The sequence below is a fragment of the Pseudochaenichthys georgianus genome, chromosome 13 (assembly GCF_902827115.2).
Source record: "Pseudochaenichthys georgianus chromosome 13, fPseGeo1.2, whole genome shotgun sequence".
In the NCBI taxonomy this organism is placed as follows: domain Eukaryota; kingdom Metazoa; phylum Chordata; class Actinopteri; order Perciformes; family Channichthyidae; genus Pseudochaenichthys; species Pseudochaenichthys georgianus.
Window position 1 is genome coordinate 1,865,621 of NC_047515.1, and position 144,179 is coordinate 2,009,799.

Below are 144,179 nucleotides of genomic sequence, written 5' to 3' on the forward strand. Positions count from 1 at the left end.
ATTTCCAGGTCTTCCATTAAAACTAAATGTTTAAATGAATTCTGATAAAATCACAAGACAGGCAAATTGTGGCACTCATAACACACACACACACACACACACACACACACACACACACACACACACACACACACACACACACACACACACACACACACACACACACACACACACACACACACACACACACACACACACACACACACACACACACACACACACACACACACACACACACACACACACACACACACACACACACACACACACACACACACACACACACACACACACACACACACACACACACACCACCTTATTGCCTCTTTGTGAAAGAGTACTCTCCAGTTCAGTGATTCACATAAGGAATACTCCTGCACACCCAGTTTCCTCTCTGCAGCTCTCAGCCGTGCCCCCTGTGCCCTCTTTGTGCAGGAATATTGTGTTCCATCTGAACCTACACACACTACCCTCCAGAGTGTGGAGCTCTTGGTGTCACAGGTCTCATCTCATCCTGTTCTGCCTCATCAGAGGGACGATGCAGGAGGGGGGCCCCGCCTTGGTCAGGAAGGGGTGTTTGAGAAGCTCGCTGGCCGAGGACCTCTGAGCTGGGTCCCGCACCAACGTCTTGTCCAGGAAGCCCTTGAGCAGAGGGGAGACCTGGCCGGGGGAGAGCATAGTCAGAGTCATCAGATGCAGGTGTTCATGACACTAGCCTGGAGCATTTGTTTAAATAGAGAAGTGACAGAGCTGTGAATCAAATCAAAGCACATGTACATTATAGATATCTCCAGTCCGGTGATATGGAAGGGTGCACACTATAAATAACTTAACATCTCTACTCAGAGAATTTGGACTGAAGTGAGACAAATTCAGACCTTACTAACTGCTTTGCATCTAGTTTGTTTTCTGTGGAAACAAACGTAATATATCGATATATAAAATCAATATGTATGTATCTGCCAGTTCTGGTCAGACATTGAATTAAATCCTTTTGACTAATGGTTTCTGCCTGCATGCACACATACACAGCCAAGGAACCACATTTCTCCATCAGATATATTCCCATGTTAACCGTTTCAATCATTAAGAAATCCGGCTATTTTGTTGTATCGACAGTCACTGGTGGAGAACTTTGTCGGCTGCTTTGACAACAATTACCTCCAGCTCAACGTCAGCAACACTGAGGAACAGCAGCACCAGTGTTGTCTGACCAGTGCGGCAATAAGCTGTACTGGTCAGACAACACTGGTGCTCTCTTCAGGAAGGGACAGAGCCAGCTGTTCTTCTCAGAGGAGTTCAGCCTCAGACTCATCCCTCCATGCAGAGCTAGTGAAGAAGAGGAGCTCAGCCTCAGCCTCATCCCTCCATGCAGAGCTAGTGAAGAAGAGGAGCTCAGCCTCAGCCTCATCCCTCCATGCAGAGCTAGTGAAGAAGAGGAGCTCAGACTCATCCCTCCATGCAGAGCTAGTGAAGAAGAGCAGCTCAGCCTCAGCCCTCCTCGGCACAGCACCCAGCGCTCGCACAGTCCTTTGTGCCTGTAGCCCTCAGGCTGCACGACCCAGGGCTAACCGTGTAGCCCATTGACAGTAGCCCGTACTGCACATACATCACATCTGCAGTTTGATTGTAAGATAGCACAGCTAAACTAACCAACCCTAACCAAAGCACAAGAGAATGAATTGTGTGACCAACCCAATGCAAGGTTTATTAGAAAAAGAAACCATTAGAAAATAGTATTTGATTAAGCCATTGTTCCCAAGAGACGCAGACTTGCATTTCCCCGTAACGATGTTGCTTAACAACCGGCGTAAACGGACCTTCGTGTTATCGAGCAGTGAGCGTGCCATGTCCTGTTCAGATGACGTCCAACGGGATGCCATCAATAAACTCCACAGAATCACACGACACACCCACGCCGTGACCACACTCAGGCAGCCTGCAGAACACAAGCTCTCTGGACCCTTCAGACACGGACTGAAAACAAGCTACAGCATTTAACACCTTGGGAAATGCCCTTTAATACTTTTAATAGCCTTCATTTTCACTCAATTGATTTATCAACTTGTAATACTTTGTAAGACCCCGCGGACCCCCTGTACTGGTGTCTGCCTTATCAAAGCTTTATGTACTTGTCTTAGTGCTTATGTTGATAAAACGTTATCAGTAGTCCAGCTGGGACCTTCGCCATTTCTTTATTGACACTTTTAAGCCACTACAAAAGGCATAGAACAACACGGTCTTAGATTACTCAACCCATTACCGAAACACAGCTTATAATCCAACCTCGAAAAGTCTCTTTTATTTGTACAGCATTTGTGTTATTGTGTGATGATGATGATGATGATGATGATGATGATGATGATGATGATAATGGTGATGCTTCACATGAAGTGCTCTGCAACATTCTGTCGTGGTACCTTGTGCAGATTCTTCAGTTTGGGAGGCAGGTTGTCTCGGATCATTTTCATGGCTTTGAGCGGCGGCTCATTGAAGTACGGCGGCTCCCCGTCCACCATCTCTATCACCATGATGCCCAGAGACCAGATGTCCACCTGGAGACAGGGAGGGAGAGAGGGAGAGAGAGAGAGAGAGAGAGAGTCACCACGAGAAGAGACGGTTCAACATGAACAGAGAGCGAGTGTTACCTCCGGCCCGTACGGCAGTCTGGATATGAGTTCTGGTGCCATCCAGTACGGCGTTCCAACCAGAGACTTCCTTCTCTGCACCTCTTTAGACACCTGGGCACAGAAGCCGAAGTCTGACAGCTTCACCTGGAGGCAGAACAAGACGCACAAAGAAAACAACCGTATGATGAGGAAAGTGGAGATTATTTCCCCTAGAAAGTAAATAACTTGATGACAAATGGTTTTTAGAATCAGAGCATACCTACACTGAATACACTTGGAGCAACAACAGAGAAGGGCGTCTCGCGAGGGACAGACATGTCGTTTGGTTACAAAAGACCAACGGAGGATAATTATAGTATACAAAGGATAACAAAAATATAGATAGACTGAAAACGACATGAAGCATGGGATGATGATGAACGGTCCAGAAGCTTTTCTCAGCAGGGTACATTTGACTTTAGGTTACATAACGATGAGGAAAAGTATAAGACTTAAAAAGGTGTGTTCCTGCAACATGGAGATAAATATGATCCGAGGCTCAGCTTATGCTTCCATCGTCAAGGCGTCCACTCCATGGCATTCCTCTCTGCTGCCATGTCTCTAAGGAACTCTGCACGGCCTGAGAGCTTTGATAAGGCCCACAGGGCTCACTGTCAGCCTCAGATAGCTCAGACAGAGAAATTAAACAAACCCACTATGAGAAGTGGTGCAACACAAACAGCTAACACAGCAAGACACAGTTTCAGTGTGTCTGCCACTGGTGGGAAGCACGAGAAGCTTCAACTGTAACCGGACAGACTCGAGTTAAACCGTGGCTTCACACCGTGGTCACACAGCTGCATCAGATACACCGCCCTACTGACGAGGACCACATCAGGCTTGGTGGGGTCCGCCTCCCCTCCCGGCCCCTCAGACCCACCTCACACCACCTGCCCTCAGCAGCCTGCTGTTATGTAACTCAAAATATTTGATACAACTTTAATTGAGTTCAGTGTTTACAAATTAATCTACCACCAACAGTGATATAAACATAAAGAAACATCAACTGCTTCCTATTTCAAAGTATTCTTTAAGACATTGGGTGCTGGCATTCCGTTTGTAATGTCTGACCCGTATACACGGTTACATGAAACGGCCACCATTAGAAACACTGGTGTGTGTGCACAGGGGGGAAATAACAGGACTGGGAAAGTATACTTGCACCATGCAAATCAAAAAGATAGAACAAACCTTTCCATGTCATAAGGATCACTAGTAGGGATACACGATAATTATCAGACCGATAATTATTAGGAATTATGACGTCATCCCGATAAACCCGATACCAGTATTAATAGCCCCGATAATATACAATATTTTTTTTGGGTAAAAAAAGGAAAAAAATACTGCAGTGTGGGTGGATTGGGATGAGGGGCGCTTGTTTTTCACTCGGCTCCTCCCGTTTTGCCAGTACTGTGGTATTAGTGGTTTAGGAAGAGGGGAGTTCTTCACAAATCCAGCGCTCCCTAATACTTCGAACCTGATCAGTCACCTGACACATCGCCATGATGGTGTGTTAAAAGCGTACGAAGACAATAATACAATACTGTGTGTGTGTGTGTGTGTGTGTGTGTGTGTGTGTGTGTGTGTGTGTGTGTGTGTGTGTGTGTGTGTGTGTGTGTGTGTGTGTGTGTGTGTGTGTGTGTGTGTGTGTGTGTGTGTGTGTGTGTGTGTGTGTGTGTGTGTGTGTGTGTGTGTGTGTGTGTGTGTGTGTAATGGCACTGACAACCGTAAAGCCATAACATATGCGCGCGCGCTGGAGCTATGTGCAACTCAAGGCATATGCTCGGACGGGAGCTGCCTGGAAGCTGCTATCATGTTCATGTATCCGTGCTGAGTGTGCTGACTTTTCGTACAATGTCCCACTGTCTGGCTTCCTGCATAAAGTCAAGTGCTCGGCGCAGTTGTGGCGAAATGTCGCTCCTCTGTTTTCATTTAAACAGCTCCTTATATCCGTTAGCGCAGCTAGCTAGCACCAGATGCTAACAACAACAATGCACGTAGGTCTCTCTCTCGCTCGCTCGGGCCACACATACACACACCCTCCCGGTCCTCCCGATGGCCAGTCGGTGCCTGCCGGTGAGCGTGGAAGTGTGGTCTGCCACAAGCGGGCGGCAGGAGCGGGGCTGTCAGCATCAGCTTGTAGATGGTATTTTAAACTCGATGCGCTCTGAAGCTACGGGGCGGCCGAGGAAAAAAAATACACATGGCGTAAATCTTTTTTATTATCGGTTATCGGTATCGGTCTTGAGAAGCAGGAAGTTATCGGTATCGGTTTCAAAAAACCAATAACGTGCATCCCTAATCACTAGTAAACACATTTAAGTATGAGCAACATGAAGAGCCCCTGCCTTGTCCTGTTCCTCACAGAGGACAACAATGCTGACGAAGCCCTTCAGTGTCCCAGGGGCCTCTCTGGCACACATGCATACTGCTGTACACCACAGCTCATAAAGACAAGCCACACACTCATCAGCTGCCATCAAAGGGCTGTGGTTCACACCTTAGGCCGTCTTAGCATCACGTCTGTGACTTGCACAAACAAGACATTATATGTGGTGGTGCAAGAGACTGAGACACCTATTAACCTATTAGAAATTGGTTAACAAATAAAGGACGCGCTACGCTTGGCAGAACATGACACATGATTTACATCATTTGTCATCTTTGTGATGCAACAATGTGAACAAGACACCAGTTTCACATGAGCTGACGACATCTAGCAGAAAACTTGCCACAAATCGTCGGCCTTGTGGTTAAAAGCTCAACTCGGCAGAAGCACTCCTCTGTGCACTCAGCAGCATCTGACACACCGAGTCTGAGTCACGGTCTTGTGTACTAAAACACAGTGCTAGAACAAGCATTTTCATTCTTTAGTATGCTACACATATTTTACAGCTGATCCGAGAGGCTTTTATTTAGATTAAAAACTATACATATTTTTTCAACACATAAAAAACACTTCATTACGAAAACTCAAAATTAACACACCTGGAGTTATGTGTTTTTTTACACTAAAGGACAGGGATGGAAAAGTACAATATTTACCTCAAAGAGAGGTGTAGAAGTATAAAGCTGCATAAAATGCAAATATGTAAGTAACTACAAGAACCTCACATCTGACGAGGAGGACTATGACACACAAGAAACGACTTCTAAGCAGAGACCTGCCTTCAAATGGTCAGGAAGTGAGCCGGAGACACTCCCAGTTTAACAGAGCGGTTAACAAAGACAGCACAGTCATGTATTTCCATTCTTACAACAGCCTGTGACGTTATGCCAGGAGCTGCTGCTGCTGCTGTGGTGAGATGCACCACAGGCATGTGAGATGCACCACAGGCACGTCACATCTCAAAGCAGGAAGGGCAGAAATGATCGCTGCATGATGATTGGCTCATTTGATCCTTTCAATGAAACATATTGTTACTCCCTACACCTGCTCGTGTCCCTCTATGGCTTCCCGAGGTGTCTGAGAAGAAAGGCTTGTTGTGGTTCGACTGATAAAAGTGATGTTTGCTGCTACTAAAGCGCTTGGCCTCTCTGTGCTGACTGGGCAGCTCAGGGCAGATGTTCTGCACTCCTGCACTGAAAAGGAGGCAGCTTTAATGCCTTTGAAACGCCTCTAAAGAGAACTACGGCGTGTGTATCCAGTGTGAACAGTGTGGTACATACGCGGCCATCATGAGTGAGGAGGATGGAGTCACTCTTGATGTCTCTGTGGATCACACCCTGAGTGTGGAGGACAGCCAGCGCCTTCAGGACAGACAGACACACCGTGGCGATCTGCTCCTCGTTCATCCTGCAGGACACACAGATGTACACCCGTTGTATGCACTTCTATCAACACCGCTTGATTCAGGTTCCCTCTACAGTCATCTCTGAAGCCGTATTAATGACTGGTGGCTCCAAGAGAGGAAACACTCAATTACAACTGAGAATGACAATTAAACAGATAATGTAAAATGACACACCATGGTCGTAAGTTAATATATCTACTCAAGTCCAATTGTGATGTTCTTGTGTTTCACTTGTTCCTTTATTTAGTTGTCCCTACTTTACAAGTGACAGCTTTAGTATTTTCAGAGGATTATAAAATACATTATTATGGAATACGTTTCACTCAGTACATGCAGTGATTACATGAGCACCTGCTTTATAACAACTAAGTGAATAGACATTAATTGCATAAATTGAAATGGGCCTATTACTTAAGTAAGAATGCATGACTGTGACTAGAAACAGAGTCTTTTTACACTGTAGTATTGCTCATTTTATTAATGAAGAAAATAAATAAGGCAACACCGCCCCCTTGTGGAAAAACACGATGTTGCTGAATTGGGGATTTCAAATTGAAAGCAGAATACAGATGAACGGAGAAGCGGGATTTATACAGTAACCGGTTGAAATGATGTAAGACAAATGAGATTTGAGAGAATAAAAGGTCATACAGTGGTTAACATCTGCTACATAATAACAGTTTAAAGGCATTAAAGGTTTCTCTCACCTGGTGTGCGTCACAATGTCAGTGAGAGCTCCTCCCTCCAGGAACTCCATGACGACCCAGAGCTCGTCTCCTACCAGGTAGCTGTTGTACATCTCCACCACGTTGTCATGGTGATAGTCCCGCATGATCACCACCTGCAGTCACCACGGAAACAGATGGAAACACGGTGAAGGTATAATTGAATTACATGGACTCAAAAGAGAGGCCCTGCAGGTAGGGTGTGTGTGTGTGTGTGTGTGTGTGTGTGTGTGTGTGTGTGTGTGTGTGTGTGTGTGTGTGTGTGTGTGTGTGTGTGTGTGTGTGTGTGCTGATGTTGCTGTTGATACCACACTGTAGCTTGAAAGTGACTAAAAGTGTCAATGAGCAACTGTGAGTGTGAAGTGGAGCTGTGTGCTGCACCACCTCATTTCTACTGAGAGCAGTTCTGACCCATTATGTCAGACGTGTTCCATCGTTTAAAGGCTGTATGAGCCGAGTGTGAGACGGGCTGCTGTCTTTATTTGTGAATTCTATAACTCCAAAATAAGCTTGAGGTAAGAAGGAGCTGACTCTTCACACGTATAGATCTTAGCACAAGAAAGACAGCCATAGTTCTGTTCTGGTCTTCAGGATCTTGTCAGAAGTGTACAGACCGGTCTTATAGTTGTATAGAGGTGTAGTGATGTGCGTGTTCTGTCCAGCATTACATTAAGAGGCGTTTCTAATATTCACATGAGTTAGGAGGCAGAAAAACCCTTTGGAAGAATGTCTAAATGTAATGTAGTCCAGTTCAACTATGACTTCAGTCATACATATTAACTTCATGTAAACATTTCCACGCATGCCAACAAAATGTAAAGACTACTAACTTGTTTCTGTTTATTTTATGACAGAGCTGTTGTATTGAGTTGCAATCATTTGTAAAGGTGTACCTAATAAAGAAAACATCATAGATTTAACCAGCACCATGTCTTATCTGTTCAATGATATCTCGTGTACAGACGGTAAGCACACACAAGAGAACTTTTGATATCAAACAAATATTTACAATTCTCAGTTTCAGATTTTTCATTTGGGTGAGGCGTCATTGGTAAAGAGAAAGAACATTGAACCAGAGCCTTCACGAGAGCATCAAGTCTCACCTCGTTGAAGAGGAGTTCTCTGCGTTGTTGTTTCCTCAGGTCCATCTTCTTCACAGCCACCAGCTTCCCGGTGGTCTTCACCGTGGCGATACAGACGATCCCGGTGGAGCCCTCCCCTATCTTGATGTAGTTGTCCAGGTAGGTCCTCGGATCACCAGGATCCACCACCATCTGTAGCGCTGCTCTGAACTGCTCATGAGAAACCCTCTGGGGCTCCCTCTGCGGCGAGCGGCCCTGGGGCGGAGCACCCGGGGCCGGGGCACCAGAGGGTGCTGGGGGCCGGGGGGCTGGAACGCTTGGGTGAGGGGTGTGTGGGTGCTGGGTAGCCTCAGGGGTCAGGCTGGGATGGGATGTGTGATGAGGGAGGCTTACAGGGGGCTTGGAGCTGGAGGATCCTCGAGAGGAGCCGCTGGAGGGGCCGTTCTGAGGAGACTCATGGTGTCGCACAGGCTGCAAAGAGAGACCCTCGTCACAAACACCACATAGGCCGAGTGTAACAATCTACAGCAAATAGTCTTTCAGGCGTTGTAGATGTATTATTTATATAGAATATGAATACCCCATGTGTGTAGTAGGAAGGGGCAATATGGAATGAATCCCCTGTTAGAGAATATGGAATTTGATTTCACAAGATATATTCATTTTGCCAGAAAACAACTTTTTATAGATAAAATTACAAAAAAGATTTGTCTGTCTAAGAGTATACTAGCAAATTAAATACCTGGAAAACCCAAGTACTTTCAATGTATGCAAAAGACACGAACTGATCAAATGGAACAATAACCTGCTGGCTGGGGATCAAAGTGACCTGACAGGAGATCAGAGGGTGTGCATGCTGTGGGAAGATCTTGGATCTACTGTTCATTTCAAATCCAACAAAAGATAACATCTGTAAGAGCATTTCCCTCTGAACTGTCTGAATAGTTTACATTTGCTTTCATTACATCATTCTTTAAAGCCATTTGGCATAAAGCTGTGTTTTTAAAAAAACTGCTTGAATTCTCTCCCAAGCTTCGCTGACTGCTGAACAAAGAGCAAGGCGATAAGAGCTGCTCAATTTGCACCCGTCTGCCTGTTCTCTCTCGGCCAATAGCTTCCCTCTGGGCTGTCCTCCCTCTGTCCATACCTGTCCCGTGGGGCTGCGTCCGCCCTCACTCTCCGTCCTGGGGTAGGTGTTGAATGGCCGTGTGTTGGGTTGTGTGGTCTTCATCACCCCCTCTGATGCTGGCAGGTTAGGCGTGCAGATGTTAGGTCCAGAGAGAGGCCTTTTGTCCCTGGGAGACTGAGGGCTGCCGTCCCGCACCATGTAGCTGGACTTGGGCCTTTGGTCACTTGGTTGATCCATCTGAAAAGAGGCAGGGTTTCGTGGAGAGATGGACGGATCATTAGGTAGATGGGTGGTGGAAGTGTAAGGATATATCAATGTGAGATATACAAAGATGAGCGTGTTCATCGCATAGATAAAAAAAGAGCCATTTGAGTCCTGTAAACAGCAATTACTAGATCTCATCATCAATAAATGTGAAGCTGCAGCCCCACCTGGTCCCGGTCCCGGTGCTCTCTGTCTCTGTGAGGTGGGGGAGGGGGCCCGGAGCCCGGTCTATCCCTGTGGGCCCGGCTGGGCTCTTGGCCCCGGGGCTGCTGCTGAGGCCGATCCTGACCTCCCTCCTCCCATTGAGGAGGGCGGAGTGCACGTGGACCCTGGCGGGGGTCCCCTCCACCTGCATGGTGGTCTGGTCTGGGTCGGTCTCTGAGAAACAGAAATCAGAAACATGTGGTGGAATGCCTCGTCGGCTGGTATTGACATAACATCTGCAACAAGATGCTGCAGTTCGACTCTGTACCTGTCCGGGTGTGGGTGGTGTCTGTGGTGAGGATCTCCGTTCTCCTGCCCCCCTCCTCCTGAAGAGCCCGAGTCCTTGCGAGGATGGATTGGGGGGCTGCCTCGTCGCAAGGAGTTGGAGCGCGTCACAGACATGGTGTCAAACTCATCCAACAGCCATGTCAGAGAGCCGTCCACTCCCAGCTTGCTGCCACGCACAATTGTCTGCAGATATTAAAAATAATTCAATTTGTTTTGTGGATAGTGAACATGATGTCATCCCAATTAGCCACTTTGGTAAAACCACGCATCTATTTAAAAGTGGTATGAGTGAGGAATTGGCACTATTATATGATTCTATTCACAGTAAAAGAAAATCTATTTAGTTACAGAATAAAATCATTCATACACAACTTTACAGATAATAATTTCATTAAGTGCTACCAACTTTATAAATATCTAAGAATTAAGATAACAAGTAGATCTACCAACTTTATAAATATCTAAGAATTAAGATAACAAGTAGATGTCTTGGGTAGCTTAACATCAGCACCTTGGAGCAGCACGCATGAGTTGGGATGAAATAGAATTGATGACAATCGTTTTTCACTAACTCTGTTGTTCTCTAATGTAATTATCTGGTTTTCTCCATGTGAGTTCATTTGGTATTTCTCCTTTAGTTCTTTTTTGGAGAAGTGACATTTTGGTGACATGTTGAGATCTCAAATGTAATTAAACCATCATCCAACGACAGTGTTGAATAATGTAGTGAAAATACAGCTGGTATGTTTAACACATTCGCTTTACAAGCCCATGACTTGATCGTTGACTCGACTCCTTGCTCCCCACCTTGCGAGGCTCTACAGTCGTGATGACCGTGGCGTCGATGAAGGGCTTCGGCCTTTTGGCAGTGTCTTCGATGAGAGAATGCCATTGCCGTGGCAAGCCGACAAACTTTTGCTCCTGCTCGTCATAGTCTGTATGAACGCGATGCTCAAAGTTTGATGGAGAGGAGATCTGGATCCGAGACTTTTTCTTTTTGGTGAACATGATGGCGGCTGCAGCCTAGCATCAGACCTGCAGGAGGAGCGAGAGAAGAGAGCATGGTTAGCAGGAAGACTGGGAATACATCTAAGTCTTGTGGCATAGGTAAACCAAGCCAAACATGCACTACGGTAGAAGTTCAGATGTCTCTCACTACTTGTATTTGCAAAACTCACATCACCATTAGACAACAAATGTGCAGTTCAGGAAATGAATGACCGTCCAACTTGTTTATTTCAGCCCATTGAGCACTACGCTGTGAACTGGCGTTAAAGCAGATGTGACCTTTAGCTGAAGGTCATCAGCAGGCCCAACAATAGGCTCAGTGCTGACCTCTAAATACTAATGACAGGACAACTGCTCCAGCATCTCCTAATGGGCACAACAACGTAACCAGCCTGAAGGGGGTGACACCACAGCGGCAACCTGAACCAGACATGTCCTCGTCATCACTTGCAGCTTTCCTTCCCGCCTCATGCTGCTATGACCGTCACTCTGTGCAACTTCCTGTATTACACACTATTGTGTAGTATGTAGTAGACTGACTACAGTCCAGTCTGCTGTTGACAGTCGCTGGCTGCAACATAAACCAGAAGCACCCTTCCTTTGTTATGTATCATTCTCCAGGGGAAGTGGGAGGACGCCTCTGAGGATGTGTTCCTAGCCCTGGTAGCTAAACATGGTGACATTTACCTTTGAGGACAACTTGATATTTGTTGGCGGCAACAAGGATGGCATTTATGGCGAGGTGTTATGAATATCAACGAGGAGGCACCTTGCCACAGAAGACATTGTGAGATGTCACTGGAGGAAAAGTACAACAATAACTGATATTAGTGTTATTCAATTGTTTTATTTATAACATCCGTACTTTTCATACGATTGTTTCTATCTCTGGGGAAGTGTGGGTAAGAGGTCCTGCAAAATAGGAACATAAACACGTCCAGTGTTGCCCTCTGAAATGCACCCGTTTCTCCTGCCACACATTGCACAGACATAAATCAATGATCAGAGCAAATGCTTCATCACGTACGAACCCACATGATGAGTACAACAGAATGATTCTGCTGCCGTTGTGGAAGCTTGAATAATTAACCTGCAGATGTAGAAGACTTCTGAAATCACAAACTATCCTGTTTAACACGGAGCACACTGAGTCGAAAGCGTGCTGCTCGTCAGCGGGAATCAAAGGAGACCCTCCCAGCAGTCAAACAGAGGCTGGGTAGGGATCAGTGTGTTGTGAGCAAAAGCAGGCCCTGCTGGGCTGCTGACCAGAGGGGCCGACAGGAGCGGAGGGGCCGTGGAGTTCTGCCAGAGCCTTCTCTTATTGTTTCTCTATCAAACACCGCGTCAAAGAACAGAAAACAGGTTTTCTATCAAACACCGCGTCAAAGAACAGAAAACAGGTTTTCTATCAAACACCGCGTCAAAGAACAGAAAACAGGGAGTCTAAAACAAGACGATGGATAAATGCACGGATGTGAGGGGTAGAAGGAGGACGGCGGGTGGGTGAGCCGAGTAAAGGGGGATCTGGGCGGGTCACCAGTTAGAGGTCCTGAGTCATGCTGCAGAGCTCAGTGTGCAGCACTAATAAAGCCTAGTACCAGCAGGAGGGTTTGAAGTCGAGCAGGACCCGCCCAGGAACACACCATAGCCAACAACACACAACTGCAACTCTGCTAAAAACAGTAACACAAACATCTGGATTCATTGATAATATGGATATATTTCACGTGCACTTGACTTGTGGTTACTATATGGTGCAAAGCAAGCAGGGCAGTAGCTTATACACCAAGCCACCTACCAATTTATAACATGTTCACACAAATGTAAGGTCGAAACAAACACCTGTTACCCTCAGGCATGGGGCCTTCATCATGAACCTTAATTGATACGCTTGGCCTCTAAACTAATATCTAATGCCTTTATACTGAGAATGTATATCAAAGTGAGTTTCCTGCGACAGAGCGCCCCCATCTGTGGACACATGTTGCTCTCACGGTCCTCCTTAGATGTGTGGTGAATAAAGCTGCAGCAGGTCGAACACAATATATAGACATGTTTCAAAATAAATTAAATCAGATTGTTCACTCTTGATGCAATGCCAGTTTCTTCATATTTAAAAAGTGATTGCACATCATTAAATGATCCATGCTCCACAACACATGACATGTGCAGTTGCTCCACCCTGCTACACCTCTGGATCCTGTAGCCCTAGCAAAAGCATGTAATAACAGAGGGGTTACAGCACTAATGATAAATGCCTCTCCCAGTCCTAATGAGTGTGGTGACAGAGCCGAGGGTGTACATCACTGAGCAGGACTATCATTAGTGTTTGACTGAGACAGCAATACAGCCAATCAATGCATGTGAGCTCTGGGACACATAGCAACTACTGCCTTCTAGAAGGAAACACCTGATGACAACTGGATAGGTGGCAGGAGAAATCATACTACCTACGGAGTACATGCACCAATACGTTTGTATATGCAGGCACCGATGATTAGAACCACGATGGGCAAGACGAGACTAGTTAGAGCTGTCAGTTAATGTTTTGAGTTGTGATGTTTTATTGAAAGGAGCTTTAACAAAGCGTAAATCAGTCACGTAGGTCTTGAGAATGACATCGTGCGTCTCAGAGTCACAGACATGGCGGGGGGGCATCATGGAGGATTGCTGCATTCAAATGCATGGCTTCTTTCTGCAACTCTTAGCTTGAAGAGCTGAGGGGCAAAACAAGATGTTACTGCTGCTGCTGTCACGAGCCAGACCAGCCAATCAAGTGTCCATGTTACGAAGGCAAGGAGCTACCAGATTACAGAGCTCTGACCTCAGTGTGTGTTTTCAGAGTTCACTGTTTGAAGTAGGAATACACAAAGAGTGGGAGGGCTTCACATCTGGGTCTGCAGCTCTGGAGACGATAGATGCACATGAATGTGATACAAGCTGGTTTTTATACAGCCCATTCAGCACACCAATGTAAAAGATGAGAATGTAAATAAATGTAAATTAAAGCAGATTATTAAGTCAGTATTTTGAGTCTAAAGATTATGGCTAATTCAGTTTGATATCAAATGTACTAGTATGTGTGGTAGTATATGGGCCTTTGGACCCACGGATAGAGAGTGGGACAGGTGTTAGGGAACAAGTGTTCTCCAGGGACTTAGCCAGGGAGAGTGATTTACAGCTGAAGCAGGTGTATGGTCAATCCCCCCGGCACAAACAGCTGACCACAACCCTCTCCATAACCCCGACACCATAAAACAGGAAGTGGAAACCAGTGTCAGACAACACGGTGTCTGCTCTTACCGACACGTTTTAAAAGGAAAGAAAGACTGAACTAACAAATGGCTCCAGAAGCAAAAGACTCAAAGCAGGTCTTCACAAATCACTCTTTCTGTAGGTGACTGTAATACCCAATTTCCCCACAATGTTGAATAGCTGCCTGTATGTCCAGTTTTCAACTTTAAGGACCTGTTAAGATCATTTGCATAGATGCTCAACTAGATTTCACAACAATATTACTCAAAAATAAAATTGTGGAGACACATTTCTTTAAATATGACACATTTACCAATATTTGAAACATTTAACATTTAATACTTTCAATTCCAATTGAGAAATGCCGATATCATGTTCCAATTATTGCATCTACTTGGAACTAAACTGTGTCGGCTTAAACAACAGGGCTTACTGTAAATGTCACACACATATGGATGTGGACCGGCACAGCTTTTAACCGGAGGATACATACAGCGGAAGAGCAACACTGCTGCACTCTGCCACACACTCGTTCTCAATGCTCTCACACACCGAGTCAACCAGAAGCTATAAAGGACCGCTCCTCTCGCAGAGACCAACAAGCAGAACCGCTCCCTGAACACAACAATCACTGGAGTTATGGCTTCCCTGTGTTTTCCCCTCCCGCCTACTCAAAGTCCATCTCGAATCACCCCCCCCACCACTACCCTCAAACTCTCTTTCTATTCTCCTTGCCCTTTTAATAGGCTCCCACCCTCTTCCCGCTTTTCATCCCTGTCTCCCTGCCTCTCTCATGTATGCGTGGCTGAACAGTGAGACGGCAGCCTGTCCGCTCAGTGGGCCAGAGCAGGCTGATAAGCTCTAGCATCACTCAAGTGCTGTGCACGGGTGGTCACACTCAGAAAAAGACTGTCACAACCCTATTACCAGCTACAAAGATACAGGTGTGGCTGGAACTGAAAAGAGATCAAAACTCATAAGGGTGCTTTACTTTGACTTTGCTTAATGATTCATAAACACAGACGTATGCCTGGGTATGTCCAAAAGCACAATGGCAAAGGGTCAAAACAGATGACAGAGTTGTTTGTTTCCGACCCTTACATTTGTGTGAAAATGTTAGAAATTGGTAGGTGGGTTGGTGTATAAACTACTGTCCTGCTTGCTTTGCACCATTTAGTAACGTGCACAAAAACTATTTAAACGTGGACTCATCAGACCCAGCACACTTTTTGACTTTGCATCAGTCCATCTCAGATGAGCTCGGGCCCAGAGAAGCCGGGCGGAGGCGTTTCTTGGTGGTGTTGATGCTGATATATGGCTTTGGCTCTCCATGGTAGAGTTTTAACTCACACTGGTAGATGTAGCGACAGACTCAACTGACAATGGTTTTCCCCAGTGCTCCTGAGCCCACGTGTTAAAGGTGGGGTAGGTAGGTTTGAGAAACCGGCTCGAGATACTTTTTGTTATATTCCATGGAATGCTCTTAACGTCCCGATAGCAATGAATATATGAAGTGCTTTGACAATAAATACATAAAAAAACATAATCTCTGGAAACCGTGGTACTGTAAAAAGTACAACCAATCATCTGAGCCGGCCCGGCTAAAATAACTGGATGGCCTTCCTGCCTGTCAGCCTTCCATCTGGGCACACACTTATCTCGTGCCCTCATTGGTCATGTGCGCGCGTTCGTGTGTGTTGGGGGAGGGGCTCTGTAAGGAAGTGGCAGATTTTCTCCGGTCGTGTATTTTCAAATTCTAGCGATCTGGAGCCGGTTTCTCAAACTTACCTACCCCACCTTTAATATCAAACAGGTGTTTTTTGAGCATTCCTCAATAATCCCAGACGTTGGTTGCCCCGGTACCAGGTTTTTTGGAACGTGTTGCAGGCATCACATTCACAATGAGTGAATAAACTAAAAGTTAATCAGTTTGGGCATTACATATCTTCTTTTTGTAGTGTATTCAATTTAAAGGGTACCTTTCATGCAAAATGCACTTTGTGATGTCTTCTCTACATCAACATGTGTCCCCGGTGCGTCGGGGAACTCACGCAGCGTCAGAAAATGAAACCCTCTCTCTTTTCCTCCGTACCCAAATCTTTTAAAAACAGATTACAAAGCGGATACAGATTTGCTGCCGATATTACGTAATTTCGGATGGTGGACCCACAGAAAGTTGCTATCAGAGACAATGCCTGACGTGTTTTGGACGTCTTTGTTTACATTAGCAAGCCTCGCTAACACTCAGAGCTAACCTGTACTGGAGAGCACGTGTGTTTAAAAAGCACCTCCTCTTTTTTTTTTTAAGCTAAGGACCCAAGATCTGCGTTTCTCTAAACAGGGCTGGAATAGAGGGGTATGAGGGGTTTCTAAAATGCATGATCTGTTTGCATTTTGAGAAAAACACATCCGACATGTTTTTATATATTTGTATATATCGGAGACCCATCATATATGCCTAAAAAGAGCATGATAGGTGCACTTTAATATACAGTAGGTCGAAAAGGAATTGCAAATCATTGTATTCTCTTTATGTCTACACAACGTCCCAACTTCATTGGAATTGGGGTTTGTGGTGCTTTGCTTTTAACAACCCGTTTTCTTTGTTGCTCAAATCTGCCACCCAATTGGAATCAAGTTGCAATAGGAACAGCGAGTGTTACACAATGTGATGAATGTTATTTGAAAAGTGATCTGTTTTTAGAAAGACAAAGAACGGTTGAAAACAAAATCACAGGAATATTTGTAATGTTGATAAATATTAAAAAATGGTATTTAGATTGAACTACCGTGAATCCAAAATGACCCGACACCCACAATCCTTACACTGATGGATCCATTACACTGAGTTTATATTGCACCTGCCATTACCAGATGTATTATCTGCACAGTGGTGAGCTCACATAAGTAGGTTACTACGACTGATGTGCTTTTGTGATAAGCCTATAAACGCATTACTCTGTGAACACATCATCAGCATCGCCAACTCAAAGAGAGCGTGCGATGCATCACACTCCTCCGCTCTAATGATGTTCTGTCTGCGGCTCCATTCAGACATACCTTGCACAACTATCTCCTAAGAAGACGAACAGCACTCAGGGCTTCAGAAGAAACACACAAAACAGTGTAAACACACTTCAAATAGAGCAAATAAATCATAGTGGACTTGGTGATTCTCTTCCGAGATTTGACCTTATTAACAACTTGTAACACGGCAAATAAGGCTGTGTACTTATTTATTTAAGATAATCTGTGAAAAGGACACTTGTTTTGTCAAGAAGAGTTCCACTCCTGCTCCTTTTTGAGCAAATCATCTTTCTATACAAAAATATCAAATACTTCCAATTTCCATTTAATACATGGTGATTCAAAAGAGATCTGTGGATGGTACCCTTCATCCATATGTCGCCTTACGTACGCTGATATTCCGTTAGCACAAGTTAGAGGCCATATATCTGTTGCTGACTCGCTCCCTTGCACAACTCGGATGGTATTGGAACCATGGAATACGTTTCACTAATGCATACAAACTCCCATGTTCACATCAGGGCCACAATGTGAGATACATGCCCACATCTTACAGCTTTGCCTCTAAATGTCACCTTCCAAGGGCAATTGTCCACAACACAGAGCTACCAGCCAAGGCCAAAGCACATAGCAGCTATCACATCTCAGAAATAAGTGACAAAAGGTCCAAGGTGAAGTCTTTAAATGGCTTGTTTACAATTTCCAAACCCGAAGATATTAATTTGAAGATAATATAAAACAGTTATTAGTCGAGCTTTTAGCAAAGTTAAGAAACGAAAGCACATTTATTATCTTTTCACTGAGACACGATTTAAAGAATGACATGCTAAACAGCAGACAACAGTTACCTTTGTTGTCGTGGTGATCTTACATTATTGCTAATGCTGAATCAGGGGTGATCATTAATAGCCTGTTTTCTCACTACTGAAACCACACACACACACACACACACACACACACACACACACACACACACACACACACACACACACACACACACACACACACACACACACACACACACACACACACACACACACACACACACACACACACACACACACACACACACACACACACACACACACACACACACACACACACACACACACACACACACACACACCAAGGGCAACAGCTCTCTCCCAGCGTTTCCCAGATGTATAAAGTGTATTGCAAACATAGCGTGCACCGTGTGACCTTAGAGCTACTGATTACGACCATCGGCCTGCCTACATCAGTTGTGGCGAAAGGACACAAGTACTGTACTGTGCTACAGGGCAGTAATTATACTCGAGCATAAAAGTATACAAAACTAGCCCCGCCTTAAAGAGCTACAACAGCTAATTGTTGCCAACAACTTGCCACATCAGTATTATTAAGGCATCAGTATTACCGATCTCATCATGTCAAAATAACACACATCAGTAATAAGAAACATTTTGAAGCAGAATGAGTAGTTCTGTTTTTTCCCCTAAAGATTATTGGACTGAAAATGTTTTTTAAGCATAAGTAGGATTTGAGTGCAGGACTTTAACTTATAATGCTGTATTTTTTACATTGTTGTTATGGCACTTTCACTGGAGAAACCGATTTGAATACTTCTTCCACCCCTGGTTCAAAATACTGTGTATGAGTGGCAGTCTCAGCTTTAATACAAGACTGAGGGCCCGCTAACATCTGTCTGCTATTATGGTCAATTAGGTAGTCAAGATGCACACTGGCTGTTACACTGGGCCTACTTAAGTTCCATGACATGACGCTGCATTGAACTGAGATAACAGGTTGCAGTTTTTCATTATAGCACATATACATGATGAAACGTATCTGGTTGAAGCTATATATTTTACACTTATGTATTTGACTCCTGAGCATCTGGAGTCCTTAGTTCTTGCTCACTCTTTCACGTTTCAGTAGACTGCATATCAAAATGAATGAAGAAGCAAACCCCTAATATTGTTGTTGTTGACTCATTGAATCTGTGTATACTTGTGTTGTGTGGTCCACAAAGACAATCCTCACTGAAAGGCAATAGTCATTTTATAAACTAATAACCACATTTTCAATTAAGAGGAGAAATGAAGATGTGGTCATGTTTCATTCAATCCCATATCACTTTATTATATGTACAACAATCCTGAGTCAAGGTCAGGTCAATTTAAAAAATGTTAAATGTAAGGTTTGCAAGATAATGAAGATATCTGTTTTGTTGTAACACCCATCTGTGAGTGTTTGTACATTACTAATGGCAAAAGAGAGAAGAAATAAAGGACACCATTTAAAAATCATATATTTCAATATTTTCCATAGAAATAACTAAATGTCTGTCTAGGGCTGCTCAATTAAATTGTATTTTAATCGCAATTATGATTTTGGCTTGCAACGATTATGAAAACAACATAATCGAAATAAAACGATTATTTTTATTTTTTATTGGATTTTCAGTTGAATTATACTTAAAGTTCAGGGTAATCAATTGTTAAAAATAGTTATTTAATAAATTGATGTTTTCAAAGTAAATGGATACTCGTTTTTAATAATCGTGATATCAATTATGGACCCAAATAATCGAGATTATGATTTTTGCCATAATCGAGCATCCCTATGTCTGTTCCTACAACACTCAGACAAGCATAACATTAACTCATTAAGAGAGGAACTACAAGCTACTCCCTCCCTATAGATACATAAATTAAAAAAGCATTGTTAGTGCACAAAAGAGCAACCAAACTTCCTTCTGTGTTTAAAACAAAGATACGCAGTGAATAACTACCCCAACCTGCGCTCCCCCTCCTCTCCGTGTCACCAGCACTTGAGCAAAGAGACGGATGACCGGGAGTCCAGCAGCTGCCTGACACTCACACACATTATGATCAGTCAGTAACAGCTTTCAATGGTAACAGTCAGGCAGACAGCCAGTCCAACAGGGCTCTCGATGTGAAACAGATCACCCCTCGCTCCCACCCTTCACACAAGGCAAACAATCAAGTTATTATGCTTTTTTCCGGACTCACTGTTAATGCATGCTGTGCGATTTTACCAACAGAGTTGTGTTGGTGTGGCCCAGAGGAACTTTCGCTCGGTCCAAGTAGCTCTACCAGAAGTTGCACATCTTGGTTTACGCCCGATAAAACGAGTAGTTAAAGTATGAAACGGCAATACATCCGTGAATAAAACTATGTATCGTCGGGACAAGCCTACTCACTTGTAGTCCCAAGTACAGCAGCACACTATCCACCTGATGTCATGTCGGAAACGCAGCTGAGGACGGAGGGGAAACAGACTCCCTGCAGCAACAAGGTTGTTTCCGCGAACAAATGAAACTCAGTCAAACCGTCGGAAGCGTCGACACGTCTTCATCAAAAAACGGACCGGAACACAGGTTGACATTTGTGGATAAAAATAGAATGTGTACATTCACATAGAAAAGTGCCGTAGCTTGACTGTAAATACAAAGTGTGTCGCATTCCTATGGTTTCAGCAAAACGCGGCCCAGTATCATGACGTCACCGCAGGGAGGGAGAGAGGGGGAGAGAGACATTAGCACGGGTATTACTTTTAGCACCCTTACTGTATGTCCGGTCAAATAGGTTTTAAATCAATGTCACAAACTGTTACCTCTCCTGCAGGAACAAGTATGCAGGTCCTTTACGTTTGTAAAAGTAGTCTACTTTGTTAATTTGCAAATGTAGATTAACAATACAAACATCTACGAATAATAATGATTTCATATTAAAGAGTAAGTTTAATTAGGAAATATTAATTATACAAAATTAATTGATTTTAATACTTGAGCATCACAAGCTTCAGAGCAAACAAATATATATAAGGTATTAGTCCAACCTAACAATAAGTATACACCAATTATTATATTTGTAATCAAACCAACAGTCCATAGCCAAAATAAATGGAGTTTCCAATGATCAATAACATAGCAAAGGAGAAAATAACTCCTTCACGTTTGGCTAGAAAATGATTGATTGATTAAGGTCCAGTGTTCATCTAATCGTTTCATTTAGACAGCTGAATGAATGAAACTGAATCAAAACTATCCAGTCAAAGTTGATATTGCGTTCCAATAAAACTGTAGACTGTGGTACTTCTGTACTACTACTGTATTCCTGTGATCATATGTTACTTCTTTGATAACAATAAAAAGGCATACATTTCTGAGATGCGAATATTAACTCAATTATTGCATTGAGTAATGAATGTACCCTATGAAACATCAAGTGTGCCAAAGGGGGATGACTGGTGAGATTCTTACTTGTGTCATTCAATGAGAAGAATACGGATGAACTTTGACATCACATGACACTCACTTTGTGGAACAACAAAGTGACAGTATCTATGCTTTAATGATTATAGCAGTCCGATCAAGGCCGACTGCTGTGAATGCCATGTGTGTCTGCTAATGTAAACAGATCCATCTCCACTGACATGACACTGATGCGGCTTTCACACCAGCGCTTTTCCCTTTCTAGCTCCGAGCTAGAGCTTTTCTGGTTCAGCTCCGGTTTCCCTTTTCTGCCCCCGCTCTGTTCACACCACCCAGAGCCCGACTGGTGCTCCCGCTGCTGCGTCATGACGTCACCGTTTACATCGCTGATTTTCTCCCCAACGGCATTACGGCGCTCACAACAACAACAACTGCGCCGGGTCGATGATCGTGTTGCTTTTAATCACACGAAGCCAGAATAAATTGAATAACGACTTCTCCAACCTTATACTTTGCTCCAGAGTGCCGTGGTTCATTGTTTATTAATGTGTTTCTGGGCATTTACCGACCGCTGCAGTGCTGGCTGCTCTTCCACTGGAGTTTATTCTCCCGTTAGCTCCCGGTTAGCTCACACTGCAGCGGCCGCTCTAAAGTATTCACTGTCTGACCCACACAAGCAGCTGATGCATATCCCCAGTTCCCCTTAAGTGAATGTGTGTCAGTCTGAATTGACACTGTTTGGTATCACAACGCTGTTATGAACGTTTCTCTGGTATAAAATGGGTGATGTTGGCATAGCAACCGAAGCTAAACTGACTACTTGCTATTGCTATCCTATTGTGGCATAAGCCGTTTTCTACAGGCACATTTTACCGGCGTATTTTTATTATGATTCTACTTGTGATAGTCGGACACGACAACCTGTGCAGCCCATGCATTGATTCCATCCGATAGCTGCTATAATACAAAACGTCTGCCTCTCTCCACAATGATCGATAACAGTGAACGGATGGTCAAAGTAAGGTACAAATAAACAGAATCACACGAAGCCTGGTTAGTGTTGCCTGACTTTATAAAGTGTGTTTATAAGCACTACTGCTTGTAGGCAGGCATGACAAGTCGACCCATGTTCAGGGGACCTCTTAGCTCTGAAGCTCTTGCCTCTAGACCGATAATTTTTTGGAGCTGGAAGTGAACCGGACTCCGGAGCTAAGAGGCGGCGCCGCTGCGGTGTGAACAGGAAAAACGGCACTTTTCAGGCTCCAGCTCCGAGCCGGAGCTGAAAACGCGTTGGTGTGAAAGGGGCATGAGAGTGAGACGATGCCAAAACTCTTTTTCAACACATCAAAACAGAGTGGCCATTGTGGCAGCAGTGTTGTTTAGTCACATACATTGCACTATTTTTCTATGTATGTAGTTCAGAATTGCTCCATGCGAAGAAAAGAAAATATTGGCTGTGTGTCCTGCTCAAATAGTTGCACAGTTTAGACAAATAATACAAACACTTATTTAAGAGGGATACTTAAACAAGATGTATTGTTATATGAATACAAATCCAATTGTATACATTATACTAGGGTGGCTTCCTTCCTATATATATATATATATATATATATATATATATATATATATACACAACGTTTAACATTATAGTTTTCAATATCCACAACAAATCCTACATTTTAAGTGATGTACTATGTTATGTCTAAAACTATTATTTTGTATAGATATATATATACAAATATATATATATATATATATATATTTGTATAAATGGTATATATATATATTTGTATGAACATTGTAGGAGGCAGTCTGAAAAGTCAATCAGCTGCTTCAGTGTAAACTTGAAATGTAATAAATGCACTGTTGCAATGGAACATTTAATCACAAAAGCTATTTCAACCAAATGTAGAAGAATCAGTAAGTGAACAAATGAACCAGTCACTTTGAAATCTCATGATAATATCAAAGAATAAAGAATATTTAAAACATAGTTTATAATAAGAGTTTCTTATCAAAGCCAGCTTAAAGGTGGGGTAGGTAATTTTGGAGAAACCAGCTTGAGTGCGCTGGAATTTGAAAATACACAACCAGAACAAATCTGCCACTTCCTCACAGAGCCCCTCCTCCAACACACAGGAACGCGCACATGACCAATGAGGGCACGAGATAAGTTTGTGCCCAGATGGAAGGCTGACAGGCAGGTAGGCCATCCAGTTACTTTAGCCGGGCCAGCTCAGATGATTGGTCGTGCTTTTTACAGCTTCCACAGGTGACTTTTTTGTTAATGGATTTGTTGTCAAAGCACTTCAGATATTCATTGCTATCGGGATGTTGAGAGCATTCCATGGAATATAACAAAAAGTGTATCTCGAGCAGAGGTCGCTTTAACGGAATATTTTCCGTCAATGACGGATTTTTTTTAACAATGACGGAAAAATCTGAAAGCAGTCCGTCATTTTGACGGATTAGAACAAACTCGGAACAGCGCCAAAGTTTCCACGCAGCGAGGCTCCGGTGTTAAGCATGCCTGCCAAAAATGAAATGATACCGTTTCCAAACCCAACTTTGCCGTACAAATCATTGAAATGTCTGTGAGTTTTGGCTTTACGCTGTGCGCACTCCCGCAAGGTGCAGTGGGCATGCATAACACGGCGCTAACGGTTCACGAGCATGCGCCCCGCCCCCCGTTGACAGTTCACGACTGTGCTCTCCCCCCCCCCCCCCCCCACACCCCCGTTGACAGTTCACGACCATGCTCTCCCCCCCCCCCCCGTTGACAGTTCACGACCATGCTCTCCCCCCCCCCCAAGAGTGTAAAGGCCGACGGGTAATACTGAATTTTCACGGGCAGTGAAAAAGTCTAGCGCAACCTCTGATCTCGAGCCGGTTTCTCAAACTTACCTACCTCACTTTTAAGTGAACTAAGAAACCTGTCCATTTGTTGAATGCTGTATTATCTACTGTCTATCAGAACCAGAATAGCTTTATCGGTCCCAACAGACTACAATGTGTCAACTTCAATAAGGAGAAGGCCTGTTGACATTCCTATGAGAGTCTAAATACAGCAGGAACTGTTCCACAAGTATGGAAGCCACACAACACACAAACCTGCCAATCCCGAGGCCCAGTTCAAACAAAGCACGCAGTGTTGCAGCCAATGAGGACTGACTTCCAGAAGCAGGTTGTGGAATGTGGAAAGGTCAATGATAAAAGAGTGCTATGAAGATCACACAGGCTAGCTTACACACATTTCAGCACACGTACTCAGACAGACCTTTGCCTGCAACAAACTTATCGTGTATTTTACCAAAATATCAAGTTTTGAAGGGAAAAGTTTACTGCTGGGAGTTTGTGAACAACATGCAAGTTCAAGGATTCTTGGCTTATGAATTAAAAAAGACAACACCCAAAACACAATTTATGTTTATAAAGAAAAAGAGTTTTAGCACAGCAAGCTGAAAAGAAAGCCAGACTAAAACTAGTTTATAATCTACCCCCAAGACAAAACATCCCAATATCAAACAGTTTGACCATTTCTTTATCTTCTGGAAAGTAAGGGTAAACTACAATTACTTTGAATGAAATACAATACTTGATATATAAATGTAGATTCCTCCACTTAATTGTATCCAACTACTCGTGTTGCCCTATAAAGACACGGCTCTTTTAGACCATGTTAGTGTCATGTCAAACATCAGACAAAGTGTAAAATACATGACTCAGTGTAGCACCATCATTACATGTTTATGGCATGTTGACAATGAGGTGATGCTGTTGTGAAGAGGTCATCACATCAATCTCCCCTGTCATTAGTGAGGCCAGTCATCCCTCCATCAGCTGCTCTGATGTCTGCAAGGCAGTGCTGGCAAACAGCGACAGCCCATTAGTGAATGTCTTTCAGACTAAAATCACAGAGGACAAATTGTGATCGAAACCATCAGATGCTCGTAAATAACAGTAACTCTGAAAATATGTGCAGGCAAAGCGCTCGTAAACAAACTTCTTCGACAGCCTCCACTGTGTTGTTCATGAGCAACACAGTGGAGGGCTGGTGAGGTGGCAACAAGAATACCAAGTTTGGAGATTTACATGCAAAAAAAACTCCTCTTTGGTATTGGTGCTTTCTGCAATAACTTTTCAAAAAAATAACAAAAATGCAAAATGAGTCGGTTTGTAAAGTGAAGGGGGGAGAATGTCCAGAACCACACCCTTCTTTAAACTCGGCCTTCATTATAATCTCAACACCACATCTTTCAAATGTAAGAACTGTATCTTTCACTGTTGCAACATTATTTTTCGTGACAAAATCTGAACACAAATGTGGTAGTTTCAGCTGCAGTAGGTGTCTCCTGAGCACATTCTGGGGTGATGACACACACACACACACACACACACACACACACACACACACACACAGATTCACAAGCTGAAACAAAACCAGTGTGCTGTCTGGCTTGTAATAACATGTCTTAATAAAGTGTTACTAATCTTAAAGATTGGTTAAATGCACTGGATAGCAGGACCCTGAGAAAGAACGCACTTATTAACAGACAGAGCACTGCAACAAAGGTGTGTGTGTGTGTGTGTGTGTGTGTGTGTGTGTGTGTGTGTGTGTGTGTGTGTGTGTGGTGTGTGTGTGGTGTGTGTGTGTGTGTGTGTGTGTGTGTGTGTGTGTGTGTGTGTGTGTGTGTGTGTGTGTGTGTGTGTGTGTGTGTGTGTGTGTGTGTGTGTGTGTGTGTGTGTGTGTGTGTGTGTGTGTGTGTGTGTGTGTGTGTGTGTGTGTGTAACGTCTACATCATTGGGATCATGCAGGCCCAAGCTTGATTTTTCAGGCAAGATTAAAACAACTGTACTTGCAAACACAAGAACAAAACTCCTCGCTGGGTTGCGGTGTACAAAGCAAAAGACACACAGACAGGAACAGAACAGAGTTGAACCTAGACAGAAAACTATTCTATATTAAAAACAAATAATAATGGAAGCAAGTTAGGGCTATTAATTAATCTCATAATTATTATTATTTGGTCGTTAAAATATCAGAAAATTGTGCCAGATGCCGTCACAATTCTATAGTGCGTCTTATCTCCGACCATGCCTCTGTTCGGAGCACCTCGAGGGGTTTGTTGATGTTGGCTGCTGCATTCATTCCTCATAGGAGATGTTTTTATTCTAAGGCAATAAGCCTGGCCCATTCTCCCTGTTCCAGGGAGGAATCATAATGTGAGCTCCGATATGACCCACCCAGAGTTGATTTAATCCGTTACCACTCAGCATAGCTTGATTCTCTGTCTCCAGACATTAGTAAGTCAACAAGCAACTGGAGCTGTTTTTCACCGTTTTCTGTTGTTTCTTTAAACAGGATACTTTAATGTGCATGGTTTGAAAAACGTGTGTGTCATTAGGTAATAAATCAATGAATTTAGCACGAATAACCAAATATAAAATAATCAGAAACGGGTTTATTGCCAGGTAGGTTCACACGTACGAGGAATTTGACTAGGTGTCATGGTGCATACATAAAAATCAAAAACAAAGATTAAAAAAAGTACACAGAAAGTGCACAGAAGAACCGAAAGAAAACAGAGAATGGATGTTCTCAACCACATACGTTTGTTTGCTGGGTTTTCTCTGGAGATCTTGTTGTTCGGCTGATGGCCATTTGATGAATCTGGCCCAATGTTGGCTCTGAACCTCGACTCCCCCTTTCACTCTCTCTCACAAACACCCACACCTACTTACACAAAGAAAGAAAAATATCCACTGCTCTCTGTTCCTTTTTTCCTTCCCTCATATCACTTGCCTCCTTTTCTCTTCCCACCTTCTTTATCAAGCAATCGTTTTTTCTGTGAAACCTGATGCCAGGAGAAAGACGGGAATTGTAATGTTTTTATGCTTACTTATCTACTACACCAGAAGCCTGTACTACGAAGCTGGTTCAACCTAACCTGGATATGTTTGAGTTAGCCGGTTGGCCTAATCCAAAACATACGCGCTCTCGCTAAACTGTACTACGGGTTATCAAGTGGATCGCTCAAGCCAGCCGTGCCCTATCTAGTTAGGTGCGCGTTCACATGAAAGGGGTGGTATCTGGAGCATTCGACCAATCACAAACATGGAGAAGCTACTGACAGCGCAGCGTCATACTTCCTGAATGATAAGTCAACTATAATATTAGACATATGAAGAAGTTAAACTTTAAACATCCATGACTTAAACACTTTATCCAGGATCAAAGCCACAGAGCTGCACCTGCAAGGTGAATACAGCTGGGAACAGAACAAGTGTTTGAATGCTTACATTAACAGGTTTATGATATCACTGCCCCGTCTAAAACACGATCTGACATTCATTACATTTGACTCGAGTGTTTCGTCAACTTAATGTGTTGCTTAAAATAATCCTTCTGCATCCAGTCTGTGACGCTGTGAGTGTTGCACGGCCAGATACGGCTCAGCTGACTCAGATCAGGAGATATGTGATACATTATGATGTGATGTGCCGCGGACTGTACTTAATGTACTCTGATACTTATGTTGTGGCAGATATTTAAGTAAGCTTTCATAACGCTAATGTTATACTAGTCAGATTGCTCTGAAGATGGAGGTGATATTCTATTAATGTTCACGTTCACACAGTCGGTGATTTTTGCCGGCCGTCTTTCCTGCAACGGCAGCTTTTCTGTATTTCCTTTCTCCTGTAATATGACTTGATCACTTTAAACTCCGCACACTGAGCTCTGATTGGTCAGCAGGCAGTGCTTTCACTGAGTTTAGCTCTTAGCCTGCAACCTAACCTGGTCCCGACCAGGTTAGCCGCACAGCATAAGTTACCATGGAGATCTAGCCTGCTAAAAAGAGAACCAGCTTCGTAGGACCGGAAACCCCGAGTTTTCCCTGAAGTTAGCCGGCTAAGCGAAAATCCTGCTTCATAGTATACCCCCCAGGGGTTTTCAAAGTGTGGGAAGGTGAGCCTCCCCACAGAGAACATAAGAACAGCCGCGCCCCCCCTCCCAATTATTATTGCTATTATTATTATTATTGTTGTTGTTGTTGTTGCTATAATGCAGGGGTATTATTATCCAGTGGAAAGTCCTTACCTACTGGCCTAAATCAAAGAGGTTACTTTTTTTGGCTGGGCAGTGTAGTTTTACACACCGTCTTATTTGACTTTCTCAAGACTGTTTTTTGGGGGCAGACCCCGACAAAGAAAAAAAAATATTTACACACGTAAGGTCATCATCTTAACAGTTGTTTATGCTCATTGAGTCATCCGTGAGCAGAGCATCAAGTTGGCATGCCTATAACAGCTGAATGCGGCGATTACCATCTTGTTCAGCAAAACGCCTCACAAACTTATTAAGATCCAAAGCTTTAGTACGTTTTGATTCAATGCTGAGTAAAGCCAAACTTGACAGTCTCTTCTGTCATTGTAGACCGCAAATTCCTCATTCCTTCCGTCTACTTTGGGGGGTCCGAATGCGCCGTCCCGTTCAAATGATATTGCCGCCAATCCCATTTCCTCGCTCGGGTTACAAGGCTTGCGTCTTGTGCTGCATTCACTTGCACTCGGACATTAAGGATTTCCTCTCATAAATGTCCGATGAGCCACAACTTTTATTTCAAAACAAAGCTGCCAACTGGGGTGGAAGCTGGGGTGGCAAGGCAATTTTTAGGGTGGAAGTTGCCACCCCAGTAGATCCGCCCCTGCTTGACCAGTACTTGCTTTTTATCAAAGTCAATGCGGAAAACCCGCACTCACACAGGTGGGTGGAGGTGAAAGGAATGAACACTTTTACAGCCTTTTTGGCGAGGTGGGGGAACTCGGTCTCCACAGATAGCCAAAAGTGTGCAAGTGACGTTTTCGGGATAAAGTTAGCTGAAGTTAACTAGCTAGATTTCACTGTTTCTCGTTTTTATTTTCCCCCCCGCTGTGCCTCCCCTGAAGCTCTCTGGTGTCCCCCAGGGGAGGTGTGCCTCACACTTTGAAAATCGCTGTACTACACCATAAAATCAACCAGCAAGGACACATGGAGGAGAGAACAATTCCTCAAATGTGCAGGGTGAGGACACTGGCTCTTTAATTATCAATACTATTATGATCATTCACAGCCTAATGCCAACAAAACATCAAGCAGCAGCAATATATGTAGTGCTGCAGTAATGTCATTGTTCTGTGTTTGGGATGTTTCTGTGTTTCAGGCACAATACATTATTTCCAACAAAAATCCAAGTGTCACAGCTTTCCATAGACAGTGCATGGCAGAACTTTCTATGTCGATGTGAAAGTTGTTTGGAGTTCATTGAAGACACCTAAACAGCAGCTGTGTTTGTCTCTCTCTCCCTGAGAGACCTTCAGGTCACCTTATGACAACATCTGTCCTGCCATCAGTCCCCCTGCAGGACACGTCTTTCAACAGGTGTAAGCAGCTCCTGATAGTCTCTGTCTTCTATACTGTGATCCACCATAAACACCACTCCTTCCAATCTGAATACCAAGTATGTAACCCTCAAAATCTGCAACAGTAAGAACCTTGAAACAGATTCCAGGTGTTGCCTTACAGTTGTGTTCCCTAACAACGCACCATTTCATCATCAAATATGTGGCGCGTTCACACCGGAGTACTTTTCCCCATACTTTTCCCGTTTAGTTCCGTTAGTACCCCTTATGTTTCATTCACACCAAAAAGAGTACTTAGTGCCGGGAACTTTTACCGCCATTTTTAGTGCCTGCTAGAGAGGTGGTACCAAAAAAGTACCAAAAAATAACCAATTTCTATTGGCTGGGCGAATTGCAAACCACGCCCCGTAAAACTCTGAAAAGTTTTGTGAAGCCGCCATTATATTTGTGGCATTAGTATTATTAGCATTAGCCCCGTGCACCAACAGAGACAATAACTTATGGCAACACAAAAAAAAACATGGGAGCGGTGGAGTGATGAGGAGGTGTCGGCGTTCTGGCGATTTACTCAGAAGCAGCTGGGAGTCCCAGCAGCTTCTACTGAAGCCAGTCCCCAACTCCGGGGACTTCCGGCGGCCGGGGACTTCCGGCGGCCGGGGACTTCCGGCGGCGGGGACTTCCGGCGGCCGGGGACTTCCGGCGGCCGGGGACTTCCGGCGGCCGGGGACTTCCGGCGGCAGTATACGCTGTGAAGTTGTTTGCGGCCTGCCAGTAAACCCAAAGCAGAAGAAGACGAAGAAGTGACGTCAGCGGCTCATTTGCGTAATATTCCCTCAGGGACTTATTGCGGTGTGAACGCGATCTGTACTTAGTGCCCTGGGGTGACTAATGCGGCTTTCACACCAGCGCTTTTCCCTTTCTAGCTCCGAGATTTTCTGGTTCAGCTCCGGTTTCCCTTTTCTGCTCCCGCTCTGTTCACACCGCCCAGAGCCCGACTGGTGCTGCCGCGTCATGACGTCACCGTTTACATCGCTGATTTGCTCCCCAACGGTGTTACGGCGCTCACAACAACAACAACAACAACAACGGGGAACTGCGTCGGGTCGATGATCGTGTTGCTTTTAATCCCACGAAGCCAGATTAAATTAAATAACGACTTCTCCAACCTTATACTTTGCTCCAGAGTGCCGTGGTTCATTGTTTATTAATGTGTTTCTGCAGCATTTACTGACCGCTGCAGTGCTGCTCTTCCACTGGAGTTTATTCTCCCGTTAGCTCCCGGTTAGCTCACACTGCAGCGGCCGCTCTAAAGTATTCACTGTCCGACTGTCACACAAGCAGCTGATGCATATCCCCAGTTCCCCTTAAGTGAATGTGTGTCAGTCTGAATTGACGCCGTTTGGCATCACAACGTTGTTATGAAAATTTCTCTGGTATAAAATGGGTGATGTTAGCATAGCAACCGAAGCTAAACTGACTACTTGCTATTGCTATCCTATTGTGGCATAAACCGTTTTCTACAGGCACATTTTACCAGCGTATTTTTATTATGATTCTACTTGTGATAGTCGGACACGACAACCTGTGCAGCCCATGTATTGATTCCATCCGATAGCTGCTATAATACAAAACGTCTGCCTCTCTCCACAATGATCGATAACAGTGAACGGATGGTCAAAGTAAGGTACAAATAAACAGAATCACACGAAGCCTGGTTAGTGTTGCCTGACTTTATAAAGTGTGTTTATAAGCACTACTGCTTGTAGGCAGGCATGACAGTCGACCCATGTTCAGGGGAGGTGGGTTTAGTTTCCTGCACGCCTCGACGTAAGAGAGACGTAAGCGACGCCACCTCTTAGCTCCGAAGCTCTTGCCTCTAGACCGACAATTTTTTGGAGCTGGAAGTGAACTGGATTCCGGAGCTAAGAGGCAGCGCCGCTGCGGTGTGAACAGGAAAAAACGGCACTTTTCAGGCTCCAGCTCCGAGCCGGAGCTGAAAACGCGTTGGTGTGAAAGGGGCATAAGTGCCGGGGCACTAAGTGCCGGCACTAAGTACGGAAAAGTACTTGGTGTGAAAGCGGCTATGGATACAGATGACTTTCGTCAGCCAATGATATATGTCTCACACTGTCTATCTGTATCTGTTACTTCTCAAAACTACAGCTGATAATACCAGCAGCAACAGGTTCTTTTCAGAAATGGCAAAAGTAACTGTCTAAAATTAGCATGGCTTTTTGTCATTTTACGCCATTCTTTTTTGTCCCCAATTTCTTTATTTTGAGGACACGCTGAAGTGTTATGAGAAAGAAAGACTTCATTCGTGTCTGTTCTGAAGCTACCAGGGTACAACAGACACACTTACTGTTACTACTGTAAACAGCAGCTAGGGGGTTCAGAAAGTAAAGCCTCCTGTCATAAAGGATATAAGGGAGAATATTGTTTTAGCTATGTGAACACTTTCACACTTACAGCTAATTTCACTGGACTGGATTCAAAGATTTAACAACATGAACTACAACAAGACAACCAATTCCATCCCTGCATAGCCTTGTTGCCCAAATGTCCAGCCATCACTTTGGTTGTACCATACTTCTAGACCAAAAGGACCACAAAAACATTTCTGAATTCTGATATTAAGGTCTTTACGTAATGAGTTGTAATGTTAAGTTTCCTTAGCAATACATAACTTTTTAAAGCTGTAATGATACAGATGCTGAGCTACCAGTGCACATTTGGTCATTTGACCTGTAGTTCCCTGTGATTTTTAAACCTGACACCCAGTTCCTTCCAGACACAGTTGTCCTGGTTGAATAACTTGCAGAGCATGATGTAGAGAAGGGGGTTGATTTTGATAAGAGTCAGCACTCACTGCTGGGTGTATATGAGAGGGAAGAATGACCCCTCCATACAGCTCTGGTATCCCAGGAATGTGTGGTGTGCCCAACACTGATCACAAAACCTTGCTAGCTTACTAACAGCATACAAAATCCCATTCCACTCACTCATGCACACTAGATATGAATAGCACACATGCATATCCACATGCTGGGAGAAAAGGAAGAGGAGGGAACATTAAAGACCAAAGAACACTGTCCTGTATTTAATAAAAAGGGAGCTCAAAGAAGACCCTCAGACAGACAATATCCTCCTTGAGCCTTGCCAGACAGTGTAACACACACACACACACACACACACACACACACACACACACACACACACACACACACACACACACACACACACACACACACACACACACACACACACACACACACACACACACACACACACACACACACACGTATTTTTGATTAATACTCCTTACTTAACGTACCGTTAGAAGGGTGAAGTAGCATGAATATAGTACTTGAGATAATGTATTTAATTACATCCCGTCACTATCATTAACAGATATCATTAACAGTGCAGCCAATAAGAAACAGACAAGAAAATCCAATGTTACCACAACCAGCTTTTCTCCTGGATTTGCTATTAAGCCGTCCTGCGAGCTTAAAGAGTCTTAGCACAAAATAACACAGAGCCATAACGTAAAGTTAGCTTGCTTATGCCACAACGACTGCGGCTTTACATTGTTGCAAACTTTAACTAGTGCCTAGTTGCCTAGTACCGTAGCCACACATAGAAAACGCCAAGCTTTACATCCCAGTAAGATATTCAAATAACACACACACAGAGAGTGACCACACCGAATGAGGTTTCTGTGGTCTCCCTAGACCCAGACTTGAAAGCAGCTAACGTTAGCCACAGTTAGCAACTAAACGGGGAGCAGAGACGCGCCACAAGCTAGCGCACAACAAACTACAAGTATTAGAACCAAATGTGCTTACTCACCCCGAAACTCACAGGAAAACTTATTTCTGCTGCCACCGCAATGTGGAAATAAACTTTCCTCTATTTAAAAGAGCAGACGCGGGCTAACTTTGGGCAAACTGACTAACATTAGCTGAAGTCTCACTTTCCCGACGCCATGTTGAACAGTGAGAAATACATCCGGGAAACTGCAGCAAAGCACCATGGCAACCGAGTCAGCAACGGGTCGCGAGGGAGACGAGTAGAATTAGCTTAATGTATTAGCAATATTGTGTTAATACATGAGAGGCACACACTTAGCTAGCTAACATTCTCTGAATGTAGTCTACATTTGTGTTCTTAACTTATGTATGTAGTGGTGAAAATAAGTTATCTGATGCTTTACTTGAGTAAAAGTAGCAATACTGTAATGATAATGATATTCTGTTAGAAGTAAACACTATGAACGCATACGCATCACAAAACACCTGAAATACCACCTTAGTTTATTTAAAGTAGATCATCATTAGGCCTATGCAGAAGAATAGCATTTTTTGTTACAGTCAACAAATGTTTATTTTACTGAATATTTGATTGTTATTTTCTTATGAATAATATGATGATTATTTATTATTATTACTATTGTAATATAATGATTAATGCATTCATGTAGCTTACATTACTTAACGTTGCAGCTGGCTGTGATCAAAGAGGGGGAGCTCATGCCTGTGAATTTCTTCCAGTTGTATCTATAATAATGCACCATACATATATATTTGGGTTGTTTAACTTTAACCTATACATTTTGTTATATTAATCTGAATTTGTAAAGAAACTACTGTTTCTATAAATATGTATTTATTTGTTATTGTGCAACTGCAAAACCTAATTTCCTCCTGGGATTAATTAAGTATTTTTGATTGATTGAAAGTCCTACTTCTTCTAAATAAGAACATTAACATTTTTAACATTTAAAAACTAAAATAATGATAACATCATTTTGTAATTCTCTATTGTCACAGTTTACCTTGCAAATTAGATTGTGCAGGCTTGCATCAAAAAATGGAATGGAAAAGTGTGCATTGCAAATTGTAATTCCATCAACACATTTCATTGTGTCAACATACTGAAATATGAAACATAAAAAAGGTCAGTTTAGGCCTGGGGAACTTTTCCATCTAATCAATTTGTTTTTCGTTACATAATATTGACCCTACAGCTCACCCACTTACACTCACATCAGGCTGCAGCACAGCAAGAGCAAACATTTAAAAAAGGCCCCGGCTTGTCTGCAACGTCTTGTTGCGCTCAACATGAAAGCAAAGAGCATACTTTGAATCCGGAGACAAAGCAGGGGAAATGTTTGCTCATAGATTGAAACGAATAGAAAACAGACAGATTATTCCAGCGATAAGAGATGAGCATGACAGGCTACAGTGTGATGCAGCCACAATCAACGAATCTTTCAAGAATTATTATTCTAAATTATATAGCACAAAAAATAACTTGAATGAAGAAGCCTTAGATAGCTTTTTTGGAGGTTTTAACCTCCCTAGCGTCAGCTTGGCTGACAGATCTGCTATGGATGCACCTGTTTCACAAAGTGAAATAGAAACCGCAATATAGATGGGTCAAAGAGGGGACCCTCTTTGAAGATGGCATCAGGAAAAACTCCAGGGGACGACGGTTTTGGAACCGAGTTCTATAAATGTTTTAAAGAACAGCTTTCACCATATTTACTGTTGTTATTCAATGAAATATTAGAATCTGAAGCCATGCCTCCCTCCATGAGCCAGGCCATTATTTCATTGATCATTCTTTGATGGGTAACCACCGCCCTTTAAGCCTTTTAAACTGTGACTACAAGATTCTAGCCAAGATACTGGCACTCCGTTTGGAGAAGGTGGTTCCATCTATAGTGCATCGAGACCAAGTAGGTTTCATTCCAGGCCGCCAGTCCTCGAATAACATGAGGAGGATTTTTCAGATGATCCTAGAAGCAAGCTCCAGCAATTTGCCAATGATAGCAGCATCACTAGATGCTAAGAAAGCTTTTGACCAAATAGAATGGGCATATCTATTTTACACGCTCAAAACATGTGGCTTTGGGCTCAAGTTGATTAGCTGGTTAAAGGCTTTGTATCGCGCTCCCTTCTCTTCTGTTAGAACTAATGGATTCATCTCAAAACCTTTCCCCTCACACCGTGGGGGAAATAAATACAAAAAAAATACCTAAAAGCAAAGAGAACAAAGAGTTTTATGTGACCAAGACAAACGTTTTCAAATCCCAACATCTGTCTACTGTTCCGTGATTGTTTAAGTGACATTAATAATATTTTACAGATCTGTATTAAAATGTAATATTCTGTCATGTCAAATATATTTAAAGATGTTGAAAATATGTCATGACAGATCACATAAAGTTTGAGCCAGTAAATATTGTCTGTCTCGGTGCAGGAATACTCATGTTGTGGGGAAAAAGAGATTAAGTAGAGCATTAAAGCTATTTTATTTAAAAAGAGGCACACAAACATGTCACCCTGTGAAAGTGCTCATATCTCCCCACATCCACGCACACCTTATGGACCATTATCTCTGATCTTGGCTCTTTTCATACTGAATTACATATGCACAAAATGCACAGTTGTACTTTTTTTTAAAGTTTCTGCAGTAACTACTTGCTTTTAATTTAAAATATATCTTAATTTGTATGCACACTAACACCAAGTCAAACACCTTGTGTGCAAAAACCTACTTTGTTATAAACCTGTTTCCGAGCAAGACGTTATCCCAGTGCATTTATTTCAGCAATGTTGAAGCTCTGTCGACTAATCTTTATCCTAATTATTTGGTACATTTTCTTTGTTTTAAGGCCAATTACACATTTAACATACAAAGTTAATATTACGTCTTTCTCAGGCAGAAGAACCAGACTGAGATCAGCTGGGGACAGAACCCAGACTGCATGAGCTCCTCCAGACCGCGACAGAGGGAAGACTCCGCTCGGAGATACTTTCAAACGGCAACACACTGTCACAGCTGAAGAGAGGTTTCTGGGACTGGTTATCGATTCTCCAGGAGACCCAGCGGACGGACCACTGCTGCTGACACACTGCCGGCTCCAGCAGTCCCCCAGTCGCTCTTTGGGGAGACATGGAGACATGGAGCTCGTGCACCATCATGGTATCACTGCTTATGTTTATACTTGAGAGATAATTGACCCTCCGTTACAATGACATAGTGAATAACAAAAGCAAAGAGAAAGGGACAAGACAACAATAAATATACAGAAAGAAGAGGCAATAAAAATAGGATAAGCCAACCATTAGGAGAAACATTTTGATGAGTACATTAGGGTATTTAAGATAAATAAAGTATAGCATTAATAAGCCCTAGAATTGTTGGCATATGATAGATAGATCATATGACAGATCTATTAATATGTGAAATAATTCTTTTTTTTAAAACAATTACATGTAGGAGGTTGGGAGATTCTAAATGTTAACATATCTAAAATGTCCAAAAAGAATAACTAAACAGACTTTAAGGAGGTGCTATATGTTTGCTTCACTAGCCAGTTACACAAATTAAAAGCATTTCCCGACACCTAGCTTGTGGAACATGAAGCAGGAAGCAGTCAGCAGAGCGACTCAAAAAAAACTATCCCAGTGGCAAAAAAGTTCTGAGAAGTAATATGGTCATTTTCCAGTGACAGCTTTCTTTAATAAGCTCTCTGTCTTACAGAAGACCACCCATCCCTGTCATCTCAAATACAATGATGTGTCCTCTGTACATCTCAAGGCAGAGTGATAGTCCAGAACTTCGCAGCATTAAGGAGGCTGCATGCCTATAATCACGTCAGCATAGACACATGAAAACTGACATAACATTATTTTTTGTAACATGTAAAGAGATTTAATGAAAGTGGTTTTAGTTCTGTAAGAATAGCCAACCTTTCGCCTCAGGTGGCAAGAGGGATTGAGCAGATGTGGCTGCCTGGTGCTGATAAGTGCATCAGCAGAGGCCCTGTGAGGCTGCATGGGGACGAGAGAACACCGCTCTGGGTCAGACTGTGGACAGATCTCTCTCTGAATCACTCAGGCTGCTTCATGTGTGACCGTGTGACCTGCTTTGAGCTGAGCATGTGATCTGCAGCCCTGAGACTGAAGGGCAGGCTGCAGAGAGCGGCACAGAGGAGAGCTGCAGCTGATCCTGCCTCTCCATCCTTTCTCTGGTGAAGCAAGTCATGCCAAACCCTCTGCTGCTCTGCCAGGATGAGGAGGAGGCGGCGGCGGGCTGCACCAGCATGGAGGTAAAGCTTCCTACAGGAGGAGATGAAGACACCAGGCTGCACCCTGACTCTGTGCTCAGCTGCAGAGTCACCGCAGTCTGGAGAAAGTGGATGAAGAGGAAACACAACTCTAAAAACTCCAAAGAACCAACGAACAAAGCTCTCCATGGTTTGTGGAGGCGCTTGGCTCCCAGACATCTGCTGCAGGCGGGACGTCCTCGCCTCGAGACCGCTGACCTCCACATGTGTCGGTCAGCGGCTCCCTCTGTGCAGCCTCGCTTCACATGTAGCTGCTCCGTGCACAGGGACAGATGCTCCCTGGATGACGGAGAACTCATGTCCTCACATAAGCGCAGAGTGCTTGGGAGATTGTTCCTGGAGGCCAGCCCGGTCCCAGTTGACCCAGGTCAGAGCCTCAGTGAAGGGGGGGATCACAGGGCCGGAGACAGGGCTTCTTCTCCAGGCTCCTGGAACGTGTTCAGGGCTCTACGACGGCACACGCCTCCTGAATTGAGATTCCAGCTTGGGGAGGAATCAGACTCGGACCTGGAGGAGCTGCTGGATGAGGACGGGGACACGGTGGGGCTGACACGGACTGAGAGGAGGGGGGGGTTGAAGAGGCTTTTTCTGTACGTGAGCTCTGTAATCTGTACAGCTCACGTTAAACACTTAATGTTTGAATGTAGTGAGTATGGTTTTTGCTGATGTGATGTGAGTGGGTAAAACAACCCCTCGACCCCCCCTTTGTTATTGCTTTTTAGGTCAACAGGACAGATGTATTTCATTGAGTGTTGGATAATCAATACGGTGATGGGCAGAGTGAAATAGTGCTGCCTTCACTGCGGCTCGTAAAGTCACAGAGTAATTACTCTTGTGCTGTTTTGTTTTACAAGCAGCACAGTGTAACCAAGTACATTTACTAAACACTGTTTTGAAGTACATTGTTGAAGTACTTTAACTCAACGTTGTGTGGTGGTGCAGCAGGTCTGTGAGGTAGGGGGGGTGGTGGTGCAGCAGGTCTGTGAGGTAGGGGGGGGTGGTGGTGCAGCAGGTCTGTGAGGTAGGGGGGGGGGTGGTGCAGCAGGTCTGTGAGGTAGGGGGGGGGGGGGTGGTGCAGCAGGTCTGTGAGGTAGGGGGGGGGGGTGGTGCAGCAGGTCTGTGAGGTAGGGGGGGGGGGGTGGTGGTGCAGCAGGTCTGTGAGGTAGGGGGGGGTGTGGTGGTGCAGCAGGTCTGTGAGGTAGGGGGGGGTGGTGGTGGTGGTGCAGCAGGTCTGTGAGGTAGGGGGGGGTGTGGTGGTGCAGCAGGTCTGTGAGGTAGGGGGGGGTGTGGTGGTGCAGCAGGTCTGTGAGGTAGGGGGGGGGGTGTGGTGGTGCAGCAGGTCTGTGAGGTAGGGGGGGGGTGGGGGTGCAGCAGGTCTGTGAGGTAGAGGGGGGGTGGTGGTGCAGCAGGTCTGTGAGGTAGGGGGGGGGTGTGGTGGTGCAGCAGGTCTGTGAGGTAGGGGGGGGCGTGGTGGTGCAGCAGGTCTGTGAGGTAGGGGGGGGGGGTGTGGTGGTGCAGCAGGTCTGTGAGGTAGGGGGGGGTGGTGGTGCAGCAGGTCTGTGAGGTAGGGGGGGGGGTGTGGTGGTGCAGCAGGTCTGTGAGGTAGGGGGGGGGTGGTGGTGCAGCAGGTCTGTGAGGTAGGGGGGGGTGGTGGTGCAGCAGGTCTGTGAGGTAGGGGGGGCGTGGTGGTGCAGAAGGTCTGTGAGGTAGGGGGGGGGGGTGTGGTGGTGCAGCAGGTCGGTGAGGTAGGGGGGGGGGCGTGGTGGTGCAGCAGGTCTGTAAGGTAGGTGGGGGGGTGTGGTGGTGCAGCAGGTCTGTGAGGTAGGGGGGGGGGGTGTGGTGGTGCAGCAGGTCTGTGAGGTAGGGGGGGCGTGGTGGTGCAGCAGGTCTGTGAGGTAGGTGGGGGGGTGTGGTGGTGCAGCAGGTCTGTGAGGTGGGGGGGGGGGGTGGTGGTGCAGCAGGTCTGTGAGGTAGGGGGGGGGCGTGGTGGTGCAGCAGGTCTGTGAGGTAGGTGGGGGGGTGTGGTGGTGCAGCAGGACTGTGAGGTGGGGGGGGGTGTGGTGGTGCAGCAGGTCTGTGAGGTGGGGGGGGGGGGTGTGGTGGTGCAGCAGGTCGGTGAGGTAGGGGGGGGCGTGGTGGTGCAGCAGGTCTGTGAGGTAGGTGGGGGGGGTGTGGTGGTGCAGCAGGTCGGTGAGGTAGGGGGGGGGGTGTGGTGGTGCAGCAGGTCTGTGAGGTGGGGGGGGGTGTGGTGGTGCAGCGGGTCGGTGAGGTAGGGGGGGGGCGTGGTGGTGCAGCAGGTCTGTGAGGTAGGTGGGGGGGTGTGGTGGTGCAGCAGGTCTGTGAGGTAGGGGGGGGGGGTGTGGTGGTGCAGCAGGTCGGTGAGGTAGGGGGGGGGGCGTGGTGGTGCAGCAGGTCTGTGAGGTAGGTGGGGGGGTGTGGTGGTGCAGCAGGTCTGTGAGGTAGGGGGGGGGGTGTGGTGGTGCAGCAGGTCTGTGAGGTAGGGGGGGGTGTGGTGGTGCAGCAGGTCTGTGAAGTAGGGGGGGGGGTGGTGGTGCAGCAGGTCTGTGAGGTAGGGGGGGGGGTGTGGTGGTGCAGCAGGTCTGTGAGGTAGGGGGGGGGGGTGTGGTGGTGCAGCAGGTCTGTGAGGTAGGGGGGGGGGTGTGGTGGTGCAGCAGGTCTGTGAGGTAGGGGGGGCCTGATTGTTGAGGGCTTTGTGAGTAATCAGGAGGACTTTGAAGTTGATTCTTTGACGGACGGGGAGCCAGTGGAGGTTCTGGAGGATGGGAGTGATGTGGTCTCGGGAGCGGGTGTGGGTGAGGAGGCGGGCAGCAGAGTTCTGGATATGTTGGAGTTTATTGAGGAGGTTGGATGGTATGCCGTAGAGCAGTGCTTCTCAAAGTGTGGTCCGCGGACCACTGATGGTCCGTGAGCGCCCCCTAGTGGTCCGTGAGTATATTGGTACAATTTTACATTTAAGTTTTTCGCACTCTCGGGAATATCTCCGCAATGGAGTGAGCTTAAGTTTAACTTTTGATTGCATGATATAGCCCAGATTAACACCTTCATCACACATGTCGCCACTTGTTTGTACCATTTTCAGGCGATTTGTAAAGGTGTACATTTGTTAGGTGGTCCGCGAGTGTTTTTTTATTGGCTAAGTTGTCCTTGGTATGAAAAAGTTTGAGAAACACTGCCGTAGAGGATGCTATTGCAGTAGTGGAGTCGTGAAGTGATGAATGCATGAATCAGGGTTTCAGCAGCAGAGGAGGAGAGTGATGGGCGGAGACGGGCAATGTTTTTGAGGTGGAACAAGGCGGTCCTGGTGATGTGATTTATGTGGTGGTTGAATTTGAGCTGACTGTCAAAGATGACTCCGAGGTTGCGGATGTGAGGGGGGGGGATAGAGTGTGGCTGTCAATGGTGAAGTTGAAATTCTGGATGTCTTTGATACGGGATGGGGGGCCGATGATGATGATGTCTGATTTGGCACTGTTCAGTTGGAGATAGTTTGTTTGCATCCATGCCAAGTAGTGCATTTTCCTTCAAATGTATGGTGCACTCAGTTGTGTTCCACCAGGCCATGTTACTGTAGCTATAAAGTGTTGGTGATAGTTTTTATATCTCAGGCTCCTTGCATTGTTTAATGTGTGCAACACTGATCTCTAGTGTTTAGGTGCTCTTACTGCTCTAATAAAGCTTCCAAACAGATCTACATCCAGGGGCTCATGGTTTTACTTTAATGTGCTTTGAGTATGAATGAATTGATTTTGTCATTTCACAATGAAAGTCTTTAGAATATAAATAGACGCTCTGAGAGGCTGTACAACTCAACACTGATCTGAAAGTAAAAACCTGAAGAATCCTTTGTCAACAACCAACATGTGTTATTGATTTGAAGGGGAAAGCATCCATGGCCATATCCACAGTGGTCCCTTGACCTCAATCCAATGATGTTTTTCCCTTTCCAAAAAAGGGTTTATTTAAATATTTCTGCCGACGGTCTCCCCAGGCACTCCTTGAATTCCATGCATTTGGTTTAATTGTAAGGGTATTCCATTGTGTTCAAAGAAGGATTCAATGGGACAAAATGGTTAAATGTGGCACTAAACTTTTTAATTCAATTAGGCACCTGCTAAAACTTAAAATGAGTTTCTATTTTTGGTCTCTGGATGCTTTGCAGGTTATATATTTTTTCTCCAATTATCTGTCTATATTAAAAATCATGTCGGAGGTAAAGTTCAGGTTTCGGATTTAGATGTAATGAGATGTAATAAAGTGAATGAATCAAAGTCAAATCGAATCACCGAAATCTAACAGCACAACATAATGCTCGCATACAAATGTTATCAGACTTTAATCCTGGCAATAAATATACAAATGTAAACACATGATAACCCTCCCCCGAAAAATGAAATGTTGTGCTCGAGCTCATTTCACACCTATATCTTTCTGTTCCGTAATATATGATCAAAAATGCAATATAAAGTAAAGTATTAAGAATTTGAACATAATACATTATTGTGGTCCTCTGTTTCGGGCTCTAAAATAAATCTTAAAAATGTCTCTGAGAAAAACATTTAGAAATGGCTCTCGATGCTTTTCTTTAAAATCCATCATTAATTCATGCATTTTGTTCACTGCATGGATTCCCCCCTCACATCTTTTTCAAACTCCCACATTAGTTTTTTGGATGTAATATGTTTTACTTTAGACCTTTCTAATCATACGTTTTTCTCCTCACAACCAGCGCCATGTGGTTCAGGGAGACTCAATAGTTCCCCGGAAGTTCGTGGTGGGACATTTGAATGCATGATTACCGGAGATAGAACTACGATCTTTGGTAATAAGTAGTGAATAAAGGTTTTGATTTGCAATATGTATACAACATATCGATGTGTATGTAGTTACACCAATATTTGAAAAAGTTAAATTTGCTAATATTTGAGGATTAAGATCAAATAAGAAGTACTTTATTGATACCAATTTGGGAAATGTTTGCTTTGCAGCAGCAAAAGACAAGGCATTGTACATAAGACAGATACAAGACTAGAATTAAACTATCGAAAATGTAAACATCTCAAATAGAAATAAAATAGCAGAAAATATACATAGTGTGAACAGCTATCTTACCTGTTAAAGGTGACATGTCATGCTTTTCCGGTTATTGCCCATCCCCTTGTGTGTTATGAAGGTTTTTATGCATGTAAATGGTGTGCAGAGTCAAAACCCTCAAAGTACACCCTGTAGGGAGTAAAACTCTAACACAGAAAATACCTCCCCAAAACGCCTCGTTGGAGATACGTCACTGTCCATTTGATTCTTCCGGGTACATCATGATGTCATGTCGTCCCGGAACGAAATGGACCAATCCGTGGAGCCGTTACGTTACGTCCGCGGAGCCGTTACGTTAAGCCCCCGCTGATTGGTCCAAATTGACCAATCCACGGACTTCCTCACACACACACTCAGTGCATGTGACTTTTTTAATTTTTTATTTGAAATATCTTGGTTACATTTATTGCTATTTATTTTCTCTTGTTTTTATTGGCATTGCATACTGAGGTAATCCAAACATAGGGGAAAGTAATCAGGTGACTTTTATATGTTGATACTCAGAATAGGTGATTACATGTTTTGACATGTAACTATGTAACGGATTACATTTTTAAGTAACCCTCTCAACCCTGATAGTAACTTCATCTGAGTCTAAATGTAGACCCTCTAGAACCGCTTTATCACGTCTCTCCTAAATGTCACAGCTCAGATGACAGTCCTGATTGGATGGTGCAGAGCTACCTCATCAATCCATCTGCCATCAACGGCCAGATAATTAAATTAACGGGGGGTCAAGAGAATCAGACCAGGGTGGTGAAGAAGAGGGGGGGACTTCACTGTTTCCACCTCACAAATCAGGTTTTACTGCCTGAAAACTGGAAGTGCAAAACCGTGAAATCAGAATTCCTGTCATCTGCAGGGAAATATTTGTGATGATAACTACATTAAATCTATTTGTATGCACCATTGTCAGGCTAAACAGAATGACAACCCAAATATCATTGCTCTCCAATAAAAGAACAAATCAAATCATTTAACATTTGGAATAAGCCATCTGAATAAAATATCAGGAGGAAATATTAAAGCTAGATGTTGTGTAATATGCACAAAAAAGTAATAAAACATGTTTAATTCAAGTTGGTTCAAGTTTAATAAATCAATCTGTCAAACTCTAAAACAAAACGTTCATGCATATTTGTGTTTTCCCCGTCACGAACAACAGAGCTGAGCCTAGACGTAGTGACTCGACACACTATCAAATAAACTGCTGGAAAATAACATGTTTATATATTAATAACTATTTTCCACTGAGGATAAATGTTTGTTTCTTCAGCTTTCTGCCTGCAGGTGAGGAACTTCTGAACCAACTTGTCTGAGGAGAAGCTTCATCATCGTCATCATCATCGTCATCATCATCATCTTCGTCATCTTCATCATCATCACCGTCATCATTGTCATTTTTTTTTAAAACTTCTTATAATTAAATAAATGCCCAACCTCGAGAAAAAGGCACTTTTGAAAAAAAAAAACATTTCATTTTAACTACAAACTTGATTATCCTATAGAAAAATGATGCATTGCTGTAAATCAAACTCAGTATCAACGCTTTTAAAACCTTAAACACATGCATTAAAGCAGCAGTCACATGAATCCAGAAACATTCCATACACTGAAGGAAACTGAACCGTTGATGTATAAATGTATTATATGTCAGCAGATTACACATAACTGTGTTAGGTTAGTGGAAAGCTACGCAGTAACATTAACTTTAATTACAAATATTAGGTCCAACTTAATAGTATTGCTTTCAGCTAACCTAATACAATTATTTGTTGCCATAATACATTTAATTAGAGTCACCATTTCTGTTTTTTCAGTGAACATGTAATAGTTAAACACAACTTAAATACATACTTAAAGAGCCTGTGACAGCCACCCAACAACTGTTGTGCAATGAAATAGTGGGCTACTAGTAATCTCGAACCGTCAGTTTAAAAAGAAAAAGCGATACCGTTTCGATAAATATCAATAATTTCGAACATCGCGGGAAAATTCCTTCGACTCATTTTGAGGTTTGGGGGAAGCCGGAAGTGACGTCAATGCGGGAACGTTTCACTGTGCGGCGAGAGATCCAAACACGGGCAAAGTGTGTTGTCATCAGTAAGAATGGTTCGACGATGCGTTGTGTCTGGGTGTTCCAATACAGCAAATGACGAACTAAACATCAGCATCCATAGCTTTCCCACAGATGTCAAGCGTCAGCGCACATGGGAGAAAAACGTGCAGAACACAAGGACACAATCCATGGCAGGCTGGAGGGGACGGAGTCCCACAAGAAATGGCTGGAACCATGTGAGTGGTTTTTTCCCCAAATGTAATATATAATTAGCATATAATACAAATCCTGAACTGTAAATATACATGGCTACACATTTTAAGTTACTGATAATGGATCAATATAATCAGTTGCCAGTAATCAGCAACAATTGTTTGTGCAGTCCCAAAACAGAAATGTTAGGGACCAAAGAAAATAAATACGAGGGTTTTTTTTCTGTTAGGTTATATAATATAGGTTATATAATATGGGATCAAAGGTATCCAAAATGGCAAACAGTCGTATTAAAACAGGTTCTTGTATTTAAATACAACCTCATCATTTTGCAGTGGTATGTAAATATGATATATGCAAGTTTCCATAGGGTAAACTTTTAAAAATCTTTTTCAGCATCCAAGGCAGCAGTCCAATTGGAGACGCTGGTGTGCAACAAAACCCTGTGTAAGGACATTTTGAAGCTCTCTGGGGGCTCCCAAACATCAGCAGTGGAGCGATTCCACAGCCTCCTTATCCAGTTTGCGCCGAAGATGTATGTCTTCTCCTACACAGGAATGCTTTGTCGGTAAGTTTATCACCATTGATCCGGCTTGCAGTGTTTTAAAAATAACCATGAGGTCTAGCAATAATACATATTTTATATGAACTAGCCATTGAGAAACTTCATTGACAAGAGGCTGGATTGAAATGAAATATCGAAGTATTTTGCAAATGTATGTTAAATTCTGTTTTAAAAGTAACACAGGTACACATGCTTATAAGAATTGTAAAAAGGAAGGAAACCCCCCCTCCCAGTTTGTATGAATCCCAGTAATAAACAAATATTAAGACATAATTATGCTCCAATTCTTATTGCAGGATACTGATTGCAGCCCTCCACTTCAATGAAAATGCCAACCGGGTACAAGGCGTGACAAAGGCTGGGGAAGCCATGTATAGCATCAAGTACCCAAAGGGTAGAAAGGGAGCAGCAGTACTTCGCAGAGTGTTGGAAAGTCCAACCTATGGTGAGTGAAATTTGTAATAATGTAATAAAGAAAAAGTAAAGACCACATGATGTGGTTGCCATGCACATTGTATCAGTGACATTCTGTAACATACAGCCTTGTAACATTACCAATTCCTTCCGCAGACAGAGAGAATTCATTAAGGCATTTGTGCATTTAGTAAGGTTTGCACAGTGATGGGCATGACTATTGTGAAGTGACGCAAGAATCAATTACAAAATTGCAACAGCATGTCTTGAACTATTTCAATTGGCACTTGCAGAATATGCCAAAGAACTCCTGGCAGAAGGAGTGAAGGAGTGAAGGAGTGCACAGACAAGGACAATGTTGAGGCAGAGTTCGCAGTGGAACCAGTGATTGTGCCACCCCCACTTTGTGCCGAGTTCCCACATCCCGAGAAATCAGACTTTGTGAAGCAACACCTCAGTCGCTTCAAGAAATAAATGAGGTTCATCAGGTTCTGGCTGTGGCTCTTGAACTCCCTGGTAGTCGGGTGATGGGAAGGTATCACGGATCTCCACCACGACACAGGCAGGCAGTGGTACCCTGATTTGCTTGCCGAGGTATCCCCAGCACCATCGTACCAATTGGCGGTAGGCAGTGTAGCGTCGACGTCTGTAGGGAAAAACATAGGGAGAGTGAGTTATTAGCTTTAATATGCATTACATTACGAAGTGTAAGATGTTCATATCTGTAAAATAGTTTTGTGATGTGTGTTACGTGCCATAGTGGGTGCTGGTGTTTGTTTGTGTGTGTGTGTTTCTCTCTCTCCATGATTCTCTCCAGGTGCAGCCTCTCCCCCAGGTGCTCCCAATCACCAATCAGGACCTCCATAAAGGACCTGAGGAAGGCTGCAGTGGCCCGCTCCCCTTCTCCTCTGGCTGCATGTGTGAGATGTGCTCCAGTGTACCTTGTTTAATGTAGTCACTTTCTGTTTAAAGAAAGTTGTTATAGTTTATTTTGCAAGTTGGCTGGTGAGCCCTTTCTCTTTGTTTAATTAAAAGCCCATCTTGTGGCTTCACAAACCGGTTTCCTCTCTTTTTTCTCTTGCCCGGTTGTTTTTGTGTTTTGTTACTTCTCTTTGGTTCCCCTAGTCCAGTAGGGAACGTAACATGTGGCAAATATAATAAGTACTATGGCAAATGCTCACAAAAGTGACAGTGAAAGATGTCTGTTACCACTTGAAGTAGTAATGTTTCAGTGGGCAAGCTAACATCTGTAGTGGTATTGTCATCAGTGTCCATGGTCGCCCACTCATCATATGGTATGAACTGTGTATAGTATTTGCACATCAGAAGTTTAATTTGTTGTCAGATTATACTCGTGTGGGGGTTTGTTGAGGTGGCCATGGTTCTGCTGGTAGTATGAATTGGCCACGTCCAGCACATATTCATTTAGGCAGACTGCCTCAAATCCAGGGTGCTGTGTGATGCAGGACCCCCCATGGTTGCCATTGAGTGCCTGGACCTTTGCCAGCTCTCTGCAGCATACACACTCCTGTACTGTTTCCAGGTCGTCTGCTCTGCAGCATCCACACGTGCACCTTGAAAACAACAGTTGTATTTTTAGAAATGCTGCATGAATTGTAATAAACATCAGTAAAATGTGGTATATTGTGTGTGATAAAAATCATTGTAAACATGATTCATCACATATTTGCTGTTTGTAATTTACCACATCTTTATCTTATTAACATGCATTAATTAATTAATAGGAAGCCAACAATTAATTGTTGCCTAATGGAATATATTTTACTCCAGAAGCTATAGATTAGCAGGGGAAATATAATTATTATGCACATGCATGCAATGCATGCACATGCATGCATTGCATGCATGCACATGCATTTGTAGACCACCCCATTCAATCAATCAATGTTTATCTATAGCCCAATATCACAAATGTTACATTTGTCTCAGTGGTCTTCACAGTGTGTACAGAATATCAGTATGACAATACGACACCCTCTGTCCTTAGACCCTCTGTCCTTAGACCCTCTGTCCTTAGACCCTCACATCGTACAAGGAAAAACTTCCGGCGAAAACCCACAGTTTAAAGGGAACATGGAGAAACCTCAGGGAGAGCAACAGAGGAGGGATCCCTCTCCCAGGACCGACAGACGTGCAATAGATGCCGTGTGTAAATTGAAAAGATAATACATTTGCAACATAGGTAGTCCATTCAACCCCATTGGCTCCGTAAATAAAATAGTTTACAAACCATTCCACATTGTTCAGGCGTTGTAGATCGAGAGGTATCTGGCGATCGTCGGGCGGGTTGTCATCTCCACTGTCCGACTCGGAGTTCGTTTCACCCGATTCAGAGGCATATGGTTCGAATCGGTAGGGCATATAGCCAATATCGTCTACAATGTCATCATGAGTATCACTTTCCGATCCTTCAGCCTCACATGAGCTCTCAGACACGTTCAAAATTAAACTGTCATCGCTGTCTGAGCTCGCTGCTGTGTGCGCCGTCGTGCGTTTACATGCAGATGCTGGGATCCTGAACGGTGCAGCTGGAGCGCTGTGCCCGCAATGACGTCACGCGTAATTTGGCGGGACTTGAAGAATCCCCGAGAAGATCCAGAAATGGTCAACATTGAAGGGCAGATTAATGGTTATCAAAGTACAAATATCCAAAATCAGTTCAGTAACGGTTTTCAAGGGGACAATATTTACTCAAATGTATGGGTTTGGATGATGGGGGAATCTCGTGTCACAGGCTCTTTAAGTAAGGTTTAAATGCAGGACACCATAGTGCAGTATTTTGACAGTGTTTTGTCAGTACTCCGACTAAAGGATCGTCTGTCCGGAGGTTTCTGCTCTGCACCTGAACTCATTCTGGTCACGTTGCAGTTCACTGGCCCTGAAATTGAAATCAGTTTTATGTTGATTCAGCCACTTCATTCCGGCTAATGCCCTCAGATGAGTTCAGGCATCGGAATGAGAATAACTTCTATGCAGTGCAGGAGATCCACTTGATGCCATTCAGTGAAATAGTTCAAAAGCGAGTTAATGTAATGTAGTTGTACTAAATATCTTAAATTGTGTGGTTTGATGAATTATTTTCTTAAAATGGTAAGAGAAAAGAAGAGTGAGTCAGAGAAAGGATTGCATGTCTTCAGAAGAAACCATTACTGCAGGATCGAAATGGATTGATTTGACTCTGAGGGGAGAGAACAGAGCAGTGACCTGAGGCTGAAGGGGTGTGATGGAGAGGAGCTAAAGCAAGAACTCACATATCTTACTCCAGTAAAAGTAGCAATACTTAAGTGAACAGTCCTAACTTCCTTATAAGTAAAATAATACAAATATCTACATCAAAATGCACACACAAAATAATACCAGAGAATCCAGATGTGATGGAGAGGAGTAAACAGACTACAGGAGGAACTGCTGAGTCATGACAGGTTTCAGGAGGAACAGATCTGCTGAGTCATGACAGTCTTCAGGAGGAACAGATCTGCTGAGTCATGATAAGCTGCAGGACTAACAGATCTGCTGAGTCGTGAGAGGCTTCAGGAGGAACAGATCTGCTGAGTCACGAGAAGCTTCAGGAGGAACAGATCTGCTGAGTCATGAGAGGCTTCAGGAGTAACAGATCTGCTGAGTCATGACAGGTTTCAGGAGGAACAGATCTGCTGAGTCATGAGAAGCTTCAGGAGGAACAGATCTGCTGAGTCATGAGAGGCTTCAGGAGGAACAGATCTGCTGAGTCATGAGAAGCTTCAAGAGGAACAGATCTGCTGAGTCATGACAGTCTTCAGGAGGAACAGATCTGCTGAGTCATGACAGTCTTCAGGAGGAACAGATCTTCTGTGTCATGACAGTCTTCAGGAGGAACAGATCTGCTGAATCATGACAGTCTTCAGGAGGAACAGATCTTCTGAGTCATGACAGTCTTCAGGAGGAACAGATCTGCTGAGTCATGACAGTCTTCAGGAGGAACAGATCTGCTGAGTCATGAGAAGCTTCAGGGGGAACAGATCTGCTGAGTCATGAGAGGCTGCAGGAGGAACAGATCTGCTGAGTCATGACAGGTTTCAGGAGGGACAGATCTGCTGAGTCATGAGATGCTTCAGGAGGAACAGATCTGCTGAGTCATGAGAAGCTTCAGGAGCAACAGATCTGCTCAGTCATGAGAGGCTTCAGGAGGAACAGATCTGCTGAGTCATGAGAGGCTGCAGGAGGAACAGATCTGCTGAGTCATGAGAAGCTTCAGGAGGAACAGATCTGCTGAGTCATGAGAGGTTTCAGGAGGAACAGATCTGCTGAGTCATGAGAGGCTGCAGGAGGAACAGATCTGCTGAGTCATGACAGTCTTCAGGAGGAACAGATCTGCTGAGTCATTAGATGCTTCAGGAGGAACAGATCTGCTGAGTCATGAGAAGCTTCAGGAGGAACAGATCTGCTGAGTCATGAGAGGCTGCAGGAGGAACAGATCTGCTGAGTCATGACAGTCTTCAGGAGGAACAGATCTGCTGAGTCATGAGAGGCTTCAGGAGGAACAGATCTGCTGAGTCATGAGAGGCTCCTGCTGAGTCATGAGAGGCTTCAGGAGGAACAGATCCACTGCGGTAATTATTCCTTTTTTTTTTGTCTGTTTGTGAAATCCCTTTTTAAAGACCGTAATTATTATTTCATTTTTGCAAACATATCTCCACGCAGTGGCGGCTCCAGAGTATTTTTGTTAGGTAATCTATGGTAGGGCTAACCCATACATAGTCCATGGGCCCATACCTGGATTTCCACTTATCGGTACCACCCAAGGTGGCACATTTTAGTGAAGTGTTTTCAAGTGGCATATATCTATAGATGATATTTTGGTATGATAGACTTTCCAGAGTGGTAGCTTAGTCATAGAAATCAGCTATTCTGTACCCTGTATGCAAGGGCTGGTTTGCTTTCACTAACTGTACGGAGGCTCAGTCACTGGTACATTTTTATATACAAAGCCATGTTAGGGAAACTTCCATCTTATATCTGCTCCCTGATCTCACGGAAAATTGTAAGTGGCTACTGCCTGAGATCGAATGCTGTGGTTTTATTAAATGTGCCAACTGCTAGGACTGTCTTAGGGAAGACATCTTTTAGATGTGCAGCTCCTCTGTCTTGGAATAGTCTGCAAATTAAATGGAAACTGAACAATCTGGTGCCACTAAATGTTTTTAAAGCTCGGTTGGATGCTACTCAATCGGAAGCTATTGGTACCTGTTTATGTGGATAATTATGTAAATGATGCAGTATGATGTCCTTTTGTTGTTCTATTTATGTTTTTATGTTTCATGTGGAACTACTTGAGCAGGTCTCCCTTGAAAAAGAGATCAATGATCTCAATGGGATTTATCTGTATAAATAAAGGTTTGAAATGAAATGAAATTGAATACAATGACCCGAAGTGCCAAATTCGAAGGCGTGAAATGTGGCTTGAATGTACATATAACTCAAATACCAACATGAAGTCAAACATTTAATGGCTAATGCATTGTTCTTATGGTGTTGTTTAGTTAGACAGGTCATTCTAAAGTAACTTGGACAATATTTTAGCCAAATAAAATTATTATTACTTGAAAAAAAAAAACATAAAACATGGAACTGCATAACATAGTTACATGTACATGTCTGTAGTGTCTAGCTTTGACCAGCCAACTAGACAAAGTCAACTATACTACCAGTTTTACATGTAGAACTCCTTCACAAGGTCAAGAAATATCCATTGGGGCAAGTCTAGTTTGATTTACTTACATATTTACCCAGTACTTGAGTAGACATCAGTTTATACTCATCGACAGTGACTTGCCATGCACTTCACGGGTACTATACATTCATCTGAAGTTGTACCGGTATGACTATAAAGTCCAGACCATTGCCTAAACAAAACATTGTCAGTTCTCTTCATCATCAGTGTCAGACTCATCCAGTTCCACTGCGACTTCGTCCTCATCTTCACTTCTCTGGTTGGTGCATGTCTGCAGTTTGCACATGTCCGTGCACTTCAGTTGGTTCTCAAGGCACATACAGGCTGGAAGTTTGCAGATACGTGCACACTTGCAGGACATCAGCTGCAATACTTCATCAGGTGCCGGTGATCCCTGCATCCATTCTATTTCCAGACTGCCATCGTCACCTGTAGTCCAGCCACAGCCCTTGGGGTCTGGCACAACAGGTTCACTCACAAGACAGCGTCGCCAAATCGCGGTCTGATAGTTCGCGCGGAGGACGTGCATGTGCAAGCAATCCTTGCATGGTGGCAGTTGGCTGGATTCCACCTCTCCCCGTTGTGCACAGAAGAGTTGGTAGCGGAGTTCATTGACATCAGAGGTGGTGGATGAGGATGCATACAACCGGCAAACAAAGTCCTGCATCTTATCAAATAGGTCAGCAGATACATCCCATGCTTCACCAAGACGCTTGAAGGCCTGCTGGTAGGTCTCATTCTCCTTCAGATGCTTCAGTGCACTTAACTTTCCACGACCAGCGAATGCACTGACCGTGTCACACCCAGTGAGAGCATGTAGTCCAACAAGACCTTGGCAGACTTCCTCGCCCAGGGAGCTCGCTAGTTTACCAATGTCTGTATCGTGTACGATTCTGTGTACCACCCTTCTGATACAGAGGGCAGGCCATCGTCTTGCTGAAGCAAAGGCACAGTATCAGCACATCAGTGTCTTCAGCTGTGATGATTATGGACCCATAACCATCACCTGAAGCATGTCTGGCATGAAGTAGCATGCGCGTATCAGCTTCTTCTTGGGTTGATCTCAGATCTTGGATTTCATGCCAGTGATCCTTGGTGATCAGGTAGCATGCCTCGCCACAGGTCACGTACAGCGACTTGTCCTGGAGCCTCTCTCCAGTAAAGATGCTTCTGCACTTCCTATGGTAGGTGACAGGTGGTATGACATCATCTGGCAAGTCCTTTGCGATGTCTAAGATCGGTGCATGCTGTCTGATTTCTGCTGCTCTCAGCAGGGTTTTCCAGGAACCAATGTCTTTTGGTGATACCAGGGTTGAGTCTTCATCTTGAGATGTGCAATGGATGAGGCACTCCAGGCGTGGCCGCTTTGGTGCCGTGGCGCTGGGACTGAAATATTAACTTAATCTTAACTATGTCTCCATACCGGTACATCAGACGCAGTGTCCGATAACATGTAAAATGGCAATAACATGCGGCTCCAATAACATTATCTGAAAAGCAACAAAATGAGCTTCTTCCCCAAAAATCTGAAAATATATTCCAAATAGAACATACAAAGCTTATATAATATTCTTTCAGGCAAGTTTCATTATCATTTTCCACATAGCAGGGACAAACACAGAACATACCACCAAACTTTGTAAGTGACAAAATGCGTTATTTGATCAATAATGGGGTAGCATGTAACTCCGCTAAGCTACTCAGTTGGAAAGTCAATCATGGCTTAGTGTACTTATATGGACCCTATGAACAAACTGGTACCACAAATGTTTTGCCACCTCGGGTAGTACCGATATTTGGTCTGGCCCATGGACTAACAGTGGTGGGGCTCAAGTCAGTATTTGCAATGTAATTACATACACGCCCCCCTTGACAGTGAAACGCCACGCGTGAGGTTTAGATTATTTCCCTGTCTCAATCCAAATTGAACTGTATGAAATAAAAAGGCACATTTGTCTTATAGTAAATAAAAAGGGCGACCTGGAGCCAATCCTGCAATTTCCCCACAGGGGGGATTCATTCTGGTACTCTCTTGAGAACCAAATAAATAAATCTATTACTACACGACATATTTAAAAAAAAAAATGAATGCCATTTTTGTTTTTGGTTACTTTGTTCTGAAAGCTGAGCCTGCTGCTCCTCAGAGAGAAGAGGCTGTGTGAATGACTTTACATTGTGGATAAGGGTGGATACTGAGCCCCCATTGTTCTGTGTATCAAAATGAAGGACAGCCCACACACCTATCAAACCGTGGGGTCTTATGTAATGTTGTATCGATGTATATAGAGATACTACAGCAAAAGTATTCTCCGTCGCCGGGACTTCCTGCAACAACACCACGCCGTTATCGTGATTCTGATTGGCCAGAAGACATTATCAAAGATGTTATATTGAGAAGACGATCACTACGTGACAAAAGTTTTCAAAACCGTTTCTAGTCTTCCATATTTCCAGACAAGTGGCTACTGAAATCAATCTTACTAACTGCTTTCTGTGCAATTAACTCGGTGCGAGTTGGCGGACTTAATTTTGCTAAATTTAACATCATTTTTCATGGTGGGGCTAAGCTATTTCTTGGTATGTATGTATATATTTGACCTACATTACACACTATCTTCCATCTTGGGCTTTAATTTCTTTGTATATTTATTTTGTTATGCTTTTGAATGTTTGGCTGCATGTCCCTCAGTGGTGAAAAGTCATTTAGCAAGTCATTTGAAAGTCAGATGTTCCCTCAAAATTGCCCTGCTTTCAGCTTTGTGGTGATCTCATACCTCATTCACACCAACGCAACTCCGGTTCAAGCTCCGTGCTAGAGCTTTTCAGGTTCAGAACCAGTTCTTCGGTTTAGCTCCGGCTCTTTTCACACCGCCCAGAGTCCGACTGGTAATGCGTCGTTGTGTCATCGTTTGCGTCATGACGTAACCGTTTGCGTCATGACGTAACCGTTTGCGTGCCTGCTTCATAAAGCCAAACCGCGCGGATGAAATCAGTTGCATTCATTTCTTATGGCTCTATCTGCAGCTTTTCCAGAGTCATTTCTGTGGTTTAGTTATATTCTTATAAAAAAGTGTACTCGTGTAAATAAAGGTTTTTTTAAAACACAACTGCTTCCGAGGTCGGTCTTATTTCTTAAGGTGGACTGAACCATGAGTGTGTAGTAACGTTGTATCTTTCATTTAAATGAACTGTCACCTTCACCCAGGTATGTAACAGCTGTTCTCAAATGAACACGTAAAGTTTAATATTTATAGTTTTATAGATTTATAATGAGTTATAATGAGGTGATCAACGTGAATGCTCAGGTTCCACCTTAACACGCAGACACGTTGCTTCACCATGAGCAGAAACCTTTATATATACAGTCTATGGCAGAAACTCTGAAACTCTTGTTAAGTTTCTCCATCGTTGTGTACAAACTGGTTAAAACGCGGGCTTTTTGTTGTTGTTCAGGAGTTGATCCTGCCCCTGCCCCTGCCCCTGCCCCCGCCTCGACGTAAGCGTGACGTATGTGGTGCTTTTGCTCCAGCCGGACAATTTGTTGGTGCATGAAACAAACCGGATTCCGGAGCTAAGAGGCTGCTCCGCTGCGGTGTGAACAGGAAAACCCGGTGCTTTTCAAGCTCCAGCTCCGAACCGGCCCTGAAACACCGCTGGTGTGAATGAGGTATTAGAGCTTTTTGGAATGTTTATTTAGATAAGAATTATTCTCAATTCATAAAAGGAACACTTCATTCTTAAGTTTATCAAAACAATCAATATCTCACATTGAAAATACTTGGTTTAACAAGATACGTAGGAGGTAATCTGAAAATGACCTAAAGTGACGTCAGCTCGGCCTTTCCAGTGAAATATGTGTCATGACATCTGTGTGATTGTTAAACCCCCTGAGTGATTTGTGATATGGTGCTTTATAAATAGAATGACGTGACATGACTGGCCCCGCCTCCTCTGGTCACAGCAGCACAATGACGACACCCACACTGGAATAAATGCATAGTTTATCATATCATAACAATAAATTGTCAAGGCTACATCGTCACAAAAACAGTCTAGTAGATTGAGGGATTGAAACCTAAATGATGAATAGGAAGTGAGGTGAACAAACCGTGTGATGAAGAAGAGGTACAAACGTGACGTTGCATTGAATAATTACGCTCATTCTGTGAGGCGCTGCAAGACAAAAGTTGCTCTAAAAAGGTTACATTTCTTCTACTGAGAGTATACGTAGTGACCGCCGTGCATTTCATACAGCTACAAGCTACCAGAGATCACTATGGGCTACTTCTGCTACAGGACCGCTGTGAGTTCCTCTAGATACCTGAATAAAAACAGCTTCCTGCTGTGGACACAGAGAGAGAAATCCATCGTTCATCTATAGGCTTATTTCAAAGACTCCATTAGTGCAGGGTGGTGGATCTTAAGGGGGGGCGTCATGTGGGGGGGGGGGGGGGGCACAGTGGTTTCTGAGGTGAGTTCTAAGGAGTTCTTCGAGGAGGTTGGTGAGATCTGTTTTGGGGTGCAATGACTTTTGACCTTTATAAACGTGTTCCTTAAGGTTCTCTAAAGTTCTGGTGATGGTTTGTGAAAAGTGTTCCTTGGGACCCCCCAGTCAGAGCTGGTTGATGTCGCCAGGGAAAAGAAAGTTTGGGGCTCTCTGGAACTGCTACCCCGCGACCCGACCACGGATAAGCAGGAGAAGATGGATGGATGGTTCCAGGGGATGTTCCTCAGGAAATTGAAGGTGTTCAGGCGCTCCTGAGGGTAGAGGAGTCTTAAGTGGATTATTTATCTTAAGTGGTTCTGTTTGATATCCAGAAAACACTTTTCTTCAGGAGGCAGAGATTATGTTTTAAAATCACTGAAAAGAGTCTCTGGATTATTGAGCGGACCTGCTGGGCACAGGATCAGGGGCCCCTCAACCAAAGCTTCTGTTTGCAATACTGTTCTGAAAGAGGAAGTCCGACATCAGAACACGTCACTGTTCACAGGGTTTGGAGGGTTCTCTGCATTTGAGAGAAAAAAGGTGTATTGAGCCATTTGCGACCCCAAAGTGACACAAATGACTGAACAAATTGTCCCAAATGAAGACTACAATTTGAAAATGTTAATGTGTGGTCTAACCCAACCTATTTAGCTCGCTGCTCCACGCTAAATTAGCAGCTGCTAGCATAACAACCAAATCCTTACCGAAGTGTCCCTGGTTTAGTGGTCATGTTGTCAGACAAGGACCAAAAGAATATTTAAATCACATTTGCTTTTGTATTTCCCTTCATAACAGCTGCACTGCTCAGGATTAAGCTGCATAACGAATGTTTTCACTATTGATGATTCATTCTGCATTTATTTTCAAAATCCCATTGTTACGTCTCAAATGACTTGTTTAATCCGACCAACAAATATGTAAGATACTCAATTAAGAGCCAAATAAAACGTTGACATGCTTGATGATCGACTGTAAATCCAAAGTAACATTTCACTGTTATATTGGAACATGACATCGGTTTGTCAGGAGAACTGCTTTTATCAAGCAGAACCTGAGCTGAAGCTTTTAGGACAGTTTCCTGCTACAGCATGCTGTCATTTTGAGTATTTGTTAGATTGTAGTTTAGTCAGGAACTAAAGAGAAGTTCATCTGCAGCTCTTGAACAGTTCTCTCACTGAGTCTCCTTCAGTCTGGGGGCTTTTACATGTCTGTGCCCAAGGGCCCATTGACTCATAATCCCCCCCCCCCCATGGGTTGATGTATATGACTTTCCGAAGAACCACCATTTTATCCCTCACACAGTGAAACACCCCGACACTAAATCAAGAACAAAGGCATCATTTCTAAGAGGTTTTTAAAAATCATACGGCCGGGAGGAAACATGTCTTTGAATCTGTAAATAACAAGAACAAGCTAAAAACATATTGACCGCCTCAGGAAGGGGTGTTTTGGAAAACAACAATTACACCCCACCCCTGCCAGCATCCCAAACTCTGGATGCAGTCAGGTCTCTGCCAGCTCCCATCAGCCCCTGCAGCAGCCGCATGTCAGGTGTGTGTGCAGTCACCTACATGATGTGTGTAGATGTGTGTGTCCGTGCGTGCTGTGTCATCCGAGCAGCGGCAGGCAGTCGGTGCGGTTGGGTGCCTGGGTGCTGGTGATGTTGTTGTGCTGGTCCGGGGTCCAGAAGAACACATAGTAGATGACCAGGATGAACGCAGCCACAGATACGCAGAGGAAATAGGCGATCGCCAACGCGACTTTCACCCAGATCTTAGTTGACATGTTGGCGTGTTTGGCCCGCAGCTCCCCGGGGTAGCTCGGCCTCCGCTTCATGTCCCCGTTCAGCTTCTCCGCCGTCACGGTGCCTTGCCTGCCGGCCGCTTTCATCTTGGTATTAACGCAGACACCGTTTCCAAGGATTTTCCCTCTGCGGACTGTTGTGTGTTCATTTGAGTCCGCACAGCAGAGCCAGATGCTCCCCTCTCCTCTGCGCGGCTCTTCTCTCCTCCGGAGCGGGATCAGGATGCAGTGGGACCCGCTGCTCCCCCGGTGCTGGTCCTCAGGACGGTGAGGCTCTGTGACCCCTGCGAGTCCTCCGTGCGCACTGCTGGGCAAACTGAACTCATGGAGGCTGACTCTGGCAGCATCTGGTGGGACCGCTGTCAGGCTGGCCGTGGTTACACACTGTTTCCGGTGGGAACTTTCAAAATAATACAAACTGTTAACTGCAAAAAACACATCATAATAAATATGGTGTGTATACAACTAAGAGAATAGAGGAAAATTAATTGGAAAATATACAAAATGTAAAGACAATCAAGAATACACGAGTGGCAGTAGTGGTGGTCGATGTGGACACAAGCACACCTGGCTCATTGGATTGAATGAGGTGTGTCTGTATAATTAGAAAGATTTAGTAAATATGATAAAGAACATGATACAAAAACCAGTAACGTATTAACATAAAATAGCAGGAATTGTTTTCCCAAGCTATAGCAGAATGGACTTTAGTTAATATTGCCTTTTTATAGCACTGCACAGTATTTGTGTTTTATTGTATATGTTGCATCATTGGAGGAGCTCGGGTCATAAGATTTGAATTGCCATTTCTACACTGTAGTTTATGTGCATATATTAAAACCTTAGCAACAGTAGCATTTAAGTGATGAACACATTATTATGTAATTATAATACAATTATCATATGTTATTATAAGAAAAGGCTGTTGTGCATAATATGTACCTTTACTCTAAAACATATGTAGATGTCATAACTTTTATTTAACAAAAGAAACATTTTAAATGCAGCTTGGCTTTAACTTATAAAACTATGCGACCTTTTAATGAAGTAGCACAGCCTGCTTCTTCCACTTCAGGGTAGCACAGACTCACTGAAGGCATGCTTACACTTGGTAGGGGGGGAAACCACTCTTATTCTGAAGGACAATTCGCTTCGTTTACGGTGACACTGCGCTTACTTCACGCAGTTTCGGACGAGGCGGGGCTGAAAGTACGCAACACTCAACGATTGGGTCATAGTTTGTGAAGCGTCCCGCAGCAGAAGACGGGAGAGATGCGGTGCTCGACCCCCTCTCTGATCCCCTCCTCCAGCCCGGAAAACCTGCTCAGCAGCCGCTCGCCATAACACATAGGAGAGGCATCAGTCAGACCCAATTAAAAAAATAAATCCCTCCACAGATGAGTCACCGGCTGCAGATATCAAAAATAGGCTACGTATTGAGAAGCGCAACGGGACGAAAAGAAGAGCCACGGAGCCCGTATTCTTCCCTGCAGCAGTCAGCAAGGTCATAACCAGGCGGAATGGTTTCAGACCGCCTCATTGCTCGGTCAGCAGGACATACTTCCACATTAAGTCTCTGAATGAATAAAGAAGCAGTGAGGTCACCATCAGTCCTATTTCAGGATGCAATCTGAATCAGCATTTAATCCAACATGGGCGCATGCACGCAATATATTTCATTCCTTTAACCGGACTTTGAACTTCTCCCGGTTCAAAAACTTGGCACAAGTGACCTTAAGATGCTTTTCGGTGGAGAAAAGGTGATGATCATGGTGTCCTAAGAGAGGAGAGATGAGATTAAGCGCCTTTTATGGGGTCCTAACTATGGACACAACATGAAGTGCCCTTCCACTGGAGAAAGTGGTGCAGTGCCCTTACAAAACTATACTCAAATGCTAATTACATGCTTTTCAGTGGTGAAAACAGGAGGAGCTCCATGGTGTCCTAACGGAAAAGACATTTAAAAAGTGCCTTCTAAAGTGCCCTTCCTATGAAGAAAACATAATGAAGTGCCCTTACAGTGGAGAACATGTGATATGTGCTATTTCAGATGGTGAGAGGAGACACAGGAGGCTGCCCTACATGCTAGAAGACCTGCGCACTAGCCCCCCTGCATGCAGCTGGTGCCCCTGCCTCTGCGCACTAGCCCCCCTGCATGCAGCTGGTGCCCCTGCCTCTGGTCCATCACCGACTGCAAAAATCACACTTGGCTGCAGAAATCGGAGAAATACATTTATTGGCTAAATAAGAGAAAGAAAAACTGATAAAGCCACACTGCTTTACATTTCATGTGAATACAAACATAGGGCTTATGTTCCCTCGGATGTGTGAGCTGATGAGGGACATTTAATCCATCTATGGCTTTGAGAACATTCAAAAGCTACCATTTTGGATTCATGCTATCATCTTTGAAAACAGCTGCACAGGTCTCCGTGAGTTCATGCATCGAGCACGAAGACATTGTAGAAATGGTTGTACTTGGAAATATCTCCTGCTTAAATTACAATCAGTCATCAAAGCTCAGAAGAACAAACATCCATATGCAAAAAACAGAATCATGTGTCATAGCTCACAGGCTACGTTTAGCACAAAACACCCAATTGTGGAATGTTCACTTCCATTTAAAAACTGTACATATTGCAGTTCATATGAATCAAAATGCATCAGCTTTGGTCATCCTATACAGAAAACTAAAACGTGAAACTGCTTTATCCCGGTGTCCGCAGGCGTGATTCAAAGACGTGCAGAAAACAAAACACTCAAAGCCTTTGGTCTGCTGAGGTACGAGCGAAGGCTTTCATCCCAAAACAAACTTCATTACGCTAGAAATATATCTTACAGCACTTCCATTTAATGCAGGTCTGTCTTTCCAAATTAGAGACAACTATTTATTCATAATTCATTGATTTCAAAACAATTAAAGAGGCAGAGTGTCCTCGAGAGAGATAAACAGATGTCTGTGTATAACTGATGATCCGTAAAATGACAGCACAGTGTCAGTGAAAACAAAATTGCATTCTGATTTAGAAGGAAACCCATTGCCGCTTTGAAGAACACAATTGGTATTTTGATAGATATTGAGGTGAGGAGGAGGAGTCCTGTCAAAGTGCGCTAGGCCGCACAGCTGATCGTTAATCTGATCAACATCAGATGAACGCACTTAAAACATCATTATCTACCTGCAGTGAAGCTCATGATTCTTATATTTTGTGTCAGGATGTCTCTCAAAGACAAAAGAAAATAGATTCAGTGGGTCTGATATGAAAAATAAAAATATTTCCATTTCCTGTCAGCAGGAAATCATTATTCATGTCGAAGTCATTAAAAGCCACAACATAAAACCAAAGAGGAGGAGGCTGGAGTCTCATCTCTACACTCCGAACACTAATGGAAATCACTGAGATGTAATCAATGATGGCCACCTCAGCAACAACGGAAGCTTTAGAAAGTTGCAACAGAAAGAGCAACTGCACCCAGAGCTCAATGTGCAGACGTGTTACATAAAAATGGATCAATTCATATTACAATAATATATTTATTTAGTGTGAGTAAATTAAAAAGGCCTGAGCTCAAACTCACAGTCTGAATAACAACACTGGACATTGTAAATTAGCCAAGAGGCAAATCCTGTAAATCAATGGATAATCAAACAAAACGTTTTAAAAACGGCACAAAGCCTTTTGTGGCTTCAGGGGGAGCACAACGTCTCATTACCGCACTCGAGTCTGCGGTCAATTGCATTGTGGGTTTTGTAGGCACCATGTTTTGACACAGGATGCAAGAAACTCATAAAGACGCATCTCTGGTTCTGCTGCATTCATTCTGATGCTTTTTGAAAAACACAAATGTTATTGAAGTGCAACAGTACTTTGGGGGAGCACTGTATTAACAGAGTTGAACCCATTCTTCGGGTAAATGTTAGCCATGTGTTCACAACCGGACAGAAGGACGCCACATGCTAAGTTAACTAGCTAACACGCTGGCCTATGGCCCTATTTGAGATACAAAAGAATCATTTTGATCAGTGCGTGATGAAGTGATCATTCTCCAGCTAAAAACAACACAGAAATCAGCCATCTGAAAAATATGTTGACCTCAGAACTGGTCAGCTGAAAGCCCTTTAGAACCTGATGTCAGGTCAGCTAGAGCCCTACTTAAAATCTTTAAATGTTTCTGACTGCTGAGGGCTCAACAGTACTTTGTCTTAATGATCTTCTGTCAAAATATATATACACATACAATTGGATGCAGTTCATTTTACTAGCGCAGAAATCCTCAAGACCCCCCTGTGAGTCTCAACCAGCGACTGACAGGATATTATAAACCTTCATTTACTTAACTGAGAGACACCAGAAATATCAGACCCACTGGTCCGATAGGAAAAGCTGAGAGAGACAGTCCCTCCTCCTCGTTATTGTTGTTCTATTTAGATGTGTGGCAGAGTGTCACTCTGGTGATGAGTAGTGGGATGCTCTTCGTCCATCTTCTTCCTCATTAGTGAGTCTCATTGTTCCCAGCAGCCTCAGCCTGTGGATACAAGCACAGAGAGGAAGTGGTGAAGCGTGTGTTTACTTCTGTTCTCCCAAACATCACAGTAACTGTAAAGTGTGCACATTTCAGAGGGAGCCGCCCCAGGGGAGAGTCCAGCAGCATCATTCAGCTCCTCTGCTCACTGAGGAGTGCTGATATATATAAAGTGTAATATGTATATATATTAGGGATGGGAATTTGAAAGCAAATGTATATTCAAATATTCTACCCCCAAAAAAACGGTTAACCGATTAACTGAAATGTACATATCCTATAAAAAAAAAAAAAAAATGTACAAAAAAAAGAAAACATTTTTAATTTAGAAAAATAAATAAATACATGTTCAAATAAGTATAGAAACCAAGTTAAATTTGTCAAATGTATTGAACTGGTGATCACAGTTTGAACAGTTGATAGCTATAGGCCTACAGCTTTCATGCTTAAAACATAACTGGGTTTTTAAATGAAAGAGGGATCAAACACGAACAACATAACGGGTTAGGGTAACGTAACCCTATCACAACAGAGATCAGCAACCTGTAGCAGGGCCTATGTACAGAATGCAGCTTTTCAATACTCATTCTTCTTTAAGAATATGAGCATGAGGGGAGAGGCGGGTGCTGAGGCGATTCACAATCAGGCCAGCTGTAGAGAAGACCCTCTCAGACTGGAATTTGGGCCTAAGATGAGGTTTGAGTCTGCGTGATCTGCGTGTAGGGAGGGGCAGCAGCCATATCATTGGCTACAACTAGCTAGATCTGGTGGATTTGGACTTAAACGCGAGTGAAGTATAACCGGACGCGAGAGAGAGAGATCAGCACCTGCAGCTCTGCCCGCTGTGAGGGACCGGTGAGCGGAGCAAAACACACCTTTAGACCTAAAACACTTAGCTATGGCACTGTCGTATACATTGAATTACTCCATTTGATCATATGTAATCAACTTAGGCACCCCTCCCAAAAAAAGAAAAAAAAGAAATTACAATTAAAATATTCATAACTCATATTCGAATACCTGAATAATTTCGAATATTCGATTAATCGTTCCCATCCCTATATATATATATATCACAATGCTGGTTTTGGTTCCACAGGAAAGTGTTGAGATATATATATATATATCACATTGTGATCCTCAAAGAACAAAATGTGTATGTCATGCTTTTCCGGTTATTACCTGACCCCTTTTGTGTTATGAAGGTCTTTATGCATGTAAACCAGGGGTGGGGAACCTTTTTCCTCTCAAGGGCCATTTAAATGTTTTCAACATCCTCAGAGGGCCGTACAAATGATTGACCTCAGTTTAAAAATTACAGCCCATTCATTTGGCCTTTCTTTCAGGCTGTGCAAAGAAAAAGCAACCTCTTAATCCAAATATCTTACCATGACTCACGCATGCATTCACGTGCACGCTGTGGCATGACCACCAAAACAGAAAGATATGGACACAAGATGTGTGCAAATGTATTTAGTATCCTATCCATGTGAACATGTTTTAAGTGTGGGGGGGGACCTAACCTCCTCTAGGGGGGTCCGGGGGCATGCTCCCCCGAGATGATGTTTTTTTAAATGTTGAAGTTGAAAGCATCAATCTGGTGCACTTTGAGAGCAACATTAGGAGATCTATGGATACATCTCTCAACACCCATAAGAAACAGAACTGGTTGGAGAAAAAGCTTCTTATATTCGTTAGCATAGCTAGCTAACCAGATGCTGATAACAACAAAGTTATTGACTGTATGATCAGTATGACTGATGAACAGATCGCCACTGGGCTTACAACTAAAGACACAGCCACAAAAAAACTGCGGCATGTGTACGGCTCCTTGTGAGTACTGCAATTTAGCTAATGGAGCCTCGGAGATGGGGGTGCTGCATCCCCCCCTTCCCGCGTCCATTCGCAATGTCTCGCAGACCCCGCGCAGCAAGCAGGAAATGAACCCAGCTCACACTGCCCGCTCCTTGCAGCAGCGAGCCGCGTAACGTCCCGCCAACACGGCACCCAGACCCCACGCAGCATTCTCATCTGTTTGTCATCACTGGTGTCATTTTCTGGATGCTAATAAATGCCATTGTAACACATAAACACTGATGTCCAGCTGTAACGGTGGTGGACTCATCAGAACAGAGTGGTCGAGCTGACCAATCAGAGCACAGTGGGCTCATAGGGAGGGGGGGGCAGGAGCTCCAACCAGCCATTTAGGACAGAGTGAATACACATACTTTACAGAGATGCTGTATGAGAAACCAATGTGAGTTTGGAACATTGCACAGTATAAATCTATTCTAGTAGACCTCAACAATGGAATTATGATCAGTAGAAATGGCCATGACATGGGACCTTTAAAATCCAGTTTGTGTTTGTCACGAAAGATTTGTCGTCTGCTGCTCTCCATGTATTTCTCTCTACTGTCGCTGTCAAATTGAGTCATAAAAAAGCCTTTCTCCCAACCACTGCTGAATTCTATGGGATTGGAAATGTCGGTCTGACTAGAATCATCTCTTTTTGCGCTCTGGGAAATTGTGCTCAGCATTTTGTGACCTAAAGTGAAAGTCTGACATTTTTGGAAATAAACTGATAAGAAACTGGGGGAGCAGCTGGCCTGGCTATGTTCCAAGATAACAAAACACTTCATGGTGTTTGGATTATAGGTACAAATAGTAAGTCTGGCACATAACCAGAGTTCAGTGATTCATATTTTTTTTACTGTCAGAAACTCTATTCATACTTGCTTTTTTACAAGTATTTTATTTATTTATTAGAAAAACAACAAAAATAAAGTTGTCATGTTTAATCTTTGCTAAATTATTCTCAAATTCCGCCCATATCCTCTGGTTGCTTGTGTTTTGAAGCTTTGTCTTTACCCGCCACCATCTTTGTCATAAGTGCCGGATTGGGGCACTATAGAGATGAGTAAAAAGCAAGATGGCTCACTCCTTTACAACTTCCACCATCAGCTCCAGAAAGCAAATATTTGTCTATTCTGAAGGGCTGATAGCCCTATGTAAAAACCTCATTTGGTGATTATACACTTTAGTTTGTGTTTTGAACATGAACATGTAAATGAGTGAGCTACAGAGGTGCTGGTGGGCAGATCCATTCTAGCAGACCCCCCTGTACCTAGAGCTAGGTCAGCTTGTTGCAGCATCGACACAAGCAGGAAAGTGGTATCCATCTTTCCCAAAGCTTTGTACATTTCTATGGATAAAATAAAATGTGTTTGTTTCTGAATATAAACACAGAAACAGCTTTAGTGTTTATTTAGTATGGGCGTTTGCTGGTACTCGAGTGTCAGATATTCCACTGTGGAGCCTCACAAGGTTTAATTCAATCACACTTCAAAAGCGTCTCCGCTCTGTCTGCCGATCATCGGTCCAGCAGGCAGCAGCTCATTTCCTCGGAAAAACCTTTTAAAACTTAATTGTGCCTCTAATTCCCTGATCTCCACCCTAACACACACACACACACACACACACACACACACACACACACACACACACACACACACACACACACACACCACACACACACACACACACACACACACACACACACACACACACACACACACACACACACACACACACACACACACACACACACACACACACACACACACACACACACACACACACACACACACACACACACACACACACACACCACACACACACACACACACACACACACACACACACACACACACACACACACACACACACACACACACACACACACACACACACCTCTGGCTTCTGCTGCTCATCACTAATGAGTCCTCAGAAGAAATCTAACTGGAAAATGAGGCTTTTAAACAAGAGTAGTAAACAACACAGAAACATTTTCCTTCAATGTCCATCTCAATCTTTATTTATTTATATAGCACATTTAAAACAACCTTCGGTTGACCAAAGTGCTGTACAGGCAATAACTACAATATTAAATAACACAATGGGAGTACAATATGCTAACTCACAGCTAGTTAGCAGCTACAAGGATTCCAAGGAACAGGAGGGCTGTGGACCGGGTAATAAATCTACAAGTGGTAGTCCTCCCTGGAACTCTCTGGGTGCAAAGCCTAAGAGTAAATCATTTCCATGGGATTTGGGAGGACGGATAACAGGCAGAGCCCAGCGCTCTGAAATCTGTGATGCGACCGGCTGGCCTGCATTGTTATCACCCAGGAAGAGCGCCTTTTTAACCCCTGTTCATACTAGGAAACAGCCGTGGACAGCTGCTAAAGGGAGAACTACAAACAATCCTCCTAAACCACCGAGTGTGCCAATCCAGAACAGATATGCTCCGCTGACCCAGAACCGGAGATCCCTTTCTGATGACCTGGATAACCTGTCCTCTTCACACAGCAGGGTAAGGACCAATAGCTACTCCAAAAGTAAAAGGCTAGAGGGAAAGCTAACGACTGGGCCTGAAACTCTGATTGTGGGTGACTGCTGTAAGAGATGTAAAAGGTCTGTGTAGTAAGAACAACACCAAAGTACTCTGTTTTCCCAAGGATGTGGTCTCTGACTTGGCTGAGAAGATCCTGCATATTGGGGCTGAACATCCGACTGTGAAGAATGTGGTACTACATCTTGGAACAAATGATGTTGTGAAACAAGAGTCAGAAATGCTGAAAAAAGACTTTAAATGTCTGTTGGAAACGGCCAGCTCTCTAAATGCAGAGGTGTTCATCAGTGGCCCTCTACCGCCAGTCAGAAGAGGAGTGGAGAGATTCAGCAGACTGTTTGCACTGAACACCTGGCTTTCAACTGCCTGTATTGACCATTCTGTCCATTTTATTGACAATTTTTATTTTAACAATTTTAACTTTTTCTGGGACCGCAGACATCTTTTTAAGGCAAATGGAGTTTGCCTGAACAAGTCAGGAGTGAAATTGTTTATCTCTAACATATTCAACTGCCAGCGTCATCAATCTGTTCCCTCTGCCAAGGACAAGCGGCAAGAGGAATCAAAACAGGAGAAAGACACAACACATCGCTCAGAAAACCCTGAAGAAGTATCACTGCACCCGCCTGAGGAATGTTCTGATTATGGGAGACCTATGACACAAATGGAAGAGTCTCCACTGCCCGTCACCCTCCCTGTCAACGCCTTTGAGGATACTCTTCATTCATCCCCCAGCTCTCTCTACTCTCCGCTCACCCTTTCACCCTCACCCACCCCCCTGGAGTTCGATGACCGCATGAAGGCGAAACGCAGGCTTGGCAGCATGTCCTTTACCCCCGCCCCTCAACGACGCACACCAAAATCACCGAAGCAGAGACGCGCACCATCTCCCCCGGCTTCATCACCATGCCTACCACAATCATCCAAACCAAAATGATACAAGGAAGATGGAAGCAGATTTCCAAACCCCCCTTTCTACAGTGTAGCCCTCACCCTGCCCTCCTATGATGAGAGGAGCAGGGTGGTGGGTCCTCCCTCTCCTTCAAAGCCTGATAGGGATGTGTGTGTACAAAACGCTGCAAACTGATATTTGCTGGGTCCAGGCTCAAGGGCGTATGGTACTCTCAACTCTTTCCAGGACATGCCGGGGCCCTGCCTGCCTGTAGCTTTGCCGATATCTGTGTTGATAGGTAATAGATTAAGAGCGGTGAATCAGCTAAGAAACAGGAAGCGCTCAAACGTTTGTGTGAGTTTATCAAATTTAGCAGTGATTCCATGTCAGCCACAGATTCTGACTGATAGTCTGACTGATAGTGTGTTTAACAAACTTAAACTAGCGTTATTAAATGTCAGGTCATTGGCAGGAAAAACATTTTTAATCAATGATTTTATCACTGAGCACAATCTCGATTTTATGTTTTTAACAGAAACTTGGATTGAACAAAATAACAGTGCAGCTGTTCTTATCGAATAAACACCTCCCAACTTTAGTTTTATGAGTCAGGAAAGAATGCATAAGAAAGGGGGTGGAGTTGCTATTCTGTTCAACGATTCCCTTCAATGCAGGAAGACATCTTATGGGAACTTTGATTCTTTTGAATATGTGGCTCTTCAGCTGAAATGCTCCTCTCGAGCTCTGTTCCTAAATATCTACAGGCCACCCAAATACTGTGCAAGCTTTTTTGATGATTTTACCGAACTGCTGTCTATAGTGTGTATTGACTTTGACCGTCTAGTCATTGTTGGTGATTTTAACATCCATGTTGACAACCCCCAGGACAGAGGGGCTAAAGAACTGTTTTGTGTTCTTGATAGCTATGGACTGACTCAGCATGTGACGGAGCCCACGCACAATAAGGGACACACTCTGGACTTAATGATCTCAAAGGGTCTGAATATCTCTGAGGTTGTGGTGACTGATGTTGCACTCTCTGACCATTCCTGTGTTTTCTTTGAGAGCTCTATTTCTGTTCACAATGTTTTTCAAAAAGAGGTAACCACAAAGCGATATTTAACTGAAGATACTAGGGAAATGTTTACTCAGAATTTTTCTTCCACACTTGCCCCTGCTAACAACTCAGTAAATTAGCTAGTAGATCATTTTAATTCAAAAATGTTAAATGGTATAGATGCCATTGCTCCAACTAAGGTAAAGGAAGTGTCTGGCAAGAAAATATCTCCATGGAGAAAGGCCATGATCGTGAAAACATAAAAAAGAGAGTGTCGAAAAGCTGAACGCAGGTGGCAAAAAACAAATCTCCAGGTTCACTTTGAAATCTATAAAGAGAGACTTGGCATTTATAATTTGGAATTGAAAAACGCACGACAATCGTTCTTCTCTGACATCATTACCAAAAAAAAAAAAAACGCACGTGCCTCGTTTTCTACTGTCGACAGACTAACTAACCCCCCAGTGTCAGTAGCCTCTGAATTTCTATCCACCAGGGCGTGCAATGACTTTGCCTTCTTCACTGACAAAATTCAGAAAATAAGACAAGCAGTCAGTGCCTCTGCATCAGGTACAGCAAATGTGTTGTCTCTGTGTCCACTTAACATCAATTCAAACACCATGACACAATTTCATCAGATTAATGATAAAAACCTAGAGGACATTATACAACTTCTGAAATCCTCTACCGGCTGCCTTGATATTATTCCAACAGGATTTTTCAAAGATGTTTTGCCTTGCATGGTCTCAGATCTACTTCATATAGTAAACACATCTCTTCACTCAGGTCTTTTTCCACAGGCTCTGAAAACTGCAGTCATTAAACCGCTCTTAAAAAAGAATAATCTAGATGCTTCAGTAATGAACAATTACAGGCCTATATCAAACCTCCCATTTCTAGGTAAAATCATTGAAAAAGTAGTTTTTCAAGAGTTGAGTAATTTCTTGCATTTAAATAACTGTTTTAATGTGTTCCAGTCAGGATTTCGTCCAAACCACAGCACTGAGACTGCTCTTGTAAAGGTCTTCAATGACATCCAGTTAAACACAGACAGTGGCAGAACTTCAGTGTTAGTATTATTAGATCTCAGTGCTGCGTTTGACACTGTTGACCACAACATATTACTAGACTAACTGGAAAACTGGGTGGGACTTTCGGAAACAGTTCTAAATTGGTTTGAATCCTACTTAAAGGACAGAAACAACTTTGTTTCTATAGGTAACTAAATACACATCGGAGTTAACAAATATGACATGTGGGGTACCTCAAGGCTCCATCTTGGGGCCTCTTCTCTTTAACGTCTACATGCTACCACTGGCTCAGATAATGAAGAACAACAAAATAAGTTACCATAGCTATGCAGATGACACACACATTTACGTAACAATTTCACCAGGATACTATGCTCCAATTCAAACACTGAGTAAGTGCATTGAACAAATCAATGACTGGATGTGTCAGAACTTTCTCCAATTAAACAAAGATAAAACTGAGGTAATAGTTTTTGGAGCCAAGGCAGAACGTATAAAAGTTAGCGCTGAGCTTCAGTCTGCAATGTTCAAAACAACAGATAAAGCCAGAAATCTAGGTGTAGTCATGGACTCTGACCTGAGTTTCAACAGTCACATTAAAACAGTTACTAAATCAGCCTATTATCACCTAAAGAACATATCTAGGATTAAAAGACTAATGTCACAGCAGGATTTGGAAAAACTTGTCCATGCTTTTATCTTCAGTAGACTGGACTACTGCAATGGTGTCTTCACAGGTCTCACTAAAAAATCTATTAGAAAGCTGCAGCTAATTCAGAACGCTGCTGCTCGAGTCCTCACTAACACTAAGAAAGTGGATCACATCACTCCAGTTCTGAAGTCTTTACACTGGCTTCCTGTGTGTCAAAGAATAGATTTCAAAATACTGCTGCTGGTTTATAAAGCACTGAATGGTTTAGGCCCAAAATACATTTCTGACCTCCTGCTAAATTATGAACCATCCAGATCTCTCAGGTCTTCAGGGACTGGTCAGCTTTCTGTCCCCAGAGTCAGAACTAAACATGGTAAAGCAGCGTTCAGTTATTATGCTCCAAACATCTGGAACAAACTCCCAGAAACCTGCAGGTCCGCTGCTACTCTTACTACTTTTAAATCCAGGCTGAAGACGTATCTTTTTGTCGCTGCTTTTAATTGAACTATTCATATCTTAGACTGCACTGTAACTTTTATCCATGTATTTATTTCTTTTAATGTTTCTTTTATTAGCTTTTCTTTTTAATGACTGATTTTAAATGCCATTTTCTTAATGTCGTTCAATTATTGTAAAGCACTTTGAATTGCCTTGTGTTGAAAAGTGCTATATAAATAAACTTGCCTTGCCTTGCCTTGCCTTACAATAATAAAACAATAATTAAAAACATGATAAAAAAACACAATAACTAGAAACATATATAAAAAAAACACATACAAATGTAAAAATGTAATGTTTAACTAGTATTAAAAGCCAGTGCAAAGAGGTGAGTTTTTAGCTGAGATTTAAAAAGTTCAATAGACTCAGCAGTCCGGATATGTACTGGGAGGCTGTTCCACAGTCTGGGAGCTGCAAAGCCCTGTCACCTCAGGTTTTTTTCCTGCACCGAGGAACCACCAACATATTCTGCTGAGCTGATCGCAATGCTCTAGCTGGAGCATGGCGGTGCAACAACTCAGACAGGTAATGTGGTGCCAGTCCATGCAATGATTTAAAAACAACAAGTCAGTACTTGAACTGGATCCTGTAACTGACAGGAAGCCAATGAAGATCTGCCAAAACGGGTGTGATGTGGTCATAACGTCTCTTCCCAGTAAGAAGGCGTGCAGCCGCATTTTGGACCAGCTGCAGGCGACGGATCAAACACTTATCAACACCAATATACAGGGAGTTACAATAGTCTAAACGTTATAAATAGGTGGATTAGCTGTTCAAATTCCTTACTAGGAAGATAGGCTTTTACCTTCCCCAGAAGCCGCAGATGGAAGAAGCTTGTCTTGACAACTGAGCTTATTTGTTTGTCGAATGTAAAACAGTTGTCAAAGATGACTCCAACATTTTTGACAGAGGGACGGCTGTAGGAGGCTAAGGGGCCGAGTACACTATTAAAGCCATCCAGGAGTTCAGACTATCCAAATATTATAATCTCTGTCTTGTTTTCGTTGAGTCAAGAAGTTGATTTCCATCCATGATTTTATGTCTTTCAGACAGCTAAGCAAGGCAATCCTAGATTCCTTATTTGCTTTTATAGGCAGGTATACCTGCAAATAATCGGCAAAGCAATGGTAAGAAATGTTATGCTTTTTAAAAAGACTGAACAAAATGGGGCCTAGGATAGAACCTTGAGGGACCCCATATGCTAGTGGGGCTGCAGCTGAAGAATACTGGCCAAGATGCACAGAAAAGGTCCTTTCTGACAGATAGGATTGAAACCATTTTAGGACATTACCTTTCATTCCAACACACAGTTCAAGGCGTGATAACAGAATTTGGTAGTCAATGGTGTCAAAAGCAGCAGACACATCTAAAAGCACAAGCACAGCAGAATTCCCAGAATCAGCAGTTAAAAGAAGATCATTCAAAACTCTTAGGAGAGCAGTTTCTGTGCTGTGGCGTGATTTAAAACCAGACTGAAACTTCTCTGATATGCAGTTTAAAACAAGGTGCGACTGCAGTTGCGCTAACACCACTTTCTCTAGGACTTCAGACAGGAAGGGAAGCTTAGAAATAGGTCTAAAGTTGGAGAGAACAGAATGATCAAGGTTCTGTTTGTTTATAATGGCGCGTTTCCACTGCAGGCCTCGCTCAGTTTGGTTAGGCCTTATTAGGCCCGGCTCACTTTAATGCTGCGCTTCCATTACAATTTAGGAACTGGGGTAGTTACTATAGTAACGCAGTGTAGGCGGAGCAGTGACGTCATCTTCAATGAGCGCCCCAAAAAACAACACAGCTGTTAGCTCTTAGCACTCAGAGCTCACAGCTCTTCATATCTGTTCAGAAACTAGACAAAAGTTAAACAAGTACAAACCACAGACTGCCTGTGTCATGGCGAATACAGTCGCTGGTTTATTTATGTCTGTATAGGCCGTTGTTGTGAGTGTGGACGGTCGGAGCATATATAACGTTAGCTTAGCCAAGCTCCATTTAGAAAGCACGCATTTTAAAAGGGTTTTTCGCCTGCCGTCTGTCTGCAGACTTGTCAAAGCATTAATGCATGGTTTTTACTAACCGGTATCAGTATGTTGTTACTTCGGCATCATTTTGAAACGTGTATTACAATTAAATCACGGTCAAATATGTTCATCTTGTTGTAGTTGTAGCCCCCTTGCCAGCGATTCTCTCTCTAGTTTAGCATACTCAGCCCGACTCAGCCTGGTTGTTCCTGGCCCTAGAACCACGATTTAGTCGGGCCAGAAAAAAGGTGAAAAAGTAGCTCCGGGCCAAAACTAGGCCAAGTGGAAACGCAACCAAAAACGGGCCCCGCACGGCTCGGCACGCTTAAAGCGAGCTACGCGCTGCAGTGGAAACGCGCCATAAGAGGCTGCACTACAGCGTGTTTAAAAAAGGTTGGAACCCAGCCTGAGGTGAGAGAGATATTTATCAAAGTTAAAATATATGACCCAATAGTAGTAAAAACGTCTTTCAGTAGTCTCGGAGGAATACTGTCTAAGGGGTATTGTGAAGGTTTCAATTTTTTAACCACATCAGATAACTCGGGCAGTGAAATGGTCAAACTGCTCGAAGACAGCCGAGCACACAGGAATCCTTCCTTGGAATTCAAAGTTTTGATCTGCATATGCTGTACTGATCATCAGAAATGAGTTTGTTATAGTTTATTTTAGAAAGAGTAAGTAATAACAGGTTGACCAACATGTAAGGGAGACACTTTGTAAAGATAAAAAGGCCACTGTCAAAAGGAAAGCAGAAAATGGAATATCATCATTTAGCCAACCACCGGTCCAAAACTCAATATAGAGTTAGAGATATAAGAGAAAAAAAAGACATGAATCCTCACACTGAAGGAGCTGAACCAGAGTATGTATGGCCTTACAATGGGATGAAATGATCAATTGATTATCACATTATTTTAGGGTAGAATCTTTTCATATCACAACATTGACTATCAAATACGTTATGCTGACTGACACTATTATTTCTAACTTTATTTGGAACAAGAAAACCCCAAGGATCCGCAAGCAATTTTTACTGAGACCAAAGGCGCGGGGTGGACTTGCTCTGCCGAATTTGAGGTTCTATTATTGGGCTACAAACCTGAGAATAATACAGTCCTGGCTGCAGTCTGACTCACAGCACTCTCCGCCTGTTTGGCTTGAAATGGAGGCTGCTTCCTGTAGTCCAGTATCTCTTTCAGCATTGGCTCACTCTCTCATTAAGACCCCCTCCTCTGCTTACACTAAAAATGTAATTGTCAAAGCAACCTTGAACATTTGGAATCAGTTCAGACGTTTCTTTGATCTCCAAACATACTCTACACTAGCCCCTTTAACTGCAAACCATGTTTTTCCTCCATCCTTAGTAGATGGCGCATTTACTATTTGGTTTAACCAAGGCGTTAAAACATTCAAAGACCTTTATATTCACAACACATTTGTCTCTTTCCAACAGTTATCTGATAAATGTGCACTACCTAGGCAACATTTCTTCAGGTATCTACAGATTCGCAGTTTTGTTAATAATAGATTTCCTCAGTTTCCTAATCACCCAACTGATTCGCCGCTAGACACACTCCTTAGGCCGTTACCTACTCTGAAGGGAATGATGACGTGTATTTACGCTCAGATTTATTCTCTTCGTTTGGTTACCCTGAACTCCATTAAATCTCTTTGGGAAACAGATCTTGGGGAGGAGATTTCAGAAGTACTTTGGGAAAAAGCCCTTGCTAATGTACACAAATCTTCTATTTGTGCTAGACATGGACTGATTCAGTGCAAAGTAGTACATCGCACACACTTCACTAAGCTCAGGCTCTCTAAAATATATAAGGAAGTGGACCCAACTTGTGACAGATGTAGCCAAGCACCGGCGAGTCACGCACACATGTTATCACCTGAGGCAGCTAGCCAAAGTAAAACCTTTTCTCTCCAGACAGCAGTTTGAGACCGTAATCCATGCCTTTGTCACCACCCGGCTGGACTACTGTAACTCTCTCTACATGGGGGTCAGTGGGTCCTCCCTCGCACGACTGCAGCAGGTGCAAAATGCTGCAGCAAGGCTCTTAACTGGCACACGGAAGTTTGACCACATTTCCCCTGTTTTAGCTTCTCTCCACTGGCTGCCAATTTATTTTAGGATCCATTTTAAAATTCTTTTATTTACTTTTAAATCCCTAAATGGCATGACCCCACCATACCTTGCTGAGCTGCTACAGCATTACACGCCGAACCGCCCTCTCAGGTCAGCGGACCTGAAGGTGCCTAAAACCAGGTCAAAGCTCAGAGGGGACCGTTGCTTCTCTGTAGCGGCTCCCAAACTGTGGAACCCTCTGCCCCTGGAGATCAGACAGGCCTCCACACTGCCTGCTTTTAAATCGCTTCTTAAAACCCACCTCTTCTCCTTAGCGTTTTAACATTTGGCGTTTCAACATCTTTTAGAGCAGAGGTGCCCAGTACGATCATTCATTAAAAAAAAAAAAAATCAAGCTCCGTTAAAATAGACAAAACAGGTTTTGATCCCTCCTCCCTGCCACTTAATTCAGGAGTTTACTTGATTGAGAGAAAAAGCGACCTATCGCTTTCCAGTCTGTTAACCCAGAATGCAAAGCGATAGTCAAGTGCCAGGTAGTGATGGGAATTCCGGCTCTTCTTGCTGAGCCGGATCATTTGGCTCGGCTCACCAAGAAGAGTCGGCTCTTTCGGCTCCCAAAGGGCTCTTCAGTTTACCACATATTATACCTTTTATAATTAAATCAAATGCCATGCCTCATTTCGCTCCATTTGCTCTTTCCAGCGCTGTTTTTGCAGGGGGCTGATTCTGTGAGCTGCAGCTGACCACGCCCCCCTGCAGGAGAGGGGAGCGTGCGCTGAGATCAGCTGCTAGGCTGCAGCAATTGTGCTACTTTGTGCACATTGTGCAAGCAACGATGTTTTCAAATCTGTAATAAAAAAGCTCCTCAAAAACACTATCGAAGCAGTTCCTGCCTTTGTTACGTTAGTTCAAACAGTAACAACGGACTACTTTTCTTAGCGGATGCATGTCAATTTAAATCAATACATAAAACTATTTTTTAAATCAATAAAATCATTTTCTAAATCCATAAAAGCATTTCAATTAATATTGGGAGTCATGTCGTTACTTTGTTGAGAATGTGGCCATGTGTGATAAGCGGGATAATGTCCACATTGCAGATTGCATAATGTGCCTTCATACCGATCTAGATCCCTCCGCAAACAAAACAAAAAAACGTCTCGTTCGCGGGCGAGAGCCGGCTCCCGTCGTTCACGAGAGAGAGAGAGAGAGAGAGAGAGAGAGAGAGAGAATATGCCTATTTCATTATAACTTTGAGAGACTGTTCATAGGACCCATTTGAGTCTGGTGTCTAAGTTGACTGTTCTACTCGTTTATTGTATTCCTTGTACTTATATTTGTGTTTTATGTTTAAGATTTCAGGACATGGAGAGTGGTTTCTTAGCCTGCTTGTTATGTGTTTCTTAACAGAGAGAGAGAGAAATAGAGAGAGGTTAACATGCCATTTTAGTTTTATGTATTCATGTATTTGTTTCTGTTCAAGAACCCAAATAGCGTTGTTGTAGTTATCCCATGTATACATAACACGTGTTATTCAGCTCCTTGCAATTTGGGATTTTATTTTTGGTTGGTAGACCTCGGTGAGCTGGTCATTTCAAAAGTAGCCCACCGGCCCAAAAAGTGTGGGCACCCCTGTTTTAGAGTGTTGCTTTTTTGCATTTAAATTGTTTTTTGTTTTTACTTGTACTTGTTTTTATGGTGTGTGAGCTGAGCTGTGTTTTATCTATTTGCCTGTACAGCACTTTGGTCTGGAGGTTTAAAGTGCTTTATAGTATAGGTTTAAAGTTGTATTGTATTGTATGTTCTGGTCTTGTCCGGTCTTACACTCTTATTGGACTGACATCTTTAGATCACTGTCAGAAATTACTGGAAAACCGGTCGCTCCTAATGCTATGACCGCACTGTTTGGTGTAACCCCACCCACATGGCCACTCTCTTCTCTGGAGACAGCCTTCATAGCCTTTGTTACCTTACTAGCCAGACGCCTGATATTGCTCATGTGGAAGTCTCCAACATCCCCTTCACACACACACCTCGTGGTTAAAAGAAGTCCTAAATTCAGCCAAACTCGAGAAAATAAGGTGCATACTGAGGGGCTCCCTGGGGAAATTCCACAAGACGTGGAACCCCTTCTACAGGTATATACGGGAGCTGGACATGCCGGATGTCCATGTACAATAGGGTGGTGGACCTGCGGTGTTAAACTGTGATTAGCGGGCGGCTGACTGACCAACAAGTGCTGTGTTTTTATTTTATTTGATATATTTGGTCTTTTTGTTCCATTTATATACATTTGTTCCATATATACAGATTTATTTGATCTCTAAATTGCATTATGGTATTAATAATGGACTTAGACTCAGAGCCTTTAGATTCTGACTTTGTTTTTTTGTTTTTGTCCTCTCGCAGTCCATTTTTTGTTTTATTCATTTATTTTTTGTTTTGTCTTTGTTTGTTATCCTGTCGGACTCAAATCACACTGTTGTCATCCTAACTTGTTTGCCAACTGCTATTGCGTTGTCTGTCTGGCTGTTTGTTGATAAAAAACTCAAATAAAAAGTTTTTAAAAAAAAACGTTATGCTGCGCAACCGTTTTGTACATTTATTCATTCCGTTTAAATTCAAATTGCAGATAAGGAATAAATCAAACTAATGTTACTTGTATTAAAGCCTTGTTTTTGTACACAATTTAGATTAAGAAATTACATTCAGTAAAGGCTCTCTACAGCAGCTCTAATGAAAGAGGACAAACAACTACGACACAAAGCTACTTTAATGTCCGACATGTGGACAGTCTTGTGTCTCTTCTAGTGTCCTTTTGACTGTTAAACAACCTAAATAAAATGGACATCACCCCCTCACTATTCCTTAACATCCAGTACGTACACATCCTAAACCTTTTAATGAAGATATCCAGCTCAAACTCGTATTAGGATGCCTTGGAGTATTGAAGTGCAAGGAGAAGGTCATTCAGCGGTTCCCTGATGGTTTTAATACATGAATCTCATCAGATTCTTACTTCTAGGTTGTCACACCATTTGAAGCTCACAGTAGGCACAGTTCTTACATTGTTTTCCATAAACTTAGCGATTAGCCAAAGTGATAAAACCACAACTACAGGCTTTGTGGTTGTAAAGAGAGAATCTAAAGACTGAGTGATGGTCTGAGGTTTATTCACTCAGCTCACTTCCTGACCGCTGTGTGCAGAAACAGAATCTGGAGGGATGGATCATGCAGTTTAGTGAGGAGGACTCATTCCCTTTATGGGGTGCTTTGGATCCAAGAGGCATACTGTATAACTTCAATACCAATAAAAGGTTTTTCAAAAGATGGCATTGAATAAAAAAACAGCAATAGCCTGAAGACATACCGTTGTCCCTCCACACACTAAAAGCAAAGGGCACATTTTTTAGTATTTGCATTGTTTTTGGCCTTTGAAATTGAAACTGATAGTTAACTTTGTCCCCAACTGAAAAACAACTATACAGTCAGTGGCCACTTTATTAGGGACACCTGTTCAACTGTTCTTTAACGCAAACACCTAATCAGCCAATCACATGGAAGCAACTCAATGCATTTAGGCATGTAGACACAACCTGGTGAAGTTCAAACAGAGCATCAGAACGGGGAAGAGAGGAGATTTGAGTGACTGAACGGGGCATGGTTATTGGTGCCAGACGGGCTGGTCGGAGTATTTCAGAAACTGCTGATCGACTGGGATTTTCACACACAACCATATATAGGGTTTACAGGCAATGGTCCGAAAAGGGGGGAATATCCAGTGAGCGGCAGTTCTCTGGGAGAAAATGCCCTGTCGATACCAGAGGTCAGAGGAGAAAGGCCAGACTGGTTCAAGGTGATGGAAAGGCAACAGTTACTCAATGAACCACTAGATACAACCAAGGTATGCAGAAGACCCTCTCTGAACCTCAACACGTGGAACCCTGAAGCAGATGGGCTTCAGCAGCAGAAGACCCCACCGGGTGACCCTCCTGTCAGATAGGAACAGGAAACTGAGGCTACAATTCACACGGGCTCACCAACAATAAACAATAAAAGATTGAAAAAAATGTTGCCTGGTCTGATCACTCTGATGAGTCTCGAGTTCTGCAGCGTCAAATTTGGCGTAAACACCATGAGCATGGATCCATCCCGCTTTGTATCAACGGTTCACGCTGGTGTTATGGTGTGGGGGGTATTTTCTTGGCATTCTTAGTACCAATTGAGCATGGTTTAAATGCCACAGCCTACCAGAGTGTTGCTGCTGACCATGTCCATCCCTTTATGACCACAGTGTACCCATCTTTTGGTGGCTACTTCCAGCAGGATAACTCCATGTCTCGAATATCTAATTATCTCCAACTGGTTTCTTGAACATGACTTCATGAGTTCACTGTTCTCAAAAGGCCTCCACAGTCACCAGATCTAAATCTTATAGAGCAGCGGTTTTCAAAGTGTGAGGCGTGCCTCCCCTGGGGGGCGCCAGAGAGCTTCAGGGGAGCCTGAGAAAAAAATTACGAGAAACAGTGAAATCTAGCTGGTTAACTTCAGCTAACTTTATGCGAGCGGCAACATGGATCGATTTGTAGTGAAGTTACCTAAAGTGAGAGAGGAGACAGCGTCTGGCAGAAAACGTCAGCTTTGTTTTGAAATAAAAGTTGTGGCTCATCGGACATTTATGAGAGAAAATCCCTAATGTCCGAGTGCAAGTGAATGCAGTGTGACGGCCACACATTGACTTAAGGTGTTTTTTCTAAACTGTAGCGGCAGGGGAAAAGGTTTCAGGCATGTTAATTATCATGAAATGAAATGAACTATGATATATGTATAATATCCTCGCAACTGCAGTTCTTAATGTCCACTGTTATGTTTGAGGGTGTGGGTCATTAAGCCTCATCTACATATTCACCTGTCGCGGCACGCCCGGAGCCTTTTTAGTGGGCGCGTCAACGGGATGCCAGGGGTTGGTTCTCACGGGAGGAGGAAGTGTGTGTGTGTGTGCTGCGAACGGGGGTATTCAGAGGAATATTTAAGTTTTCCTCAGCATATGTTTATGTACGTTAAAATGCAACGGGGAGAATAACTGAATGTGGATATTGCATCGATCCGACCAAGAAGCACGTCTCCGTGGAGAGGACGCCAATTGGGAGGGGGGGCGCGGCTGTTCTTATGTTCTGAGGGGAGGCTCACCTTCCCACACTTTGAAAACCCCTGCTATACCTCATTCACACCAACGGTGTTTCAGGGCCGGTTCAGAGCTGGAGCTTGAAAAGCACCGGGTTTTCCTGTTCACACCGCAGTGGAGCAGCCTCTTGGCTCCGGAATCCGGTTCGTTTCAAGCACCAAAAAATTGTCCGGCTAGAGCAAAAGCACCGCATACGTCACGCTTACGTGGAGGCGGGGCAGGGGCAGGGGCGGGATCAACTCCTGAACAACAACAAAAAGCCCGCGTTGTATCCAGTTTGTACACAACGATGGAGAAACTTAACAAGCAGCAGTGGTCCACTGAAGAGACCAGCTACCTACCTGGAATCTGGTCTTCTGAAGAAGTGCAGAGGAAGCTGGAGCACAATCGGGCATTGTTGTTGCTGTCGGTGTCAGCTGTGAGGGGTTTCCGTGCGGTTTGGCTTTATGAAGCAGGCACGCAAACGGTTACGTCATGACGCAAACGATGACGCACCAGTCGGACTCTGGGCGGTGTGAAAAGAAGAACCGGTTCTGAACCTGAAAATCTCTAGCACGGAGCTTGAACTGGAGTTGCATTGGTGTGAATCAGACTGTATATAAATGTGAATGAGGTACTATAGAGCACATTTGGGATGTGGTGGAACGAGAGATCATGTGCAGCCGACGATCTGCAGCAACTGCGTGATGCTATCATGTCAATATGGGCCCAAAATCTCTGCAGAATGTTTCCAGCACCTTGTTGAGTCTTTGCCACGAAGAGTTAAGGCAGTTCTGAAGGCAAAAGGGGGTCCAGCCCGGTACTAGCAAGGTGTGTCTAATAAAGAGGCTGGTGAGTGTATATTGAGAGGAAAAATACTGGAATCTGGCAATACAATACTCAGTATGCATTTATTTTATGTTGGAAAAAAAAAACCCAACTAATATAATATCCTCTGAATTTCAGTTTAAAGTGCAATTGGGGATTTCAACAACTACTTACAAATGAACAATTAAAAGTGTGTCATCTGTATTTTCTCCAACACAATTTCTGGAGGAAGATGTGCTTTTGTTATTTACCCCTAAAAGCATGGTCTCCGCAGGGACTGCATGCGTCTTCTTCTGCGGCTGTACAAGGCCTTCGTTTAAAAACTAGTGATTGTTCAAATTCAAAAGATGAAAATGATCCTTTAACAAATCCTATTGTGATGAATCATTCCCTGAACACATCTCCTCCCACAAACAGTTCTGCAAGAAAGCAATGTCCTAACATGGACATGTGTGGTTTAACAAGTTGAGAAAGTTGATAAAACGCTTTATCCAATAAATGCATCCCTCTGTGGACTGATGTTCTACTGTGAGCCGTTTGATAAACACAGGCACTGATTCGTGAAATGATCTCCAATTGGGCTCGGCTCAGAAACATGTCGTCACCCTCTCAATCTGTGCAGCAGATTAAATACACATTTGTTCAGGACATTCAGGGATAGCTGCTGCCAGATGACACAAAGCAGCCAACATAGCAGCTACGTCTAACATGTCCGCCTCTTGGGATTCTTATACACCTGGATATAGTGTTTGTTTTTATTTATGAGCGTAACACTTTTTAAATCAGCAATAATGCAACAATTTAGATTGATTGAATTTTGTGTGGGACATTATAGGCAGATGACATCAATGCACAGGAGACAAGCCAGCATTTCACTTTGATAGCTCTTTTTCTCTCACCTCAACAGTAACAAATGAGTAACTTAAATTAAATGTTGCTTCGACACCTTGAAAAACTGAAACTGAGAATGGGACGCATCACATCGAGGTGTGGTCCTGCAGGCAGCATGCGAGCCACAGAAGAATGGAAAACAGAATAGATTTTGACGAGGAAGATGAGGAAGGATGGAGCCAGCATGCACCACACAGGCAGAAAGTACATCACATAAGAGAAGATGGAGGTCATACTACAGACCTCACAGTAGGTCTGTAGTATGACCTACATACTACAGACCTACTGATCTGTAGTCTGATCCAGCTCCTGTTTGTGATCCAGGAGCTGCATCACAAACAGGAAGAGGGGTCTTGATTGGGTGGAGGAGACTCATGTCAGATCAGACCAGGCAAAATGTTGCGTGTGGGTGTATAAATATATTTTTGGATTTGTTGTGCCACCAAACATTATTTATTTAGACGTTGAAGGAGAAAAAGAAAAAAAGCCAGGCTGAGTAAGCACGAGAACCACAACACTGAAAACAAAGACTCAAATAAACACCTTTGCAAGATAAAAAGACAAAGCTTGGGAGGGCTTTAGCACCGAGGGTTTCTTACAGTACGACACAATGTGTGAGTGACTGATGTGGACTGTACCTGAGGGCGTCTGCTGGGAGGACTCCTCTGTCTCTGCTGCAGGAGCGTCTTCCCTCCCAGCGGGCGTCGTGTCCTCATCTTTCTCTCCAGGTGATCCAGAGGAGCTCTGCTCAGCCTGCAGGGCGGCTGGAGGGGAGTCCAGTTTCTCAGCTGTCAGAAATAAGCGTACGTTAGTGTCATTCTTGCAATCTGTTTTCCCATCCAAGACACTTGGTGCAGCCCAAAACACTTCAATGGTTCTTCTTCTTGTGTCGCATGGGGTTAACATTCTTAGTTCAGAGTGAAATACAGTATATTGACAGACAATGGATGGATTGTCGTAATACTGCACACATTGAAGCCCCCAATTACTAACGTTAGGGATTAACGGGCACATCTTCTTCATGACAGAGCATTGTGACTGGCTCTAACTTTGCTTAGAAAGACCTGGGACTAAGATGGCTTCAGGGGTCTGCGCGATGTGTTTATCATTAACCTGTTGGGAGAACAAAGATAGTTTACAAGGGCACAAAGATCAAATGTTGAGGTTTAAGGTTCACGCAGCACAGCTTCACAAAATGATTGATGATCATTGAGGATCTATAATTTGGAGTCCTACTTGTGTCCTTTTTTAGACTCTACCTGGTCAAGTCCTGAGGGAAATATCTGGCTAATATCTATCTCTATGTGCTAAATGCTCCAGTCAGTGCTCAGCGGCTAGCCTCTAAATGTGCCCGTCTGCACATCGAGTCCTTCTAGCTTGTTCTCTGTAAACAGCTGCCTGATGTGGCCGAGCACATCTCCATGAAAGCAATGGAAGTCATTAAAACACTTGAAAAAAAGGTCTGGACAGGTAAACAATGTGCTGCTGATACTTTGTTCTTAAAAATAAAATAGATTATTGTGCTTAGCCATCAGTGTTATTATCAGGTTTAAAGCACCTTTTTTTCACAGAAATTCACTGTATTATTTTACAGACCGTTTTTTTCTATATTAAAGGTGGGGTAGGTAAGTTTGAGAAACCGGCTCGAGATCGCTAGAATTTGAAAATACACAACCGGAGAAAATCTGCCACTTCCTTATAGAGCCCCTCCTCCAACACACACGAACGCGCACATGACCAATGAGGGCACGAGATAAGTTTGTGCCCCGATGGAAGGCTGACAGGCAGGTAGGCCAATACGGATTGGATGTACTTTTTACAGTATTACGGCTTCTACAGCTACAGATGAAATTTTTTAATGGATTTGTTGTCAAAGCACTTAAGATATTCATTGCTATCGGGATGTTAAGAGCATTCCATGGAATATAACAAAAAGTGTATCTCGAGCCGGTTTCTCAAACTTACCTACCCCACCTTTAAGGGGCTGCAGGAACACTTTCCCCACGTTTCAAACACTTATTCCTGGGTAGAAAAGCCATGTTCTAACTGGCACTGCTTCTGAATACTGTGAATTTACATTTGTTTTACATTATTGTAATTTGACGGAAAGTGTTTTTACAGTTGTGTTTACAGTGCAGCCTCACAGAGATGCTAGCATGAGTGCAGACTTGTAGCCGTGTTTAGTTTGTTATGAGTTTGTTCATACCTTTTGTTAGAGCAGCAGGGGTTTCCTCGAGCACCGTCTCTGCAACCTCATGGACCTGAGAGGGGGCGGGGTCAGATGGCAGTGCAGCGGGGGATTCTGTGGGGTCGGAGTCTGGTTCTGACACTATGACAGACTTTTCTGAAGGAGAGGAGATATCTAGGGCTGAGCGTAGGAGATGGAGAGGAGGTGAAGAAGGGATACAGGAAGTAGAGTGAGAGGAGGCAGGGATGGAGCGAGAGGGAAAAGAGAAAGTAGAGATGAGACACATGGACAATGGAGCAGAGATGAACAGAAGATAAACCTGCCTTTAGTTCCTACCTGTGTTCTCCTCCTGCTGTGGCTCAGCACGTTCAGTCTGTCCCTCCTGCTCCTCCTCCAGCTCCTTCTCCTTCTCCAGCTCCTTCTCCAGCTCCTCCTCCAGCTCCTTCTCCAGCTCCTTCTCCAGCTCCTTCTTCTGGGGTGGGCTGGCCTCCACGCTAGGGGGTTTCAGGGGGCTCTCGCCTCCCATGCTGCTCCGGGGCGACAGCATCTCCATCTCCTCCCCCCAGTCTGAAACAGGCTGGTGGCTCTCCAGAGGGAGGAAGGGGCTGAGGGGCTTTCCTCCCTCCGGGGACTCCTGAACTGTTGGTGGGGGGATGTGGACCTTCGGCCTGGGGGGGCGCTGCTCTTTGGGGCTTCCTGCTGATGTTGGTCGTGAGCGAGGCTTGGGGGAGTTGTCTTTGCTCTTGGTTTGTTTCTCTCTCCCGACGTCTTTCTTCTCATCGCCTCTGGAGTCCTGTTCTGAGTCGCTGCCTTCGTCATCTTCTCCACCACTGGCATCCTCCCACTCTTCATCGTCGTCTTCTCCGTCTCCGTCCTTCACCTCCACCTGAGGGGAACAAATGGAATCAGGAGATTACTGGGAAAGTTATTGAAGAGTTTGCTTCTTTTTATTTAAACTGCCACAACTAAGCATTTGCTGATAAGGTCAACCTGGTAGCCAAGGTTGGGCTCAACATTTACTCTCCTTTGTTGACATTTAGATTTGTCTCGACCAACTCCTAAGGGACGTTTCTGGCTTTCTCTTACTTTATATTAATGCCGTGTGTCGCAGGCAGGTAGAATACAGCATTCAGACATTCAAACAGCCTATAGAGTTGAGGGGAACTGTAGTCGGTAAGGTAAAATATGACAAGAAGATATACATAATAGCTGTATTTTTTTTTTTTTTTTTAAATGTTAGTTGAATGCTCCATTTCTTTCGGAAATGAGGAGGAATTAAGTGTTTGTGAGTTAACAAGGAAATATCTAGTATGAATCATGTCTAGTTTAGTCCCTCGTTGTGCCTCCACCTGCTGTACATTAACGGTGATGCTGCCGGAATGGTCCGTCCCGATGAAGCCCCCTACCTTCTGTGTTGGAGGAGATTTGGATTTTTCTGCCTCCTTCTCGTTCTTTTTAGCCCTCTGCTCTCTCTTCGTCTTGTCTTCCTTCTCTTTCTCCTCCTCTTCTTCTTTGTCTCCCTCCCAGCGGTTGTCATGCATGCTGCGAAAGATACGCACATATGTGTTCAACACAACATTTGCGATGGAAGCAGCAAACACCAAACTCTCATATATATATATATATCTACCAGTGACGCGCGGTGAGGTTCGTGGCTGGTGAGGCACGGACTCTTTAGAGTCAGATTTACAAATATTATATTTTGACCTTAATCGAAATATTCGGTTATTTTCAAAAGCTTTTTTAGTCTGATGCTTCGATTCATTTTAAACAGACCTTTCAACAAAAGCATACCCACAATCTAAATATTGGATTGTTCTTTCTTAGTAAGATCCCATGTTCATTACAACGGTGGTCTGACCTTGACTTGAAGATGAAGTCCATGCTCTCCTTCTGGACAACACTCTCTATTACTCGTTTGTAAAAGTCCTCCTTATCTTCCTCTAGTTTCTAAAGTCTAGCTTGTTGTTTGCGTCTACCGTCTCTGCGTAGAATAACAGTAGCAACAAGAACCTGTGGGCTCACGTGCGCCCCCTTCAGTGCGGCAGAGGTTATGGCTGCCTCCCCTGGTGCTTTGTTCATTGCCGTTGTACGATGAGACCAGCGGGCCTACATATCATATATACGTGAAATAAGTTCTTTAGAGACTATGGATGGCGAGGATAAATGTGATAAAGGGATCTACAAACATTACTTTGGTGACCTACAGTGAGATGGTGCAGGCATGCGCTCAGGGCCGCTTTCCAGCCTGTTTCTGTGGGGTGACGCATCTGAGGTGAGGCAGAGCTCATCTGAGCCTCACCTCACCCCACAGCAACTGGCTCACAAAATAAGTGCCCGCGTTAAATGAGTGCCCGCGCTGCAGCCAGTTACTGTGGGCTTACGAGAGGCAGAGCTCGTCCCTGCCTCTCTCCTCATCGCTACCCGTAGTTGTAGCGGAGCTCGGCAAATTTGCTGATTTTGACCATAAAAAGCGATTGGAATCAGAAATCACACTTACAACACAGATCAGTGGAGACATTTTATTATTATTCAGTGTGCGAAAAAGTACACGTCCCACCGTCCGGGACGTGTTATTTACAATATCGGACAAGTAGATCTTTCAATTGACTTGTCCGGCGGACAAGTGACGTTTTTCGCCCTGATTTATTGACAAATTATATATAAATTCAGTTTACAAAAGGCAGAACTCATTCGCAAATTGTACGTGTCCGCCATTGTTCGTTTAGAAGTGTTAGGAATCGACAAGCAGAACCGAAACTAAGGAAATGCATCTCGCCGCTTTCTGTACAGTTAGACGGGGGCGGGGCGGGGCGGGAAGTATAGCACAGTGGCCGGGTTGGGAAGCAAAACTCTGTTCCGTGTAGGAACAAATAACAATTGTCCGGTCCCGGGATTAATAAGAGTTGTGAGGACAGTAAGCGAGGCCGAGCCCCGCGGACTGCAGCTCTCTCTCTCTATGCTCCGTATCAGCTGATCGCTGCAAGGTGCAGCTCTGCAGCTATCTCTCTCTCTCTCTCTTTCTACACACAGCAGATCTGCTGCCCGTTTAACAGCCTCATCTTTGTCAAACTTTCTTATGTTCTTTCTTTACATGTAATGAAGGTTATTAAGCGTTTTAGCTCCTATGTTGTTAATATTGACCGCCATTTCCTTTATGAAGTGAAGCAGCCTCCCTGTCTGTGTCCTCGCGCTGTCCTCACATCCCCGGACCCCCAGACTCGGAGGAGCGTAGGGATGTCAGTATTGTTTATGAAGCGGGGTATAGAAAGTACATTATGGAAATGAAAATACTATTTATTTACTTTTACAAACAGTGAGCAGCTGCAGCATGTGTATTGCAGGACATGTGTAAGCGTGCAAGCGTCTTTGAGTTGTAGAAAAGCGCTAGGCCTATAGGCTATAAATATAATGTATTATTATTATTATTATTATTAGTCCTATGTGTTGGACATGTGTGGTTGTACTATGTCTCACAGGCAGGTTGCAGTGTAACATCAGAGGAGACTGGGCCAATTGTACATTCTCAAACTGCACCACTTAGAACTAACTAAACGATGCAGGGATTATTTTTATATAATTGTATTCAATAACCGTAAGAAATTAAACAGTATGAAGTGATTTGTAAATATGAATACAGATTTGACTTAATGTTTTCATAAATATATTTTTCTCCCAGTTTGTCATAGGACTTATTTACTCTCTCAAAGAACCGGAATCGAGAACCGAAAAGCAGAACCGGAATCGTTAAAATCCAAACGATACCCAACCCTATGTGTGATGCAGTAAAATGTTACCGCTCACTTACGTTAGCGGTGCCGTAAAAACCGTGGGAAAATGTAAGATACGATGGCGAAGAAGAAGATTCCAGTGGCCCCAATTTTTGTCCATTCTGGACAAGTGAAAAATGTATTCGGACAAGTACATTTCCAAACTCACTTGTCCATGGACAAGTACTCTCGAAAAACTTTTTCTCACGCTGTTATTACTATTTAGGTTTTCTTTAGTTGTTTTTCCGTTACATTGGAGTATGACAGGTGAGGCTCTGCCTCCCCTGACTGCACGTGGCTGATATATATATATATATATATATATATATATATATATATATATATATATATATATATATATATATATATATAATTATAGTCTCCCTGCAAACATAACATACCAAGTAAACTAATAAGGAAGAGAAAGTTAAAAAAAAATACATTTTTCCTAAAATGTTAATATAATAATAAATGTATTCTAATTATAGAGTAGTAATGCTTTATTATAAAATGTAAAATGAACATAAATTATCTGAGGTATCTTTTTTTTGAGGTATCTGTAAAAAAAAAATCCAAATCAAATTGAAAACAATAATTAGATGTTAAGAGTGATACAAAAACACCAAATCCTATTAATTATAACATGTAGTAGAGGAGAGACTGTTGGATTTACCTGTAGCTGGCCCTCTGTCCTCGGCCCTTCCCTCTGCCGCGGTCCCCCCGTGGCCCCGGGGTCCGGCCCTGAGACGTGAAGTCACCAAACGTTGGAGTTTGAGGAGGCCGCTTACTGTCGTCTGCAAGAAAAACAATTAAGAGGGTAAATCAATGCTTTTGTTATTCTTGACCTAAAAAGGGTCAGAGGAGAGGGACTGATGGATGAGTCCAGGAGAAATCCTCTGCAGGAAGTGAGATCATGAAGGCAGGAACTCGTGCACCGGATCAGGCATACAGTGTGTCAATATGCAACATGCCATCCACATGAAACCAAATACAAGCCGGTTGTAACAAAGAGCAGGTTAATGGTACGAGAGCATCTTAAACACATCACATCTGCAGTCAGAGTGGACGTGTAACGTCAGAGCTGTCCTGCAGGCCAGACTGCTGCAGAGTCTCTGAACTGAGGTCACATGTCTGATTCTCAGCCAGTGAGTGAGGTAACTCACCTCGGCTTTATGTAAATATCATGATCAGGAATGAAAAACATCAAAAACGTTCTACAAAAGAAGCTGTGAATAATATACACGTGGGTTGTATTTTGTGAATGTGCCATGTCGCTAAACAAACCCTCTTAATGTCACACATGTATTATTTATCTCAGTGAGCAACCAGTGTGCTACAAAGGTCACTGTCTGATATCACTGTGGAGGACAGTAAGAGATCATGACATGAGAAACATGCTATAATGGGATGTAGCAGAGTAAGGACATTATTCAGAGTTTATACAAAATAAGAAGTAGGGATAAAGGAAAGAGAAATGTCCGAGAGATAGAAGAAAGTATAGCAGGAAGATGGACAGAAGACCTTAGAGGTGTGAAGCAAGCAAATCACAGTCAAGGAAAGATGTTACGAGGAGAGAGGGAGGAAGAGCAGAGGAGGGAAGGAGACAGAAGGTCAGAGAGGAGATGCAGAGAGTGGGGGGGAGTAGGGCTTGAAGGGAGAGAGCACAAAAAAAATGAAGGGATCAGAGGAGAATACTACAAACTGAGAGGATGAAGAGAGCAGCCAGAGGCGTGAGGAGGACATTCCAGCCATTCCAGAAATTAGAAGTGGTTGAGAAGAAAAGGAACACACACATACACACACACAACGTGCACAGGCTTTAATGTGGGCACGGTGTAATGTCCTAATCTGTAACATCCTCCGCAGCCAGACCGCAGGAAAAGAGAGAAAGCAGGACTGAGCGCTGGTTTGAATCTCCTCATCACGGCACGGCGCCTGAAGATAGATACTTATCAAACTCAGATGTGTGTTTGGGAGGCAGATGCCCTCTCCACATTTAAGACAGGCTTAAGACGTTACTCTTTAATAAGGCTTAAAGTTGGGCTGGCTCAGGCTTTCCTTGAATCCTAGATTATATTTTTGTGTTTTACATTAAAATTGCCATTATGTCAATTGTTTTTATGAGACTGTCATTCATGTGTGTTGATCTGTACACATCGTACAGCCCCTGAAACAATAGTGTTTTAGGGATATATAAACAAAAAGGATCGGCCACGAGGCACGAAGAGAAGGCAACACTAAGAGTAAGAACTGTAGGCTTAATACATTCTCAATACTTTGCTTTGTGATACAAACAGGTAAATGTAAAAAGGCCAGTGTGTGTGTTATCGTGCAGAACAAGACACCATTCTAGTGTTTTGTTAAAGGTTTCAGAAAAGTGCAATTCAAACCTTTTAGAGCTTCTTTAAGATAACAGTCCTATTTCCAAACACAACAATCAAAGCTAGCTTTTAAGAGTTGTCATTAAATGCCTTCGCCAACCAATCCGGCTGTACATACACAGTATGGGAAATGGTCATAATTAATACCTCGCCTTTTGACCACCAACATATAAACTGGTTCTTCCTCGAGTGGACGTGTTTGCCAAATTTCGCTTTAACTTTTCCTGGGATATCCCGGTCAGAAGGATACGAGTGTGGAAGGACATACGCCAGGACAACAGAACTACTCTAGTCTCGGCTGTCTCAGGAAATACAAATGGGAAAACAATTCACAAAATGTATATCAGATACAAATCCTCAGGTTTTATTCTGTGTAGCCCAATGTTTTGTATGTGACAAGTTGTGTACCGAGGTAGCACATTAAACGTGTCTGATACTTGTATACACACGCAACATGTTGACAGAAGTAAAACTAGAATAATATGAATATCAGTGAACTGAGTTACTGAAATGATGACTGCAGCTCATTTCTTCAGGAGGCGGAGGCAGGTTAGGGAGGCATTTGGGTCAGGGTGCAGCTGTTGTGCTTCAGACACACAAATGGAACAAATAAAAACACACAATGGAGTCTCATTCCCATGCTGTGATCTAACCTGAGGCCCTGCCCCGAGGCTCTGTTCGAGAGTTACGCCCCCGGGCTGCAGAACACACACACACACACACACACACACACACACACACACCACACACACACACACCACACACACACACACACACACACACACACACACACACACACACACACACACACACACACACACACACACACACACACACCACACACACACACACACACACACACACACACACACACACACACACACACACACACACACACACACACACACACACACACACCACACACACACACACACACACACACACACACACACACACACACACACACACACACACACACACACACACACACACACACACACACACACACACACACACACCTTGTTAACAAGAGATAAATCACCATCACTCATCTTGCTACCAAGAAAAAAACGAAACACCAGTGAGGAACACGCATGTGAGACGAGGGCCGTGTCTCAATTCAGGGGCTGCACCCTTCGTACCCAGCCTACGCGGTCAACGGTAGGCTGGACCGAGCGGCCTACCAAATGAGACGGTCTAGCCGACGGAGGGCTTCGTATGTACGTCACGTGATACGCGCTGTTCGGTTGCCTGCTAGCAAATCAGCTTACAAGCTAACTAGCTGAAAAGGATCCAGAAACTTTGCTTTTATACTTTATCCATTTTTTGGAGATCACAGACGGCAATGAAATAAAGAGGACCATGGCCAGGTAAATAAGATTAAGCTGTTCCTTTAGCCTCCAGTAATGTTACATTAGTAAGTTAACAAGTAAAATATAGCTGATGTAATTTAATCATATCATTTCATATTTAAAGTAAGTCCTACTGAAACCGGGTTAGCACCTCCAGGTCCAGCACCACCGCGACCCCCCGCTCTGCTGAAATACACAATTACACATTTTCTTTTAAACCACACCTCAGAGTGCCATCTCTCCGCCATCTCCTCTCTGTGTGTGTGTGTGTGTGTGTGTGTGTGTGTGTGTGTGTGTGTGTGTGTGTGTGTGTGTGTGTGTGTGTGTGTGTGTGTGTGTGTGTGTGTGTGTGTGTGTGTGTGTGGCTGCATGTAGCAGCTGCGTGTGTGTAAACTGCCCCGCCCCCTCGCAAGCAGGCGGGGGAGAGAGATCTCTCGTCTGGATTGGAAAGATCGAAAATACAAAAAATAATGAAGCATTTTGCAGTCTTTTTGCGTATTAGAAACGGAGTTGGCGACACTAAAACTGCAAATACAATGTTTGTGTAACAATAATACATATGACATATTTTTTACATAAAAAAAGACAGATAACGTCGGAGCTTAACGGTACCACGGTCTTTAATAATTCAGCCCCGGGGCCCGTTTAATACCGGGGCTCGGTACCCATCCCTACGTACAGATATACTATACTATATTGGGGTGATGCTAGTTTATCATACAACTGCTGTCAACGTGGTAATATGTCGTCAAGACATTTAGAAAAGGAGCTGCGAAAGGCTTTGACGAAAGGGATGAGGCGGACTCTGCCAGCGTCTTTCTGTCAGAGAAACACAGCATGAGGACACACAGCAGTGGAGAGGCAAAGCCACTCCAACAGGTCGACTCCTGGGATTACCACAGGCCCTCAGAGTCTTTTCACCCTACGGGGAAATCTCAGTGGCTGTCAGGGTTAAATGTAAATTACCAAAGAAAATCAAATGTTATCTTATGTTACTGTAAAGTTTCATAAACAGCCCCATATTAGCATCGTTATGCTGGCTTTTGTTTTAAATTCAAAGAATTAACATTGCGAAACCCACACAAACCAAATAACAATAAATAAAACAAAAATAGGTTAATTATTCCATTTTTTTTATCCATACCAAAATAAGTAATTAATTGAAAGAAGTAACTTTTGGTTTAATGTGGGATTAATCAGAAAAATAATCATGCATCCCTCTGGAGTTCCGGGCTGTTTACCTTTACTTCACCGTTAAAGGAAACTGGGTTTCTTCTGAAAGGCCCTAGCCACGCGGAAATGAAAACGAACCGAATTCGATATCAAAAAAGTCTTCCATCCACACGCATAGGCACCAGAAACGTGTCCTTCCACAAGAGACCGCTCGACCCGCTGGAGACGCTGTAGTACCTTCTGGAGACACTGTAGTGCCTAAGACCAGGCTTAAAACCCGAGGGCATCGAGCTTTCGCAGCGGCTGGCCCTAGGCTCTGGAATACTTTGCCCCTCCATGTGAGGTCGGCCCAGACCCTGGGGGTTTTTAAATCAACACTTAAAACTCACTTTTTCTCTTTGGCTTTTGTTTAATTATCTATTTATTCATTTATTTAGTTATTTATTCATTTAGTTGTTTATTTTAATATTTATAACATAACATAGGATTTCAAGTATTTTTAAAATAGTTTATACATTATGCAAATATAGGAATAGTAGATAGGATTACTTAAAATATAGTACCTTATATTTCATATTTTTTCCCTTTAGACCCTTGCGGTTTATTCTTAAAAACCCTTACCCACCCCCCATTTTCCCTCTGCTGGCCTATGGCCTTGTAGAGGGTAACGGGGTACAGAGTCGCGTAGATAAGCAGGGAGTGCATCTGACGAAGAGATAGGTTGTTGTGCTCCCTATCTCTGTTTCTTATCTATATCTAATAGAACTGCTCGGGTCTTGATATATTGAGTGGGGAAGTTCATGAGATCTTTCTAGAGGGTTATCAAGAATAACTTGTATCCAATGACCTTTCCCCTCTCGGTCTGTGTCTGTGTTTTCTCTTGTTCCCATTAACCCAGCCAAATCTTTTTTCTTGTTTTGTATCTATCTCTACGCCGGGATCCGGAGTCGAGGCTGATCCTCTTGCTGTAGTCCTGTGTCCTGGATCCTCTATCCTGAGTTCTGGATTAAGTCGTGGACTTCGGGTCGTGGCTGAACCCGTCTCTGCGGTCCTGCCTTGGGTCTCGTCATGCTGCTTCCCTGATGGCTTCCACAGGATTGGAGCTGACATCCTCGTGGATTCATCTTCCCATTACAGACACATGCATTTCCTAACATTCGGTCTATATGCTGTAAAATGTATTATCTCTTCGATTTACACACGGCATCTATTGCACGTCTGACCGTCCTGGGAGAGGGATCCCTCCACTGTTGCTCTCCCTGAGGTTTCTCCCATGTTCCCTTTAAACTGTGGGTTTTCTCTGGAAGTTTTTCCTTGTACGATGTGAGGGTCTAAGGACAGAGGGTCTAAGGACAGAGGGTGTCGTATTTCTCATACTGATATTCTGAACAATCTGTGCTGTTTGTATTTGCTGTAAAGTGTCTCTACTGTAGGCTATTTTTATTTTATGTACAGCACTTTGGCTCGACCAAAAATCGTTTATAAATGTGCTGTATAAATAAAACTTGATTTGATTTGAACCTTTTCAATCTGGTTTCCGTACTCGCCACAGCACAGAATCTGCCGTACTCAAGGTGACCAACGACATTCTCCTCTCTGCTGACTCTGGTTTCCTCTCAATTCTGCGGCAGAGTTTCCGTTAGAATTTATTTTCGCCGGTCAACACGTGCGTTAAAGTTGAAATCTTCCAGACAAAATTATAAAATTGCCGGTCAAAGGTCTTCTTTGTTATTTATTGAGCTTTAAAACAAATGAATAACGACTCTATATAATCATATAAGAATAATACACAGAGTCTCTCTTTTCCTCCCCCTCTCCTGACAGTCAGTATTTCCGTTATCAGGAAATTATCGTAAAGGGCAGGGGTGCCCAACCTTTTTTGAACCGAGAGCTACTTTTAAAGTTGCCAGTCTGCCGAGATCTACCAGGCGTAGCCATTACTGACAGCCTGCTACCAGGTAAATACACACTTCTACTTGTATAATACTGACCTTTGTTCGATTAATACTTCATAAAATACTGCAGATCCTTTATCTTACCTCTTTCTAATCTACACGCATACAAGTATTTAACTGAAGTTACACAACAGTGTTGTTGATACAGAGTTCAAGAAGCATTGAACAGTGCTGCCACATGTGACACAGGAAAAAAGAAAAGACTCTGAACCCTTTCTTTGCCATTATATAAAAATAGTGTTGCTACAAAAGTATAAATTAGGCTTACTAATAAGACAACTCAGATCTGAAGCTACTCAGGAATCTGCTGCAACAGTGCAATAAAAAAGACAAAATTAATAGAATCAAACCCTTTTTTTGATGCATTTTAGTAGATTATAAAAATAAATGCCTTTAAAATAGGATGCAAGCAACACTAGTTTCTTAACCTGAATTGATAATAGACTATAATCAATTTAAGTTTGCATTCTTATACCATTTTGTACAATAATTATAATGAATAAGTTCAAACAAACTAAAACTTACAGCTGATTAATAACGGTATATAACTTGAGTTTTTATTATATCAAAAATCTGTTGAAATGCTACTGTTATTTTTACTGTCCCCCAAAAGCGCATCGGCAGCCCCCAGGAATGCTTCTTTCACAACTTCGCCGTCTTTGAAAGACTTCATGTGTTTCGCAAGAACGTGACTGACACGATAAGATGCTATGGTAGCAGCCTTGCTCTTGTTGTTGGGCCTGGTGAAAATGGACTGCTGTGCATTTAGCCGTCCTCTCAGGCCCCTCCCCTTTTGCTGTCCTCTCAGGCCCCTCCCCTTTTGGAGCGTAGGGCAGAATTAGGAGGGAATTCCGTCTCGTAGCGTTTGTGCACTGTTTTGAAATGCCGCTCCTAAATTACCCTTCTTCGATAAAGCCACGCTCGCATTGCAGATGAGACAGATAGACTTTGGAATAGATACAAAAGTAATCATCCTCCCACTCGGAGTGAAAATTATATATTTTGGGCTTTTTTGCTTCTGCCATAATTGCGGTCTTGTGTGTGTGCGGACTGTCACTCCTGTTGCCACGGACAACGTCAGCAAAATAGTGCCCACTGCCCACCAGCCACGCCCCGACACATGGGGTCACGCCGGCCAATCACAAAGCTTTGATGCGTCAAGTGCATTATTCTGGCACAGGAAGATTATGTTATATATATTAACGATAAAACAGAACATTGTTGTTCTATTTTTAGACACATCTCGCGATCGACTGGGAATCGGTCGATCGCGATCGACTGGTTGGGCACCCCTGGTATAGGGCGTAATCACAGAGCCGTTTGGCCCCCCAGAGCGTTGCGTCCGCAGATCTACCCACCTTGGGACCCGTTATCGTTATCCGCGTTTCCCTGTCGGCCTCGTGTGGCCGAACCATGGGCGCTGGAAGGGGGGTGCTGAGGGCGCTGCAGCACCCCCTAGCGGCAAGCAGGGGGTGCGGAGCTCCCCTGTCTGAATTATTATTTGATGGTTATTGCTGCTCCCGCTGTGCATAATCTGTGTAATATGTAGCCAATAAATTCCACATTGTTGGTAAAATAATATTTTGGCCTGCCCAGAATGTTTTTTCTGTAGCACCGGACAATTCTACCTCAATAATATAATACATTAACCGTGCTTTACGTGAACCTCATCATGACACTAGAGAGGACGGCAGGAGTGTAATTTCCCGTGTTCAGTGAATGCAACAGAGGCAAGACACCAGACCAATCAGAGAGTTGCATGGAAATAAAAGTGTGCTTGTGTCATTCAAACTCGGCTCTGTGTGTGTGTGTGTGTGTGTGTGTGTGTGTGTGTGTGTGTGTGTGTGTGTGTGTGTGTGTGTGTGTGTGTGTGTGTGTGTGTGTGTGTGTGTGTGTGTGTGTGTGTGTGTGTGTGTGTGTGTGTGTGTGTGTGTGCAGACATAGCGCATTTAGTGTGTGTGAGAGAGGGAGAGAGAGAGAGGGACCGGTGCCAGCAGCAGAGACCGTGTTGTTAGCATCTGGTTAGCTCGCTGCACTAACGGACATACGGAGCTGTTGCTGTTGGTTCCACAACAAGCTGGAGGAGGGCTCTCCTCTCAGACTGAGAGGCTCAGGTGAGCTCTCTGAAGGACTATCTGAGTGTTTAGATAGTTAACTTTAGTCTAAGTTATCTCAGTGGGTCTCAAACGGTTTGGTCACAAATTATTCAAAAGATTATTTCCGCGGCACACTTTCATATGATCATTATAGTTATAAAAAAAAGAGAATAAAGGAAAAACAGTTATGAAATACTATATGGCAGTAAAACAAGAATACAGTTTGAAAGGGGAGTGATTTGTAAAATATCCATAAAGAAAAAGAACATCTGCTTACAGTTGTGTTTCATCTGGGTGATGAGAGATGTATCCATAGATCTCTTAATGTTGCTCTCAAAGTGCACCAGATTGATGCTTTTAACTTCAATATTTAAAAAAAAGCATCCCCCCGGACCCCCCTAGAGGAGGTGAGGTCCGCTCCCCACTCGTAAAAAATAGCACTTTATCCCTACCTATATGCCGTGAGCTGATTATCGAGCCTTCATTGTAACAGTCGCGGGTGTACTGTGTGTTTGCGTGTCGGGAGTGCTTTTGTGCGTGCTCTATAGTGCCCGTAATAGTGTTCACTGGAGTCCAGCACCTCAGCACCCCCACTCAAAATACCTTCCCACGCCTCTGGGTCGAACCGTCTATAACAGTGGTTCCCAACCTTTTTTCCCAAGAGCCCCCCCAAATGACTCCTGTTGGAAATTTGAATTGTTATTCAAATTAATTAATCAATTATTTTGTATATGTTATTGTAATGTAGAGACAAGGCTTTTAGTGACAATCATATATTGCTTTACAATTATATGTAAAAAAAAAATATGATATTTGGCCTCAAATCATTGGGAACCACTGGTCTATAAGATAGAGAACTGTAGCGGATACAACCCGTTTCGTGGCTATGGCATAAGATCAGCACGAGGGGTGGATTTGGACTCCGGGGAAATACAGCCGACGTTTACATAAGGAGCTTAATCAAGCCTTATTTACATAGCCGCCTTAATTAGCTGGAGGAGGAAGGTGGTGCTGTGTCCTGTGGTGTGTTTACAGTGTGTGTGGTGACATGTTGGAGTGACAAGATGTCAGACGATCAGAGACATGACATGGGTGTGCTGTCATACTCCTGACAGCTGTTTTGTTCTATAACCTTGGAAACAGCACACGAGTATGTGCAAGTGTGTGTGTGTGTGTGTGTGTGTGTGTGTGTGTGTGTGTGTGTGTGTGTGTGTGTGTGTGTGTGTGTGTGTGTGTGTGTGTGTGTGTGTGTGTGTGTGTGTGTGTGTGTGTGTGTGTGTGTGTGTGTGTGTGTGTGTGTGTGTGTGTGTGTGTGTGTACTTGCCTCTCCTGCTGCCCTGCTCGGTTGTGCTGCTCTCTGAGGTTACATATGGGTCTTCCTTAAACCTGTGAAAAAAGCCACAGGGTCAGAGATACAATTATAGTAGGCCCTTCTTAGTCTACAGATTTTAATCTTTTTAAATCAACTTGTATATATTTTACTTTTTAGTTCCGTTTAATTTTCCATTTTGAAATGTTTATATTTTGTATTTGTTTATTTACTACTGCTGTAACGAAAACATTTCCCAATTTGGGATCAATGAAGTATATCTTCTCTTATATATTACTAACACACGTATTACTTGTACTCCTAGATTAAAGAAATATTCAGATATAGGATTAATGAGGGTCTAATATCCCCTTCCTCACATGTTCTCTGTCTTCTGTGCGTCCCACTCCCGTTTCCACTGGCCCGTGGCGTTACGATGCCGTGCGAGTCTCTCTTCGTCAATCTCCTCGCGCTCCTTCTTCCAGCGGACGTACTCGGCTCTCTCCCGGCCGGTCATAGACATGGTCATGTCCGTAGAGTCTTTGGGACCGGGCCTCCGACTCTACAGACAGGAGGGTTAATGAGTACTACAGCAGGAAGTGAAAAATGGTTATGCTGTCAAAAGGCCTGCTGGCCTGACCTTTTAAAAAAAACGGCAGAACTCACAGTCCACTCTTTCTCCATCTCGCCTCCTGTCTTGACGTTATCAAAGTCCAGCCCCCCCCAGTTCCGCACATGTCTCCGGCTGCCATCCTTGCGGTCTATGTCTGGCACTGGGCCTGAACGTCTCGGGTCATCCAGGAAGTTACGGAGCGGCTTGTCTCCATCCGCCTAAGGAGAGGAAATATATACTTCAAAATGTGTCACATTTAACCAGAGGTCGCGTTAACCGAATATTTTCCGTCTGACAGAAAAATCTGAAAGCAATTCGTCATTTTGACAGATTAGAACAAACTCGGGGAATCAATCAATCGGTTGGAGGAGTGTGGTCTGGCTGTGGTGGGATATGGCGGAGTTAAATCTGCCTCCCGCATGAATAGTGCAGTGGTTTATTTTTTTTTAGACTGCACGGAGAAAGCTAACCAGCTGGTGGAGAGCGGGCTAGTGATTAAAGGGACGCTGAGTCTGTTCTAGAGGATGTGGTAATGGATGAGGATTTGTTGGTCATCTTGATTTTATTTTTCTTCAGCCAGGTTTTTGATTTTGTTAGGATGCAACTATAATTTCATTATGAGTGACATAAAGCTGGGCTCTTTAAACATTAACGGTGCTCGAGGGGATGCTAAGAGAGCATCTTTATTTACTTTATTAGGAAACAAGAGTTTAAATGTGACGTTTCTCCAGGAAACTCACAGCACTGCTGAGAGTGACTGGAGGAGGGAATGGGGGGGGGGCTTTTTCAGCCATAAGCGCAGCAATGGTGGAGGGGTTGCCATTCTCTTTGCGAGGGGCTTTACACCCTTCTCCTGTGCGGTCGATGAGGTCATCCCAGGACACTTGCTCAAAATAAATGCTGAATTTGAAAAAGTTAAAATATGTTTTATAAATATTTCTGCTCCCAGTGTGGGCGCAGAGAGACTTTTGTTCTTTGAGAAACTGAAACACACTCTTAGCACCTGTGATAGTGGGGAGTATCTGTTCCTGGGGGGTGACTTCAACTGTGCTGGATAGGAACCACCAGGAGCCGCATACTGCCTCGAAGAGTGCCTTGATAAGGCTAACAGAAAGCTTTGAGCTGTGTGATGTTTGGAGGCACTTCCCCCCGGGCAGCGGCAGTACACGTGGTGCCCTCTAGGGATAACCTGTTGTCTCTAGCTGGATCGTGTCTATGTTTTTAACCATCACATGAATGTGAGCAGAAGCTGCTCCATCAGTCCAGTGGGAATCTCTGACCATTCCCTCGTACAAGTCTCACTTTTTATTAATCATGTTCAGTGTAATAGTGCGCATTGGCACTTTAATGCTTCTCTGTTGTCCGACAACCATTAAAAAAAAAAATTATTTTGGGAAAACTACCGTTTATCTAAGAGAGAGTACAGTTCTCTTCAGCAGTGGTGGGATGTAGGTAAAGTGAAGATCAAGCAGCTTTGCCTGCAGTACACTTTCAATGTCACAAAGGACATGGCTAGATCTCTGAGAGCTCTGGAGAGAGAAGTGGTGGAGCTGCAGGGATGGGCAGACTCCACAGGAGAGCGAGAACATGTTGAAGGTTTCAAAAGTAAAAGCTCAGCTCTGTCTGACCTGCTGGGGTTTTCTGCTCAGGGTGCTCTGCTCAGGGTGCTCTGCTCAGGGTGCTCTGCTCAGGGTGCTCTGCTCAGGGTGCTCTGGTCAGATCCCGGTTTCAGAACATCGTGAACATGGATGCTCCCTCTCACTTGTTCTTTGGTCTCGAGCGTAAGAACGGTCAGAGGAGGCTGATGCACTCCCTGCGATCCAATGCTGGGCAGCTGCTTCAGGAGTCAGTGTGCTGTGGAGTTCTACAAAGAGCTCTACAGAACAGAGTTCCAGGCCGAGCCAGAGGTGGCCAGTCGTTCTACGAGGGCCTTCCTAACGTCCCTGAGGAGGACCATGCTGAGCTGGAGGCGGAGCTCTCTGCCCAGGAGCTGCAGGAGGCCCTGCAGAGCATGCAGAGTGGGAAGGCTCCTGGCATAGACTGCAGACTTCTATAAGGCTCTCTGGCCAGTTATAGGTGACGACCTGCTGAGTGTGCTCAGAGACAGTCTAAGTAACGGGAGGTTGCCTCTGAGTTGCAGGAGAGCTGTGCTCACTCCTCCCTAAGAAAGGAGACCTGCAGGAGATTAAGAACTGGCGTCCTGTGTCTCTACTCTGTACCGATTACAAGCTGCTTTCCAAAGTGTTAGCGACGAGGCTGAGGAAGTGATGGAGCATGTCGTTCACGTAGACAGACATACTGTGTACCCAGCAGGTTGATCACTGACAACGTGACTCTGACTCCAGATGTTCCGGACCTCTCCGGTTCATTGGGCTGTGAGCTTGGTCTGATTTCTCTAGACCAAGAAGGCTTTTGACCGAGTTGAACACCAGGACTTGTGGCAGACGCTGGAAGCTTTTGGGTTCAGCTCTGGTCTCATAGGATCCAGGTCTTGTACAGGGACCTTGAGAGTGTACTGAAGATAAACGGTCCTTTTGAAGCTCAGAGAGGAGTCCGACAGGGCTGCTCTTTGTCCGGATGCTCTACTCCCTGGCCATAGAGCCCTTTTTTACACCGGGTCAAAGTTACAGAGTTTCTCTCTTCCTGGCTGTCGGGATGTTTTTAAATTGTCTGCGTATGCGGATGACATAATGGTCTTTGTTAAAAAACAAGATGACATCAATGTTTTAACTGAAACTGTGAGCAACTTTTGCAAAATTTCATCTGCTCGAGTCAACCGGGGGAAAAGTGAGGCCTTAGCAGGAGGCGAGGGCAGCATTGACAGCTTGTTACCTGGGGGCCTTGGTTGGAAAAGGGCAGGGTTAAAGTACCTGGGTATTTATCTTGGTGAGGACACGTTTTGTTTGAAGAACTGGGTCAGGCTTATAGAGAAAGTGGAAGGCCGGTTAAAGAAGTGGAAGTGGATCCTTCCCAAACTTTCTTTTAAAGGGCGTATCCTTATTTTAAATAACCTTGTTTCCTCCATGCTGGCTCACCGGCTGGCGTGCACCGACCCACCAGTAAACCTGCTGTCCAGGGTGCAGGCTCTCATGGTGGACTTCTTCTGGGACCGCATGCACTGGGTCCCTCGTCCTGTTCCTGCCAAAGGAGGAGGGGGGACATGGCCTGGTTCACCTGGCAAGCAGAGGGGCAGCCTTCAGGCTCCGGTTCGTCCAGAGGTTCCTGACTGGACCTGCTGACCTGGTCTGGAGACCCGTAGCTCGGGCCTTATTGGAGCGCTGTGGTGGGCTGGGTCTGGCTGAGTCGCTGTTCTTAATGGACCCGAAAGGATTACGCCTGAACAATCTCTCGGGGTTCTATGGAGGTCTCTTCAAGGTGTGGGGACTACTCAGAAGAGAGAGACCAGAGTGCTGGGGCTCACTGTTCTGGCTCCTCAGAGAGCCGGTGGTCCGTGGATCTCGGTTTGTGTGTGGAGTAGGGCCGTCTCTACAACAGAGACTCTGTGAGGAGAGGATCCTCACGCTGGGACAGGTGGTGGAGGTGTGTGGGCCCCGTCTGGACAACGCTGCAGGCCTCACGTCTGAGCCTCAGGTCAGTCCGGGTGGTCAGCCTCCTGCTGCAGAGCTGGAAGCAGCAGCTCAGCCAATCAGAGCTGGCGCTGATCGCTGCTCACTGTAACGGACTGAAGTCTCCAAATGACAATGACTCTTTTCCAGAGATGCGATGTTTTCCTGATCTCAGTTGTGAGGGTTTTTTGTTAAAGTTGGACAATGTTACTGATTTTAAGTTTAGCACCATGTCCAACAAAACATTTTATTATTTGGTGACAAAGGTGCTGAATCAGAGCAGACTCCAAGAGCGAGTGGACACGCGGTGGAGAGCCCACCTGGGCCTGACGGAGGCTCAGAGGCCTGAGTGGAGAGCGCTCTCCAGCCTCCGCTGACTAAGAGGGGTGGGGACCTCCAGTGGAGGATCCTCCACGCTGCGGTAGCTGTTAATGCGTTTGTTTCAGTCATCAACCCTACAGTGTCTGACGCCTGTCCTTTCTGTGAACAGAGAGAAACCATTTTTCATTGCTTTACGGAATGTGGTCGACTTCTTTGTCTTTTTCAGTTACTCACTCAGATGTTGATTTTGTTTAATGTGGTTTTTTCTAAGTCAGTGTTCATTTTGGGTTGTCGGTACAGCCAGAAGAAAAAGTGCAAAAGTCAGCTTTTGAATGTTTTGTTGGGGCAGGCTGAAACGGCCATCTACCTCAGCAGGAGGAATAAAGTTGCGGAATCATTGGATACCGATGCAGTTTTGATTTTCAAGCGGATGGTTAAAGCAAGACTGAAAGCGGACTACGGTTACTTTTGCTTAACCAAAAATGTGGGAGAATTTGAGGCCATGTGGTGCTTTAAAAATGCTTTGTGTTCTGTGGAGAATGAGGATCTGTGGACGATGTGTGTCAATGTGTCTGTTTGGTCATTTGCTTTGTGAATAAAAGTGGTTTAAAAAAAAAAAATCTCTCTCTCTCAAAATGATGGGCAGCGAAAAAGTCTAGCGCAACCTCTGCATTTAACAAGTTTCTTCCATGTTCCTTCAGAAAGTTAAGTGTTTCAAGATCAACAATAAAGCCGACAATTATAACAATGTGAGAAGAGAGATGCCGTCTCATGAGTTGAAACACTTTATATGTATAGTAATAATAATAATAATCTTAATAAACAGACTCTCTTACCTGCTGTCCTCTCTCATATTCTGCTATTTTCTCCATTTCTTCGTTCATCTTCTCAATGTTCTGTCTCCTCTTCTCTTCCCACTCCTGTCCAAAACACAGGGGGGCATTAGTGACAGATCACAATGTAGGACGTGAACTTGGCCTTCAGAATGAGGCTCAAACCTTTTTGCAGAACAAGCCTGGCTTTAATCATGCAGGAATAATGTTGGTCTGAAAGAAGCCGTGGTCAAATTCCAACACTTTCTCTTCCATGTAAACGTATAACAAATGTATAACACGTGTAGTAGGGCTGTACGATAATGGCCAAACTGATAATAACAATTATTTTGACCAATATTGAGATCATATTGATGTATCTCTTCCTGAGTGGCCAGGTTTCAAGTCTAGTCCCCTCTCTATCCCCATTTTCTGAACATTCACTTTGATCAATAAAGCTCATCCTCACCTTGGATTTCCTGTCTGGGCCACCTGGTGTCCCACCTGGTGTCCCACCTGGTGTCCCACCTGGTGTTCCTTCTCCTCCCCCCCTCCCCCTTCCTTCTCCTCCTCCTCTTCCTCTCCTCCCTCCTCCTCTGCGTCCCGGTCCTCCCGCCTCCCCAGGTTCTCCCTCTCTGGGTGTCCTGGGCTCCCATTCTCTCCTCTCCTGGCACCCCCCTCTCTGACCTCCCCGACTCATTCGTCCTGACCCCATCTTCCTCTGGGGGCTGTGCTCGCTGTTCGGCCGCCGCTGGCCTTCACTGGGACCTCCTTGGGGGCTGTCATCTGGCTCCCTGTGCCCGTCGCTCTGCCCTCGTTGGCCCTCACCGGGCCCACGGCGGTGGCCCTCACTGGGCCCCCGGTGACTCTCATTGGGCCCCCGGCGGTGGCCCTCGCTGGGCCCCCGGTGACTCTCATTGGGCCCCCGGTGGCCCTCGCTGGGCCCCCGGTGACTCTCATTGGGCCCCCGGTGGCCCTCGCTGGGCCATCGCTGGGCGTCACTGGGCCATCGCTGGGCATCACTCTCCTCTGAGGTCTTCCGAGCTCGAGGCGTTACAGGTTTCCAATCGTTTACGACTCTCTTGTCCTGCAGGGAACACACACAGAGAATTTGCTCCGTCACATATTGTAATCTTTACTTGTAGAGGACTTTTAGGGGTTGTAGCAATTAAGGTGGACTAAATACCTGACTCCACAGCCATGTGACAATTGCATGAAGTGCACACATACAACTGTGTGGTGTAAACAAATAATGCTCATAATCGAAATAATTGACAATGGCTTAATAAGCATTTTGGCTCCTACATGGGTCATAATAAAAACCCTTGCATGGGCAGATGATGATAGTTCCTTTGTAAAATTACATTAAAATCCTACCTATGAAAAATAAATATGAAGCTTTTAATAGAATGGAACCACAGCAATAAATGTTCACTTTTAAACTGATTGGTTCCACTACTCTGCATTGAAGCTTGGTTTTGGTCTCATAAACCAAAGAGATATAAATAAATATAAAACAGCTGTGCCAGTGATTACTCATTATCTTTCTAGAAAGCCAGTGGGTTTGGAAAAACTATTTCCTGTCCTGAATTTAACTGCTCTACTTTTAATTGAAACAGATTCAATCTGCTCAATCTTTAGAACTGGTGCAGTAAAAAGTACAAAAGAGTAGTAAGGGCTATGGATTATGCAAAGCTACAGCATGATGAGCCCAGAGAGCGAGGCTGGCAGGCGCATGACTGTGATCAGTGTTTCAAAGAGCTCTTTCAGCTCAGGTATCAGGAGCGCTGTACAGCTTTAGCAGACTAATGAACCAAACTTGACCATTTGGCTTTTAAAAACCCCTTCAGACAGGTACACATGGAGCAGATGCCGCCCTGTTTCCTTGTGACCTTTCCAAGTTGCACATTGGGGGTCTGCAGTCATCAGCAGGATATTTATGTAGTCTGCAGCTCAGCAGGGACTGACAGCACCGTTACACCACAGTGGTGGACTTCAGACGGCGCCAACACGGCACGCCACCCCCCCCGACACCAGTGAACACCCAGGGAGCGGACATTGAGATTGTGAAATCCTACAAATACCTCGGTGTTCATCTGAATAATAAACTGGACTGGTCAGACAACTCTGCTGCTCTGTACAAGAAGGGACAGAGCAGACTGAGGTCTTTTGGGGTGCGGGGGCACTCCTTCAGACATGTTGTGGCATCAGCCATTTTCTATGGTGTGGTCTGCTGGGGCAGCAGCATCTCGGCTGCAGGAAGAGACTGAACAGACTGGTAAAGAAGGTCAGCTCTGTCCTGGGGAGTCCTCTGGTGGGAGACAGGAGTCCTCACTGTGGAGGTGGTGGGAGACATCTGGACACTGTGGAGGAGGTGGGAGACAGGAGTCCTCACTGTGGAGGTGGTGGGAGACAGGAGGAGTCCTCTGGACACTGTGGAGGTGGTGGGAGACAGGAGTCCTCTGGACACTGTTGAGGTGGTGGGAGACAGGAGTCCTCACTGTGGAGGTGGTGGGAGACAGGAGGAGTCCTCTGGACACTGTGGAGGTGGTGGGAGACAGGAGTCCTCTGGACACTGTTGAGGTGGTGGGAGACAGGAGTCCTCATTGTGTAGGTGGTGGGAGACAGGAGTCCTCACTGTGGAGGTGGTGGGAGACAAGAGTCCCCACTGTGGAGGTGGTGGGAGACAGGAGGAGTCCTCTGGACACTGTGGAGGTGGTGGGAGACAGGAGGAGTCCTCTGGACACTGTGGAGGTGGTGGGAGACAGGAGGAGTCCTCTGGACACTGTGGAGGTGGTGGGAGACAGGAGTCCTCTGGACACTGTTGAGGTGGTGGGAGACAGGAGTCCTCTGGACACTGTTGAGGTGGTGGGAGACAGGAGTCCTCACTGTGGAGGTGGTGGGAGACAGGAGGAGTCCTCTGGACACTGTGGAGGTGGTGGGAGACAGGAGGAGTCCTCTGGACACTGTGGAGGTGGTGGGAGACAGGAGTCCTCTGGACACTGTTGAGGTGGTGGGAGACAGGAGTCCTCTGGACACTGTTGAGGTGGTGGGAGACAGGAGTCCTCATTGTGTAGGTGGTGGGAGACAGGAGTCCTCTTGACACTGTGGAGGTGGTGGGAGACAGGAGGAGTCCTCTGGACACTGTGGAGGTGGTGGGAGACAGGAGGAGTCCTCTGGACACTGTGGAGGTGGTGGGAGACAGGAGGAGTCCTCTGGACACTGTGGAGGTGGTGGGAGACAGGAGGAGTCCTCTGGACACTGTGTAGGTGGTGGGAGACAGGAGTCCTCTGGACACTGTTGAGGTGGTGGGAGACAGGAGTCCTCATTGTGTAGGTGGTGGGAGACAGGAGTCCTCACTGTGGAGGTGGTGGGAGACAGGAGTCCTCTGGACACTGTTGAGGTGGTGGGAGACAGGAGTCCTCATTGTGTAGGTGGTGGGAGACAGGAGTCCTCACTGTGGAGGTGGTGGGAGACAGGAGTCCTCTGGACACTGTTGAGGTGGTGGGAGACAGGAGTCCTCATTGTGGAGGAGGTGGGAGACAGGAGTCCTCACGGTGGAGGTGGTGGGAGACAGGAGTCCTCACGGTGGAGGTGGTGGGAGACAGGAGTCCTCACGGTGGAGGTGGTGGGAGACAGGAGTCCTCACGGTGGAGGTGGTGGGAGACAGGAGTCCTCACGGTGGAGGTGGTGGGAGACGGAAGTCCTCACTGTGGGGGTGGTGGGAGACAGCCAAGCTGTCCTCCCTGCTGGACAATGTGTGCGTCTCCTCCAGGACACCCTGTCCTCACTGTGCAGCTCCTCCAGTGAGAGGCTGCTGCCCCCCCCCCCCGCTGTCTCACGGAGAGATACCGCAGGTCCTTCCTTCCTGCAGCGGTCAGACTATATAACCAGCACCCACACACAACACAGACTATATCACCCCTTGTTGTTAAATACCAACCAACTATGAGCAATATATATATAATATATGCCATTAAAAACTGTGCAATATATACCTGGCTGCTAAATCCTCAGAACTGTTACGGCCCCTACACACGGCGGCGTGCGTTGTCACTTGCCGGCGGGGGGGGGCTGAAACTCGACCCACAACCAATCACATGAATCTCCCGCCCCAGACACAAGCACGCGGTTTGATTGGCTAGAGCTTGTACTGGCATATGATTCGATTGGCTGACGCCTCCATCGAGGCGTCAAAAGTAGAACATTGCTCTACTTTTGCAGCGGGCACCGCGAGAGAAGCTACGCTTTGCTCCCACAATGCAGTTTGGCGAATCGCGACATCACCCCATTGCGGCAACGCACGCCGCCATGTGTAGGGGCCGTGGCGGTGGGCGTGTCTTGAGCTTGGGGAGTTTACGCGAGCAACGCGACCAACAACCAATCACATGAATCTCTCCTGTCAATTGCATAAAAGGTTTTACATGTCACACTTTATATGATGAACATTTATGACATTAATGTCTATCGTGCTATTTTACGCAACATTCCATGCTGGCTAAATACTGTCTATGCCTGCTAGCTGTCCATTCAAACGAAGTACACTGGATATAAACTCCCCAAACTGGCGAAAACCTACCAGTTTCACCCACTGTCCCTGCCACCTCCCCCATGCCTGGCTCCTCCGGTTTGTATCCCTGTATGTAAAGAGGGACTGGTCATAGAGTACCGGGTGATTCCCTACCGCTACGATTATTTTCTCCTCCATTTTTTGTCATATGAGGAAATGAACTGCGGTCTGGCTCTCCCAACATACACGCGGTTTGATTGGCTAGTGCTTGTACTGGCAGATTTGCATAAACTGGATTTGATTGGCTGACGCCTCCGTCGAGGCATCAAAAGTAGAACATTGCTCTACTTTTGCAGCGAGCACCGCGAGAGAAGCTACGCTTTGCTCCCACAATGCAGTTCGACGAATCGTGACGTCACCCCATTCAAAGTGAATGGGCAGAAGCGTTGAAGCGGCAACGCACGCCGCCGTGTGTAGGGGCCGTTACTACCACGTGACTTGCAAACTCTCGCGAGAGTTTTACACGAGACGGATCCTTTCGAGCCATACCCCCTGGGAGCGACGTAGAAAATTGAGCTGCAGTGATAGTGGAAGAGGCGGAGGTGGATGCTCTCTCGTGCAGGGAGTTGGCCAGGGATTGTAGCGATGAGATGATGCTGGTGTCTGCTGGTCTGCGGAGCTCCCTGGGAAGGGAGGGTTGGCGGGAAGAGGGTTTTTCTTCTTAGCCGGAGGGGCCTCTGCGTAGGCTGATTTGCAAGATCTTTTGCCCCCGCGCGCGCGCCCGTCTAGGGGTCCTGCTGGATCGGCTGACTCCTGCCTGGGAAGACGGCTTGTAGCGAGTACTGCCAACTCGCGGAGCTGAGAAAGGGGAAGGCCTGGAGCGGGGGAGATGCCCTGCTCGTCGAGTTGAGAAATGAGAAAGCCTGTCTCTGCTGAGGGGGAGCCGGTTTGGGAGGCTAACCGGGCGCTGGTGCGCCGGCCGCCTGAGGATGTGGAAGCAGTCTCGCAGATGTTGCTGGGATCGGCATCCTCCTGGAAGGGATATTGGTCCGAATCGGACATGATTTGTTTTATCGTGTCGAGTGACGCAGCGAGTAGATAACTGTGCTTGCATCAATTCTCCTGAACGATGCTGACGGGGGAGAGAAGAGCGGATTTAAACGTTTTGCCTGGTGTGCTAATTGGCTGTGGGAAATAAGACGCAGCCGATTGGTTAGCTGGGGTGAGTTGCGCCTTTTGCTTTTTGAGAAAGGGGGCGAGTGAGTGAGGGAGAATTGTGAATGAGAGCGTTATTCCATCCCTGCAGCTCAGCCTTTTGTGATATCCATTAGATTTGTTCTATTCAAAGAAAATAATCCACTATTTCCAACAATTACAAAAGCAACATTTCTGTCAAATACATTTCACCAGGAATCATACAGATATAACCTCATTTTGTTCATCATATATTTAGAATAGTTTGTGTAACAAAAAATACAATTATCACTAAAGACATATTTTGCTCTTATTTCTATTGTTTCTACAACTTTCTTCTACGATACGTTGTTGTATTTTTACATTGGAATATCACTGTTTGCTGTTATGTTCCTGCAGGTGTCACCGTTTCATCTTTTCTCATATTAAGTCGTTTCTTCATAGTTCTGATGATGATGCTTGTATTTAACAACTCAGCCTTTTTAACATGAATGTGCTTAAAGCTGGAAAACAACACATATCTGGCTATGATCTGGCACTTCGTTTTGATGTATGTTTGTAAAAACCTATGTATTCCAAATGTTTCTACCACCCGAGATATGTAACACAAGAAGCAGGCAGAAGGCTGGTGCAGGGCATGATGGTTAAATCAAGGTTTGTCATATTATATAGTTTTATGGGATGAATGTGATCATGATTAACGGTCCCTCTGCAGAGGTGGCATGATTTAAATCAGGTGCACATCATGTCTTACCCCTGTCTGCTTAGAGAGGTCGACTGTGACGGTGAAGTTCTCTTTGTCCGTCTTCCTCCTGTCTGCCTCTGGCTCGTGTGGGCGAGGTTTACGCTGGGTTGTCACGGCGATACCCTCCTGCTCTGCTTTCTTCTTGTCTTCTTCAATTTCCTATTGACATCAGGTGACAACATGAGTGATATGAGACTACAGATTTGACCAAAATATTTTGGGCATGTATGTTCGAACCCCATAACCAAAATATTATTTTAGTACCTATTAATTACACATCACTAGGGTCATTTTGATGGATTTGAATCAGTGCAGATACGGTGAAAAACATTGAATGAGCTCACCACCCTATTTAGTAAATTGGTGGATTGACCATATAATTGATTTCAAACCGCAAACCAATTGAATGGTAATAGACTGTTCGGGAAATATTTCCCGAGGCCCATCACTTTGACCCAGTGTATCAGTTCAAACTGCCCTGACTGAGCACAGGCCCCTGTAACCTTGGCTGCTGTGCTCTCAGTGTTCCGTCTCCCTGCTCCTGCCTGTTGGCGTCAGCTGAGAGAGGTGTTATGATTCTATCTTGTTATGCAGCATGTTGATGATGCTCTCTGAACTAGCTAAACACATGGGTCTGGGGTAGAGATCTTCAGAATTGGTTTGGCATCTCAACCTGTGGTCAACTCGTGGCCCGTGACATGTCTTGTGAATTCTCCGGCCGGAGCTCCAAATAAACCGTCAGTGTTTGCCACCAAAGCTCCAGCTCTCCTCGTGTCTCTCTGAGTCCTGACTCCAATTGCTTCAGAAGTTTCCCCCACAGATAAATAAAGTAAAAGCCAATCTTTTGCAGTTATTGTGAAGAAAAGCTTCTGGTTTAAAAAATAAAAGTCAGTGATAATCCCCTATATATATATTTATATATGTGAGTGTAGTGCAGCTGTATCACTAACTGTGGGTAGATGCAAAGATACATTTAGTGAGCGTTTGTGTGAAACAGTCCTCCATACCTGATACCTCTTGACCAGAGCTTCATTCTTCTTCCTCAGGGCATCGATCCGTCTGTCCAACTCGGCATCCTTCTCCTCTTTAGTCTTGAGATCCACCGCTGAAGACTGCCACAGAGAGAGGGGGGTTAGGAGAGAAAGGGAATGAGTTTGTTACAAGTTTAACATTTGCTATTTTCCTGCCTTTCTATGGTTTTTCTCTCAATTACTCACCATAGCGGCTTCTGTCTTCAAACACAGGTGGCTGGCTGATTGTTCCTCCTGCGGTGAGGAAGATGAAGACGATGATGATGCTGCAGCGTTAATCAGTCAAAGATTTGCCCATTAGTTGATTTACAATCCACTCAAATATGAGTTTTGCTCATTGTCCTGTTCACATTATTTTTTCTTTTTAAACACATTTGTATGAACATTGTTGGGGAGGAGCCAGAGATCTAAGAGTTTCATTGATGATTATTTTCTTTTTTAGAGAGCTAACCTACTTTATGTTGTGCAGTAATTATAATTTTGCGAGTAGTAATTCAATTTTTACTATTGCAATAATAATGATTATCTACGGTGCAAAAAATGAATTGATCGATAATTATTTGCAGACTCACTTGGCTCCAGTCTGAAGGGTCTAAGGACAGAGGGTCTAAGGACAGAGGGTGTCGTTTTTTCTCATACTGATATTCTGAACAATCTGTGCTTATTGTATTTGCTGTAAAGTGTCTCTCTACTGTAGGCTATTTATATTATATGTACAGCACTTTGGCTCGACCAAAGATCGTTTATAAATGTGCTATATAAATAGATTTGATGGCGGACCCTCTTCCCTTAGGACCTTTTGGAGGGGGTCTACTATCGAGCAGGCCACTGCATTGAAGTACATGGTCCTCCTGAGTAATCAATATCATGTTTAAACTCATGTCTCCCTCTGTGACTCAAACTGATAAATAGGAAACTGCTGGCCGGCACACACATAACTGCAGTGTTTGATTGTGTGTACTTCTTTTTAGATGTACGTCTTGAATTCCTATAGCCCTTAAAATAGTAAAAGGCCTGTGATTCATGTGTAGGTTGTTTTCATATCAGGCTGATGTTTAAACATGTATTCCTGCTTATTGTAATGTCTGGTCTTGATGGAGCAATATCTTTGAGGCAATTATCGTAACAACTTGTGACTACTTTCAGGAGTGAGTGTGTCTGAGTGTGTGTGTGTGTGTGTGTGTGTGTGTGTGTGTGTGTGTGTGTGTGTGTGTGTGTGTGTGTGTGTGTGTGTGTGTGTGTGTGTGTGTGTGTGTGTGTGTGTGTGTGTGTGTGTGTGTGTGTGTGTGTGTGTGTGTGTGTGTGTGTGTGTGTGTGTGTGTCACAAGAACCCAAATGGATAGATCCTGCATGTGTTCCAAAGCTTCTGTAAGCGTATTAGAGTTGCAGACAGGGTGCAGGTCAAAGTTACCTGGGTCACAACAAGTAACCATGGTACACAACGCACATACTGACAGTGACTTTAAACAGCACGCTTATAAAGAGTTATGGATATTAATCCACTCAACTCTTCTGGTAGTAACGTTAAGCACATGAGCCTTGTCTGTACTGATGCAGAGCACTGACCCGCCACGATGGAAACACAACACACACACGAAACCACGGACACACAACCAAACAGCAGAATATAAACATTGAAAGGCGTTAAGGAGAGACTTTGTTTGTGTTACCTGTTTCAGGGGGAGATGTAACGACTGTAACGACCAATGCTGGACTCGTTGCTCTTTGCCAATTCCTGCGCCTCAATGAGTCCTCACAATTCGGCTTCCTGTTAGCTGCTAGCTAACTTCCTGCCAAATACTGACCTCCGTCTCGGTCGATTTAAAGAGACAGTTAACGATAAACTTCGTATTGCTACCACTTTATTAATACAGCAAACTGTTGTTGTTGTTGTTGTTGTTGTTGTTGTTGTTGTTGTTGTTGTTTTTTAACAATGACTAAGATAATTGTAACGAATATGTTTTCTGTGCAGCACAAGTTTGCAATTCGACAACGGTCCACCAGAGTGAGCCAGTGGTCAGTGGAAACTAGCCTACATATTGTTCCCATGATCCGAGAAACCCCCTCAATCATAGTCACGCCCATCTACTTCTGGGACTGTCACCATAGATGACTATGTTTGCGTTCCTTCACACACACATACGGGTATTGGGCCGAGCGCGACACCGTACTTCCGGTATCCGCCGTTTTACGCGAGGTGCAAGCAGCCGTACACCGTCTAGGTCAGGGGTGTCAAACTCAAGGCCCGGGGGCCAAATCCGGCCCGCGACTTCATTTTATGTGGCCCACAAGAGCTTGCAAAGAATATAATGCGTTTATTATACGGTTACATGCTACTTTACAGTTTATCTATATATGTTCATTTTAATTAATTTATCCTTAATTTTATTAATCTGTGTGAATCTGCAGTCCTGTTTTTCAATTTCACCCTGTTGCTGTTAAACTATTGAATTTCCCCACAGGGATTAATAAAGGTCCATCTTATCTTATTTTACAGAAGCACGTTGTAAATAAACTACCATCCCTACATCCCACAATGCATCTGATTTTGTGACATGCGCACTGAAGAGACTTCTGGCTTTCAGACGTAGTTAATTATGAAGTTATTACCCTATCCAATAAAACTCCAATGCAGAGGCAATAATATAATATAATACATTATTTCACATATATATTATGTATTTATATATGTATATTTATATAGTTACAACCGGCCCTTTGAGTGCAACCATAATGCTAATGTGGCCCACGATGAAATTGAGTTTGACACCCCTGGTCTAGGTGTTGCCAGAGCCATAGAGATATAAGAGTTACGACACTCTCTGATGTCGCCGCCAGCCGGTCACGTGGTTTATGTATGCCGGGATAGTTCAAAACGCACTTCCGTGGCAATGCTTCTCTATGGCAAAAACAGCACAAACATGGTCAAAATAGTCATAGATTAAACCAACGCTGTTATTTTTTAAAGATTGCTTTAATATTTACATGATGTGGTTACACTTTGTATGGATTGGCAATATTTACAAGTTTCGTTATTTAACGATATTTTGAGGGGAAAGTGTGGTAGCACAAGCAGGCTATGTTGCTGTCACTGCCAGGGCAGTCACGTCCGTAGTATAGTTGCGCTGCGCTGTCGTGTTCTTATATGGGACAGACAGACAGCAGCGATTGCGTTATTGAATGGTAAATATATATATTAAAAAAACACACACACCCAAGTACCTTTTCAACTGTAATTGCATTATTGCATACTTTTTATTGACAGTTTTGCATTTGGAGAGGCAGGGTAACAACGGAAAGCTTGGTAGCCTATTACTTAGATACGTTTTACATGTTTGGAGGGAAACGCTTGTGTTCATGTTAGCATGGGTAGCATGATCATGTTAAGACTATGAATATCATTTGACCACAACAGTGGATGAACAATTGCTATATGTGTTTGAACAAGAACAACAGGAAGAACAAAGTAAAAGGGACGAACACATGTGTGAACAAGTATTAAGAACAGTGTATGGAAAAAGTGATGTGTGTTAGAACAAAACAAAGTCAAATGAATGAGAAGGAGAACAAAGAGGGTTAGGGTTCAACAGAAAAAGATTCATTCAGCCAAAAAACACCATTTTGATTAATCTAAAGTGTAAAACAATCTTCAACACAGACCAAATTAGTGCCCTTGGACAACAAAATATATGGTGGGGCAAAGAAACGATAAATTAAATTGAGAGAGTGGGAGACTGAAAATGATTACTATGATAAATATTCAAACTATTTACAAAACTATTTACAGAAGCTCCTGTTGAACCATGGTTCAACAGAGCAACAAAAACAGGTTTGTCAACAATAAAAATTAAAATGACGAGGCCACTTTGCCAGGGGGAGCTGATCCAACAACGAGACAATAAAGCAATTCATATTAAGTTCTGTTGAGACACCACAGGATATAAACTTCCAAGCGATGACCTCTCCTCACCTTTCACCTGTATTTCCTCAGGAGACTCAGGTCCTTCAACGTCTGCAGCACAATAAGCACCCACCCACAATTGTTGTTCGCACAATTATGCTTGTGCGAACAACAATTGTGGGTGGGTGCTTATTATTATATTCCACTTTCAGTTATTATGTTTGTCAGTAGGCCAACTTAACTCCTGGTCCGTGGAATTTCAGAGTTTCCATTAGGACATTTTACGGAAAGCCCCCTTCAATCCGATTTGTCCGACCCGGAAAGTTGGGGAAATATACCCAGCCCGACCTCAAAATCTGAGTTTCAACAAAATAAAAGCTGTACTAATTTTATGATTTGAGGTCAAGACAAATGTCGTGACTCAAACTTGCTTTCACTTCCGAGTCAATTCTAAGATTTGTAATCTTTTTAGCTCTGCTCAGTAAAAAGAACAGGTTCAACTGACAAAAGGATTAAGTTATCTAATCTTTAAACCAGTCTGTGTTTCAGACTGCTGACACACTTCATGACCCTGAGGTTGTTCATGTATCTTATATTGAATAAATTCCACTTTGGACCGCACTTTGTCTTTATCTGCTAACTTAACAACGTTTAACTGTGACTTCTGTCTGAGCCTTTGATTATATACATCCAAACAGTCTATGTATCCATCCCATGATAGGTGGCATGACCAATGAGTATCACAATCATTGAACGTCAGACAAAGTTTAGAGAACATGTCAATATTTATATAGATTGTCCTACTTGTGTGTATTGATATTTGTACTTCAAAGTATTACTTCTCTGTTTCCCTGTTGAAGAACATACTGTATTCAAGCCTTTATAGATTATAATCTTTAAACTGAACATTTTTTGCACCTACTTGACATTTCCTCAGTAAACACCGGCATTACATATCTGAGATATTGAGATACACCTGTGAATATATCTCTATTCAAATGACCCACACTTTCCTGTGTGTGAATAGACGTGATAGACGCTGCAGATGCACATTCCTCCACACTGTGTTGACTTGAGCTATCATAACAGGGATTTGTTGAGCTGTCAGAGACTGAGAAGAAATACACACACACACACACACACTTGCTGCGTACCTGGACTCACATTCAGGTTCAGGTCCGGACTCAAGTCCAGAGGTTCAGGTTCAGGTCCGGACTTATAAGTCCGGACCTGAACCCATGGCTTGTGTCAAGTTGTGCGAGTAACTAAAGTGAACTTATTGTGAGCTAATTATCAATTGAAATTAACTCATAAACAACTGAAATTCAAACTCGTCAGGTTTATTGTGCTCCCTTCCAACTTGTGTCTACATTTCTCTAAAAAGTACAAATGTAAAAAAAACACTTTTTTCCACTTAGTCTACAAATGACTTATGACAGCAACTACAGTGAACTACTACAAAGTTCAATATAATAATAATGTTTACATTATACAGTACATACTACATACATAGTGATGTACATACATACTGTTAGAAATTAAAATCAATGTTGATATGGCGTAATTTTGAATTAAATACACTATTTAATTTAAATCAGTTTTATTCTGAAAATCCGGAAGTTCACACTATTTACTTAATACTTTTATTCTGAAAATTCTTCACTTCCGGTTAGCATTAGCATGTGGGGAAATGCTACGTCTTCAAACCGTGAATCGAAGGTGAAATGACATGTGATGTTGTACACTGAGCACACTGGGATTAGCACTCATTTATTGACACTGAATCACGTTTATCAGGGAATGTTTAAATAACCACAGACACCAGAATATACGTAAGTGCTAGTTTTTTTGCGAGTCCAAGTACCGGTTCCTGACGTTCCGGTTTTAACCGGACTTGAACCGAAACTTTTTACAAGTCCAGTACCGGTTCGGCGTACCGGTACGCAGCACCACACACACACACACACACACACACACACACACACACACACACACACACACACACACACACACACACACACACACACACACACACACACACACACACACACACACACACACACACACACCATTACTGAGTCAACAGGCAGTATTGAGACTAGTTATCCTCACTTAAACTCCTCAGTAGGACGAGCCAATCAGGCAGCCCTTAGAGCAAAAGCAGGGATCTGATTGGCTGCAACAGCACACACACACACACACACACACACACACACACACACACACACACACACACACACACCAGGTCCATCTGCCCAGCTCCGTTTGAAGGATGAGGTAATGGTGTTGCTCTACAGAAGTCTGACACCTTCTGTCTTCCAGGCGAAAGAATGTATGAATCTCGTGCACATACCAGAGCACTTTCTACTCAGTCAGTCCGACTAATTTATATCAGAGAAATGTTAGCTGTAGTTCTGAATGTAACTAACAAGCAAGCTTCTTCTTGATTTCACTGGTTGCTAACACAAAGCATCTTATCGCCCCATCAGCACTCTCCTAACATTACCACGTGCATGGGGTAAGGTGCCAGTGAGATGCTGGGATGCCCCTCAGGCAGCGACCTTCACCTGTTAACAGGCAGAGAGAGGACTGCTGCGGTGCCTGTTTAGCAGATCATTATCACAACAACAGTAGGAGCTCATTTGTGAGATGCAGGTGAAAAAAGAGAGGGAGGGGGTGATGATAAACAAAGACAAAAGGGTATTTAAAACACCACAAAGTTACACATTACTAGAGAGGAAACGTAAACAAGACCAAACAGAGGAGACAGAGGTGAAAGAAGTGAAGGCTCATTGTTTGGCTTAGTTTTGGTGCACTTTCTCCAGCCTCATGGAATGAATGTGTTTGAACAAACAAATGTTTATTCTTTGAAGATTCGAAGCAAAGCTATAAGCATGAGTATAGGAGAGATAATGATAATAATCATAACGTATGCACGCATTAAAGCTTTCCATATTTACGACAGCGGAGAAAAAACAAAACTCGTATATTAACAATTACTGATTATGTAATGTTGCTTTAGGCTAGAAAAATTAAAAAAGATTACAAATATACTGAAGAACCAGGGCTTTAAACTTGAATATTCTTTACTTAATTTACAAATGTTTCCCCCCTTCTTCCTATTTTGAATGTGGTGCCCCAGTCTACCCCCTCCCCATGTTTCTAAGTCTGCCCCTGGATGAGGGGAGGATGACTTTCTTAATCTATATGTGGAGGAGGTTGAAACCAATGATGTCATTATAGCAACCCAAACCCTGGCTAGGCTTTCAGTTGGGGACACATGCTGAGGCCTTCTGTTGTGGTTACCACAGGACAAATATCAGACACACACACTCAAAATGGATATGTATTACCTGGCGAGTAGGGGGTATGTACTGGAGAGAAAGAGAGGGCGAGAAGGTTAAAGTGTGGGAGATGATGTCACGTGTTTAATACTTTAAGGCCAGTGATGGCATTTCCACTGGTGGGCGGATACATCTTATCTCCAGAAATGTCAACTTTCAAGGAACTAAGAAAAACAAAAAAGCCCTGTTTGAAACCTAACAACCACACATTCTCCCTTTCTGTAATTAGTTGGTTTCCGATACGTGTTCCTCGAACCAGAGGACAAAATCAAACCTTTCATTTAAAGTTGGAACAAGAATATGTACAAAATAGTGTGTGAATTAAACGGATTTCCTAAACTGAAGAATGTTGAAATCCACCTGGATCCATTTTCTTCTTTTGCATTATCTTTTCTAGCTTTGTTGTAAATGTGTCATCTTATATAATTTACACACGACATCTATCGCACGTCTGTCCGTCCTGGGAGAGGGATCCTCCTCTGTTGCTCTCCCCGAGGTTTCTTCCTTTCCCCCCATCATTTCTTTGGGAGTTTGTCCTTGTCCGATGTGAGGTTCCATGGACAGAGGGCGTCGTATTCATATTCTGTACAAACTGTAAAGCCCCTGAGACAAATGTAAAATGTGTGATATTGGGCTATATAAATAAACGTTGATTGATTGATTGATTGATTGATTGATTGATTGATTGATTGATTGACCTTCAAAAAAAGTAAAGTATTACAATGACATTAAGCAGTGACAGTGATGAAATAATAGGCTACTGTTAACCTTAAGACAAATCACCTCACTCTTTGACACGTGTGAAACTTAACATCCTGTCCTCAAACCAGTCTGGATTTGTAATCAAGATTTTGTATTCAAATTCTGCATGATGACATTGGGTACATACTAGATAATACTACATTGTTTATCATCAGCATGGGATGCTTGCATTTGTAAAGCCATGGAAACAACTTGGTTTCAAAGGTTTAACTAAATATATTGAATTGAGACATGTGGAGATATTAGATGACTGTTCGTTAAACGCCTTTGGAGGAACTGAAGAGCAGAGAGAGGAGCGACCTGGTTCTACTGCAGCAGGAGTTAGACACAAGGCGGCAGACCTCATTTACATGCTTACAACTGATGCAGAGGAGCGAGGTGTGTGTGTGTGTGTGTGTGTGTGTGTGTGTGTGTGTGTGTGTGTGTGTGTGTGTGTGTGTGTGTGTGTGTGTGTGTGTGTGTGTGTGTGTGTGTGTGTGTGTGTGTGTGTGAGAGAGAGAGAGAGAGAGAGAGAGTTAGAGATGCCGGTGAACACACAGGCAGGGTCGGAGAGAGGTACACCTTATCTCGTGCCGTCATCTCTCTCTAGTTGCTTTCTGCACTCTGGTTACATACAAACACACCCGCACACACGCGCGCACACACACACGCACACACACTGCAGGACTGAAAACAATGCTGATGATGCTGCTGGGCATGGTGCCTGCAGGTGACATCACCTCAGGTGGCTTCAGCAGGTGTTTTCATGTGTGCCGACTCTCCAGCCAACACAAGTTCTCCTGTTGAACCCAAGGCTTAATAAAGACAATCACAATCAAACATCTAATGAATAAGAAAAACATATGGTTACGGTAATCAATCAAATTTGAACTCAATATGAACATCTTGATTGGTTGATAGAGACACAGCCACAGAAAAGGTTTCAGGACATTTGCTCTGACACAATAGGAATACAGCGAGCACGGTACTGCATTACAATGTCTACAAGAAACACTGACTTTGGAAACAACCCATTATTACGATTGTGGCAATTTTTATATACATTTGACCCATATGAAGGATTTTATTATTATTCACCAGACATCTGAATGTAATATTTTAATGTTCATAAAATGTACATGGAACTGGAAAATATTACAAGCATACTGTCGTAAGAGTGAGTAAAAAGAGCACACATGAACACACGGACACACACTAGACAGCACTTCTTTAAGTCGTCACACCTCTCTGGTATGATCACAATAATGTACAACTAATAATAATGCATTTTATTTATGGGCGCCTTTCAAAGCTCTCAAGGACACCTTACAGAGCATAGCTAAAAACAAGCAACAAAGAAGGTCAAACAGTCAATCGAGACTTAAAAAACAAAGACTTAAAAAACAACAATCAGTTTAGAGGAATTATGATATAGAAGACGTCAGTTTAAAGAGGTGGGTTTCAGGCAGGATTTGAAGGTTGAGAGTGAGTCCATATTGCAGATGTCTTGTGGGAGAGAGAACTGAAATGTATTAACACACACACATGCAAAACTTGCGTTTACTTATATATAGAGGTATATGGGTATTTTACTAAAAATATTTGTATTTATAAGAATGTGTGTTCTAGAGAGATGAAACATTGTGATTTGTGTGTTGGTGCTGCTGTCAATTCAGATTTAAAATAGTCATGAGACAGTTAAGACATTAGTAAGAACTACTGACTTCATTCAAATGACACTTCTGGACCTAAGAACATTTTGACAAGCTGTTGGCAGCAAGAAAAGTAATCCAGGGTTTTCACAATAAAAGGAAATCAGCAACGCTATAACAAAGGCAGCCTAACAGGACCACTGATGGTACAATGTTGACTCGCATTAGCATTCATTATCCCATCTCTACCAGCTAACTGTGGACCACGTGTCAGGCAGAGGGTGTTGCCCGGGCATGTACCTGAGAGGGGACTCAGCCCCCCCCCCTTTACCAAGAGGGTGTGCACCAATCTGCTGCTGGAGGAAGAATGGGGGCGTTCTTCAGACAAGCTGCCATTTCCATGCCCTGCAGCTGGGACAATGACCTGAGGGTCGGAGGTCACCACAGCAGGGGCGTCTGAAGTCATTTCTCATGCTAATGCTATGCACGGTTTGCAGACGACAAAGTGTAAAAGCTGGAACAATTAGCCTGCTGTAATGACAACTTTAATGCAGGTTCTTCTCATTAAAGATGACTATAAGTGCTGCAGCCTGCATATTAACATGCTATGTGTCAAAGTGAGATTAAAACAAATCAAATCAATCAATGAACACCAGACTTTTTATTTAAAATGTGCGTGGGAAGTATTTATTAACTATGCCATATGTGTCATTGGCTCACTGCATATTTGGATTAAGCGATTTGTCATAAATGGATTCCAGTGTTTACAAAAAATATTAATTAATATTTATGTAATCCGGGATTATAATTTCTAATGTTTGGGTTTAGTAAATCTCTCCCAAATGCCATCAAAAGGATTTCTATTGAAGCTTAAAGTTGGACTGGATCAAAATGATACGCATTTATATACATAACATAATATGTTTGTGTAACCATGATGAGGTGGTTTGTGTCTGACCAGTGACTAAGTACTGTATTTAGGTACTTCGCTCCACTACATGTATTATATATATTAGCTAGTTAGTTAACTTACTTTTATAAATGTAGACCATTGTTGGAAAATAGAATTAAACTATTTATGATCCATTTTTTCTTCTGATTAAGGAAAACTCTCCTCACCTTTTCCAGCTTTTGTACTTTAAATATATTTTGATGGCATTTCCTTTTAGTTGAGTGAAACCTCTGAATAACTCTTCCACCACTACACATCTCAGAATAAGATCATCTCTTAAAGATCAGAGCACATCAATAAGAACTCTTTATTTTCCCCATCTCAGTTGCAGTCTGTAAAAGCATCTAGACTCTAATCACAGCTACTCAAAGTAAATACCGAGGCGCTTTTTGCACAACACTCAAACTGACACACTTGTTGTTCCACGTCACCTTTTGGGAGTGCATTCAAATACTCAGAGTAACTTTAATCATGGAAATGGTTAATTTTGCAGAAAATCTAAGTTGGTTTTCATCCCAGTGTTTTGTTAAAAGGCTAATACTAATCCAAACCACTGGACTAAAACATAAAGAGGACATGTTGAAGACTCATTCAAGAGGAGTCTAGCCTAAACTGCATCCCAACTGTTAGACATGATAGGTCATAATAGTGTTGCCACTTGCAGTACATGTGTTATAATGAACAGATGTGCTGCACACAAACGGCTGACTCAGCTCTAAGATCACATTGTGGTACTTTACAGATGTGTCAAACTGTGCAGGACATGAAGGGAAGCCAGCTGGGGTGAGGAGGAGGGTGTGTGTGTGTGTGTGTGTGTGTGTGTGTGTGTGTGTGTGTGTGTGTGTGTGTGTGTGTGTGTGTGTGTGTGCGTGCGTGCGTGCGTGTGTGTGTGTGCGCGTGTGTGTGTGTGTGTGTGTGCGTGTGTGTGCGCGTGCGTGCGTGCGTGTGTGTGTGTGTGTGCGTGTGTGTGCGCGTGTGTGTGTGTGTGTGTGTGTGTGTGTGTGTGTGTGTGTAGGGGGATGTTTTGTTGATTCCTGTGAGGAGTTGTCACATGATGAGGAAATATCTTGAGTCGTGAGATGAGAGATAAGAAGTGGGAGGAGGGAGGTGGAGGAAAGCCACAGGATGTGAGGGGGGTCACATGTTAAATCTCTAAGACGAAGTGGCATGTGAATGCACTTACAACTATAGAAAGTATTATTATTATGTATTTATATTGCTGCAGAAAGTCGCAGTCTGTTACACAAAACAACAGAAGAAGAAAGAGAGAAAGTGAGACAGCAGCATCCTGTCAGGAGCATGTCAGCACTTGTCGAGGAGGAGGAGGAGGAGGAGGAGGAGGAGGAGGAGGAGGAGGAGGAGGAGGAGGAGGAGGAGGAGGAGGAGGAGGAGGAAGTGGTGTAGACCAGAAAGGACTGGCCATCAAAATAAAAGCAGGAGTGAACTATAAAAGTATTTATTCGGTGTATGGTCCAGAAAAAAATTGAAATAGAGGATACAATTAGTATTTTTGAAAAACAATGTTCATTCACTACGGTAAAGCATGTTTGGACATTGTATGTCAGTATTTTGGATCATAACAAGACACATATTAATAGAAAAGAAAAGGATAGCAAGGCCTGAAAAAAGTCAAGAAATATAAGAAATATATGCACAATGTATCCGATTTGAATAAAAGAACTTCGCTGTTTTGTGCAAGAATGTGCAAAAAAGTGAACAACACGACATACTGGGTGTTTCTCAATGTCGAGGACGCTTCCTTGGTAGGACATGTCCTACCAATGGTAGGACATGTCTTCCGAGTCACTTCCTTTAGAAGCGAGGCAAGAATCGTTCCTAGCCTCGGAAAACGAAGAATGGTGGAACAGGCTAACAGGTGTGCAGGTTTGTGTCATATGGGAGGCCCGCCTTAAATGGTACACAATTTCCGCCAAAGATTTGGAAATTGGTCCGTGCGCAAAGCATTGTGGGGATTTTAAGACCGCCGAGGATACACACTTGAAATTTCTCGCTACGAAGGACGCCGGGCTCGGTGGAATTCCAAAGAGCCTGGACATTGGAACAGTCCTTTGGTGGGACTCAATGACGTCCTTGAAATAGTGGCTCTGGAGCATCCTTCCTTGACATTGAGAAACACCCAGAGTGCCACAGTGACGTGTCCTAAAACCCGGAAGTAAACTCCTTCCTGTTCCTTCGACAAAAAACAATGCAATTTCTCATAAATCTAATCGATAGATTTTTTTTTTAAATCTAATTGATAGATTTATGATTAAAAAATTATAAAAGTAGGGTAGACATGTGGAGATTATCCGAATGAACAAAACGTGATCTGTCTCTTCAATGTGTTTCAACCACAGACCTTATTTCGAGCTATTATCCAAAATCCTATGGAGAAATTGCATTGGTTTTTGTCGAAGGAACCGGAAGTGGTAAAATGCTAACTAAGGCCCATTCCCAAACCGCCCCCTACACCCTACCCCTCCGTTTGCGCGTTCACGGGCTGTTCCAAACCAACGAGTGTGTAGCGGTGTGGAGGGGGAGTGGGCTATCAAGCCCTCAAACAGCGAGTCTGCAGCGGTGCTGACTTGAGACCGGTCTCTACCTGACCGGAGTCACGCTGTGTGTGTCCGTCAGGAAACACGCTGTTAACAAGTAGTTCCAGCAAACATCCACTGATAAACTGCGATGTTAACAACCTCTTGATAACCTCATATGTTTTTAACTTAGGATCAAACCTGTGTTAGTCTAGAAAAAGGTAAATGTGTGCATTTTATTATAAGTTGTGTATATTATTACAGATTGTTGCAAAAACTAAGAAGCTTGTAAACATCAGGTGTAAAACTAAAAGAGCTTTACAAAAAAGTAACACAATGAAAGATGTTTGGAGTTTTATTTGAGTTTACATTTTTTGTCTAAGAGATGCTGATTTGAAACCGTTGTTACATACAGTTACGGCATTTCCTGTTTCTGCCGGAGAGAGGGGAGGCCGTCCCAAAGCCTGCTGCTGTGTTTACTCCCTCCATCTGACAGGAGGGAGCCTCGTTGAGCTGCGAGTGTGGCTACAGACGGAGTTCACTCCGTCACGGAGGGGTAGGGTCGAGGGAGTGGTTTGGGATTGGGCCTTACTTCCGGGTTTTAGGACGCGTCACTGTGGCACTCTATTTATGAGGTCAATAAATGTTGTGGTGTGTTTTATTCTGAAAGTCCAAACCGGAAGTCTGCTGTATCTTCTGTGTTGACAAAGATAGTGAGGCAGCAGGAGAGCGCTCAGACCGGACAGATCTTCAGAGAAGAGCACCGAGACCAGCCTCCTCCGTTATACATCTCATCGGTATATGTTCTGATGGGTTAATCTAACAGACAACAACCAGCTGATTATAAACCGTGACAATCAACGGCAGATCTTTGACATGGAATGACACGATTCCTCCCGAGTGGACCTTTACCATCTTGTGACACTTCGCCGGTTGTTCTGGAACAGTGTATCCCGTCTGATGTGCACCTGTTACGGCTGCTCTCTTCCCTGCACACCGCCTCACCACGGAGCGTCATAAACAGCCAGTAAGCGCTTCATCTTTATTTACTGCTGCAGAAGTTGGAAAGGTTTTTGACAACTTGGGCAAGACACTTCACCCCAAATTGCTCCTGGGGGGATTGTCCACAGTACTGAATGTATGTAAGTCGCTTTGGATAAAAGCGTCTAACAAGTGACATGTAAAGTTGCATCATCTGTCGAGCTGTCAGAAAAAAGTGTGGTTGAACGTATCGGTGCATATCTACTTTGAAATTATTTTGTCAACATTCACTCTCTTTTTTACAACAGATGTAAAGTATTGACCCCTGCTCCTTCGAGCCTTCCGCGTTATATTTATGATTTGAGACATGTCCGGACAAGTTAAAGGTTCACGATATTGATAGGCTATTTAAATAAATGTGTTTAGCCCCAGAACCAGAACACTGTCAGAAACTGGTTAATTTATCAAACGAATAATGCATTTATGATTGAATGTATTAAAACTTAAAGCAGGGTCGTGGTTCTGTAATTCGAGATCTTTACGCATTTTCCGATTTATTTTCCTTGCGTTTTTCAAATAACCCTAAATAAACGGGACTTTAAGTGGCACATTTACATTCATTTCACTTCACGTGGAGGATTTATGCTCAGTCTTTTCTCGATATTATTCTTCCTATCATCAGTTTATTGCGAAAGCGGAGAGAAATCTCCGCGTGGCTCGCCTTTCTGTGAGATTGTGTTTACATATGATGTGTACGCGTGCGCGCTTCCTCGTGCTCGATCTGCGCGGATCAGATCTGTTTACAAACAAGTCTCGTGCCCGAGCAGCCGGTACGATCATTTATAATGTAGGTTGCTGGGTCAAACTGGTGGAGAAAGACTAGATGTGTGTATGTGTGCTTTTCTGGTGTTTTTGTATGAGATATGTTATCCTATTATATATTAAATCAAATTAAATGTTTTTTTTATTGATAGTATAATATATACTTTAATTTGGATCAATAAAGTATATCTTATCAGATAGTATATATCCGGAGGGGTCACGAACAAGACTTGCACATGTTTTCTTAATTCTTTGTACATTGATTTCTCAGGGCCACTGTTTTTGTGTTTGTTTGAATTCAATTTGTTGTTTTTTAGATGACTATGTTTATACATTTTGATGTGATGCTTCAGTACATGTTGTCTTGCTTTGTTTGACGTATGTCTGTGTGATTTAGGCTACTGAGATGGCCCGTGCAGAGACCATGGAGAGCGCCGGGGAGACAGGAGGAGAACCAGGAGACGGGCCCCTGCCTCGCCACAGCTCCTGCCGGATGGAGCTGCCCCGCCCCTTCTACAACTGGCCCGGCATGCTCACCACCACCACCACCACCACCATCACCACCGGCTCTGTGACTGGCCCCGGGGCCTTACACCTCCACCAGAACCACCTGCACCCTTTGCAGGCCCTCTATATGTCATACCCGGTGCCTTGCCCCCACCCAGAGGGCCAGGACGAGCCCCAGACTCACCAGCAGTTACCTTGGTCATCGTCGTCATCAACGCCTCCCTCACCTCTCTGCCATCGGAGCGAAGAGAGGGCCAGTGTCTTCTCAGGAGAGCAGTCAGGTAAGATAGTCCTATTCACATGTAATCATATATCCAGCGTGGTTTAGGTTATTTGGGAGATACCAAGTGTTATATCTCTTAAGTAGTAGGATGTGGGTTGCAGCATGGTGTTGTTAAAACCATGTGGGTTGGCCCTCCCTGTGTGTGTAACACCAGGCACACCACTTATGATTTAGAACAGTTGCCTCGGCGAGAAACTCACAAACACACAGATATGTTTGGCCTCGACTGAAGGTGGAAACAGATCTGTATTTTATATTGTTGGACTACATTCAGGAAGAAGAAGCAAACCACCCATAACAACAATGAGAAATGTCACAATACATACACATGCATACATTTATGTTATTAATGGCAGATACTTAGAAATATGTCATTTTCAACATCTGCTTAAAAAAACATATTTTCACCAAAGCTTATTTTACATATTGAGCACTAGCTGTGAAAATAATAATGTTGCATTGGCTTAATTGATGTCACAGACAAAAGAAAAATATAATAATATGTGTGTTTAACCATGATGGTGCAGTCTGTGTGTGACCGGTTGAACTACTTCCTGATGCCCTGTGGTGGAATGTGACTACTTTAAAACATTGATTCACAGCCAATCACTGCTGCAGGATAAGCATTAGATCAGAGTGGATGCAGGTTCTGACCAAGAGTCACGACTCGGCTCTCCTCACAGCATAGCTTGCCTTCCTGACCGCCTCCCTTAATATACACAGACAGCTGTCTGTCAGCTGGCAGGAGAGTATCAGTTCAGTCTGTGCTGTGTCTCCATGACAGGAGACTGTTGGGGCAGTGTTGATGGGGGCAGGTGGAGGGATGAAGAGGATGTGTGTTACCCACTGTCGCAGGGATAAACATGTGACGTTGTTGGCCTTGTAGCCAGCAGACCACTGAGCTGCTGCTGCTGCCTCAGGAGCTCTTACTGGTTTGTTCATGACACAATGTCTGTCTGTCTGGAGTTCACGAGGGGTGAGAAGAGGGGAACTTCCTCTGACAATGGTGGGCGGTAACACGGAAAACACATCTGACCTTTTATAGTACATTATTTTTGACATTGTAAAAACCCTCTTCTCTATTATCTCTATAATGGAATTGGGATATCTTGCATGAATGGACCTTGGACCTATTTGTATTGTATTGTCAAAAATGGCCCTTTTTTACAATCCCAGTATTTGGGGAATAAAGGCTAGATACCTTTTTCATTTACATCTGCAGCAGTTTTTATGTGTGAGCGAGACACCCCATATTATGTTAGGATGAGTCACGCAGAGTCTAAACTCAGATAAGTATCCTGGAGGGAAATGTGGAGGCTGTAGAAAGGGACATTCAGGTGTTGGCATTCACAGGATACAGGAAACACAAGTTAACATGAGACACTGTGTCTCTGTGTTGTGACAGATAGAGGGGTAAACAGATACATTGCCCCACCCCCTTCCTCTCTCAGCTGCAGGTCAGCTGTGCACGGGGCATGTTCAGACATGTCCTGTGCAGTCTGAAGGAACCAATGTGCTGCATTTCCTGCTGCTCTGAGATCAGCCTGGCAGCACACAGTCAGTCTGTTGTCTGCCCACAAGAGCTTCTATTGGCCTCTCAGTCAGGTTTTAAGCTTAGTTTAAATAGTCAGAGTTACAGTTAGTTAATCAGGCTTATCAGTCAGGCTACAATCAAACAGCTAGTCATGTAATGAGGGAGACACTTTGTTATCCAGTCTGTCATCAGTTCGATACTCAGCAACCTAGTGAATTAATTAGTCAGACACTTTCAGTTATTCACTATGAGGCACTCAATAATTAAAATAAAAAAATCAATATCACTTTATCCAGATCATCTGTCAGGTTGGTAAACAGTCATTATGTACGTTTGTTGTCGATTTGTAAGTGAATTTGTTGTATTGTGTGCACAGAGGTGGGAAAGGTACTCAGATATTGTACTTGAATAAAAGTAGAAGTACTCAGATCTTGTACTTTAGTAAAAGTAGAAGTACCAGAGTGTAGGAATACTCTGTTACAGTAAAAGTCCTGCATTCAAAATGTTCCTCAAGTGAAAGTAGAAAAGTATTCTCATCAAAATATAGTGAAAGTAGCGACAGTAAAAGTAGTCATTGTGCAGATTGGTCCATTTCAGAATAATATATATGATATGTTTTATAATGATTGATCATGAAAGTGTTCTCAAAGCTGGTGAAGGTGCAGCTAGTCTGAAGTACTTTGTAGACTGCAGGTTTGCTGGTGGATTTACTCCAGGTGGAACTAAAGTCTGATTCAACACTTGATTAGATTTCACATCATTCATCCACATCTGTGAAGTAACTAAAGGTATTAATACATGTAGTGGAGGAGAAGTACACCATGTACCTCTGAACTGTAGAGGAGTAGAAGTACACCATGTACCTCTGAACTGTAGAGGAGTAGAAGTACACCATGTACCTCTGAACTGTAGAGGAGGAGAAGAACAAAGTAGCAAAAAATGGAACAACTCAAGTAGCTCAAAATTGTACTTAATAAAATACAATTTAAAATCCATCCATCCATCTTCTCCCGCTTATCCGTGGTCGGGTCGCGGGGGTAGCATAAATATATATTTTAAAATGGTTATAGTGCTTAAAAGGTTTAGAAACTAATGTCCTTGCAGGATTCTTGCTATTCCATATCATCATAGTTGAAGGCACTTATGGTTACGGCCCCTACACACGGCGGCGTGCGTTGCCACTTCAACGCTTCTGTCCATTCACTTTCAATGGGGTGACGTCAGAGATGTTCACAAGTCTTTTTTTGCAAGTCCAAGTCAAGTCTCAAGTCTTTGGTCACGAGTCCAAGTCAAGTCTCAAGTCTTTGGTCACGAGTCCAAGTCAAGTCTCAAGTCTTTGGTCACGAGTCCAAGTCAAGTCTCAAGTCTTTGTGGGGTGAGACTTGATCAAGTCTCAAGTCTTTGGCCACGAGTCCAAGTCAAGTCTCAAGTCTTTGTGGGGTGAGACTTGATCAAGTCTCAAGTCTTTGGTCACGAGTCCAAGTCAAGTCTCAAGTCTCTAAAAAAATAAATCATGTCTCTTCTGGTTGTAATAAGCCTTCTATTGTCTGCTGCTATCCAGTCTGTTAAGAATACTGCACAGCTATATCTAAGACATTTAAAGCATTTACTGTGTTATTATCACTCCTATATCTATTAGCGTACTGATTAGTTGTTTGTTATATGATGACTTTGAACAGGCTATTGCAATGCAATATGAGGAAAAACATCACACTTTAGCTAAATGCAAACAACTTATAAACAAAACACTTCAGAATCAGAAATCAGTTAACATTACACAGCTGATGCTGAGCTAAACATGTTTGCTAACCGTCCATGCGTTAAAGTGACTGACCTCTCCGGGTGAGTTTTCAAGTGCCTGATGAAATCCGACGTTGTTGCGCCAGCATCCTTGATTTTGATATTGCAGACTTTGCAGTGTGCGCTCCTTTTGTTGGTGCCGCCGGCGTTTTGTTCGAAGTTTTTGTAGTTGAACCTAATTACAAGCGATACAGCTGCAGGTGTGCCGCCGGTCACCATTGTGTTACTACGAGGTAGTAACAGAGGCGCGCACGTCTGCGTAATGAGCCCGGCTAAAATAACTGGATGGCCTACCTGCCTGTCAGCCTTCCATCTGGGCACAAACTTATCTCGTGCCCTCATTGGTCATGTGCGCGTTCGTGTGTGTTGGAGGAGGCGGGCTCTATAAGGAAGTAGCAGCCTCGAGCAGATTATCTCCGGTTGTGTATTTTCAAATTCTAGCGATCTCGAGCCGGTTTCTCTCAAATGTACCTACCCCACATTTAATACGCCAAAAATAGAAAACACAATGATTGTTCACGAGTCCCAACACACGAGTCCAAGTCGAGTCTGAAGTCTTTTGGTCACGAGTCCAAGTCAAGTCTGAAGTCTCTGTGTGTGCGACTTAAGTGCGACTCGAGTCCGAGTCGCAGACTCGAGTCCCCATCTCTGGGTGACGTCACGATTCGCCGAACTGCATTGTGGGAGCAAAGCATAGCTTCTCTCGCAGTGCTCGCTGCAAAAGTAGAGCAATGTTCTACTTTTGACGCCTCGACAGCCAATCGAATCATATGCCAGTACAAGCTCTAGCCAATCAAACCGAGTGCTTGTGTGTCTGGGGCGGGAGATTAATGTGATTGGTTGTTGGTCGAGTTTCAGCCCCCGCCCTGCCGGCAAGCGACAACGCACCCCTGCCGTGTGTAGGGGCCGTTAGAGACTTTGGATCTAAGCATCAGCTAAATTAATTAGCTGAATAAAAAAAGGAATTGTTTGTTAATTTATTTATTATTTGTTTGGTTAGTCAGAGGATTTGTCGGTTTGTTATTTAATGACAACATCTCTCAGCCGTAAGCTTTTATGGGCTTTAGTCTGTTTTTACTTGTAATGCCACCCCTTCACCCGGCAACCCAGTCCTCCCAGTCTCCTGCATCCCACATGTATCTGCTCTCAGGATCTCTGTCACCTTGTCACTCTGTCAGCCTATCAAACAGACCGCTTCACCAACAGCCCCACCCCCTTACCTCCCTCCAGCCTATCCAGCTCAGACCCCCACTGCCGGCCAATCGCATAGAGACGTCTCCAAGAGTGCTGTCTTCAAGTTACCTTGGCAACAAGCCAGTGTTTCCTGTTTGTTATTTTTCCTCCGCTCTCTCTTTCCTCCCTCTCCGCCTCCATCTCTCCCTCTGTCTAGTCACCTGCATCTTTAAAGGATCAGTTGTAATCCTCCTAGCAAAGTAGATGCTGTGGTTGCCAGGGGTGCCTGTTTCTGTGGCAACAAAGAGTTGTGGTTGCTGGAGACCCTCTGCTCCGTGACAGAGACAGGGGTCCATTCACAGGAAAGCTGTTGTCAAAGTCAGAAGCAAGTGTACAAAGGTTATCTCATCGTCTATTAAAAACGACACGCTGCCAGAGACAAGGATTGTTCATGCAGTATGATAAATCCTTTTCATACGTTGGATGGATATTCAAATAAGCAAGAAACATAACAACAACATAAAAAAATAACTAATTCAATTTAGCAACTGATTTTATAAATGTGTTATGTGAAATATGTTAAAAGAAATGATAAGATACAGAAAAAGAGAAATAATTAATTCATTGTATATAATGCTTACACAACATAAGATGTATCTGAATAAAGCAGAAGAATAAGCATGACAAATAAAAATGTTTATCAAATAGGTCACCAATAAAGATTTGAGACAATTTCCTTTTTTTTCATAAAACCCTAAAACCTCTAATAGCTTTAGGCCTTTTTGTCACGCAACCAGACAGAAGGGACAGGTATCTGTAGGAACAACAACACTAGACCTGTAAACACAACAAACAAACACACACACACACACACACACACACACACACACACACACACACACACACACACACACACACACACACACACACACACACACACACACACACACACACACACACACACACACACACACACACACACCCACACAGTTCTCTCCATACCAGACTTATTAAGCAGATTAAGAGATTACTCTCCAAAGTTCCATGAAGAGGAAACAGACCCATCAGGCTCCTTAGCAAATATGTGTTGCCACAAATGGAACTAATGGAACCGAACAACCCAACTGGAATTTAAAAAAAAAATGTTTTATGTTGAATGTTGTTTTAAAAACTCCCTCTTCTATTCTCTAGTATCAAGTGTGATACACTTTGAGAGGAACTTGTTTTATTGAATGCAAATGGTGAACATAATGTTTCAACCTTGCTTATCTCTTCATACTCATTGTAAACATTCATACTGATCGGTAACGGCCTGGAAGTGAAGCTTTCTGGGAGATGTGTGTATGAAGTTGTGTGTTCTTGTATGTTAGGTCTCTGTTGGTCTGCCCCCCCCCCCCCACACTTGAAGTGTCTTTATTATTGCTAAGGAGGCGGTTAATGTGCGCTACTGGTTAGGCACAACCAGAGGCTGTGGCAATAAAGCACTTGTGTCTTTTCAAACTTGAACTGTTTTTCTCAAAAGAGAGACGAAGAGTAAGAGCATATGGAAAAACGATTTAAAATGATTAAACAATTCTGGAGAATTGCATGTTATTTTGTGAATTAATTTAGCATTTCTCTGCTGCAGACTCGCTCGGAGAGGAGCCCCAGGAGGCCTCCAGCAGGCAGGGGCCTCTTCCAGACCTGCTGCCACAGAACGAGCAGCTCTCCTGGGCTTCCCCTCGTCACGGAGCCCCCGGAGGAGAGGCAGTGCAGGTGCAGGTCATCAGGAGGGTGGCCCACCAGCTGAGGGCCATGGGAGATGAGATCAACGCCACAGTCCTCCACAGAGCGGTAAGAGGAGGGGCGGGGCTTCAGTGCTATATACAGTGTGTTTAGCTATAATGACCTAAATAACATGTTTAAAAAGACCCTGTTAGAAAATGAGTCCAATCCAGCTTCATTATCACAATGTTAGAAACACCTGAGCATTCAGTGTCGTTCCTGTGAAGGGATTCTACCAAGGTTTTATCGTCAATAGCTACAGTGTGATTATTGTCAATGAAAAGCTGTCCCATTACTTCTCCGACCGTGCAACTACAATATACCTTAGACATCGTCAGACAGACACATGTGGCACAAAGACATGCAGGAACAACAGTTTGCAAAAATGAAACCATGAACAGTGGAGTGAAATACTGCTTATTGCTTTCTCTCCTGTGTGTGTGTGTGTGTGTGTGTGTGTGTGTGTGTGTGTGTGTGTGTGTGTGTGTGTGTGTGTGTGTGTGTGTGTGTGTGTGTGTGTGTGTGTGTGTGTGTGTGTGTGTGTGTGTGTGTGTGTGTGTGTGTGTGTGTGTGTGTGTGTGTGTGTGTGTGTGTGTGTGTGTGTGTGTGTGTGTGTGTGTGTGTGTGTGTGTGTGTGTGTGTGTGTGTGTGTGTGTGTGTGTGTGATTTAATCGATGATATCTGAGCCAGTTTAATCTCTTTTCACTTTTGACTGTGGACCTTTTTGCAAATGTCCGCCCTAAAGTCTTTCCACCTCGCTCTCCTATTTCCTCTTTTTCTATGCAGCAATAAGTTATATAAATGTGTACTTTTTAGAAACTTCATTGCACACAGTCCTCTTTCAGATTCATGTCCCCTCCCTTATGTTGTTGTACAGTTTCCTTCCTCATCATTGTTGCTCTGATCTTTCTAACGCTATGAATTGAAGTATGCCCTAGCACCTGAAGACAACACGAACACGTTTCACATCCACACGATGCTCCCAGATCCCAGTATGTCTTACACTGCTGTCTGTCTCCTTGTATTGTTATGTCTTTAACTCCCTCCCCCTCCCTCCCCTGTAGTCTAGATCGCGTGAGGAGTTGGCAGCAACTCTCCACCGCCTCCCCCCCACACACACTCACACACGCACACACACACTCACACACACACACACACACACACACACACACACACACACGCACACACACACACACACACACACACACACACACACACACACACACACACACACACACACACACACACACACACACACTTCCCCAGTCCCCACTGCTCTCTCTCCCTCACCGTCCCGCCTCATGCACATAAACAAAGATGACGTCACCTAGTCTCGACTCACACTCGGATCGCACGCGCACACGCACGCACGCACACACACACACACACACACACACACACACACACACACACACACACACACACACACGCACACACACACTTTATCAGGGTGCAGCAGCTCCTGTTGCAGTGTGTGATGCCTTGGTCCCCTCATGGAGCTGTCTGCTCGCTCTCTGCAGGAAGACAGACAGAAATGGTTTTGTTTACCGCCGAGCCAAAAGCACAGTCAGACTTCTTCTGCGTAGCAGTTAGCAACAAAAGTAGGAGGCAAGGAGGGAGATTGTGAGGGAGGGAGGGTTAACCACAGGCACGTGAGGGGCAGACCGTTCGGAGTAGCATCTTTAACTCACACACTTGTTTATCCTCGTTCAAGTGGCGAAGTGTTTCATTATTCCACTTCATTAGTGCAGCATGGAGTCTCTGTTCACACACATCAGAATGTGTGTCCTCCGTCATCACAAGAAATAAAAAAATCAGCTTCTAGGATTTGCTCCTTTCCACCCAGGTCGTCATTCTGGTCCAACTTCAATTATTTGGCTCACTAGCGTTCAAAATGCTGAAGCAGCTGTAAATGATCCCTGGAGCAGCTCGAGAGCAAACCCCTTAATCTGCGTCTGTGCCAACAGAGCAGGGACCCGTTGACTTGCATGGAGTTAGTCATGTGATGAAGTCAAGTGCAGCTTGTAGGGCGGGTCATTAAATGCGCATTTCTTAGCATCTTGGCCCGCCTTAAAAATGTCAGATATTGAATGATGCGTTTTATTATCTCGGCCAGGGGGAAGTTTGGTGAAGTGTGTGTTGATCTCTCTCATGCAACAGTCTTATATATTTTTGTGGTAAAATATATATTTTATTGACTGCTTTAAACCGTCATTAATCTTTCTCAAATGTTCTCAACGAAAGACATTTCCAAATATCAGCAAAAAACGAACCTCACATTGTTTGTTGCAGGACACTTTTTAAATTGGTATGGCTTACTGACATTGAGAGAGAAGTTATGTCCTATTTTGGACTACACATTAATTCCATACTTGTATGTTATCATCCACTTAAGGTCATTTTGTGCCCTTTGCTTTGAACTCTTTGCGGCCATCTTGACTGAATATTCTGGACTGACTCTTTGTATGTTTCTCTGTCGCAGGGTGCCGTCCCGCTCTGGCAGGACTGGAGAGACGTCTGCCGAGGATTCTTCCACTTCCTCACCCAGACTCTCAGCACTCTGTACAGGATCACATAGGAGGGTGGTTACCATGGCGACTTTATGCATCCAGGAGTGTGGCTAGGGAGTGGAACAAGTCCGACTGGTGGCTGCACTGTTTTAATCCCGGAGGATTTATGTGACCCAAAATCAAGACCTTTTTTTTGGGAAGAAAGGGAGGGATGTGAGAGCGCCCCCTGTGGCTGAGCTCTGAGTCAGTGCTGTGGAGCTGTCTGTCTGTCAGTCTGCTGGAACAGACTGCAGCTGGGACCGCCTGCCGTTTTCATTCCTGTATATTTTGTCGAATCCACTGGCTGTCTTTTCCGGGGCTCATCTCTTCTGTGTGTGTGTGTGTGTGTGTGTGTGTGTGTGTGTGTGTGTGTGTGTGTGTGTGTGTGTGTGTGTGTGTGTGTGTGTGTGTGTGTGTGTGTGTGTGTGTGTGTGTGTGTGTGTGTGTGTGTGTGTGTGTGTGTGTGTGTGTGTGTGTGTGTGTGTGTGTGTGTGTGTGTGTGTGTGTGTGTGTGTGTGTGTGTGTGTGTGTGTGTGTGTGTGCACATATGGTAAAGGTCATGGGTTCAAACGAATAGGTTGAACCACAGATATTTCAAAACTGGCCTTTTTGTTTTATACCCAGATGAGTTTATAGGTCAGCTGTTTTGGAAGTGAAGTTCTTCATGGGTCACTGGAGCGTTTTCATTTAGCTTTAATCTCAGTGACCATTTACTGGAGGATGTGTTCTCATTTCCAAAATGGATGAAATCCCTCCAATGTGTTCCCTTTTGTTTGCGTACAAAGATACAGAACTGACCTGTGTCTGACGTGAGTGTTACTGTCTTTATGTTGTATTATTATAAACTGTGAAACTGGACGCTGAGTTTGCATCGCAGGGACACATGTTGGACTCCACAGAGTGAAGCTCTCTCCCAATCAGAGCCCTCTTCCTCTCAATACACCACGTGCCTTCTGCTATTGGCTCCTGCAACCAGTCTCTGAAAACCAGGACAATCACACACATCTGTCAAAGACACACACACACGCGCACACACACACACACACACACACACACACACACACACAGCAGTTTAAGTTAGTTAGGTTTGAGGTCATTTAAGGACAGACACACTCTGTTCATCCTGCCGGCGTTGGAGCAAAGTGTTTAAAGATGCAATCTGTAAATATCCTTTTGGAAGGTTCGTCTGTTTTTGATGGACTTTGAAAGTGCTTATGAAAGCGAGAGAGTTCAGCTATGTTTGTATTTCTGAGCGGCCGTTGGCATCAGCAGAGCGAAGTTAAATCCAGTGGATTTGAAATGGTATTCCAAGATTTAAAGAAAGATATATGATTTGGACCTTTTGATCGTTAAAAAGTATTTGATGATGTTTTGTAAAATGACCCCTTCAGTTACGCGATTACTTTCCATGTACTTTGGGAGAAGATGTGTATAGCTCATATGAAGAGCATCATTATTTCTGGATGTAGCCTGTATCTGTAGCGTGTTTTCTTTTGTCTGATTTTTTTAATGTAATGCATTAATTATTTATTTTCTTACATTCCTGATCAAATCTATGATTTAAGCTGTATTTGAGTTGTAACTGTTAAAGCCCAGATTGAGAGCTAAAGCTGTTCAAAACACACCCAAAGTAGATCCATCATTTTGAAGAAGCAGAAGAAATGAATCATTTCGAATGTTGTCAGCTTTATGAATTGGTACTTGCCACAAAAAGTAAACGGCTCATTCAAATAAAACGGTATTCTGTTTTTAAGCACTGGTCCTATTATTATTATTATTATTATTATTAGCAATACTTTTGTCGGTAAAGCGCAAAGGGTTTGTTACTGGATGGCACACGTTTCTCTACACTTTCCATGTGTACATCAGAGGAAATGGAAAGCACCAGAAATCTTCCTCTATTCTATCAAAAGCGCTGAAAAAACCGAATCAAACTGTTAGCAATACTTTACAAGATTCCAGTTTTAAAGATTTATATTCATGACATGTACAAAACTATGGTGTAATTACAGTGTATGAAATATTTCTGATGTAAATGTAATTCAGAAACTGTGTGCTAATGGTGCTAGACAACAGATGTAACATAACTGTATAGGGTTAGTTGAACTTAACATTATTGCTTTCAACTAGCCTAATACAGTTATGTTAAATCTGTTGACAATATACATTTAATTAAGGTCAACGTTTCACTTTTGTCCGTGTACACATGCTAGATTGTACATGTATTTACCTCTAACATACATTGGATTAAAGTACCCGTTTAATTGAGGATTTCAATTTTTATTGGATTAGACTGAAACATGGATCTTTGTTTTCATGCCTTGGATTCAAGATGCAAAGTGTGACTGTCATATAAACACCACTACGGTGTAGTCATGTATGGAACACGCAGGTTCACATTAGAGAACCTTCAAAGATTGAACGAGGAAGTGATTGTCTGTTCACGGTGCAGCTCTCACCTGGCAGAAGAACCTTGTTTTGATCATTTCTGAAAGCCTTGATGTATAAAGACCTGATGGAACCTGCAGAGACCCAGCTGCTGCAGTCAGCTGTTAGATGTTCATGTTCTTGGTTCTGTTAGAACTCACATGCAGTGTATTTTTGCTGTTTTTAACCTTTTTCTATTGTAAACTTTCTACATGATTTTGTACTTTGTTCCGTTTTCATACAATAAAGATAAGGATAAATATATTTACTTGTTTGGTGTTTTATGTCTAACATTATATGAAGTAGAAGAAGTGTGCTCTGTATAAACGTAAAAAAACATAATGACTTTTTTTTTAATAATAAGAGCTAATAGTTTGTTTTTATAAAATAATTATTAACAGTAAAAATAAAATATTTTGGATTTTTCTGTTGTTTTACATAAATCCTGTATCATGTTGAAACCCATAGTTAGTGTGTGAATAATTTAAAATACAAAATTACATTATTGATAATGAGTCTTAGAAGCTCCAGTAGTTTGACAGTTCAGGATTATATATTTTAAAGGATGATTCTGGGTCAGTAGCTGCCGGCCCCGCCCCCTTTGGGACACGCAGGCACCATGTGAGCTCCAGAGAGGAGAGAGAGCTTTCTACTGGTGATGAAATGCCATATCAAGTTCTAAACCACATCAAGGATTATTTCTGAAACAGTATGGAGCTCAAATGTGTTTCTCTTGCGTGTTTACCAAAAGGTGAGTTCCTTTTTTTATTTCCTGCTTTTTTACACACTCTCCAATACAGGTTAGCTCTGAGTGTTAGCGATGCTTGCTAATGTAAACACAGACCATATTACGTCCAAAACATGTCACGCATTGTTTCTGATAGCAAAGTTTCTGATAGGGCCTTGGGTGTAAAGCCAGCCCACATTTCCGATATTACGTCGTATCGGCAGCAAATCTGGATCAGCTCCGTTGTAGCCCCGTTTTTAGAGATTTGGGTACATTTTGCATGATAGGAGACCTTTGACCTGAAACCACACTTAAAGTGATATACAAAAGTAAAAGTAATGCAAAATGGTCCATTTCAGAATAATAGTAATATATATATAATTGTATTAAACAACTGATGCATTATTGTGTTCATCACTTTAACTGTTTAGTTCTAACTATTTACTGGGTTGTGAATTTGTATCAGTAAAAAGTTTGACCTTAATCTAATAGTTCATAATTAATTGGTTGAATATATTTTGTATTATAAAACGTAATTTGCAAAGCATCTAGAACTGTATGGAGTGTTATAAATGCAATAGAGTGAAAAATACAGTATTTGTCTCTGAATTGTAGTGGAGTAGATTTTTTTCTTATCAAGCTCCACATTTGTGGAATCAGCTTCCAGTTTGTGTTCGGGCGGCAGACACCCTATCCGTTTTTAAGAGTGCGCTTAAGACCTTCCTTTTTGATAAAGCTTATAGTTAGGGCTGATTAGATTCAGCCCCTAGTTTTGCTGATATAGGCTTAGTTTGTCGGGGGACATCTTACTTCTTCCTTCTCTCTGTCTATACCTGTGTACTCTCATGTTCCCATTAACCCAGCTTCCCCACATGTCTTTCTTTTTGGTGTCTATATACGCCGGGATCGCGAGTCATGGCTGTGGTCCTGGATCATCGGTCCTGGATGGATATCCTCGTGGATTCATCTTCCTATTATACACACATGCATTTCCAAACATTTGGACTACCTATGTTGAACATGTATTATCTTTTCAATTTACACACGGCATCTATTGCACGTCTGTCCGTCCTGGGAGAGGGATCCCTCCTCTGCTGCTCTCCCTGAGGTTTCTCCCATTTTTCCCTTTAAACTGGGTTTTCTTCGGAAGTTTTTCCTTGTACGATGTGAGGGTCTAAGGACAGAGGGTCTGAGGACAGAGGGTCTGAGGACAGAGGGTCTGAGGACAGAGGGTCTAAGGACAGAGGGTCTAAGGACATTGTATTGTCATACTGATATTCTGTACAAACTGTGAAGTCCACTGAGACAAATGTGTGATATTGGGCTATATAAATAAACATTGATTGATTGATAGATGTGTAAAGGTACTTTAAATAGAACAACCTGTACTTAAGTAAAGTAGAACTTTCCCAAAGTTGTACTCGAGTACAGTGGTTGAGTAAAACAGTTACATTCCCCCACTGTCAAGTAAGAAAAGCCTCTCATGAGACTCTTCTGCTCAAAAAGATGAAAGCCTCAAGAGTAGACGATGACTTTGATTTACTCTGGGACAAATGTCACTGTGGACTGTGATTTTGGATGCGGCTGCTCTGAGAGGACAGATGCAGATGTTTACAGATGTTGGTGCTCTGGGGGCGGAGCAGGGGAGGGACAGACAGCTCTGGGGTGTGCTTCACATCTGGAGAGCAGCAGGGATTAAGAGACATATCAGGTCAAGACCCTCGCTGCCCACTGATATACACACACACACACACACACACACACACACACACACACACACACACACACACACACACACACACACACACACACACACACACACACACACACACACACACACACACACATACACACACTATTACTGAGTCAACAGGCAGTATTGAGACTGGTTATCGTCACTTAAACTCCTCAGCAGGACGAGCCAATCAGGCAGCCCTTAGAGCAAAAGCAGGGATCTGATTGGCTGCAACAGCAGGCACTTGGTGTGGAGAGAGTGACCACACAGCGGGGGCACCAGGCTTGGATTTAACTCTGTGTGTGTGTGTGTGTGTGTGTGTGTGTGTGTGTGTGTGTGTGTGTGTGTGTGTGTGTGTGTGTGTGTGTGTGTGTGTGTGTCACAAGAGGACATATAGAAAGCGATGGAGAGAATATTAAGAGAGGAAGGAGAGAAATTACAGCATAGTCAGCATGTAGAGTATGTGAGAGCTCATTGGCTGTGTGTGTTGCGGATAAGAGCGGAGGTTTAATTAAAGGGGCAGATTGAGTTTAATGCGATGTCCCATAATTAATCTCCTCTCCTAATCCCAGTAAAAGAGCAGTGTACCGAGCAGCTCCTGGGTTCCATTCCAACACTCTTGTTTTGTTCCTCTTGTCCTGATCAGCTGCAAACACCCCTCACAGTATACTTCTGTTACTTAATATATAGTATTCATTATTTCTAATTCTGCCCCACAAACCTCCCTGTGTTGTACTGACAGAACACCCAGTGTGTGAATGGACACATCATGTTTTGTATGTTTTTAATTGAATTGTCACACATGCTGCTTTTCTGCTTTTCTTGTACAGTAAATGTCAGGGAATTAAATAGTATGTTCATTGGTTATTCAGCAGGGTTGTATCAAAGAACAGTGACTCTCATTTACTTCTTCCTAAAATGTAAACCGATGTGCGTTTGAAAAGTTAGAATGACACATGAAATGTTGAATATGGGATAACCTACTAAAGTCTCTGAATACCCTTATTATTATAGTATTACATGCTATTTTATTATTTAACTAAGGGAAGTAATCATTTGTCAACATTATCCCTCGACAAATGCTCGTTGTCTGGTACGTTTTTCCTGGGAAAATCCCTCTAACATACACCATATAGTATAGTAGTGATTCTTAATCTAAAATGGGGATCCATTTTGAATTTGTATTGTTTGGTTCGACTTACTGATGTTTATGGGTCAACACTATAATTGAGCAACATGTGTGTTCTGTAGTTGTCACCACAAAAGAACATCTGTTTAGCTTTTATTCATCAGTTAGACCTTAAAATGGTTGCTCCAAAAATGTAAAATATGGAAACTGATGGCCAGATACAGGAAGTCCTATTACTACTGAATTCGCAGTCTTCTTTAAATAACAAACTGTACAGAAAACAAAATAAAAAACCAAAACAACTTTGGTTTCCTCTTATGAGACACAAAGAGACAGTGGTGCAAGATGTTTTCAGATCCTCTTCTGAAATAAAATTCTAATATCACACTGTAAAAATACTGAGTACAGAGTTCAAAACCTTACTTGAGTAAAAGTACGTAAGTGATATCACTAATGTACTTGTATTATAAAAATTCATTATGTAGTCAAATGTTGCCTGCTGTGTTTTCGAATGGCTGTAATTTCGACTGAAGCTGTAAATGCAGGGGAGGGAAAAGGTGCAGAAGAATAAAGCAGCCGGAGATAGATTTGCTCGGGGTAAAGTACAGTACAGGACAGCACTCTAATGTAACGGGACGTAGGCCTATGTGCCATGCAAGCATGCACAGCTCATGTTCGGAGAAACCTTTAGAGAAAGGCATCAGTAAAGTTGAACTTCTGTATGAAAGCAATGTAAGGATTTGTATTGGACAACACACAGCAGTTAGGAAGAAGCAGCCAGAGATATCACCATATCGCCTCTTTAAACACGGCTCCATCTGCAGCGCGGGGTGTGTGCAGGCCCGCCTTAACCTGCCATCAGGCCCTGGGGCCGATAGGTTGTGTAGGCCCCCTATTTAAACAACAAATCAAAGTCACGTATAGCCTCGGCAGGCTCTGTGATCGCACTTCTCCACTCTGCTCTACGCGCGCCTGGTCCTCTCCTCCAGATGAGTGACGTATCGGGCCTCCCTCGTGTATCTGTCCGGTTGCCGTTGGCTCCCCTCCACGTAGCAAGTCCTCGTCGTCCTCTCATCTCCTCCAACAGATAATGTCTCTCCTGTCTGTTTTTCCTCTCCCGCTACTCCATCGCTATCAGAACCAGACGGCCTACTTGGCTCCGAGGCACCGCTGCCGCTCGGTACAGAACTCACCTGTCCTCCCTCCTCATCCTGGCCTACAGGTTTAAAATAACCTGTAAGCTTCGGCATGTTTTGTAACAGCTGCTTGTCTCGAAACTTCTTTTCCCTCAACAATTTCCTTTGCCGAGCGCCACTCTCAAACTTTTTCTTCTCCGACATTTTCTCCTAAACAGCCTTCATCTGTCACTCAATCACTCGCAATTTGAATAAGTCACATGTGAAACATATTCTCATTCTGATTGGCTGTTAAGTGGTGCCAGCTGACTGTTTCTGAATCATCTCTGGAATCCATCGATCTGATTGATTAGGGGAGCAAATGATCAAAATAGTATGGAGGGAAGATATTTTCGTTTGGATTACTGGTCTGGAGGAAGCTCACGAGTGTGTGTGTGTGTGTGTGTGTGTGTGTGTGTGTGTGTGTGTGTGTGTGTGTGTGTGTGTGTGTGTGTGTGTGTGTGTGTGTGTGTGTGTGTGTGTGTGTGTGTGTGTGTGTGTGTGTGTGTGTGTGTGTGTGTGTGTGTGTGTGTGTGTGTGTGTGTGTGTGTGTGTGTGTGTGTGTGTGTGTGTGTGTGTGTGTGTGTGTGTATGTATACGTGTGTGTGTGTGTATTTTTGCGTTTGTGTGTATTGTGTTTGTTTCCCGGGGAAAACACTCATGAGAAACACCGGCTGTTGTTATGCCTGTTGTGACGTCAAGTTACTCCGTTCTCCGCTTGTAAACATGCCGTTACAAGCTTCAAAGTTGTATTTATCATCTGAATTTGCAGAAACAAGTTTA

The 144,179-nt window shown here is 43.7% G+C and overlaps 4 protein-coding genes across 10 annotated transcripts; 1 reads left to right on the forward strand and 3 right to left on the reverse strand.

Moving 5' to 3' along the window:
* Positions 1–269: 269 nt before the first annotated feature.
* Positions 270–34,061, reverse strand: pak4 (p21 protein (Cdc42/Rac)-activated kinase 4). 5 transcript variants are annotated; one of them, XM_034098076.2, is made up of 11 exons: positions 33,935–34,061; positions 10,966–11,193; positions 10,139–10,341; positions 9,834–10,044; positions 9,421–9,639; positions 8,295–8,744; positions 7,174–7,307; positions 6,342–6,468; positions 2,649–2,774; positions 2,421–2,555; positions 270–660 (listed from the first exon to the last, which is right to left on the reverse strand). In XM_034098076.2, the coding sequence occupies exons 2-11, from the start codon at positions 11,164–11,166 to the stop codon at positions 505–507; spliced, it is 1,962 nt and encodes a 653-aa protein (XP_033953967.1). In that variant the 5' UTR covers positions 11,167–11,193; positions 33,935–34,061; the 3' UTR covers positions 270–504. The 5 variants fall into 5 exon arrangements, with proteins under 5 accessions (XP_033953967.1, XP_033953964.1, XP_033953968.1 ...); XM_034098073.2 differs by having other exon boundaries at positions 33,923–34,061; XM_034098077.2 differs by lacking the exon at positions 33,935–34,061 and adding an exon at positions 27,282–27,335.
* A 22,698-nt stretch (positions 34,062–56,759) lies between these two features.
* LOC139434988 (uncharacterized) lies at positions 56,760–61,788 on the reverse strand. The gene is made up of 3 exons (XM_071205265.1): positions 61,773–61,788; positions 58,362–59,018; positions 56,760–57,310 (listed from the first exon to the last, which is right to left on the reverse strand). Exons 1-2 carry the CDS (start codon positions 61,786–61,788, stop codon positions 58,399–58,401), a joined length of 636 nt encoding a protein of 211 aa, XP_071061366.1. The 3' UTR covers positions 56,760–57,310; positions 58,362–58,398.
* Positions 60,813–113,426, reverse strand: ccdc9 (coiled-coil domain containing 9). 3 transcript variants are annotated; one of them, XM_034097399.2, is made up of 16 exons: positions 113,337–113,426; positions 111,853–111,900; positions 111,643–111,747; positions 110,645–110,794; positions 104,656–105,273; positions 104,211–104,294; positions 99,541–99,705; positions 99,255–99,436; positions 98,890–98,951; positions 91,643–91,687; positions 89,282–89,402; positions 86,245–86,380; positions 85,175–85,724; positions 84,857–85,018; positions 83,289–83,438; positions 60,813–63,120 (listed from the first exon to the last, which is right to left on the reverse strand). In XM_034097399.2, the coding sequence occupies exons 2-16, from the start codon at positions 111,853–111,855 to the stop codon at positions 63,116–63,118; spliced, it is 2,538 nt and encodes an 845-aa protein (XP_033953290.1). In that variant the 5' UTR covers positions 111,856–111,900; positions 113,337–113,426; the 3' UTR covers positions 60,813–63,115. The 3 variants fall into 3 exon arrangements, with proteins under 3 accessions (XP_033953290.1, XP_033953289.1, XP_033953291.1); XM_034097398.2 differs by having other exon boundaries at positions 111,853–111,932; positions 113,337–113,417; XM_034097400.2 differs by lacking the exon at positions 91,643–91,687 and having other exon boundaries at positions 111,853–111,932; positions 113,337–113,417.
* Positions 113,427–125,486: 12,060 nt separating this feature from the next.
* Positions 125,487–136,600, forward strand: bbc3 (BCL2 binding component 3). The gene is made up of 4 exons (XM_034097250.2): positions 125,487–125,817; positions 126,991–127,381; positions 133,518–133,723; positions 136,137–136,600. The coding sequence occupies exons 2-4, from the start codon at positions 127,000–127,002 to the stop codon at positions 136,230–136,232; spliced, it is 684 nt and encodes a 227-aa protein (XP_033953141.1). The 5' UTR covers positions 125,487–125,817; positions 126,991–126,999; the 3' UTR covers positions 136,233–136,600.
* Positions 136,601–144,179: the final 7,579 nt, after the last annotated feature.

Excerpts from the sequence above, each read along its gene's own strand:
- pak4 (XM_034098076.2), bottom strand. The coding sequence starts at position 11,166 with ATGTTCACCAAAAAGAAAAAGTCTCGGATCCAGATCTCCTCTCCATCA. Across the intron at positions 9,640-9,833 it reads AGCACCGGGACCGGGACCAG|ATGGATCAACCAAGTGACCA; the intron begins GTGGGGCTGCAG and ends GCCTCTTTTCAG. Across the intron at positions 661-2,420 it reads AACTGAAGAATCTGCACAAG|GTCTCCCCTCTGCTCAAGGG; the intron begins GTACCACGACAG and ends TCCCCCGGCCAG.
- ccdc9 (XM_034097399.2), bottom strand. Across the intron at positions 89,403-91,642 it reads GCCTCGGGGCAGGGCCTCAG|ACGACAGTAAGCGGCCTCCT; the intron begins GTTAGATCACAG and ends TTTTTCTTGCAG. Across the intron at positions 86,381-89,281 it reads GGACAGAGGGCCAGCTACAG|CATGCATGACAACCGCTGGG; the intron begins GTAAATCCAACA and ends TATCTTTCGCAG.
- bbc3 (XM_034097250.2), top strand. The coding sequence starts at position 127,000 with ATGGCCCGTGCAGAGACCATGGAGAGCGCCGGGGAGACAGGAGGAGAA. Across the intron at positions 127,382-133,517 it reads CTTCTCAGGAGAGCAGTCAG|ACTCGCTCGGAGAGGAGCCC; the intron begins GTAAGATAGTCC and ends TCTCTGCTGCAG. Across the intron at positions 133,724-136,136 it reads CCACAGTCCTCCACAGAGCG|GGTGCCGTCCCGCTCTGGCA; the intron begins GTAAGAGGAGGG and ends TCTCTGTCGCAG.